Source organism: Camelus dromedarius, chromosome 16 (assembly GCF_036321535.1).
Source record: "Camelus dromedarius isolate mCamDro1 chromosome 16, mCamDro1.pat, whole genome shotgun sequence".
NCBI classification, from domain to species: Eukaryota; Metazoa; Chordata; class Mammalia; order Artiodactyla; family Camelidae; genus Camelus; species Camelus dromedarius.
Genome location: NC_087451.1, coordinates 53,094,843 through 53,223,480, shown reverse-complemented (window position 1 = coordinate 53,223,480; position 128,638 = coordinate 53,094,843). Strand labels below are relative to the sequence as shown.

General features: G+C 43.9%; 1 protein-coding gene, 1 long non-coding RNA gene and 1 pseudogene across 9 annotated transcripts; 1 reads left to right on the top strand and 2 right to left on the bottom strand.

The window, feature by feature from the left end:
• Window positions 1-28,624: 28,624 nt before the first annotated feature.
• On the bottom strand, window positions 28,625-85,806 carry ZNF652 (zinc finger protein 652). Of its 3 annotated transcripts, XR_010384651.1 has the most exons (8): window positions 85,383-85,806; window positions 66,013-66,095; window positions 48,500-49,658; window positions 45,992-46,139; window positions 45,505-45,620; window positions 44,897-45,041; window positions 36,957-37,775; window positions 28,625-35,567 (listed from the first exon to the last, which is right to left on the bottom strand). XR_010384651.1 is itself a non-coding variant. In XM_031469657.2 (7 exons), exons 3-7 carry the CDS (start codon window positions 49,337-49,339, stop codon window positions 37,264-37,266), a joined length of 1,761 nt encoding a protein of 586 aa, XP_031325517.1. In that variant the 5' UTR covers window positions 49,340-49,658; window positions 66,013-66,095; window positions 85,383-85,806; the 3' UTR covers window positions 28,625-37,263. The 3 variants fall into 3 exon arrangements, 2 of the variants coding, with proteins under 2 accessions (XP_031325517.1, XP_031325516.1); XM_031469657.2 differs by having other exon boundaries at window positions 28,625-37,775; XM_031469656.2 differs by lacking the exon at window positions 66,013-66,095 and having other exon boundaries at window positions 28,625-37,775.
• On the top strand, window positions 84,522-95,224 carry LOC135323264 (uncharacterized). Of its 6 annotated transcripts, none has more exons than XR_010384652.1 (4): window positions 85,826-85,996; window positions 87,797-89,827; window positions 91,785-92,007; window positions 93,071-95,224. It is a non-coding gene; the product is annotated as an uncharacterized LOC135323264 (long non-coding RNA). The 6 variants fall into 6 exon arrangements; XR_010384654.1 differs by having other exon boundaries at window positions 85,852-85,996; window positions 87,797-88,254; XR_010384657.1 differs by lacking the exons at window positions 85,826-85,996; window positions 87,797-89,827 and adding an exon at window positions 84,522-84,711.
• Window positions 95,225-115,436: 20,212 nt separating this feature from the next.
• On the bottom strand, window positions 115,437-125,964 carry LOC105106488 (prohibitin 1-like; annotated as a pseudogene).
• Between the last annotated feature and the right edge of the window lie 2,674 nt (window positions 125,965-128,638).

Here is a 128,638-nt window from a genome sequence, read left to right as displayed (position 1 = left end):
CTAGGAAGTGGCAAAAGTAGGACTTGAACCTAGGCAGTCAGCTACGGAGCTCCATTCTTTTTTTTTTTTTTTTTTTTTTTTTTTTTGGCAAGGGAGGTAATTAGTTTTATTTATTTAATTGTTTTTTAAATGGAGGTACTGGGGATTGAACCCAGAACCTGGAGCAGGCTAAGCTTACACTCTACCACTTGAGCTATACCCTCCCCACTAGAGCTCCATTCTTAACCAGAACATCACATGACCTGTCTTAAAAGTTTCTGAAGTTTGGCGGGAGGAGGGTACAGCTCAGTGGTAGAACACATGTTTAGCAGGTGTGAGGTCCTGAGTTGAATCCCCTGTACCGCCATTAAAATAAATAAATACATTAAATGATTACTCCCCAAAAAATAAAACAAATTTTTTTTTAATTTAAAAAGTTTCTGCATTTTGAGTTGCCCTTTGATCCGAAGAGGCTGCAAATAGGCTGCCCTACCCACAAACCCCGGTCCTGAGAAGAATTCTGGCAGTAATGTAGATCAAGGCTCAGATCTTCAGAGCTGGGTCCCATCCATCCATAGCTATGGACGGTCTCTGCTCTCCAGATCATTACTACAATTCAGTATTCATGGGTCTGTGCTTTCATTCATTCAACAAATACTAACTGCATTAGACAGTGGGATATATGACATTGAACAAGATGTAGACCCTACCCTCAAGGAGTTATAATTTAGAAAGAAACCCCAGACAAGGAAACAGGTCTTCCCAAAAGGATGTCAGAGAACAACCAGATGTACTCTACCTGTGACTGCCAGGGCCATCCCGTCCCGTCCTTCAGCAGGTAAGGCAGCTGGGACCAGAGGTGCCTCCAGGAAAGAGAAGAGACTCAGAATCCAGGGGTGGCCCCAGAGATGCCCTGTCCTGGCCACTCTCCTTCCCTGACCCTACTCCTGGTCTTGGCTGCTGCTGGCTTTCCCCCTCTCTTTCCCCCCTTCCCTGAGCAGCCCAGACACCCCAAAACACCCTCCTCACCCTTGCCGCTTTCTGTAAGCAAATAGGTAGACGGTCCCTGAAGAAAGAGAACCAGGCATGGCTTTCTCATCATTTTTGGCCTAAGCCATTTTGGGATCTAAGCCTGGCCACAAGGCTTGCCCTTGAACAGTTTTTAGTAATGAATGATTTTAAGGGCAGGAACAAAGGAAAAGCAGTCAAGAAACAATTGTTCAGCAGTGAAACAGAACTAGCTCTTCCTCAAGGGAAGTACCTAACAATCTGATACAAATCTTTGAGTTCTTCTGCAGGAACTAAGGCCCCCACCCAGGTGGAGGATGGAAGCTACACGCTGAGACCTCAGACTGGTGGAACCTGAGGGATGATGATGTTGAAAACCTTTTCTGAACCTCCTGATTTCAGTCCACTAAAGCTTAGACTCTGTCAATCTTTGCTCCATTCTGTGCTGAATTCTCCTCTGCTCAGGCCCCTTCATGAATATGCATACACCTTTAGCTTAAGACTTCTCCAGTTTTGCTGGTCAGAGAGACACTGCTTTGGGGGAAATCCCTGGTGTTCTTACTTGCTGCAAATAATAAATTCTTCCTTCTCCTGCTCTTTGGCTTGGTTTTGTCTTTTAGCTCGACACCCACCAAGAGGAGAACCCTGGTTTTTGGGTAACATTTCCCTCCCTGCCTTCCCCTGTCCCAGCCCCATCTTCATGTAACAGACTCACCCTGACTGAGCTGTCCATTTAGCAGCAAGAATGGGGAGTAATGTGACAGAGGGAACAGGATAGGGAAGTGAATGAGCAAACACCACTTCTGCCACCTGGCCGACACCTACAACACGGGAAGTAGAGAAAGTCATCCCCCAGGGTTCCCTCTGGGCCAGCACGGCCTTGCTGTCTGACTCACATCTCACTTGCTGGGGTATTTCCTCTCATTCGGCTTCTAAGGCACCCTCCTTCTGTGAAACAGCTTTCAGAGTCTTGAAATCTGCCACTCCAGTCCCTTCAAGTCTTTGCCAATGTCACATGAAAGAGAACAGGGCAGTTTAGTCTCTGCCTGCCTCGTGTCCATGGTTACTTCTTGCGTACCTCCCCCCTCACACATGTGCTCAAACCACACTGGCTTTATTTCAGACTTTCCAATGTGCCACCACAGGCCCTTTGCACTTGCTGTAGCTTCTTCCCAACTCATCCAGGGCCTGTCTCTGAGTTCAGGGCTCAGCTCTTATCTAAAAGGAGTTCAGGGCTCAGCTCATATGTCACTTCTGAAAGGAAATTTTTTATACCCACAACACCCCCTCCCACCCTGACATCGAGACCTCCCATTACACATCTCTGGAGCACCCTGTCCTTCTCGCAGATGATTGATGAATATCTTCTTCCCATCAGACTGTCAGCTCCAAGAGAATAAGGACCAGAGTAGGCTTGCTCCCCTGGTATCCCCAGCACCTAGCACAGGCCTGGATCTGAAGAAGTTTCTCAATAAATATTTGTTGCTGGAATGACTTCAGGAGTCTCATCTAATCTACTGGTGTAGGGTGTGCCCTTAGGCCTGGAATGAGACCAAAGCAAGCTGTCCCAGCCTCAACTGTGTTGCAACCCGGCCATCTGGCCATCTGATTTGTGGATATGCTAACAGAGGACAGAGCTGGAAGCTCAGCATGTTTTTACACCTTCCTCTGAGCAAACTGCCCCACCCAGGAATCTCCCCATTCCCAAGGCAGGTCTATGCTGATGGGAGCTGGAGGCCTTGCGGGCAGGTTGGTAGAAACATATTTTTTTCCCCTTGGGTTCCTTTTGCCTAAATCTAGATGTACCCACCAGAATAAGAGTCCAACTACAAATAAGAATTCCTTGTGTTGTTAGTAGGCTGTGGAGCATACAAAACACCCTCTGTAATTCACATTATTTTCCTGATGTGGAAAATGAAGCTGAGAGAGGTTAGGTGACAAGTCCAAGGTCACACAGTAAGGATAAGGCAGGTCTTCTACAGCCAGCCAGTCTTCCTGAGACAATTACGCCAGGGGAGACAATGTGCTGCTAACCAGCAAAAAATGCCAAGATTCTGGCCTTTTTCACAGTTGAGTTTTTTGGTTATTTTTTTTAATTCATTCACATATTCATTCCTTTGCTCAGGAGACACAAGGTCATCTTGCTTTCAGGAAGACTACATCCAGTACTAGAATTCTGAATCTGTGGTCCATCGGTGAATGGCTTGAGTTTACTTTATATATATATATATATATATATATATATATATATATATATATATATATATATATTTGTGTTTAGGTACAAATGTTTATTTTTTGTGTAAACTTTCAAACAGTTTCTTGACCCACTTGCCCTCCTCTTCCCTCCCTGAGAAAATATTTAGAACCACTGGTGTAACACATGCTACTCAGTGTAAATGGACAGCAGCCCACGTGTTCATCTGTCGGTCCTGCTTGTTTGAGTGACTAAGGTCACAGCACATCTCTGGCCCAAGTGATAAATCTGGTATCTGGACCACATGACCCATCCCAGGCACTGAGACCCTGGACAGCTCCTCTCAGCCACTTCTCTTGGAGGAGTAAACATACAGAACCACACATACACACATGCCACACCCAGCTCTAAGACTGCTCCTGACTCCAGGGAGACACTTTCATTTTTCCTTCTGGTATTAGTAACACACAATCCTGCCCATGATGGCTACATTGACTGAGAGCTGTGTGAGACAAATACTGTGATGCGTGCGCCCTTATCTGTTTTAATACCCATGACAGGTCTGTGGGTTTAGGAGTTTGCCCGAGGTCACACGGCTGGGAAGAGGTGGAGTTGAATTATAAGAGGGCCTTGTAGGGACAGAGGAGGTTGAGGGAAGCTGAATGTGGTTCAGCTCTCTCAGGGATGGGGCAGTGGTCCTGAGACAGGAGAGAAGGGAGCAGGTCACAACCATTAAAAGAAAGACACAGCAAATGAAGATGGGATATAAACTGGGTAGAACCAACTTGGCCCAAGATGGCAGAAGATTTGGCTTCCAGTAGACCTTGAGCCTCATTATAGGCCCACTGTAATATGCAAGCATGCCAAATGACATACCCACAGGCTCCATGACAGTTCCCAGGCTGGCGTAAAAGGCCAAAAAGTGGACGGGACCCAATTCCAGGAAATCCCCGCCCCACCTCCAAAATAGTTGGGATAATCCTCCCTCTTGTTAGCATATGAAATTACTGAGCCCATAAGGACTACCCACCCCCCACCCCCCCCAGGCCTCTTGCCTTTTGAGATGGTCCACACTCTGTCTGCGGAGTGTGTATCTCCCCAAATAAAGCTACTTTCACTTTACTCTGGTTCACTCTTGAATGTTTTCCTGCTCTAAGCCAAGGACCCTCACTTGACAGGGCACATCCCAGGGACTCACCTGAGACCTGGAACACGACCATCCTCTCGCGCCCCATTTTCCTACAACGGTCAGGACTATTAATTCCCCACAAAAACTGATTTCTGTTGAAACCATTCCTACCTTCATTCTTTCATTCTACAACCATTTCTTGAGCATCTTCTCTGTGCCAGGTATATGTTGGAGATTGATAGCCAGCCTCCAAGATGGCCTCAGTGGTGCTTGCCTCTTGGTGGCCACGGCCAGGGTTGGCCTGAGTGACCAGTGGTCTTGGGCAGAAGCAAAGGGACATCTCTTCCATTGCAGGTTAAAAGACTGCAGCTTCCCTCCTGGGCACTCGCTGACTCTCCTGCTCTTCCTCTTTTTGAAACCCTTGCTCTGGAGGGCAGCAATTTGCCAGGTGATGGACAGGCCTACAGGGAGGCCCACAGGGCCAGGAACTGACGCCTCAGGCCAGCAGCCAGTGTAGACCTGAGGCCTGTCAGCAACCACAGGAGTCAGTTTGGACACAGACCCTCAGCGCCTGGTCAGGCTTTGAGATGACTGCAACTTTGTGAGGACTCCTGACTCACAGAAACTATGTGAGATAATAAATGCTAAGGGTTTTTTTTTAACACCTTTATTGTAATATGGTTCCTGTACAGTAAACCATGTATATTTCAAATGTATGATTTAATGAATTTTGATAGATGTATATATACACCAATGAAACCACTACCACAATCAAGTTAGCTAACATTTCCATCACTCACCAAGAGGTGCAATTTTTGAATTTCCTATTCATCTCTTCCCACCTTCTTTACCACCGGTAACCATAAGTTTGTTCTCTATGTCTGTGAGTCTGTTTCTGTTTTGTAGATAAGTTCATTTGTGTCCCTTTTTTTTTTTTTTTTTAGATTCCACATATAAGTGATATATGACATTTTTCTTTCTATTTCTGGATAAAAGCTAGTTTTAAGTTGCTAAAATGTTCAGGTCCTTTGTCACACAGCCATAGAGAACATAAATCAGAGCTACCTCGAGCACAAAACAGACAGGCGCTCTGGAAAATATTTAAGTGACATTTCATGAAGGATGAGAGAAATGATGGAGGAAATGCAATTTGGATGCAGAAAGACTCAAATTTCAGAGATCTCCCAATAATTTATGGGGATAACAGGTAGAATCATCGAACTCCAGCCTCATTGCTGTAGTTGTTGGTTACTCTTTGCACTATCTGTCCTTGGGGGAAGCAAAAAAACCAAACTGCCATTTGGCCTGCGTAGCCGTCTTGGCTCCTAGTAACAGAGTTGTTGCTTGGAAGTGGCCCATGGCCTGGGGACTCCCTCTTTCGGTGCCTTCCCTCCCTCAACCCAGGGATGCCTGCCTTGTCCCGCAGTGTGCATCCTCAGAGCCCCTTGGGGCTCCCCACCAGCAGGCCCACGGCCATAGCAACCATATTTTCCAGATCAAGATGGGCAGGCAGTGCAGCAAGCCTGAAATTTTACTTAGAGGACAAAGGGACAGAACACTGAAGTCGGAGCTTTCTGGAAAAATGAAGGGCCCAAAGTAGCAAATCTCCATGCCCACCCCGCAAGAGACCACTCATCCTGGAGGGGCAGAGGAGCCGTCTGTTTATTCATTCAAGTGTTCTTTCAACAAACTTTTCTTGAACACCTGCTGTGTGCCGGGACTGGGCTAGGTGCGAGGGAAATGATCCTGGCATGAGAGTTGCTGCCCTGGGAGCACATGCAGTCAGCAAGGGAGAGCGGCAGGCGCATAGGTAAGGGCCCGGTGCTTCAGGTGAATGCGGGAGGGACCCCACTCCAGTCCAAGGGGAGGACAAAGGAAATGTGTATGTGTGGTGATGTCATGGGAAGCCTCCATGAGAAGTGATTTCTAAGCCGAGACCTGCAGTATGGGTAGTTGTTAAATGAAGAGAACTGTATCCAGACAGAGGAAGAGCTTGTGCAAAGGTCCTGAGGTGAGAGAGGTGGTAGAAAGGGCAGGGGGTAAAGGGTCTTGTGAACCTCATCCCTAAGGGCCACGGGGAGCCACTGAAGATTTGGAGCTAGAGATTGACACCATCACATTTGCATTTTGGAAACATCACTTTTGTTGCTGCTGTTGACTGCCCTCCTCCCCGTCCCCCTTTTCATGGCCTTGTGGCTGAGCCTGCCAAGCTGAGGCAGGGAAGGGCCTTTGGGGAGACCACAGCCCAAGCCGACCCAGTCCCCAGGGCGTTGGGGGCATAATGACAGGCTCTCTTCTTTCCTGCACCCCACCCACCCCGGGTCAGGTTCTGAGGGCTGCTATATTGGTCTCTCGTGGGTCAGGGTTCCATCCCTCCTCTGCCCACACTGGGCCGGCTGCCCCCCAAGGATTGAGGGGTCATTTGTATCTCCAGGGTGGCAGGGCCTCCTCCCCAGAGCCACGGCGCCCAAGATAACAGGGCAGCCTGGGAGCTGTTTATGAAAAGGCAGCCTAGTGGGGGTGGGCAGGGCCGAGGGAACGGTGACTGCTGCTACAGATAGCAATTGGGGCGGGGAAGGCTGTCTAAATTACAGCTCCCAGAATAGAGGGACCCGGAGGGAACGGTGGGGCATCCTACCAAGGAAGCACTGGCAGTCTGCCAGGCACGTCCGGGCTCCGGGCCCTGCTGCAGGCAGAGGCGGGGTGACCACGGGGCCCTAGGCGAGGCCATTCATCCTTGGCCAAGGCAGCCTGGCAGCTGCGAGGTGGGGCCAGATGGAGGCAGGGAGGCTCCTGGGGGTTGGGAGAGAATCAACCCGGTGTGACCTTCTGGAAGGGAGGAGGGTGTGAGGGGAGGGAAAGTCAGGGGTGAAGGAGGGGGTGGTGCCATCTTGCTCGCCCCTGGAGGAGACTCTGCCACATGTCCCTGTGGCTATTTCACATAAGAAGTGTGAGACGCTGTAAAAATAACACGCATGGCAGGCATAATAATAGCAGCTCTGTGTCAGGCACTGCTCTCAGCGATAACCACGCATCAGTTCGGTTCACCCTCATGGCTCTGCGTGACGTAGGTATCATCACCCCCATTTTATAGATGAGGAAACTGAGGCCCATAGAGGTCAAGCATGTGCTAAGTGAAGCTAGTGGATGGTAAACCTTGTCCGATTCCAAAGCTTGGGCTCAGAGTTGGGAATCTGGTTGGAGCCTTTACTTTACCCATTGGGTTTTGGTTTTCTCTTCTATCGTATGGAACAGTCTCCTGATCCGCATCATCCTCCCAGAGGTGTTGCAGGAATCACAGGGGAACAGATTGCTGAGCTGGAAAGATCTTCAAGTCCCCAAACCTGGCTGAACAGCCATATATGCTCCAGACCTCTGTTTTCTCATCTGTAAAATGGGGGTGTCATAGGGTCCTCTGAGAATCTGAGAATATATACATCGAAAAGTATTCATGTCTTCAGAGGCAGATTATAAGTTGAAAGTGCCACATTTCAAATAATTTTTTTTGGTGGGGGAGGAGATAAAGTTTATTTATTTATTTATAATTTTTTTTAATGGAGGTACCGGGGATTGAACCCAGGACCTCGCACACGGTAAGCATGCGCTCTACCACTGAGCTATCCCCACCTGCCTTCAAATGATTCTTATGTGGAAGCTGAATATTCATAAAGGCAATGATTTCCACCTCACTTGGGGAGCTCACTTATGCACAACATCCCCAAGGAACATCCTTCTTGAAAATGAGGAATTGCCCCTTGGTTTATCTCCAGTAGAGATTCAGTTTTCCTGTAAGTGGTGGCTGAAAGCCAGGCACAGTCACATGCATTTTCTGTGAGGATTTGCTGCGTTAAAACTGTGTTTCTTTAGTTGTTTGTACCCAAGGTGCTGATTTTCAGCTGCGGCTGGGGACCCCTTCCCACCCCCAAGTTGCCAGCACCAGCGGTTTTTTGGGCTGGGGTCTTCATACAGAGACTCAGGCGTGGTCATGGATGATCCCTGTCCCCAAGCCCCTGCTGGCTTTCTGAGCCTCCCTCCCAGGTGTGTTATTTAATGTCATGCAAGATCCTCCAGTCCGCCCAGAGGAAGTGCGGCAACAAACCACAGGGGCTGGAACTTGCTGATTCATCTGGGCAGCCGAGGGCAGGTTAAGGGCACTGAGTCCGGGGACAGAAGGGGACACCTGGCTAGCAGTCTCAGGACACTCCCATCACACATGACTGCCTCCTCTCTCTCCGTCCCCCGCTCAGTGTCTGAGGTGACCAAGCACCGGGAGGGAACAGGGAGGCACGCCCTCCCCCTGCTCCTCCCAAGCCCTGTGGCAGTCCCTTCCCAAGACCCGGTCTTCCTCCTCCCTCAGCGTCCTCATCATTCACCGTGAGGAGCTGCTGCAACTTGGCACCTGCACCTTCTAGTGAGATATGTGATTCACTGTTACAAAAACTGCTCGTGGCACCATCAAATTGCCCCAGGACAGAGCTGGTGCCTGCCGCTGCCCCTGAAATCACAGCTCCAGCCACCCTGAGCACCCCTCTCCATCCTAGGGAGGAGTTTATGGAGAATCCTTAAGGGGAAGTCACTCATGCACGCATTCATTCAGCAAATGCTTACTGCCCACCTACTATGCGTCTGGTGCTGTTCTGGGTACGGGTGGGGGGAGGGGGCACAGACCATTGTTGCCCTCATGGAGCTCACATCGAATACAGAGGCAACAAATAAGTAAATATAAAGAATGCCAGACATCGAAACATGCTAGATATATGCTCTGGAGAATAAAGCAGGGAGGCGTATTGAGAGTGCGGAAGGGGTGGTGTTTAATCCAGGGCAGTTGGAGAAAGCCCGGCTGATAAGATGCGGGGCGCAGGGAGGGATCCAGCTGTGCTGATGTTTGGGGAAGAGCCTTCCAGCACAGGGGACGAGGAGCAGGAGGCCAGTGTGTGTGAGGGAATGGAGTGGCAGTAGAGGGTGGGGGGACTGGAAGGATAGAGTTGTTATTTACGGAGAAGCAGATTTGAAGCATCCTTTGCTGTGAAAACCTAAACTCTAACCCATGTCCCTCAAGTCAGTTAGCTTAATTCAGCTCAAGTTAAGGGTTCGGGTCCTGATATGCTGCTTCTTCGACCCTGCCTGCCCTGCCTGCTGGTGTCGGGAGGGATAGCCGGCCAGCTTCCCTGCTGTCCTTCCTGCCTCTCCATCCCAGGCCCCTCTCCCTCCCCCGAATCCAGAGACAACGTACCTGCCGGCTCACCTGCCTTTACTCCTCACCCAGCACACACCTGCCTGATGTCATCACTTCTATTTATGTCTCCTCTCTCCGGCTATATTGAAAGTAATGAGAGGGCAGGGACTAGTTTTAAACTGCTTGGAGGTTATTGCGCTGGGCACATCGGACGTCTCCATAAATATGCTTGAATTGATCAGGATGTCAATGCTCAAAGGAAGCCACCTCTCTTCTTGGGGACGTGGGTGCTCCAAGCAGCCTTCTCCATACAACTGCCCTTCCTGGGCTTGAGGGATGCCCAGTAGAGTTCATCAGGTACAAGGTATATCCAGGGTTCACATAGAGAGAGCTGAGCTGGAACATCTGCTTCCCTTCTCCCACCTTGGATTTAACCATCCAAATACAGAGTTCCTGTCACCTCTTGGATGTCACCTAAAATGAGATTGTAGTCTTTCAACCCCTGGGTCCCAAGGAGGTGCTGCCGGGGCTGTTGGAAGGCAGAGGAGGCTCTCGGAGTCCCGCCTCTCCCCACACACTGTAACAGGAGGAGAGGCTCTGCTTTTCTTTATTGTACATACCTTTTTCCAGGTACCTTTTCCTTTTGCAAAAGGATTTGCTACTAATCACACATACACACATACACACACACGCACGCACACACGCACGAGTCTGTAAAACAATGGTGTAGCTGAAGGTGTTGGAAACGTTGGTTCTAGATCTGGCATGAAATTGACCAGGTTTGGCCACAATCTCCTCATCTAGACATGGGAAGATATGGAAATATCTTTGCAGCCACAGGATGAGGAGCTGTCAAATTCTTCAAAGCAATTCTAACGATTGCAAGGTGGGGAGCAGACACTCTGGTGATTCTGACTCCCGTGATCTGTAGAGCATTTTCTTGACAAACATGGCTTTTAAAATACTCCTAAAAAGAGAATATTTGATTTCTGGAAGGATATAAGAAAATAACAAGAGTGGTTACTCTGGGGAGGAGAACTCAAGGCTTGGGGGCAGGGGAGGGAGGAAGACTTACCTTTTACTATATTCTCTTTTGTACCTTTTGAATTGTGTACCACATGCCTGTGTATCTGAACAATATACATGCATGAATAAACGTAAATTTATTTGAAAAATGAATTGAAAACATTTAGAGCATTATTCAAATACAAGGTAAAAAAAAAAAACCAAACACCCCAAATATGACCACTTGCTGTGTTCCCACTGCAGGCTGAAGCCAGCAAACTTGTTCCTGAGGTCTTTGGGAAAAGTCACACAAAGTGACCAAGATATCCCAAGAGAAGGGGCCCAGGGAGTCACCCACTTGACTTCTCCCTTAGGTGTGGCACTCAAGCTGGGTGAAGGGTGGCAGGTTCTGAACTGTGCACGTTTCCCTTAAAGGAGTTGCTAATGATGGCAGAAATGTTAAAACAAAATAGAACAAACAAACTCAATACACCAATACACCAGGAGGGGGGCGCTGCCCCAGTAGGGCTGTATACTTCATGAAAGCCATCTTAAGGTGTGTTTATCTGGGTACTTGGCTGTCTTCTACCTCCAGGGTCAATTCTTCTAAGGCAAAGATTGTGTCTGTTCATCCTCTGTGTCCAGTGCCTATACCCAGTCCTGTTTAGGGACCAGATGCAAATGTCTAAGGAAAGAAAGCTTCTCACAGCCTCACACCAGACACCAGTGTTACTGCTACCACCACAGGGTCCAATGTCTGGCCATTTAAGGCCTGCAAACAGCCTTCCCTTCTATTCCAGCTGAGCTTCCTACAATCCTGTAAAACAGGCATGGTTATGACCTTCTTTGAACAAATGAGGGAATGATCTTGTGACTGCCATCTGGTATTTTGTAGTATGCTCTTGGACCAAGTCACTTCACTTCTTTGGTTTTGCCACCTGTAAAATGGGAGCCAGTGTTTCTGATATAGTCAAAGGTCAGAGAACTCCTAAGATTCCAAGGGTACAAAGAGGGTATGTACCAGAGGCAGCAAGGGAGGGGCAGAGATCAAATTCAAACCCAGCTTCTGAAATGAAAATATTTCTGCTGCCCTACCAGCCTCAGGAGGTGGCTGTCAGTGCTTTATCATGCAAGGTGATGCAGAGATATTTTGAAAGATTTGATAAACCCACATAATTTTCCTTTGGTCATTATTAGGAATTTGTTAGGAGAGAGGGGACAGGCAAAAGTATACTTTTATACTTATTTAATAACCTTTTATTGAGTGATAATATGTGCACAGGTGCTGGCGAGGTAAGTATAATTATGATACAGAGAAAAAGAAGGAAAGTTAACTCCTTACATCAGGCTGTTGCCTGCAGAGAAAGTATCTGAGTTAGAATCCTGAAATAGTAGTGCTGGAAGGCTTCTTAGGGGTTAATACAGTTCTTTTTAAATCGGTGGGAAAACGGAGGCTCATAATGGGGCAGGGGCTCACCAAAGTTCCACAAGTTAGAACACTCAAGTGGTCTTTTACCAGATTTATTGATGAGAAAACAGAAGTGGTCCTTCGCCTCTGACCCTAAAGGAGTGAAGCAGGGAAAGGCTGAGGTGGAGTCATCCTGCAAAAGGAAGCCAGGGAGCCCAGAACAGGGTCCAGGACCTAGATCCTCCTTCCCTTCTGGCTTAGAGATCCTTGAAGCCTGCCATTCCCTCACCAGGGATACAGGCCGAGAAGTAGGGAGACTGGCCTGTCCAATTCTAAGCCCTGCAATGAAGGGTTTTTCCAGAGCTTCCCTCCTGGAACTGACAACGGAGGTGTTGCCAGAAGATCAGCCCCTGGCCATGATGAGCTGAACTGAAACTCAGAGACAAGGTCTTAGAACATAGAAGAAAAGAACATAGAAGAAAAGAGACAGCTTTATTACTTTGCCAGGCAAAGGGGACTCACAGCAGGCTAGCCCTTCAAAACTGTGAGCCCATCTTAGAGTTGGGGTCTTGAGGTTTTACAGAAAAACTGAGTGGAACAGAAAAGGTGATAAAATCAGGGCGTTTTACAGGATGCTACATTCCTCTTAAACTCAATGAATTTTCAGGAGGAACTTCAGGAAGGTCTGTCCATTCTTCTGAGATTATCAGCCTGTTATCTCCTTCCTGGAGCACAGCCTCTGGATTAAAGTTTTTTCAGTAAAGAATGAATCAGCAAACAGTTTCTCATCAGGGAAGTCAGTTTCCTTGTTTGTTTTATACTCCTTCAGAGGGATAGGAAGTCTCTCCTTTTTGTTAGTTGTGCCCATCCCACAATGGGCTTTTGGCCAAGTGGCTTTGCCCCCTCAGCTTTGCCATCTGCAAAATGGGGTCATTGTCCCCTCCAAGTTCCAGGCCCTGATGGCATAAGACGAACAAAAGAGAGGAGAGCAGAGGCAAGGTTATTGGTGCCTGGCTTTTCCTGAAAACAGATTTCCCCCACCTCCCCCAGGACCTGTCCCAAAGAGGCGTCTGGAAATTCAACAGAGCCAGCCAGTCTGGAAGTTAAACAATCAGCAGCCGAGGTGGGGATCCGCGGAGACAGAACAGCTATTCAGACCACAGGGGCGGCCAGCGGGGGCCCGCGCAGCGCCACGTGGAGAGAGCGGCGTCGCACACGCGTCCCCTCGCGGCCCCCGCCCGTTGCCATGGCCGCCCCTCCGCCCCGCGCCCGCCGGGCGTCCCCCATGCTTCCTGGTTCTCGGGAGCGCCGAGCGTGTCACGTCCAGGAAGGACGAGTTGGTCCGCGGCTGGGCCGGCGTCGGGCGGGCAGCAGCCCCAGCCACCGACCCCGGCCACGCCTCCGGCGGCGCCACGTTCCGGGACGGGTGCGGCCGCCGGGAGCGCCTCCTCTCCAGCCTCCGGGGAGCCGGCGCCCTTCCCGCCACACGCGGCGCGCCGGAGGCGCAGGGCAGCAGCTCCCGGTTGCAGGGCGCAGGGACCCTTAGTGGCCCGCCTTGGTCAGCCCCGGACACGTGCTCAACTTGATACTTGGGAACTTGGGGGCTGAAGGGCGAAGGGGCGCGAACAACCTCCGCTGCGCTCCCCCTACCCTCTACCCCCCACCCACCACGCCTCCGCAGCCTGGGGTCTGGCCGAGAGGGAGAGCGCTTCCTCCGCGCTGGGGTAACACTCCCCCTGCTCGGACGAGCCAATCGTAGGCTGACATCCTGTGGTGGAGCGGGCTGTAGAGAACCCAAGGTCAGCCCTGAGCATTTTGCTGCTGGGGAAACCGAGGCCCAGAGACGGGGCTGATTTATTCAAGGTCAAGGTCCCATTGTAAGTTACCGCACAGCCGGGACTGGCGCCTACGTTTTTAACGCCCAGCCCAGCGCCTTTCTGCAACACTGCCTTACCTACCTCAAATTAAATCAAATCCACCCCGGGGCTAAGGACAGTCAGACATTTTGCCAAGAGTGGTTTGGCTAAATCAGTGAAATGCCAGAAAAATGGAAGGTTTCTAATAAAAGCTGTCTCCCCGGGCCCAGGGTGTTCCCCACTGGCTCCACAAACCACCTGCACAACCTTGCTGTAAGTTTGCAGCCAGGCAGCAGCAGGCCTTCCAGCACCCTCTCCCTCCCCCTTCTCCCCATTCTCCCACAATAGCATTTTCTTCTCTGGCACCTGGAAGGGGCGGAAATGCCCAGAGACCTGATTTGACCTCTTACTGCCTGTTTTTTCTCTACCTTTAAAAAATGCCCAGAGCTGGGAAAGCGGAGGTGGGGGAGGATTTGATTTTTCTATTATTTTGTACCTCGAAGGAGTTCTTCCATTCTACTCAGAGGCAGTTCTCAAACTGTGTCCCAGAGCTATATTTAGATATCCCCGTCTTTATGGAGAACTAGTTTAGCTTTTATCCAAAGACACCATGGCAGTGTTTCAAACCACATCAAGGAAGACCCTCTGAGTAAAAGTCCCACATAAAAAGTAGTTCTTCCTAGATCCCTGCCCTGCCCCAAACAATTCAGAGAGAAAGTGGCCACCTATGCTTGTTACGGTAGATTGCAAACCTTAGCAGGATCAAGACTTTCTTTGGTCAGGAACACACAGAGCCGGAGCTGAGAATACCAGCGGAGAATCCGGAACTGAGAATACCAGCGGAGAATCCGGATCACCCCCAACATGTGTGTGACTGAGCAAGTCGCTCAGCCCTTCTGGATGTCTCTCCTTCCATCCCCATTCCCTTGGAGAATCACTCCATCTTCTCACCTATGAGAGAAACACCATCTCATCTCACGTTGTGAAGACAGACCTCAAAAATGCGTTCAGAGGACTGATCTATGCCCATAGAAAGAGCAGAGACACGTATAACCTCCAAATTGGTGTCATACCTGTGCACATGACGTATACGCGTGATTTCTCACAGACCAACTAGGTTGGAACACTTGGATCAAGCCCGCTGGGTCTGAGGGTTTAGGAATCCTGGGTCTTTCACCTCTCTGTGCCTCTCAGGCATTAGGGCCCAACCCTGGAAGTGAGATTGGGGTCGTCACAGACTTAAATCAGGAAGCCACCTTCAAGATCACCCAGCCCAACCCTCTCATTTCGGAGCATTTCTGTAATGATTTATTTGTAGATTGAGTACTTGCCGTGTGCTATAGCTAGAAGGATGAGATGATCAAACAGTTCTTTTCACTCAGGAGCTCACAGTAGGACCAGGAGACAGTCTGCTATGAATTATAAACAATGTGATGAGAATCAAATACATAGAGGAAGTGGTGCTTGAGATGGGTTTTAAAGGATGAACAAGTGGCCCAGAAATATGGGTTGTGATAGAGGCAGCACTTAGGACTAGATTCCTGTTTTCTAGGCTGATGCTCTGTCCATACATGGTCACCATTTATATCATCTTGAGATGATTTGCTGGGAAAGCTGGAGAACTGAATTCCCAGCTGCCTGAAATGGGGCACCAATGCGTCAGTCTGGGAAAGGCCATTGACCCGGCATCCATCAGCAAGATCAGACCTGCTTGGGCAATTAAGGGAGGAAATGAAAGATAACCTCTCAAGCAGACAGGCCGTGCTGGGCAGCAGCAGTGGAGATTCGAGTCCTTCAAAATCTTGGCATAGCCTGGAGGGAAACCAGGATCTGGTTGTTCCATTTGTCCCAGGCAAGGAAAGGGAAGGTAGTTTCCATTTCTCTCTCCACTTGTAGGCACCACAAATATAGCCTGGTGAATCTGAGCATTTGATTCTTGATTATTTGAGTGTGGTTTATTGACTAGTGAGGAAACTGTTTCCCAGACTTCCTGGTCCCTGCCGTCCGGCATAGGGGGCTCAGAGGATGTGGCCTTGGCACAAGTCAAACCTAACTCAGGATGGCAACTTGCTGCATTAAACACACGACCGTAGAATGAATAGCCAATAAAAATGAAGTTGGAACCTGTTGCTGTTTTTGGATTAGTCTCTATATTGCTTCCCTTCCTTTAAATATGCATGAATTATAATTTCTATATTATTTTGATTTTGTTTTTGTATTTTTGGGGGGGAGGAGGTAATTAGGTTTGTTTGTCTATTTATTTATTTAATGGAGGTACAGGGAATCGAACCCATGACGGTGTGCATGCTGAGTATGCACACTACCACTGAGCTCTACCGTCCCCAAACATTGCCCTAAGGAGAATTTCTATATTATTTTGAAAGATTGAAAGAAAAGAAATACCAATGTGTAAGCGGAAGGATGAGAAAGGAGTGCTGCAGGGAGGTCCTGGGACTGACTTCCTGAGGGATGTAGCCTCAGCTTGGCCATGAGCTTGCAGTGTGGCCTTGTATGGTCTCTTCTCTCCAGAAGTCAGTTTCCTCCCCTGTAAAATGAGGGTGGAGACTCCAAGGACTGTGGAACATGGAGTTTAGACCTAGAGATCTCGGACTCTCGAACCTGAAGCTCACCTGCCTGACTATCCCCCATCACAGTGTCTCCTGGTCTTGCACATCCGTCTAGAATGTGACAGCTGGGATGGAGGAGGAGAGCCTGCACCCAGCGCCCAGGCCTGTGTGAGCACGTGGAGGGTGAGCTCAGGGACAGGCAGAGGGGCCATATGGCAGTGAGAGGGCTGGTCTGGAGGAAGGTAGAGGAGGCACAGGGCCTGTAGACAGTTCTGCCAGTTGCTGGTCAGGCAGCCTTGACCGTGATGGAGCCTGCTCTCCTGTCATTCCCACAACCTGTGATTCAACTGATAGAGCTGCTCTGGGGATTCATTAGAGGGGGTCCCCAAGTACAGTGGAGGTTTCAGATCGTGGAGTTCTGCTGAGCCGAAGTCCCCAGCTCTTTCCTTGACCCTTCCATGGGGTCTGGTAACTTGGACCACAAAGAAATGGAAAAAACCAAATCCTTTGCAAAGGGCCCTGTCCTTTCACTGAAGACAGCAGCTGTGGGTCTTAATCGACCCAGCCCAAACATGTCACAGCATCCCCAAAGACACAATTCTATTCATTCTCCTCGTGGAGCCGACATGGGACAGACCTGGGCAGAAAGATGTGGCTCCCTGAAGGCGAGGAAGGTAAATAAAAGTCTAACTTGGTAACTAGCTAATGTTTGAAGTTCTAATTTTGTAGCTTTCCAGGGTGAGCACTATTTTGTGGTCGAAGATCGTCTGGGATATTATTTGCTAACCCAAGCCACCAGCATTACCTCGTCCATCCTGCCTACATTCCTGTTCTTTAAAAGTTCTGCGGCTCCAGGCCTGCACTGGGCTGGCATTTCCCCAGTGAGTTCCCTGATTTTAATCCACCTCTGGGCTGGCCTACAGTAATGAGTATCCTCTCTTCTGGGCCCAGCACGAGATGAAGACAAACCCAGCTGTGAAATCAGTGCATGAGTCAAGGCCGTTCAGCAGCTTCCTAAACTGATTTTCACAAAGTCACAACCAGGAAGCAAGAAAAGTAAATCTCACACGCTGAATACCAACTGTTCCCATTTCTCAGTTCAATGTTCCTGACTCCAGGGGAGTGTCCTCAGTACTCTGACTGGTCAACCTCTCATTCCTCTGCTGCTGATCCCTTTCAGGGCCTGACCTGTCACTTCACACATGAGGGACTGCAGGGGGCTGGGCTGCCTTCATCCTGCAGGGACCCCTGACCCCACCCCAACATCAGCACCTGCCCATTGACTCAAGAAGGAGACTTTCCAGCAAAAGTCTTCTTTGGCTTAATCTGTACCCACTCATGTGGGTGGGCCACACCCTGCGGTGACCATTCCTATCATCCACTGACAACATTACAAAGTGCGACTGGCCGCCACCTGTGGTTATTAGCCCAGAGAGTTGTGTCCCGAATAGTTTTCTTCTTCCCTGGTCTTGTCTTTAACATCAAGTCGATAAGGATGGAACCACACAACAGGTGCTTGGGACAGGTTGGCTGTGACCATAAATTGGGTTCCCTGGAAACTGGTGATTTGGGAGCAGAAGGCTTACTGCCCACTCCCATGCCTCTGTTTTTTTGGGTTTTGTTTTTCAATAAGCCCTCAGATAGTGATGCTGGCACAAGCCTTGTATCAGTCAGGCTCTACCAGAGACACTGAACCAGTATGAGATATATCTGTATTTATCTGTATCTACATCTATAAAGACTTATTAAAAGGAACTGGTTTATGACCTACTGTATAGCAAAGGGAGTTATATTCAATTTCTTGCAATAACATATAATGGGAAAGCATCTGAAAAGAAAAAAATATATATATATAAGTAGGTATATGTCTAACTGAATTACTTTGCTGTACACCTGAAACTAACATTGTAAATCAAGTACACGTCAATAAAAAATTTAAAAGACAAAAAAGATTAACTAAAAAAAAAAAAAAAGAACTGGCTTATACAATTGTGGGGACTAGCTAGAAATGCCCAAAGTTCATCAGGCAGGCCAGCAGGCTGGACCTCTCTTCCAGGAGCTGATGCTGCAGTCTACAGTAGAAACTCTTCCTCAGGGAAATCTCAGGGTTGATCTTAAGGCCTTTCAACTGATTAGATGAGGCCCACCTTAATTACTGAGGCTGACCTCCTTTACTTAAAGTCAACTGACTATAGGGGGAGGGTATAGCTCAGTGGCAGAGTTAGTGTTTAGCATGCATGAGGTCCTGTGTTCAATTCCCAGTACCTCCATTAAAAAAAAAAGTCATCTGACTATAGATGTTAAATATCATCACAGCAAAACCTAGGTTGAATTGGTGTTTGTTTGAATAAGGGTGCTGTAACCTAGCCAGGCTGACTCAGAGAACTAACCATCCCAGTCCTTATGGCAGGAAAGGCAAACCCCAACCCAGCATATGTGTTGATTCCATTCAAGAATAATTGTTGCTTTATCCAGAGTGGAAGGGATCCAATGTGATCAACTAGTCAAGTGGCTAGCTGATTTCTTTGAGGAATGGTGGTGCATATCAGGGCCATGGCATTGGTCTCTAAGTGGCAGGTTGATTGGCTGTGGCTAGATGAATCTTGGTGAGTGAGAGTCCGTGCTATTTGAACCAGCAATAACTGTCATTCCCTATGCCCATGGATCTCCATCACGCACCCACTGAGTGAGCACTGGGTTAACCAATGACAGACTGGCTAACATCAACCGGCTCAGTTACTCGATCTGCTTGGTTGTATGCATCTTCCATGGTGGATGTCTCAGATGGGCCTTAACGTGTAATGCCAAGATCTTTATGCTTCCCATAAGTCCACCCACATGTTTCTTTACCAGGTCTCCTTGCCCCTGATCTTCCAAACTTTATTTCTTAAGCCCCTGGACAGCTAGTCAAACCATTTGCCACTGTGTTTGTCTCTGGTATGTTCTTACCCCAGGCTATTTCTCTTTCCACGTGTAGTGGATGTCCGGGTGCACTTCCAAAGTTCTGCCCACGGGAGGATTTTCCTTCGCTGCTGTTTGTCAGGACTGCCCAGAGAGTGTAGTGCCGCGCTAGTCTATTCCCAGCTTGCGTCCAGCATGCCAACCCATCTGTGAACCAAGTTCTCCTTTCTTTCCCTCTTCCTTCACATGATCATAAAGGAACCCCCCCAAACCCACTCCCATGTATCCATCATACGTGGATAACTAAAGGAGGGGTACCAGTGTCGTGGTGGTGGAAGACATGGGGTCTGGGGCACGTGCTTGTGTAGCTCACCAGTACGTCTCACTTACGTCCTCTAGCTTTGCTCAAATTCAATTCTGGGTATATTCCTTACATCTTAGAGCACTGCTAGGCCCCTCCGACCTTACAAGTTGGTTAGTCTGACAGAATGGAGCTCCTGATGGGAAGTTCTGGCTGCATGAAAATTGGTGGCCGTGGTCAGGTGTTCTGTTTATACCAGGGTTCAGAGGCATTCCAGAAGCTGTTTTGCACAAAGTTTATGATGATCTTATGCAAATGGCGTAGACCTGCTCCGGATCCCATGTGTCTACATAATTCTCCTGTTGGGGCTTGCCATAAACTACACGTCATTCCTTCACAGATGCCTCTAAGGCCACAGTGGTATGGCCCTTATCTGCCATGTGGCAGGCCTGCCTACACCATAACTTGGACCTGCTGAAGAACCCCTTTCAACTCTGGACCCCACTCAAAGCTGGCATCCCTTCGTACCATCATTTATAGGAGCTGAAGCAGCCTTACCAAGTATAGAAAGATGTCTCCAGAACCCACAGAGGCCCACAGGGCATTGTACTTCTCTCTTCGGGTTGGGAGGTGCAGGGTGAAATAGTTTGTCCTTTATTATGGACTCACTAGATCACTAGACCTCTAAACATTTCACTGATGTGGCCAATCCTCCAATCTTCTTCAGGCTTATTTTCCGCTCTCTAGGGTACACGTGTCTTAGCAAAGCCTCCAAAATATTCACCACTTCTTACCCATCCAGTCTGATTAACATAATGTCATCCATGTAGTGGATCAATGTGATGCTCTTCAGAATGTCCAGAGAGGCAGGTCCCTTTGGACTATATCATATGAGAGGACAGGCGAGAGAACACAGGTGGAGGGCAGGGGGAAGAAGACAATAATGTACACTTTTATCCATCTAAAGTGAATGTAAACTTTTTCTGATTCTCCTTGACAGGGATGGAAAAGAAAATATTCACTAGGTCAATGGCCAAAAACCATGTACTTGAAACCACGTTAATTAGCTTTAGCAAAGGAACCACATCTGGCCATTTCAGTGGTGCTACCGTTTGTTGAGTTTGCATTGGTCCATCTCAGTCCCCTAGGCCCTGTCTGTTTTTTGCTAAGACCAGACTGGTGAAGTTAGTGACAATATAATGGAGGCTACCACTCCTGTCATGTTCTATTAATCACCTCTGCAGCCCTCTGCAGGTCAGCTACCCTGCCCCACCAAAACCTGACATGGCCACTCATTATAATTGAAACCATCTTGCTTCTGATGTGTAAGTACTACCATCTGCCTCTATTCTGTAAGGATGCTCTCATCCCCATTGCTAGTTCTGTAACATCAGCTTTGGTCCACAGAGGACATGGAGCTTCTCAGTGATGATGGTGTCCCTCTCAGCAGAGATTTCTAATCTCATTGATAAAAGGGGTGTTCTCCAGGCCCTCCTGTGGAATATAGTTAGCTGTTCAATTTTCTAGTTCTTCATAGTATATCCACTCTAGCATGCCGTCTTCTCTAGGCTTTTAATTGTCTTCCATAGCAAATTTAGCTTTTCTTTTCTTTCCTTTTTTTGGGGGGGAGAGTGTAATTAGGTTTGTTCGTTTATTGAGGAGGTACTGGGGGTTGTACCCAACACCTTGCGCATGCTAAGCATGTGCTCTGCCGCTTGAGCCATATCCTCCCCCTGCAAACTTAAGTTTTCTAGTTCTCTTAGTGCAGGCCATTTTTTTCTCCCAACTTCCAATGGCTATCCTAGCAGCCTATTTGCACCACCTCCTGGGATCTTTGCTAGGGTCCATTATCAGAATGCTCTTATATCAATCAACTATCACCTATCCAACCTGACACTACCCTGTACCCCTTGATCTAGTCCCATAATACTGTCCTGGCTTCTGTCAGTACACACTGGCAAGGTCCTGTAACTTCAGCATATGAGCTTGCATCAGTCAGAGTCCAGTCAGGAGACAGAGACCAGATCGTAATTTGCATGGGAAAAATTCAATATGTAGAATAAAGGAGTATCATAGGGAATTGGAGTAATAAAAGATTGGCTAATAAAAAACAAAGAGAACTCAAAAGAGTACAGGAGTAGCAGGATATAAGAAAGAGCCGCTACCCCCAATACGCTGAGACAAAGCACCCAAGGAAGAGGCCACCCAGGGCTGAGATCCAGATCTGGTTGAGAGGACACAGTCATGACTCACAGGATGGCAGAAATGTCACTGTGGTGTGGAGCAGGTGGGACTTGCTGGAAATTTGCCCAGCAAAACTTATCAAAATCTGCCCTCCAGGATTCTTGGGAAGCCATGCAGAAGGTGTGTCATTGGAGGCAGTCCACTCTGAAACTGACCAAAGGGAATGCTGGGAAAGGCTCCTGGTCCCCAGGTGCTACCGACTGTCAGTCACCAGAACTGGTCAGTGGGGAAGCTGCCCATGCTGCAGAAGCCAGGACCTGGAGAAGCTGCAGGAGCCTGCCGAGAAGGACACACTAGAACTAGGAAGGAAAAAACCTCTTTCTCCTGCAGTTTCTCCAAGGCCCTCTTGTGACAAAGCTTAGCATTGTGCCAATGGGCCAAGGAGAGATATTTAAAGGGCTCAGATCCATTCTTACAGAGCAGGCAATGAAGGGTATATTTGGAGCTAAGAGGCAAAAATTAACAACTGGCACAGTCCTTTTCTTCCTTTGGCAAGGCCTGCATTCCCCGGCTATGTTATGTTGTGACTTGACCCTGGTTATTGGTCTGGTGACCAGGAGAAGAGATGGGGTAGACCCAGAGAGGCGTACATTATTGCAAGGCAAAGGTCTCTGCTTCCTCATTAAGCAAGAGGGGGACAGCAGTCTCTTACAGGGAGGAGTGAACCACTTCTGCAGTAGTAGAGGGTTCAGGGAGACCTGGGACTCCTTGGACCCAGATGTCCCCATTACAAATCTCAGGGTCCCATTCCTTCCCAACCAGGCCCCTGAACTTGTCATCGTAGACTTCATAGACTTGCAGTGAATGAGAATCAACTTTATCTGGAGCTGCTACCCTTATCTTTAAGTCCTGGGCCTGAGCCCCAGCTTTTCTGCTTTCTGGCTGCAGGAGATGAGAGTTTCTCCTTAAATGCTGCCAAGGCAGTTCATTTTCAATTGCTGCATAACAAATTACCACAAACCACTGCTTAGAATAACATCCATTTATTATGCAATTCTGTAGGTTAGGCGTCTGGGCAGGCTGGACTGGGCTCTGGTCAGAGCATCGGGTCAATTGTGCCATAGAACATAATCACGGGAGTAGAATCTCATTGTATTAACATCTTTCAGGGATCAGGACATAGAATCTTCGGGGGGCCACTTTTAGAATTCTGCCTTCTGCAGTCTGCTCCCCAAAATTCATATCCTTCCTAAATGCAAAATACATTTGTCCCCTTCCAAGTTTCCCAAGGGTCTCATCCTATTATAGCCTCAGTTCAAAGTCCAAAATTTCATCTAAGTATCATCAGCTCAAAAGTCCAGTTTCATCACCTAAAACAAGGGCAGATGAATTACCGAAGTTTAACCCATTAAGTACAGCTCCTGGGCACAGTTCCTCTCCACTGTTGACCTGTGAAACTAAAGACATAAGTTATATGCCCCCAATATTCCCCCAGAATACAATGATGGGACAGGCTTAGGACAACAGTATATTCTGGTTCCAAAAGTGGGAAATGTCATCAGTCCAAAGCAGTTTTGAAATCTAGTTAAGCAAATCCTGGGAATAAGCCTTCATGGCTCTTGACTCTGTTCTCTGGGCTCTTGGACCCACCCTCTTTGTTCTTCATGAAAGATTTGCATATGTTTACAGCTGAGAAGTTTTATCAGCCTGCTTCCTACCAGTGAAGTTTGGGGGACCCAAAAGCCTTCTTTCATTTTCTAATCTGTCTCTTTCTTTTCCTGTGGGTGAAAACTTCTCAGGAACCTTGTGGGCTTTGCACGAGTTGCACAGGGATTCACCCCATTAGACAAAAGTCTCTCCCACACATCTTTATGTGATAATTGCTTGTCTCTATTTGGCTTCTACTGAGAAGGTTAAGGGGCAATAACCCCTAAGCTTCCTACGGGACTCCTGGTTTGACTGAGCTCTGTAAAGAATACCCTTGATGTAGATTGAACTGTGTCCTCCCCAAATTCACACATTGAAACCCTAACACCCAGCATGTCAGAATGTGATCCTTTTTGGAAATAGGGTTGTTGAAGAGATAATTAGTTAAGATGAGGGCAACCTGGAATATAGTGGTCCCTTAATCCAATGTGACTGGTGTCCTTATAAAAAGGGGAAACACACATGCACACACACGCACACACACACAGAGAACACCATGAGAAGATGGAGGCAGAGATGGGGGTGATGCTTCTCCAAGCCAAGGGATGCCAGAGATGCCAGCAATCCCCCGGAAGCTAGGAGAGAGGTATGGTCAGTCTTCAGAAGGAACCAACCCTACTGACATCTTGATCTTGGTTTTGTAGCCTCAGGAACAGTGAGACAATGCATTTTGTTGTTTAAGCCACCAAGTTCATGGCACTTCACTGCGGCAGCCCTAGCAAACTAGTACAGCTCCCATCTTTTGTGGCTGGCTTTTGGATCTTTCCGCTTCCTACAGCATGTTCCTCACTTCCTTCTGAGCCCTCACCGCCAGTGTCTGCACATTAATGTACCTGTTAGTGGTCTGTTCGTGGAGATTGAGGCTTTCTCTAAGGCAATTTAGGACCTCTAAAATCTCCTCAGTCTTCTACCTGCAGCATCTCTAATGTACATATTTCTAGTACAATTTGATTCAAGGCAATCTAGGCTTTTTCTATCATGCGCCTCAAAATTCTTCCGGCCTCTCCCCACTGCCCAGTTCCAAAGCCATTCCCATATTTTTAGGTATTTGTTCGGGCATCCGCTTCCAGCTACCACATGTGTTTTAGTTTTCTATTGATGCATAACTAATATCACAAATGAAGGGGGATTTTAAAGAACACAAGACCCTCTGGCTTTCACATTTGCCTTCAATTGGTAATTAAACACCCTCAGCCATTCATTATCTTTCCCTAATGCATCAGTGGCGCTCACCGATAGCCTTTAGAGTCCACTGTCTTTAGAATTAGTACTTCTCCCACCTCTCAAAAGCCTGTGATATTGTACCCTGCCCCACCCCTCAAGTGCATTCCCTTCTGTGGGTTCACCACTAGTGACAGTTTGAACAATTGTCCCACCTATCACTAGTGATGGGCCTTCATCACTAGCTGCCCAACAAAGGTCCAAAACTCCCATTTGAGAGTCCGCTTCCCCGAGCCAATCCTGGCACCAACTGTGTTAGGTCAGGTTTCCTAAAATCAAACCTTGGAAAGTTTTCAAGGAAGTAGGCCTGGACAGAGATCAAGCTGAGCAAAGTTGAACTGTGATGTAGTCACAACAAGGGCCTCGGCTGGTCTCAAGGAAGCTCAGAAGAGGGCAGCTCTTCAAAACCGTCCCACCTTGAGGCAACAGATCCAGGTCATTATACTGCTGCCCCAAGCAGTCATTGGATGCGGGCTGCCTCTGGGGCGGGAAGGAGGTGTGACTTTGGGAGAGGTGGCTGTCTTCAGCTGAGAGCCATTCCTGGAGAGGGACTCAGCTGAGAGCTGTTGGCACAAACACTCCAGAGCAGCTGGGGAAATGAGGGCCTTGACCCTGAAGGGGGAGATTCTGGGAAGCACACCACAGCATCCACTGCAATCATTGTTTTCTGTGTCTGCTAATAGGTACAATTTTACTTGGAATTAATTGCCTATTGCTGCATAAATTAACCCCAAACCTAGTAACTTAAAACATTCATTATTCCATAGTTTGTTGGTCATGAATCTGGGTTCACTTAGACAAAGGTCTCTGGTTTAGTCTCTCGTGAGATCGTCACCAAGCTACTGACTTGGGCTACAGTCACCTCAAGACTCTACTGTGATTACATATATATATGGCTGGATCACTTTGCTGTACAACTGAAACTAACACAACATCGTTAATCAACTGTACTTCAATTTTTAAAAAAGCTGGAGAGCCCAGTTCCAGGCTCACTCATGTGGCTGTTGACAAGTCTCAGATGATCCACTTCCAAGGTCACTCACGTGGTTGCTGGCAGGCTTCTGTTCCCGGTCCAGTTCCTCCACAGGCTGCCTTCAGTGTCTGCGGGACATGGCAGCTGGTGATTGGAGAGGGAGAGACCATGCCCAACAGTCATTTTTGTAACTAATCTTGGAAGTGACACTGCATCACTTCTGTCATATTCTATTCCTTAGAAACAAGTCGCTGAATCCAGCCCAACTAAAGGGGAGAGGACTGTACAGGGTGTGAATACCAGGAGTGGGGGCTCACTGAGGCTACCTTAGAGCTGCCTGTCACAAACGCTGCCCGGCAAACACTGAGCTGTGCATTTTACCTGCATTGCTTTATTTAATCCTCACAGTGACCTTAAGGGAGTTGCTATTAATATCCTCTTCTGCAGATGTGGAAACAGGCGGAGAGTGGTTAGATAACTTGCTCACAGCCACACAAATGACTGTGGGGACAGGACTGAGCCCAGGTTTGTCTGTGAACAAGCCTGTATGTCTCTAACTCTTTCACTGTACTGTCTCCCTCAGCAACATCTTGGGAAGGTCAAAGTTGTTGCAAAGACTGAAGCTGAATAGGGGCTACTAATGCTTTAGGTGCAGCGATTGGGGGTGAGATGTACCAGTCTCGGGGCGCTAAACCCAGGCACTTCCTAACTCAGGAAGTTCAGGAACAACGCTGGGCACACATTCTGAAATGGTTGTGTTGTTGATGAAATTGGCAGTGGACATGAGAAAACCCTCCTTCCTTTCCAAGTTCATAGTTGTTGAGTATGGATTGGAAATAAGAGGTAGCAGGGACCTAGAAACGAGCTGAAATTGTTACTCAGTTATGGCCAAAAAAGTTAAGCTTCTTGCATAAGGAACTGTGCAAAATTATAAGCTCTTAGTAACTGTTAGACCTAAATCTGAGGGCTTTTCCAAGTTATCTTATTGCTATGTAACAAACCAGCCCATATCTTAGTAGTTTATAACAATAATAACTTACTTCTTCTAGTGATACTTTGGGCTGCTGGGCAGTTATTCACCTGGCCTTACCTGGATTCTTAAGCATGCATTTAGTTCCCGGGAGTTTCAGCTGAGCTGAAGGGTCTCACCCATGTGTCTGCAACCTTGACAGGGACAGCTGGGACCTCTCTCTCCGCGTCCCCTCTCACCACCACTCAGTGGTCCAGCCTGAGCTTCCTCACTTGGCAGTCATGTTCCAAGAAAATAAAGGCCGAAGACGCAGGACATCTTGAGGCAGAATCTCCAGAACTTGCAACATCATTTCCCTACCTTCATAAGACCAGCCCCCAGATTCAAGGGAGTTGAGAACGGCCACACCTCTTACGGGGAGATTATTGGAAGGAGGGGCAAGGACACTTTACAAACGGGCTTGGACACACGGAGGTATGACTCACCGAGGATCATTATTGTTACCATTTACCATGGTGTCCTTGAAATTGCAATAAAGTAGTTCTAGTTACGCTGGTACTGACAGTGGTTTAGTCCCCAAGAGATATCCCCATGAGATAGGACTGCAGTGTGCCTGAGATTTGACCTGTCTCCATTGCTGGGCACTGGAGTGAGCAATAGCTTATCTGTGCAGGAAGCTTCAGAGTTTGTACCCAGGCAGAAACAGAAACAAGACTTATAGATGTGGGGAGATTCGGTTAAAACAATCTGATTCTATATGAAATTATGAATTCAGGCTGTTGTTGGAATAAAATAATATACATATACACTGCTTTAGAAGAGGATTCTTCAAACTGCAGGTAGGACTCATTGGGACTTAAAATTAATTTAGTAGTTCATGATCAGCATTTAAAAAATAACACAGAAAGTATCAAAGTGCAGCACAAAGGTATTTTTCTTGGATTTTTAATTCGCTTATAGAAATAAGCTCATAGATATGTATATTGAGTAGCCAAGTAATGGGAAAATACATTTCTTACTATGGGTCACGGCCAAACTCTGAAAGCCACTGATTTAGTATATACTGGGATGGGGGAAGTATCTACTTTATAACCATGAAAAAATGTGTTAACGTTAGTATCTAGTCAGAGTTACAAGATGATAAAGAATAAGAATGGTAATTCTATGATTTGGGCAGTTTTGTTCCATTCTAAGAGGTTTTAAACAAAGGGAACCTTGAACAAGATTTCCTTTCCCTCTTAACTCCCTCACTGGAATCCTTAGATGGAACAAAACAGGGTGGATCCTGAGCTGGAAAGGCTTGTTGTACCAGAGAGTAGTTATCTTCCAGTTGGCTGCAGTGACAGCTCTGAGGGCAAACCTCACACGGGATTGCACCGCCTGACATTATATTAGAGAGTTATTTACTCGTTTGTTGTTGGGTTTCCTCCAGTGGAACGCAGGCTCTGTGACAGCAGGGACTCTATCTTGTCCACTGCTGAATCCTGTGGCTAGCTCAGTGCCCAACACATCTTACACACTCAGTGAACATTTGTGGAGTAAGCACATGAGTGAATTAATGAGTGGGAACAGGGGTAAGAAAAGGAGCCTCATCCAAGTGCCGTATTTCATAATCACTGCTTTTCACTGAATGTACTTTGTAAGCAGTTTCCATCAGGCTGATTTTTCTTCAGACTGATTCAGAACCCAGTCATGATCTTTTTTCAAATACTGTTTTCTAGGATATGTTCAGATTATTGCTCAGCTATATAGAGTAGTGGTACTGAAATCAATCAGCACGGAGCCAGGGAGCGCTGAAAAAAGACAACTGATCACCCTAACTGTGGCCAGCAGCCTCGAAAATGCGTTGTCCTTCATAAAGAGGTCAGCAGGGTTTGTGGGCTGGGCAGCCTACTACAGGGACTGGAGACAACTGATAACAGTGGTCAGAACTGTTCATTTTACAGAAAAAAGACAATTCATTGAGCAAAGAAACCTCAAAATGTTGCCACCTGAAGATAAGGAAGAAATGAAGTGAAGAAAGACACACAAATGGATATGGCTACTTTTTTTTCCTTTTTTTACTGTGAACATTAGCATTAAGTTGGTTACCGTACACATCCAAAGGCCCAGCGTCTCAGAAATACCATGAAGTGGCACACCTTGTACCAGAGTCTCGTAAGGATAAAACAGACAATGCTACATCAAGTGGTTAAAAAATACACAAAAAAGTAGTTTTAACAGTCTATAAATTTTATATACTTAAAATCATGATTGAGTTGAAATAAAAAAGTGCATTTCAATTGCTAAAAAATTAATATTGGTATGGTTTAACACAAGAGGGAAAATCAGTACGCTGAGGGATCTGACAGGATGCTGGAGTAACGATGACTCAGGGAAGCTAGGCGAGTTTGGAGATTCAGCGGGGAAGCTCGGTTCCACCTCACTCCCATTCCCCGGGGCCAAGCAGCTCTCCCCTCCCCAGTATCTTTCCCATCTTAAGAGACCCTGTCCTATTACCTGTCCCCTCCCCAAATGAAAGACTCCTCTAAACTTCTTTGCAGCACGAGAGATACCTGCCCTACATGAGTCCAACTTGACCTTCAATAACGCCCTCACAGAGGTAGAGAGGGACACTGCCCTCTTCTGGACTTGACACAAGTACCCCAGCCACGTGGCCTTAATCCTTATGACCTGGCAGGCAGAACAGGGCCCAAGCAGCTTCTGTTTAGTCAAACTCCTTTGGACAAATGTTCAACATTCAACAACAAGCTTTGTAAACCTAACGCTGAACAATTCCTGGCAAGCGAACTGGATTTTTTTTTCTTTAAGAAATGAGGAAAAGTGCAAGTGAGTTCAGTACTGTTGGGGAAAACAAAAATAACGACAAACAAGTTAAACCTGGCCCCCTGCTACCTAAAGCGATCACAGCTTCAGCTTCGTTTTTCTGTCAAGCGTTGGGAGTTACAAGTGGACACCTCTATCTACTGGTATTGCTCAGGGCCAGACTTGGCTGGAGAAGAGGAGCCAGGCAGATATCCATTCAGAAGGCCATTCCAGGTGCAGAAGCCTCCCAGCTCTACAGGCTAAGTAGCCAGGGTCTGGCGTTTCTTCTTAGTTGATGACTGACCTGCTTCTTGTGAAGAAGATGCTGCTGAGCACAAACCTGTGGTCAGAGAGCTGATGAGGGTTAGGAGCCCTCAGACAAGTAACTGACAATAGAGGGAACCAAACTGAGTTCCAACCTAGAGGACTGGCTGCTGAAGGGGCCCTCCCACAGGTCAGGATATGCGGCTGACCCTGAGGACGCACTCCCTGCTGTAACAGACATCTATCTGGAGCAGAGAGGCTGAGAAGCATTTCCTCACTCACACTCCAGAGTTACCCCTGCCATTCTCGTCCTTCTCAGAGACGTGATGGTTCTGCGCTGGTGGTGGGATTTGGAAGAAAGAAAGAGGGTCGCCTTCCTGCTCTGCATTTAGCACACAAGGAATCCCCCATAGGAAGGTCCTGGCTGCTTTCAATCTTGGGCACCATTATGTAGAAAGATTAATTAAGATGCCTACCCCGACAAGGACCTCTGACCCACACATCAATCTTTGTTTGCATATGAAGGCTGAGCACTTAGTAATAAGGGAAAGTGTCTTAAAAATCAAGATCTATAAAGAAGTCTTGAGCCAAGAGAAAATATTCTATAAGGGACTTAACAGCGGGCTCTTTCTTCAGAAAGTGAGAATAAAGAAGCTAAAGTATTTTGTTGCTCCCTTGTGGACAAAGCCAGTACTGCTGATGGAACAGAATCCTAAAAGCCCATGTCAAGCACAGACTACAATGCACATGCAAACTGAAAGAAGACTGAGAACTCATCCGATTTTCAGAGGCTGCATATATACCACTGGGGATACAACTTAGCAGTAAACACCAAAATTATGTCACACAGTTGCTTCCTTTTTTACTTTTGATAAAACCTAATAATGAGTTGAATAATCAAACATAGAAAAGATATTTCTAGGACAGGTTAGAGATTCTAAAAGAATAAAATATTTCCCACCGACTTTCGATTACAACTAAACACAGCCTCAAGTCCTATGCAGAATGTGGGCTGGTGTCTCTTTCCTTGTGATCACACAGTCTCTTTCCATCTGTAAAAGACAGGTAAGGAGGAAGCTGTGTTTGTTCAGAGGAGCTGGATATTTAGAAACAACTTGATTCTTTGGCACATCCACTACAGACACAGGCCCTTTAGTTGATCAAAACCAACAATGCAAGTATCAGATCTAAGCAAAACTTATTAGCTCCTACCCCTTTTCTGACCCCATCCCCAAAATCGCTTTCAAGTAATCTGTTACCAGCCCTGATCTCACCAGGGAAGCTCAAAGAGTGTGAAACTAGAACGTGGCGGGGATTCTTCTCGGGGCAAGGGCACCTTTGCCACTGGTGCGAAACGTCTCCATTGTACAAAGACATGAAACAAGCCAACAGTCTGTCTCAGGGATGTGGCTTCCCAGGTGTGAGCCCACCACCGCTCTCCACTGCTGTACCACCTGAGATTCTGAAGAGAAAAGCCACAGATTTCAAAGTGGTTATTTAAAGTAGCCAGCTACTACCGAAAAGAGGCAAAATTCTACATCAATAATGGGGACTATCAAGGCAAATTAAAGCGTAAACTATTTAAAACAACAAGAAACTCTTGTCACTTCTTTCTGTAGAAATTTATCTTTTGCATTTTGTAAACTAGTCCATTCCAAATAGCCAATGAAGTCTTCAAATGTCTTGAATTTATTCATTATCAAACATAAGCATTCTCACAATTTTGCACTGTCCCACCAAAAATATACTGTCGCCAGACAGAAAGGATTAAGAATTTATTAACAGCTGCCTTCTTAGACTCCCACTTTTTGTGGTTATTAGTTAGTCCTGAAAACCTGAGTACTAGTATTATTAACTTTGAGGAAAGAGGCATGGCATTTTTAATCAGAAAGGAAAGATTTTGACTAAGGCCAAAACACTCAGCTCTATAGCTTTCATTCACTTTTTAAAAAAGCAATCTAATTTCCTCACTTTAAAGAGTTCTATTTGTTTTCGGTTTTGGAGAAGAACTGAAAGGGAGCAAGAGACCTGTACAAAGCACAAACTTCAGTTTTGACTGTGAAAAATGAGCCAACTGCTAAAATGTTTTATCAGTAAGGTGCCACATGGAGAACATACTGCAAGCCCCTTTTTATTACATCCTTCATATATTACGTGTCAACCGTATTTTTAAAAAAATTAGATAAAGAACAAGTAGAAAAAAAGTAACTGGAAATTTTTGAGGGACAGGAGAGAGGCAGATCAAAAAATCAATAAAGGGCTTTTGATAAACCCAGAGAGCAATTTTAAATTAATTTGACTAAAATTAAATTATGGGTACAACTTTGCAAAATGTTTCTGGAAGAGAGAGGGCGTACAGGAATATGGCATAGCAACAGCAGCATTCAGGATCCTTTAATCAAAAAGAGGAGGCATTCAGGAAGACTAAGATGAGAAAAAGATGCTCAAAAGATACTCAATGACCTTTAGTTTTAAAGGGACATCTACTTTCTAGTGAAAGAAAAGAAAATGAGGAGTAAGATAAGGATAAAATCTTTCATCATTAGAGATGCAGTATGTGAAGAAATAAGATATAGATAAAAGTTTAAAATGTAGGGGGAACAAAACAGAAATACATAAAAAATTCGCACCCAAGGTTTTAGCTAGTTTGTAGAGGCAACTCAGTTGAACTAAGGGTGAACTCCAGTACTCATGGAGAATGAAATCATCAGAGGTAGGATTTAGATTGGGGAAAGAATGTTCCAGGATGCTGGCTTTCTGAAGGCACTCAAGAACAGAGTGAGAGAGACTGAAGCTGCAGTGAGGGAACAGAGGATTAGAGAGAGATGCACACTCACTGACCTGTCACAGGGAAATAAAAACAACTCCAGGAACATTGTGACAATACATATATTACCAAGTTATATGCAGAGTCTAACAAGGTAGAAATCCACTTTGAAAGTAGTTTCTTACAACAACATAGCGTCTACTTAGGGAATAAGAAAGAGAAGTGTTTTCTGGTTATATAACTCTGCAAAATAGCTTTGACTTAAATGAAGAATTTGATAAATGGTACATTATCTAGTTCTTTAAATAAATTTACTGAAGCTAAAGCTTCAAAGTTAGGACAGCCAAGGAGTTTGAGTTTCCTTTGAATCTTGCAAAACCTATCCTCTAAGACAAAAAGCTCTGCTCATAAAGTCTATAAAAAGTCTAGAGAGTATAAAAGTACAGAACTATGAAAGTAGATATATTGATGGCAACTTTTATGGCTTCCATAGAAAGCGGAGAGAGGATCTCTGGTTTGCTTTATCGAGGTAGTGTCCGGGGTTGGAAGGTCATTGTTATTTGTTATAAACGCTACAGATGACAGAAGCGTGATAGCTAGGGTGTTGCCAGTACATAATGACGCCACCATCTCTAATGGCTAAAGACCTTTCATTCCTGGAAAAACGATCTTTTGGGAAATTTCCTATCTTGTTTACTCAAAGGAAAATTAAAACCCAACATTTACTTGCTCAATTTTATGGTCTGAAGAATTCCAAGTGAGGTGACTTTTGTAATGGGAGAAGCTGATAAAACTCTTAAATGTAACTCGCTCCCTTTCTCATTAAATACTTCCCATACATACAGTGTAGAACAGCATGGAAATGGTCACCATGTGGATCAGCAACATAATGAGAGCTGTCTCTTCTTTACAGTAGCTCAAACAGAAGAGTTCTCTAACTTCCGTTTTCTTTTCTTTTCTTTTCTTTCTAACCCCACCTACCATTCTGTTTCACTAACTGAAATCTGCAAGATGGAGTAAATATATATACATCTGTAATGGATTTCTATTTCTGCTTGATCTTCTTAAAATTCAAAACTTCCAGTGAAATAAAAATTAAGCTGAACATACATATCTATTCAACAAGCATGAGAACTGAAAAAATATTTTAAGCAGCAGAAAATTAAAAGTTTACAAGCATCTCTTCAGGGTATTTTGCCTTCAGTTAGTATATGAGGGACAATCCAATTATAGGGAGCATTCTAACCACAATGAAAAGGTATTTCCAACAAATGTAGTTTTAAAAAAGATGGTACAACTATGATAATGTCCAATCATTAATTTAGAATGCTTAATGTAAATGGTAAGCTGTAAAAGTATACGTAACTGATCTGCAAAGGTTACATTGAACTACCGTAAAGTTTTATATGGAGACTTCCCTGCTTGCTAAAAATAAGAATCAAATCACAGTTATATGTGGAAATGAAGCCACATGCCTTTAAACTGTTCATCTCATTTTTTTCATTCAAATGTAAAAATCTAACTCCTATGAGCTTTCTTGACTCAGTTTGAGAAAGCAACAAGCAGCCTTCCATTAAGGCTAAGGAAGAGTTTATATCTGATTGATAAAGCTATGAGAAGAATAGAAAAATGAAAAAAAAAACAAAAACAAACAAACAAACAAAAAAAAACAGAACAACAACAAAAATCCCCCACAATATCAACTCAAGAAAGTCCTTGGGAATTTTCCTCAAGTCTTAACCCTAGCAATGATACAAGCCTTTGAAGACAGTAAAACTAAGTCATGAGAATCAGTCTCAATTTAACATCTATATAATGCTGAAATGTGGCCTTTGTTGTCTTTAAAATTTAAACACAGATAAGGGCTGAGAACTCAAACTCCTCCATCGTTCTTTTTTTTCATAAAAAGATAACAAGTGGGTAATAAGTTTTGAAGAAGTCACGGGGTGCCAGGCTATATATGTGGGAGGGAACACACCACATAATGCACCTTTTATCTTAGTAAAGGACCCCAATCAAATTTTCAACCCTGAGTTTGAGTCTTATGCATGTTAAACCTGATGCACATACATGTTTAAGGCTTAATCCTGCAGTTCTTATATTCAGAAGTATTAATGCTATGGATATTCTCAATGTACTTTACTAGGCATGTGTAATATGCCACTGATGAGGAGTCACTATGTTCTGAGCAGTCTTCCTGACAACCACAAACCCCAAGTCAGGGAAGGTATTCTTATCTAGGGGAAAAAAACAATGGAAGTTTCCAGATTGTTTCACAATACATTTCACTAAGAATTGTATTGTGTGACAATGCTGGTTTTTTAAAAAAGATAATCATTTTTTTGCTTCTGTTAAGGGTGGTGGTGATTATTTGCTTAATACTGGTTTTCCTATGTAGCAGGTATTTTCTTATGGCTATATTCACTCGAATGAAAAACCGAACATGACTACCTGAATTTTCCAGTGTATAATTATAGTACACCTCATAAAATGGTTGACTTGATGGTCTCAAGTCTAGAATTCAGAATTGCTGCCCAAGACTGTGAATTTAGTTAGAAAAAAATAAGATGTAACCGGTTAACAAAGCTGAAATTTACATCTTAAAAAAATCATTTTAACTTACAAGCTTGGATGTGGAATAATGGTATGTCCACACAAAGGTGGAGATCCACAGACTTGTCATGGAATGCAAAGGAGATTTGGGGAGATAGGGGAGGCAGCCACTAAAGATATAACAGTCATAAATAAGGAATTCACTTTCCTTATTGGTTTGGGTACTTGGGTGTTCCAAGAATGTATACAAATATTTAAAACAACATTCCTTAGCAGTAATATCCAAAAACAAGAAGAAAAGTATGTCTTGAGATACTTTTCTACCTTATTCCCAAGTTTTCCTATGCTCATTATAGAAGACAAAGGCAATAATCAGAAGGAAAAAAAACCAAAACTTGGAAATATTAAACCAAAGAGCTAATAGAGAATGTGATATTTTTAAAATAGGGACTTAACCTCAATTGAAAACGTTCCATTTTTTTCCTATCACAGAGCTAATCAGCCAGAAAAGTGCTTGAAGTATATCTACACATATAATATTAAAAACAAAAAATAAATAAAAGCCAGGGTCCTGATTCAGGCCAAGACTGAAGAATCTGAGGAAAGAAAAGGGAAGAAAGTTCATAGTTAAAAAACTGAAAGAGGGAAGAGAGAGAAAGTAGACCTAGCTTTGTAACTCAGTTCACTGAGATGAAAAAATATAAAATTTTTAGCTATACTGAGTCTGGATAAATGTGATCAGCTAAACATAACCAATACGTTAGCCCTTCTGTTCAGCCTTTCCTATAATAAGCTCCTGATTAACCGTGCTCTTTCGAAGTTCCCCAAACTTGAAAAAGTCACCTGCCCCAAATTAGAGATGTGGCTGTCACCAAGAAGGCTGCTATCACATAATTACCTGCAGAGAACACAGCAGCAAAACGTCGTCTTCTCTCCCGCACTACAATTTAAACTATGTCACAACAGCTCAAAGTTGTGGATATACCCATTGACAGAAGAGATGTTTTGAAAGTCATTACCAATTGTGTTCTCATCCAACTTTCTCAGCCACTATCAGCAGCATGATGTCTGCGATTTTAGTGCACTATTTCATCTTTACATAACAATGCTAGAAAAATAAAGCAACCTCAAAACAAGCAGTGTATTATGAGACTTCAAACTCTCATCCCATCAAGGCTGACCGTGAGCACAGTTCTGAGGGAACTAGAGGTGACTGAGATGAAGCAACCTCCCCTACTTCCTCCTCTTGATGGTGGACAGCTTTACGCAGATTTTCAGAACAGGTAAGCTTGAGATGACTTTCCCAGAAAAGGCTCAACCCTCCGCAAATCATTCCATTTAACACACTACTGAACCAAATGAAACTCAGAGGGAACAGCATGTCCACAAGCCCAACAGACCCTTGAGTGTTAAGCAGAGATTTAAAAACTACCAAGTACTTATGCCAAATTCTGAAAGCAAAACCTCATTTTTGCAGTAACTCGGTCTGGAGACCCTCTCATATACATCTGGTCTCTGAAGCACCTTTGAGTTGTACGGATGTAAGAATCACTTTGAACTACAGAAGTTATATGCATCTTTAAGAATCACATTTTGGTGATTATAAAAATTTTTTCTATTTTACAACATAGGTCCAGCTACACTGAAAAAATTACACCGCTTATTGAAATACATTTCATTTTAGAAACAGACTACTAAAGAAGTCTATACAAAAACTCTAAAATAATTTCTGTAGTAAAATAAAGAGTGCGTTAGGAGAGCTACACAAAGGAGAAAATTTCTGTCTTTCTCTATAATGCTTGATATACTGTGAAACATGGCTAGCTCAACTCTGAAGCCAGCACCAAAAGCTGAAAAGAATTTGTTACGATACACAGTGATACAATTAATGCTCTGGATTAATCTCACAGCCTTCCCGATTAGTACAAAGGAACCAGGCCTGTCCCCTCTTTGAGGAGAAGTCCAGGATATAAAAGCAAGCATACCTCATCAGCTGATATGAAATTATAAAATTCCACAAGTCTGAGTATCTCAAATTTATAAAAGTCACCAGAAAATGCAAGCAAATTGGGCTTTCGTTTGGTGGTTCCCTGGTTTAGATGACAGTTCCCTCCGTGAGCTCAAGGTCTTCTTGTTCACTCTCTCCGATGTGCTGATTCACCAGGACAATGACAAAGCTCTTGATGGAGGCTGAGGAGAGTATGACAGCTACAGAAATGCTCACCAACTCCCTCTCTGCAAACTCATACAGGGGCACAGAACTCGTGGAGAACACACGTAAGGAGATGGATGTCAATGATGCTGTGCTGAACTGTTCTTCTCTGCCAGGTGCCGCAGAAAGGTGTCCTCCCCCTGGCCTCTGTTATTTAAAGGCTCGCTCTTAAAGAGAGCTGGAGGTGGGGGGAGGTGAGGGACCGGAGGGATAGGAAGGTGGTGTGGGTGGTGAGGGTGTGGATGGATGTGAAGGTGTGAGAAGGGGTGCGGGATGGGCCGCGGGGGCAGAGTGCTTACAGGGTTCATACTGATTGGAGGGGCTGGGGTTGTGGGCGTGTTCACCACAGAAGGAACTGGGGTGGCTGGGGAGGTGGTGAGTGGGATCTGGACAGCAGGCGGCACATTCACGGGGCTGGTCACCCGAAAGCACTTCTCCTTGTGGGCCTTCAGCATGTTGGAGAAGCGGAACCGCTGGCCGCACACGTCACAGGGGTAGGGCTTCTCGCCTGTGTGAGTTCTGCGGTGCCTCTTCATGTTGGGGCGGCTGGTGAAGCTTTTGCCACAGATTTCACAGATAAAGGGTTTCTCTCCTGAGATGAACACAGACACACACACAAAAAATGATTAACAGCGTAGTCGGTAATTATGTGCTCATGCTAGTCCTCATATTAAAAAGGAAGTTACCTCTCACTCCTCTCCCCACAGCATATCCTATTCTAATAGTCATAAAAGAGTCCCGCAAAGTTGGGACCTAGCAAAAAAGAGCAGATACAAGTAAAACTTACACACAACCTACTATCTGGGCTTGGTTTAAAAAAAAAGAAAAGGAAAGGAAAAAAGAAGGCATCTACAGTAGGGATCCCTCACATCCTACATGAAGAACTGTTGAGGTGGCTTCCTGTGCTCAAGAGAACTAAGACCACAGATGAATCTCTGCCTCTAAACACAGGCAAGTAATCTGTCAGCGATTTCTGACATTCCAACCCCAGGTAGGACTTTGCTCAAAATGTCCTGTGGAACAGATAAGTCTCTTCATGTCTACTTGTACGTAACCTGTAGCATGTGCTTACTTTTTGGGGCTGGACTGGGGAGACAGTGGATTGACTCACCCTACCACCGGAATTTCACACTGCAGTGTTTCTCTGCAGGCAGTCCTCCGGAACGTGGGACTATCTGCCTATCTGAAGAGCACTTAGTGGTCCTGGAGCCAGATTACTAAATGTCCCCAAGAAATTCTGACAATCAAGAATGTCCCCACACGATTTCCAAATGCCCACGGGTGTGGGGAGTGTTGAGAAGCAGGCTACTGTTCCTGGCTGAGAATTACTGGGCCACTGAGCCAAACAGGAAACAAACTCACAGTTCTAAGGGCATCTAGGGAGGAAATTAGGTTTGGATTCTAAGTGCTTAATTTTTAAGATTCTCTTTCCTTTGGACTTAGTGTTTAGCTTCATGCTATACCTCCCTGCCTCTCTCCCCGGGCTATAGGGGAGAAACAGTGATTTTGAACATATGTGTCCATAATCACTTCACATGGAATGCCGTGGTGAGGTGCAGTACCCATGAACACATGCTTCAGTGACCATATGCTTGTATTTATCAATTCCTTCATCAATTCTCAATGCATGCAGCTCGTATCTTTACTGGAACTCTGGCTACAAGAGTTTGTTCTCACTTTAATTACTGCTCCCTTTCTTTTAACAGGTGCCCTTGTTATAGTCTGTATAAATAAGAGTTACCGTGTACTGAATCGTACTGAGTGCTTGCCACTGTTCTAATCACTTCATACCTTATTAACCTTTGGTGGCCCTCACAGCCCTTTGAAGTAGGTATGTTATTATCCCTATTTTACTGATAAGGAAACTAAGAAACTTGCTTAAGGTTCTACAGCTAGTGGAGAGCCAGGATTTAAAACTGCCACCAGCTCCAGACAGTAAACCAGAGTCCTTTACACCTCAATGCTGTGTGCATTCCTGCACACACAAAGAAATGTTAGTTTCTTACTGTTTTCCTCCACTTTGGGACCCCTTCTAATACTAGGAGCAAGCATCTTGTAGTCCTTATTTCTTATCTCTGCCTTTGAAAACTGACATTTCCTGCTGCCCTCCTACCACAGAAACCAGAACTTCCCTCACTTTCCTAAGAGACTGAATTGAACAGTCAGGAAGGATCAGTTTTCTCTGCAATCACCAGTATTATCTGCTAGCATATTTCTTTTATCTTCCTCCTTTTCATTCATTATTCAATCACTGCTACTGTTAGGCTCTTCCCTGGGATTCACAGTCATCTTTCTAGGTAAATTCTGACCCCTCTTGTTTTCCTTCTCTTTAAATGCATTTCTTCCAATTACCTTAAAAAATTCAAATTCTATGGCAAATGGAATTGATTAAATTTGGTATACTCATCTAATGGAGAGTGTTGTTAAAAACAGTATTATAAAAGTATAGAAATGTAATTATTAACATGAAAATCTGTAAACTATTAACTAGAAAAGTCTAAACTATAGTCTATTAAGTAAAACAAGCAAGATATGAAAAATGTATGCATAGTATTATCCATTTTCAATGAAAAATATGTACAGGAAAACGTGAAACAAAATCAGTCGACAGTGATCGTCTCTAGACAAGGGGATGATGAGTGTTTTACTTTACTTTTTATGCTCATATGTACGTCTTGTTTTCTAAAATAAACATGATTTATTTGTACAATAAAATATTTCAAAAGTATCACCTATTTGATACCAGTCAACCCCCTGGACTCCCCTTCCTTGACTCTGCAGAGTTACAATTCTTCACTCCTAAGTCATACAGAACCAGAGCCAAGGACCTAATCTTTGAATTACTAGTCTAATACAAGCAAACACGCTCCACTTGATTCAGAATCACCTCTCAGATTCACTAGATACTTTATTTGCGAACAGCATGTTTTCATTGAAAGTTTACTGAATGTATGGACGTGTAACTTTGTCATGTGCTCAAACCTGGATCCAACCCTGGACCTCTCTAATCGCCTCTCATTCATAGTCTTCAAGGCTGTAATGACTTGTCACAGAAAGATCAAACACTTAGAACTGGCCTACCACAAATCCATGTATTCAAATTTAAATGGGTCCCATTAACTGCTTAATAATCTTTTATTCATTTCCTGATGTCCTACCAAATTGTCCACATTTGTTGTTCCAGACACAAACCCACAATTCCACCCAACTCTAGCTCTGATATTCATTAGGCCCATCTTCTAATTGTGCTAAAGTCTGATGGTAAGGTTTCCCTAAAACCTCAAGGTAAAATTACAATGAGGCTGAAACAAGGAAAAATCAAAATGTAACATTTGAAATCACCCATGTGTACAATGTCCCACTTTAAGGAAGCACTAGTAAACCGGTGGCTGGGGGATGTACTGACAGCTAAGTCCATAAAGGTTGAACTAGAAAGCACATATACCAATACATGTTATGATATGACCTATCTGTTACATATAGATAAAGCTAACCTAATTGAACAAATAGTACTGTATTGAGCATAAAGAATGCACATTATAAATGAAGATAGAGTCTGCAGGGAAGATAGAAAAGAGCAAGAATTTGGCTAGTTAGCTGTCTTTTGCACTGCTCAAGGAAAAAGTGATCTGGCCAGTACACACAAGCATTTCAATCTGCTTATGAATATCCTTGAGCAGCATCAGAAATCTGTGCATCTATGTAGCTAGCCTACTATGACATCACAGTCATTCACCAGGATTACGGTGATATCCACCTGACTGGTTTCACCATCTCTATTCTTGCTCCCCACCCTCCAATCCCTCCACACTAGAGCCAGAGCTTTCAGATAGTTGTGTCAAACTCTGCTTAAAACCGTGTAAGAACTTCCCACTGTCCTTAGAATAAAGCTCAAGCTTTTCTACATGACGTACGGTTTTTTTCTGTGATCCGGTACCTGCTTACTGCTCTCCATATCATGTCTTATCATACTCCTTGCCTCTCCTCACCCCACAATCCATCGAACTCTAGCCAGTTTCATTTGGTCCCATGTACTGACTATGCGCTCATCGTCAAACTATCATTATGCCTTGCCTATCACCCCAATCTGACTATAAGCACTGTGAACCTAGGGACAGTTTTGATCTTTTTCACTACAGTAGCCCCACTAAGTAAATTTTTAATTGATATTTATAAATAAATATTAGTTGATTCTAAGACTTGCCCTTCTCCCCATATACTAACATCTGTGAAACTGACATATACCATAACAATCGATGGCATGTCATTGTTTAATCTGCAGCATTTTCTTAGCGATATATAAATCAGATTTGTCTTACAACTGATGGCTTATTGGATTCAATGAAGGATGATATCATTATTAAGATCATTTGATTACCTTCCTTTGCTGTAATTTCCTGCCCCTGACAATCTTGTGATTATAATCTAGCTTCTAATATAAATTTTTTCTAGGCAAAGGATATTCTGACCAAAGAACCTAAGAGTTCTGAACCACTTGTCACTCAGCCTTTTCACTGTAAATTAGCAATTTTATTTACATATCATTAAGACTACTTAGCACAGATCAATCCCTCTGATCCTGATCTGCCTGAGTACACTGACAAATTCTGGAAGCTGAGAACCAGACTGTGGGATGGTGTTTTTTGCCCTCATGATGTTCTGTGTATCCCTCCATTTTATTACTTGCTACATTAAATTTATATCTGAATAACTAAGTATGTATTTCTGGCATCAGACTGCCTTGGAAAAGTTATTTACTCTCTGAGCCTCACCTGAAAAATGAAGATTATAATAATAGGTTACTGTGATAAGTTAAAATTTTGAGGAAAGTGCTTAGAACAGTATCTGGTACATAAACAGGTCTTAATTCATCCTGTGTCCCTAGGCACTTAGCACTGTGTCCGGTACAAGGAGAATCAGCAGTTATTCTACACTGAACTCCCTCCATGAGCACACCATGCTAGGAAACCCTGCCTGAGGGCAGGTCAGCTTCCCTAGATAAGCTCTGCCTCCCTTCTCTTTAACTGCAAAGAGACAGTCCAGTCAGTATCAGTTCCTACAGTGGCCTTAATCCCCACCAAAAGATACTCTAAGCGTGATCTTACCTAGCCTTAAAAGAGCTAGCTCTTTTCTTCTTTAAAGCTAATCCTCCTCCTTAGACCTTCTCAGGTACTACTGTCATCCTTATTTAATACCAAGGAGCCAGAGACCTACAGAGATCGCATAAGGGCACACTGCTGGTGAGTGGCAGAGCCAGGTTTGTCCAACTCCACCATCCAGCTGTTTTCCCAGCTTGAGTATTACAAACAATATTAAAAGGCAGATGACAAACCAGGGGAAAATATTTTAATATTAGTGTTAAACGTGGTCTAGTATATATAAAATATACAAAGAGCTATTATATAAAGAACTATCATAAACAATAAGAAAAAGTCAAACACTGCAATGGAAAGAATAATACAGAAAAAGCACAAGCAATTCAAAAAATATACTGATAACCAATGAGCCTATGAAAAAAATTCAGTCTTAGCAATTAAGTGCAAATTAATACAATAAGAAACCATTTTCCACCTATGAAATCAACAATGATTTTATTTAGCATTGGAAAGGGTTGGAAAAATGGGTATTTTCATGCACAGCTGGTAAGAGTGTATGTAGATAGCTATTTTGCAATACACACCACCAAGTCTGGATGTGTTAGCCATGAAGTTGTTTATTATAGTATTATTTATAATAGTAGAACAATTGGAAGTAGAAATAACCTAAATGTCTAATCGGGAACTGGCTAAATAAAATGGAGATTACATCCTTTACTTTAGAGGATTACTGGAAGGTTATATTGATTAAATGAGATAATGTAAAGACCTGGCATATATGTGCATAATAAATGATGGCTACTACTATAGCAAATTTATAAGAAGGAATATTACACAACCATTAAAATGATACTGCTGTTAATGACACAATACAGTAAAATAAAAAGGTTATAATAGAGTGTAAAGATCCAGTTTTTGTTTTATTACTATATATCTGAGCACAAATACTTATGCATGTTATTTATCTATATGTGTATTAAGAAACAAAGGTATTTTTAAATGCATGTCTAAATGTTAACAGTAGTGATCTCTCAGTGATAAGATTATAGATCATTTCAATTTTCATATTTTCTAATACACTTTAATAAGTCTGTCTACTCTTTTAATGAAAAGAATAAAAATTTAAGTGAATTTAGATGGCTGTATTCCTTTAGAAGAAATGGGAAATGTTTAGCTTACCTATCTGGTCAAAGAAGAATACTCAACATAAAATTTTATTCAACGAATACGTTAATCATGGAATACACACTTTGGTTTCCTATTATGGACATTTAAGGGTCTGAAGAAACAAAGGACAAAGGGGAAGGAAGAAAGAGAAAGAAATGCAGGAGAAGGAGAGAGGGAGGATGGGAGAGAAAGAGGCACAGGGAGACATGCAGAGAAGAGGAGGTGAGAGCAGAGACAGAGGCTTCAGTGGCTGGAGGTTCCTTCCAATCCTGTGACAAACATTTACTGGGTATCTACTATGTGCCAAGCACTGTGTGTAAATGTGACATAACTCCTGTCTTCAAAAAAACTTATTTTCTGCCTAGTTCCATAGGTTCCTGCTGAATTAACAAAAAACTGCAATCTTAGAAGTGACTCAGAACTCAGAGCCTATCCAAGAGCCACCAGATTATAAGAGGAGAACTTGTTAAACACTCTGATATATCCTGCTATTCATTTAGGCTTCAAAGTTATTATTACCTCCTGAGATGTAATTTATTTGAACTCCTCTCATGACTCTTCCTTGATCTTAACCCTTAAAATCTAAGGTGCTCTTTTCTGCCATCAGGCAGGCATTTTCCTTTGGATTTCAATAGAGAAATGGGAATTGCAGAGCTCCAGCCATGGCAGAATGTCTCACCACTAGCTAAGCAGGCCAAACAAGATAACTGCTTGCGGCACTTTCTAGCTCTGCTGCTCTGCAGACTAATAGTACCTGGAATCCTGTGACTAGATTTTATTTAGAAACTTTTAAAATGTTTCATACTGTTCAATTTGTGCAAAGACAGCTAATTCCAGAGCATCAAGTTGGATTGAGATACGATGCTCCAGTGTTCACAGGGGCTGTTACTCTAACCAGCTTCTTGGAGGCTGGCTGATTGAATGCTTCCAAGACTCAAATCTGTGCTATGAAACATATATGCCTGAAAACACAAAGCAGTTAAAATATTATTTAACCTCTTTTAATGGATGTGTTTGTGAAAAGTAGTGACTTTTGATAAATCTAACCCAATCAAATTTTAAGAATACTGAGAGAGTACTCTATTAAAAGCAGTCAATATCCTCCATTTTTTTTTAAAGGTCCAGAAAGAACCCTTTCCTTAGAAAACTAACATATGCACACACACAAAACAAGTTTCATACAATCTCAGGAGATCCTGTGCCCCAAATAAAGAGTCCATTGCTTTGAACTAACCCACAGTTAAAAGGCACTAACAATTCTTTTTCAAATAGTTATGAAAGCCTAATATTTCAGTACTATAAATCCATATTTTTATATACTAGGTTTATTTAAAGTGGAATTTGCACTTAGAATGCAGATTTGTGGTTTAGATTTTTAAATAAACAGACTCACAGGTGATCATCAACAAGTACTTGAGACATATTCGTACCTTTCCCAAGAAATTCTTACCAGTGTGTGTTTTCATGTGCTCGTCGAAGTACTGCTTCATGTTGAAATCCTTGCCACACCACTGGCACATGAACTGTTTGTGCCCAATGTGGATGCTCATGTGGGAGCGCAGCTGGTACTTGTACTGAAACCTCTCGTCACAATTCTGCATTGGACACAGTGGAGACTTTTGAATGCCAAGCACAGCAGCTTCACTTGCGCCCACCCTACACAGTCTGAGATTAGGTTTACTTTTCACACTCAAAACAGAACTTGCTTGTGTCACTATTTGGTTCTGGTATATTTCTGCAGCTGAGTTATTAGTAAAAGGGAAAATTTCTCAAATAATTTTCACTGAAGTATATCCAACTTCTCTGAATTACTGAGAAAAGTAAAATAACTCACCATGTGTTAGTCCCAAGTTTAACCTAACCCAAGAGAGTTAACACTGTGTTAAAAATGACCACTCTCTACCTGGCAGTGAGATGACACACAGTGCTCAGAGCACGTATCTGACGGCCTGTGGAAACACAGCCTTGTGCCTTGCACTAGCACACCTCCCTCACTGCTCACCACAAATACGCATGCCAGCCCCCACGCCTGGGCCTAGCAGGCGGCGCACACCTTACCTCGCATCTGAAGGGCTTCTCTCCGGAATGCTGCAAGGAGTGCACCTTGAGTGACATACTGCGTTTGAATGACTTTCCACAGGTTTCACATGTAAATGGCATGTCTTTCGTGTGTGCTGCAACACAGAATGCACTTACGCTCAAAATCAGTCCACCAAAAGGCTCAAACTGGAAGAGAGATACATCCTACTGTAAAAGTGGTCAGGCCATCTTAATTTACTACGCTCTAACACTCTAACGTGTGAGGCTTTAATAGCAACGTTCTGAAGGAAAAAATAAATAACAATGTTAAAAAGAAACCTAGGTGTGGAAGACTCCACCATCCAATCTGGTGATGCTTACTGAAGACATGTTGTATTTAGTTTCAACAAGTCAAAACCAATTAAAGTAAGGCAGTTCCTCATATCCTGCCCAATACAAAGCATAAAACGCACCAGAAAACAAGGGAAAATTATAGGTGTGAGAGAAAAGCAACAGAAAAACTTACCAACCATGTGTTTCCGCACATGAGCCATGGTATAGAATTTCTTCTCACAAATTTCACAGGAAAATTTCTTTTCTGCATATCCATGGACAATCTTGATATGTTCATGAAGGGACCAGAGTTTCTTGAATGATTTATTACAGGAAACACACTGAGCAGGATAAATAAAAATAATCTTTATTTACGGGGCCTGCCAGTATAAAATGGGTGTGCTTTAGATTAGTGGCACAGGCCAGAATCCAGACTAATAATTATTCCGCCATGAAGTCCAGATTACAACACCAACATCCTTATGTTCTATTTTCCAAGACAAATTTTTTAGAGACACTTTGGGAGCATGGAAACACACAAATAGTAAGACAAAAAGGAAAGTTCCACTAATATCAAAGAACTGACTCCTTCTTATGAAATTAATATTGTATCTTTGAAAAGAACTTTCAAGTTTTTAATATATGATTACCAAGAGCAGCTGTTTCCTACACATGGGTCACTACGCAGTTAACAGGTGTTTACCAGAAAGTACAAACTAATTTTAAATTAGCGTAAATAAAAACATGATAAAACAAAACATACGTTAATGGTTATAGATCTATAGAAGTAAAACAATGCTTTTGTACCTTAAAGAATGCATTTGGAGCCTTCGTTAATATAAATTATTAAGATTTTATTATATTCCCTCCAATCTAATTTTCTCTATTAAACATTTCCCTCTGGCAGAATTTAATACAACCCCTCAATGCTGGTATCCCCCTCCCTTTTCCCTGAGAGCCCAGCTCCAGGTGCCTTGTACGTGCATCTGCAGCAGACACGGGCAGACCCGCCTAGCTCCACGGATCATGACTAGCCCAGAGTGTTGTAACATGTATCAAAGTAAAATACTTCTGGTTAAAAACACCACCAGGAAGTTCTAGGTAACCATCAGACTCTAGGATAGTTAAGGGAACTTGTTTTCATTGTAAATAAAGACCTCTGAAAACCTTTATTTGTCACTTTAGGAAATAAGGACTCTGAGAAGAGTCTCAAAGATAAGCCTCTGGTTGGATATTGCTTGAGAAAAGGACAGACAATCCTATAAGCCATTTTGCAGGGTCCAGTTTTAATTTTTACTTGTTACTAGGTCATGAGGATTAGGAATACAGAGAGTTAAAACAAAACCTAAATACAAGTTTAAATGTATTATTGTGAGGAATAGTGAAGAAAGTCACAGAAAAAGGATTTATTAAATGTTTTCTTTCTTGTACTTAATAATGCAAGTTTAAGTTTTAAAAACTATAAACGTCAAGATCAGTATACACCTTTTCAGCAATGAATGTTACAGAACCAAGTTTGGGCCCTAGGGTGCAGCACAGCACCACCTCCCCTTGGCCTGACTCCTAACCAAGCCGCGGCGCCGGCAGCACTGGAGGGTAGAGGCCAGGATTCAATCTTCTTTTATTTACCAAGCATGTCAGAGATCAAGTCACAACTGACAATCAAACAGCAGTGAATTCTTAGCAAATGTAATTTATATTTTTAAAAAATCTCTAAAGTAAAGCAATGATCTCAGGTGTTGATTAAAAGCAAGAAGGAAAAGTGAAAAATAAGGAGCACTCTAACTTAGGAGTACTGCAAGAAACACATCAAAACAAAACAACTTCATCTTTTGAAGGAAGTTTACATTAAATATGGTACAGAATATTTATATTTTATGTATCTTTTGGAGACATTAACAGACTTACCTTTTATGAATATTAATATGCATTCATATGTGTAAATCAATATAGCTCAACATAATACAATTCACTCAACATAATATCATTAGCAAACCTCTTAACCTATCACAGCATGGCATAGTCGTTTCAAGGCACCAGCCTTGTTTGGAGACCAGGTTTTGTGACCTTAACAATATTGCACCGTAGCATTACAGAACCCTACTGCCAGGTGGGCCACATTTTCCACCAGCTTAGCCTCTGGTTAAAGTTTGCATATTCCCATGGGCTCAGCCTCTTGACAAATTTATGGTGTCATCTCTCCACTGGTAAAAGCAAACTCCCTCCTGGAGATCTTCCATTTCCACCAGTCTGAGTCATTAAAGTTTTTGTCCCCATCAACTGCACTAGACTCTGGCATCCTTTTAAACCTTAGAAAAGGACCTCTCTCTACAACTGACTTCACTTGGTATCTCCCACCTTGACAAAGAAGATGCCAGAATGAATTATTTTACAGTTCTTACAAGAGTAAATATCAGTGCAAAGTCGGTGTTGACTTTACCTCCTGGTCAATCACCTACAACAGATCCCCCTTCCAATATACCTGGGTCCCACTAGTCCAGCGTCAGTTAAATTCAGTGCTTTTGAAAGAAATGTTAAGCCTGGGTTTTGAAAAGACCAAAGTAGGGGCTTTTAAAAAGATAAATTGGTGAAAACTGTCCCTTCAGCCTCTATTGTATTTATTCTCTTGGGCAGATACCAGGTGAGTCTGAAAGGCCAGGTTCTATCCTGGAAAGTGTGCCCTCTTGGTGATGAAACCTACCTGAATATTTTTTTCACAGTCTGTTTGCTGGTGAAGGGACAGCTCACTTTCCAGGACAAACTTCTTGCCACACTTATCACAAATCTGCATGCGCCTATGAGTAACGTTCATGTGCTTCTCCAGGTACCAGCGAGTATTAAACACCCTGGGGCACTTCTCACAGGTCAGAGTCTCTTTCTCTTCACACTTAGCTTTCTGGACTGGTGCTCTGGGCTCCTTTGTGGCCCGCTTCTTACGCTTAGGTGGCTCTACACTCTTCCTACGACCTCTCGTAGTTCTGGGAGTGGGGGAGGTGGCAGCTGCGGCAACAGAGGCAGCTCTCCTGGTTCTCCTTTGTGTAACGCTGACCTTCTCCACTATCTTCTCCTTTTTCTTCTGCCTTTCGTTCTCGCCATAGTCATTGCTGTCATCAGTGGCCTCTTCCTCACTCTCTTCCTCTTCCTCCTCACTGCTTGTCTTAAGAACAGGAGTCTCTTTGGACTGAGAAGAGACACCCTTTTCCCCTTTAGATACATTTAATGTTTGATTATTAAGGTTTACCTCCACTATGATCTGCTCCCTTTTGTAAGAGACTTCCTCTTCCTCCTCCTCCTCTGTGTCATCAGAATTCTCCCGGTCTTCTTTAACAGCATGCACGTCAGACACTGCTCTTGTCTCCCTGAAAAATGGCTGTTCCTCTGTTTCGTGGAGATGCGGTTTGCTCATCTTGGTGTCCACTAACACAGAATAAGGACTTCCTGATTCCCTTTTGTACACTTTGGTGGACAGGTCGAGTTCTTGGTTGGCACCATGATAAAAGGTAGATGGCACTTGACCACGACGGCTGTCTTCTTGTGCCATCCCTGCTACATGCACAGCACAGTTTTCAACCAGCTCCTGACAAGAACTGGCTGTGTGGCTTATGGGTAAGTGGCCCAATTTATTAAGCAGTTCAGACTACAGAGAAATAGCTTTAAAACAGGGTAATTATTAAGACTCAAATCTTTTCCCATCCACAAAGAATCACTCAAATGAAAAAAAGGTATTCCTGGAACCTGTGTGCAATTCTTCCAGTGTTGCAGCACCAAAGCATAAGTCAAAAGGTTTGGTATTGTGGCAAGAGCAGAGCACTAGTGATTTTTCTTTTGAAGAGAGCTGCAAGTGACTTGTAGCATCTTATCTGCAAAGAAAAAGCAAAGAGAAAAAAGATCAGATACCACTTATTTCCTTCTTACAGCATGCATTTACATCACACAACAAATATATCTTAAAGTGATTAAACTCTTCATATACACAATTCTTTATTCTGCTTACATGGTTCAGTGTGGGCCATCATTTTACTGAGTTACATGAACTCAACAAACATTTTGTTAGAATGTAAATTTTAAGAAATCAGGAGTCATTATCTATCCAGTTCACCAAGATATCCACAGAGTTTAGCACAGTGACTACTGGCACTTAGGTGTTCAGTATGTATTTGATGACTAAGTGAATATCTGCTACTGTGTAGCATTCATTATCCCAGATGTACTGATATGGCAGAATATACGGTCTGTGTCCACAAGGAGTTTACAGTCTAGTTACACAATATGTGCCGTCCATGAAACACACAAGAACATCATGGTGGCTGGCTTTCTTTTCAACATCAGTCACCACCATCCGCCACAGTGAGAGCTCACAGAATAAAGCTGGTAGTGGGCTAGGCACTGTGGACCAGGAAAATAAAGCAGCTAACTGACATAACAATAGAAGAGAGAGAAATGTCCCTGGCCTTAAATGATTTATAATCTAGGCATAGATATTATTGTTTTTAGGTTTACTAGAGCAATTCCAAAGTTGCTAAGTATTTTAAAATTCATTCCACGCACAGCTCTATAGATCAACTCAATAACCAGATGATTTTTCATGTGTCAGTTGCACAGAAATCTAAATTCTAAGAAACAGTAACCATAGGGTTGATATGGTTCCAAGAAAAATAAAACCATTCATTAAAAAAAAGATTAGAAGGGTACATAATTTGCTTTGTGACATACCTCACATTGCTGCTTAGCCAACCACCTAACCTCTGAGTCATATGCATATTACTGCAAGCGCATACCCTGCCTAATTGACAAAAGGAAGGAAACCAGTATTTACTGGATACCTGCTATGTGCATAGGCACTGTTAACATGCTTATTATTTATTATTTCTATCTTAACACCCACCACAAAACCTAGGGGTTGATTTTTAAACTTATTTTTAATTTTTTTTATCAAAGTAATCACTTAAAAAAAAGCACATATAGTTTTACAGATCAAATATACTGCAAGCTTTATAACCAAACAGCCATTTTCTGCCTGCTCCATTCATCTGAGTCCCATACCTGAGACCAGTGTTCATTTCAGCTGCTCCACCTCCCTTTCCCCTTGTATTTACGTCCATATTTCTAAACAAGGTGATTCTATTTCTATTTCTTGACTTTTTTTTTCAATTTTAGACATTACCACTTGTCTCCCACTATAGTTTTCTTACCTTACTGCTCCCAACTCTCCTTTCATCCTTCCAATATAGTTGTTTCACAACTTTTTTGGTAAAATCAGTATTTATTGCTTACACTATCATGATTATAATAAATATGTAATTCACAACTATTTATATCATTCCTTTTATTATCTCTCATCCATTTTCTCTCCTTATGGATTTTATCTTAAAAAAATTATTTTAGGAGGACGGTACAGTTCAGTGGTAGAGTGCATACCTAGCATGCAACCCCCACAACCTCCATTAAATAAATAAATAAACAAATAAATAAATAAACCTAATTACAGCCCCCCCAAATTTTAAAAATAAAAATTAAAAAATTATTTTACTTTCATTTTAGAATTTCAGAAAGGAGTAGTGATAAATGCTACCATGTTTTACTTGACATCTGAATAGATCTATTTATACTTTTTGTATTTACAAAAGAGGAAATTATGCCTCTGAGAGGTTAAATAATTTGTCTAAGATCACATATCTAAGATTAAATGACAGAAGCAAGGTTTGACCTCAGACCTGCCTGACTCGAAAGCCGAAAGTCTATTTTACTATGACAAATGACATTCTAAGATAATTTAAACTCAATTATTCCTGTAACCACATACCTTTTTGCATCAGTTTCATACCTTGTATTTTAAGTAGGAAAATCATAGTGGCTTTATTTTGTATTGCCCAAACATATGGCCCATGGAAATAAATAACGTAAACTACAAGTACTGTAAATAAACTTACCCACATTAATTATCTCAAATTAAGCAAGGGAGGAAGGACAGTAAAATTCAGTTAACCAGCAAAAACTAGGAGTAAAACAAAAATCACGAAGACGAAGGAAAATAAATGAAGGGAAATCCTCTGTGGTAGTCATTAATGCATTCTTCCCAAATGCCCCTGGCCCTCTGCCTTCTGGGCATGTGACAGGACTGCACTTTCTGACCCTGTCCCCTCCCCTGTAGTTGGGTGGGGCTGTGTAACTACTTCCAGCCCCTACAGCAGAAGTAGAAGTGACACATGGAAAAGCAGTATGAGACCCTCCAGCCCTCTTTTCCTTCCGTGACAGGGACCAGCAATCCTCGGGGTGATGACTGCTCCCACTGCTATCAACCTGGGTGCCTGAGCAACAAAATGACCTATAGGACATGCATAGAGTGTGGATTTTTTTTTCAATTTTGTTTTTTTATGTAATCTGACGCAGAATGTGTTTTTAAAGCCACTGAGATCTTGCATTGTTTACTACTGCAGCATAACCTGGTCTATGCCAGCTGATACAGGTGGAATCCAGAAGTGTGGTGCTGCCTCTTCAAAAAACCTAACGTATATGGCAAAGGCTCAGGAGCTGGGTGGAAGGAGGCAAGGAAAAAGTTACTGGAGGCTAAAAGGATAGCAACTCATACTGTGCAGTGGTGAAACTACCACCTAATTATCTCAGAAGACAGCTAATATGCCACAAGAACTTACAGCTCTGGTGGGGAAACGGATTATTAAGAGAGTGTGTTGGTTACCGTTGGCTGTATTTGACAAATTATTACACGAGAAGGATGAAATCAGAAAAGAATCGATCAGTTTACAATCCGGAATAAAAGGAGTCCAGAAAGTCAGTGATCCGTAGAGTTAGAAAAAGCAAGCGTTTAACACAAAAAAGAAGATCTCTGAGCTACAAATGCTGATTAGAATTCAGTCTTGAGGCAAGATCAAGTCAAAGATTTGGTCTTCACAATCACTGATAAAACCTCCGAATTGATTAGAGAGGTGCTGAATAAAACAGCTTTTCTAAAAAGAGACTAAAGAGAGGTTCTCTCACCAAAGTAGTCTCTTTGTCTATTTTGCTACAAAGCATATTTCTCTGACGTCAAATAGTTCAAATATGATTAGTACACATGAAAATGATGTCAGCGTAACACAGAAGTCATGTTGGTTTGTACACCATCTCCCTGTTTGATGTGATCAGGAGAAAGCATCCCCACAGTTAAAGAGAAAGCCTGAGCAATCTATGAGGACATTAACAAAGCTAACCATCCCACTTCTGCACCCTCCTTTAACACAAGCTGTGGCTGGTCCAGCAACTTCTTGAACCACTGTGCTTTCTACTTTAGATCCAGTGAAGCTGAGGGTATGTTTCTCCTCCTGTGTTTCAAAAAGAAAAAAAGTTTTTGATTGCTGAAGCCTACACCATAGCACAGATCAAATTTTTTATTGTAATGAGACTAGTCTCTATTGTAAGTAAATGTCTTCAAGACCCCAAAACCTCAGAGGAGGAAACAACCAAGACACTGAGTCCGTAAAGCTTCAACTGATTGACACTGAGTGCATATGCCAGTAGACATGTAATACGCTACTGTTTTATTTTAATTAATTTTGTTCTTATTAGTGCACTGGTTACAGTGTTCCAGTTTTTGAGTGGTCTGCCCAATCCTATTTTTCCCTTAAGTCCTGTTTATTTTGGGGTACAACTCTGTAGAATTCAGGAAAGCATATATGGCATTATAGCAGAAATATCAGTACTCAAAATCAGGTCAAGGAAGAAGTAGGGGACCACTAAGGCAGGGACACGCAGCAAATCTATGAAGCATGGTTAGAAGAGAACTGTGAATGTAGCTAGGGCACACAGAACTGACTAGAAACAAAGAAATAAAAAGCCAACCAAGTTTTTGAGAGTTATACAGCCAAAAGAACCACCAGCCTGGGCTTAAGACTTATTAAAATGATCTTTGGGTTCTCAAGCATCTATGGCAGGAAGTGGGCTAAGAAAGCTGTTCATCCTCCTGAAAGGGAATCGTCCTACGGTGCATTTGGAACATAATAGGAAATAATAGGGAAAAAAAGAAAGAAGGAGGAGGTCCAAGAGGATTAGCTACAGAGCAAAAGAAAACAAAAACAAAAACAAAAACAAAAACAAAAACAAAAACAAAAACAAAAACAAAAACAAAAACAGACAAGTGAACTACCGCTAAAGAGCTAAGGACTCAAGTCGGGGTTTCTTCCACATCATTCCCCACCCCTGGAAAGACCATCTCAGTGACTGCTCAGAGGGACTGCAGAATTTGCTGCCGTCCACTAAATGCTCCTGTTCTTCCCCCTTTCAAAGGGGAGTATTTATTTTTTATCATTCTGTTGCTAGTCACCATTGTACATTGTATGTGAGCTCAACAAACTATCTGTCAATTTCCTTCATAGTTCTATGATCGAAAAGGGCATCATCTCCTTATGAACAGACCACTAGTCATCACGCCCTCACTCAGAGAACCTGGACTTCAAGCTTGATGCCATGACTGGTGAGGACCTTGGGGTTCCCTACTGTGGGGAGGAAGTGAGTGTATTTTGCCTGTGAGAGAGAGTAGACTGAGTATCTGATGATCAAAAGGATGGTGCTGTTTATCAATATTTTCAGTGGCCTCCCTGGCACACAGGCAGTGCTGTGTTTCCTTACCCTGCATAGCTACGTGGGACTAAAGGACTAGTTCTGGCCATCATGTTGTGAAATAAGCAATATGAGTCATTTCAGAGCTATTGTATTTAACTGCTAATGAGAGGCCCTCCGGACTTCTTTTCTCTCTGAGCCTGGTGACCAGTAGTGAACAAGAAGTGGCTTTTCCATCAGCCTGGATCACTGAGTGACATGAGTAAGGCTCCCCTGCAGATCTACCATGGCCACATAAGGAGAAAAAAATCTTTCACTGTTTCAAGCCACCTGGATTGGCTGCAGCATAACCCAACTAATGTACTTTTTATGAATATGCACGTGTATACATATTACACACACACACTGTCTCAGTTTTAAGCTAGACAGCGGCAGAGACAGTAGAATTACTAGGCAGAAAGTTAAGAAATCAGAAAGACAAAGGGCTCAATTCACAGGGGAATTCTCTACTTAATAAGTTAGAAAACAAGACTATTATTTCTTTAAAAATTAGAATTAAAGTGCTTTATTCTATTTTAAATGATGTGCACATATATGGATTCCAATATAAACTCACCACTATTAAAATCAGGAAAGCTCACCAAAACATCAATAAATCACACTGTCACAATAGGAGATGCAGTTTAATTGTTCACTTTGAAACACACATGGGCTTCCTGCCTACATTCTACTTTCTTCATTTAATTTTGGCACCTTTTCCCTTGTCTGAGTTTTCATGATAATCTTCCTTGAGTCTCTTTCCAGAAAACAAAATATCTCCTAAGGGTACAATAGAGTAACCTTTACAAAACCAAAACCACGTCAGGGAAATGAGCACCTTCCATGTTCCATTATCCAAGTCTTAATGTGTTTCCTTAGTTCTAATTTACTCATTACAGACCATCTTAACTTAGCTTTTCAGAAGACTCTCTAAGTGAATATACTGAGCTCTGAGAATGTGAAGGTAGACAGAAGCAGCAAATAAAAAATAACCCTCACCAGTCCCAAGGGAACAACCACAAAAAAGAAATAACCCTCACTGATATTTAAAGCTGCTTAAATTCATCTCTTTATGGTATTAAAATAACACAAGTTTCTACAACTCAATAAAAAAAGTTATAAAAAAAAACACAAGTTGATCTGTTCCTAAAGATCACTTCATAAAGTGGGTCATTCCTTAGTGTCTTGCTATAATTAATGTAAACTAAACTTGAGAAAAAATGTGGTGTGTATGTTAGGAAGCATACAAATTGAGAAGCAATCAGTCCTGGTAAGCTAAAAGCTTGACCAGCTACTGGGAACAAAGTACAATTTTAAGGAAAAGTTAGAAAATATGACAGCATATATACAGATAGTAAGGTACAGGTTCCAGAATGTGTTTTTTTTCAATGTGGACTACAAAATAAGTGCACACAGTCTTCAAGAGTGTTTATTTAGTTTTAAAAGGAAAACAATTACTTTTGTTCCCTGAAAAGTTTTAACACTCAATTTTGATAAATTCAACAGATTTTTTCCTATTAAAACATGTACCTATGCATCCTTCTTGTATGTTAAAAAGATTCTATTTGGCACCAATCTTTCCAAGTTGAAAGGGCAACCTTATAAGGCGTATCAATCTACTACCTCTGCTTACTCCACCTCCCTCAGGAACACAGCCCCCAACCTGTTTCCAAAGCTCAAACTACCCAAGCACTGCCAGACACTGGTTCTGCTGAATGGAGAAGTTTCCAAAGGGTACAACTACCTATGGGTATCAGGCCAAAACTAAAACCACCCAGAAATGGAAAGAAACAAGGAGGGAAAGATAAATGCCTATCAGCAAAGTTCTTCCCCCAAAAAGTGATCCACTAGGATGAATGGACAGGATGACACTTGGGTCTGTGATATCAAGAATCTGATACTTTGTATTCAAAGTACATGGCAGAAAGCTAAGTACTTCCTTCTCATTAGGAAAGTGTGTTAGTGACACATCTGCCAAATAATAACTAATCTATTTAATCAGTCTTTGGATGGCCAAGTAATTATTTAACAACTACTATATGCTTAATATGAGTGGGGGGGGGGGAGTAGAAATCTGAAAGTTTGAAAGAGAAACTGCATCCAGGTTGGGAAATCAGGAAAAGTTTTGTGAAGGATAATACATTTCCGGAAAACTTAAGGCAGGTTTTAGATTGGCAGAAATGAAGGCAGAAAGTCATTTCTAGTAAAGGAAAATTAGAATGGCATAATAGGGAGGTGTATTCCTGAATAAGAAACAATGTAAGTCGTTTAGTTTTGCTAGAATATAGGGCTATATATAGAATATAGAATATAGAATATAGACTATAGGGAGAGATGGCAAAAGAGGTGAATTACTGCTATATTGTGGCCAACCTCGAAGCCGGGGCTGAAAAGCCTGTAGTTAATATGGGTGACAAGATAAGAGCGTCAAAGGTTTTTAAAGAAGGAACTGATATGATTAGAGTTGTGTTGTAGGGGTCAAATTGTGTGCCAGAAAACAACTGTAGACTTATATTTAATCATATCTTTGAAACATAAATATAACATACATATATAAATTTACAATTAAGCAAGATAGAATAAGTTTAAAATAAGCAACACAGTTGAAGTAGAAAAAAGTAGTAGGAAAATAAGATAACATCAGGATAGGATAAAAACAAAATGAAAGGACAAACTATTTTATACTAAATCCTGTAGTTCTGACTACAATAACATTTTAAATATCCAAGTTATAATTCAAAAACCTTTTTTTAAATAAGAGTGTGTTCCTCGGGGTAGGGGACACAGCTCAGTGGTAAAGCGCATGCTTGGCGTGCGCATAAGATCCTGGGTTCAATTGCCAGTGCCTCTCTTAAGGGAAAAAAAAATGTGTTCTTTAATAATAACTTAATTTCCCTACCTAGTAATTAAAGTGAATTTAAGACTCATGTCCACACTAAAAGCTTTATTTTTTTCTTAATATAGTAGGTTCTACTTGCCTGAAATAAATGAAATCTCATAATGTCCTTTCTTTTCCTTAAAAATAATCTGTAAGAGTAGTCACTATGGGAAACAGTATGGAGATTCTCCAAAAAATTAAAAATAGAATTACATTTGATCTAGCAGTTCCACTCCTGGGTATTTATCCAAAGAAAATGGAAACACTAATTCAAAAAGATATATGTGCTTCTATGTTCATTGTAGCAGTATTTACCATAGCCAAGATATGGAAGCAACCTAAGGGCCTATCAATAGATGAATGGGTAAAGAAGATCCAGTGTGTACACACACACAGACACAGACACACACACACACACACAGGAATATTACTCCGCCATGAAAAAGAAAGAGATCTTGCCATTTGCGGGACAACGTGGATTCACCAAGGATATTATATATGCTAAATGAAATAAGTCAGATACAGAAAGACAGATACTGTATGATTTCACTTATACATGGAATCTAAAACACAAAACAAATGAACAAACAAAAAACAGAAACAGAGTCATAGTTACAGAGAACAAATAGGTGGTTGCCAGAGTGGAGGAGAATGAAGGGGAGGAAATAGGTTAAGGGAGATTAAGAGGTACAAACTACCAGTTACAAAATAGAGTCACGGGCATGAAATGTACAGTGTGGGGAATACAGTCAATAACTATGTCATATCTTTGTATGGTGACATATCATAACTAGATTTATCATGGTGATCATTTTGAAATGTATAGAAATATCGAATCACTATGCTGTGTACCAGGAACTAACATAGTGTTGCAGGTCTATTATACTCAAAAGCAAACGAACTCATAGAAAAAGAGCTCAGATTTGTGGTTACTAGAGGTGGGGAGTGGAGGGAGGAGGAATTAGATTAAATGTGGTCAAAAGGTAAAAACTTCTGGTTATAAGATAAATAAGTACTAGGGATGTAATGTACAACATGATTAATATAATTAACACTTTTGTATGTTTATGTTACATATAAAAGTTAAGAGTAAATCCTATGAGTTCTCATCACTATTTCTTTAATTTTGTAACTATGTAAGATGACAGTTGTTCACTAAACTTACTGTAATCATTTCATGATATATGTAAGTCATATCATTATTCTGTACACCTTAAACTTCCACAGCTCTGTATGTTAATCATATCTCAAAGAGTAAAAAACCTTTTAGTATTCAGTTGCCCCTCCCTATCCACTAGTTTTGCATCTGCAGATTCAACCAACTTCAGTTCAAAACTCTATTTTTTTCATTCCAGAAAGTTCCAAAAAGCAAAACTTGAATTTGCTGCACTCAGGCAACTATTTACATAGCATTTACCTTGTATATACCTAATACAAGTAATATAATGATTTTAAAGTATACATATGGGAGGATGTGCATAGGTTATATGCAAATACTATATCATTTTATATAAGGGAGAATCCTCGGATTTTGGTATCATGGGGGTCCCAGAATCAATCCCCATGGATACTACAAGATGAGTTTATGCTGTGGTGTATACTAGAGGTCCAAACTGCTATATTAAATTACGATTTTAATAAGTATAGTAAGAATCATTTAGACCCTCCAATCTTGCTCTTTTATATAAAATAAGCCATTATTATTATGGTAAAGAACGTGTGACTAAACAGGCTTAATGATGGGACTGATAAATAGGGTTCATTTTTAACCTAAATTTTGGTACTGTCAACCCTTAAATTTTACCAATCTATGCCTCAGTCTGCCAATCAGAAAAGTGGGAGCCAAGAAAACAAACTGCAAAACTGAAAAGCTTGATAAATTCTATTCTCCAATCTATAAAACACATATGGTAGTGATAATAATATGCATTTATATGATGCTTTATAGATTATATAAAGCAAATTTATTATACATTTGTTAAACATGAATCAAGTGCCTACTGTGTGTTAGACATTGTAGAAGCCACAGTTATCAATGTGTTCACAGGATCAGCAACATAAAGATGTCCTTCATTTCCAAAGGTGCTCACAAAATCGACCTCGGATGCACTAGAAAAGCTACCAACACCAACAAGTATAATAAGTCAACTTTGCAACAAAGAAAACTTTAAATGACATACCTCACTGGGCCATGTTTTAGGTAAACATCATAAAGTCTTCTCAGATGCCTCTATTTTATATAGTTGAAAAATATAACTAACTTTAATACAATTTCATCTAACAAAATTTACTATGTCAAGTAATTATTTTTAAGCAGTCCATTTAATCCATTATATGTAAGAAATAAAACTAAGAAATGCCCGTCACCTCCAATTTTCGACAAAGCTTTTGTAAAAATAAAATTTCATTGTAGCTTTTTACACATGCATTTAAATAAGCTGCCATTGTGTTTCCTCAATAATATGCAAGAGAAGCTAGTAGAAGAGGACAAAGGGAAGGTACTCCTCCTAGGTACTACCTAATTACCTTCAAGCAGCAACAGTTTCCACATTTCCATATAAGACAATAAAAACTAATGTGCGTTACTCATCACACAGTCAGCTTAAGCAAACTGAACTTTCACCAATAACCCCCTAAGGCCAAAGAAGAAATCAAACACTAAGTAGGCTATGCTGCAGGACCTGGGTGATCGCACTGTATTTTCAAGACATCTTTCCATTATTCAATTCAATTCACAAAGATCACCTACAGACAGGAAAATATATAATTTAAACAAAGGAGTCATTTTAAAAAGAAGTATAAGAGTCTTGTATTACTGTTATCTTTTCCATTAAACTCCGACAAAGTCCTGGATATATGAACACTTAAATAAAACTCAGTGCCCTTAACATTTGACTGTCCTTTATGATTGGATTACTGCATCCTCTTGATTCTTATTTTGTAGTTGGCTTTATTCCTTTGGTAACTATGTAAGTTTATAAAGCTAAAGCTCTAAAAAAAAAAAAGCTAAAGCTTTAAACTGTTCTTGGAAACAATGAACAGTACATATATGTAAATTTTAAAAATATGTGCAGTATATTGTGTATATGTATTTACATGCAATAAATTGTATATATGCAGTCAAATTGTAAAAATTCTACCTAATAAAATGGAAAAATGAAAAAAATGAGGTACAACTGTTTGCATTAACTATAAAAAGATATTTAAATATATTACTAAATAATATATACTATGTTATACATTATTAAACCCAAATATAAATTAAATAAAAGGTACAGGACAGTATAAAAAAATTCAGTGCCCTTAAAAACAATCAGAAGAGCATATGGACAAGATGATCTCAGAAAGCCTTGTCCAGCTTTGACCAAAGGTTGTTTTATGGTATGCAATTATCTAAGGCACTAGTCCATTTTCAAAATGGCTGTCAATGTGAGTACCTTGATCATTATTAAGTGATATCCTGCCTATTAGCTTTACTAAGAAAAATTAGAGACTTAAAAGGCCTTGTGAATCTTTCTTTTCTTAAACTCCTAAAGGTAACACCTTAAATTAGAACTGAGATATACTTAGCAGGTACAGATGTTCACATCGTGACTACCTATAATGTTAGCCGTTATTAGAGGCCTATATACATGTCAATTTGACTAGATCATTGTGAATCTGAATTAAAAACTCATTTAGAAAATGAAAGTAACTGAGAAACGCCCTCATTATATTCCTATATTTTACAAAAATAAAAATTCCAAGTATTTTAGCTGTGTGAACATCAGGAAATGTTGGAATTTAATTTATATATTTGACTTACCAAGAGACAAAGGACTGTTACTCTTTTCTCACTAAAAAATTCTGACGCTTCAAAACTTAACACTTAGAGAAAAAGTTTAACTGAACTGGTCTTAAACCAAGTATAAACAAATAATCTAAAACAAAAATATTTGAAACCAGATGGGAAGGTTTACCCAAACCATGACATACCCAAACATGTCCAATGGAAAAAGACAAACTGCTAACATACAACCTGTCTTTTCGTTCCCCTAAGTCTATATGTTCCTCTCCTTAGCAGTAACTGTAACTCTTAAATTTTAAAGAATCTTTGGAAAACTACAAATCCTCTCTCCCCCAAAAATGAACACACAAAATTTTACATGCAATTTCAAGGAGTTTGCCCATTTCTGGAAACCCATCCATGCATCCCACAGGGACCCCAAAGCCCCAGTCTAAGAACTCCTGCCATATAGCAGATTTTACTTTTCTGTATTCGTAATATACACTTAGGTTAGGATTGTAAATTAAAATTTTTTCTACCTCCTTTGCTCTTCTTCCTACCCCTTTTCCTCCCAATCCCTCTAACATATCTATGGTCATGAATGAATTCACAGTTGAATGAAAAAACAGTGTTGAGTAACATCATTAAATGTAGAATAAAAGATCCAAGTGGGAACCCCAATATGCTACTTAACCAGATGTATGACCTCGGACAAGTCAATTAATCTCATTTGATCCCAATGTGTTTCCCTGTAAAACCAGAATAACAGTACCCTCGGCTATTTAATCTGATAACAGAGGCAAAGTTCCCAGCACACAGGGGGCTTTCAGTGCTGGCTCCTTTCTTCTTCCTATTTGAGAGGAAGAATCCCTAAAGAATTTACAGATTACGGATAGCAGAGCAGAGATTTATGTAATTTTAGAGTTTGTTGCATGTATTTTTTCTAGTGAATATGATGTAGTGAAGATGAAACAAAGGAAAAGATGGGGAAGGGAAAGTTTTTTGTTTTTTTTTTTTGATTACCAAAATAAAATCCACTTTATTCCTTCCCTCAAAAATAAGTTCTTCAAAAGATTACACATTGCACTTGAGGTGCTTATACTTAGACTGATAGAGCCATTTTGGTGACTACATCCTTCTCATAAGCTGTGCTAATATCAGGGTTTCAGCAATGGTGACCATGGACCTAGATGGACAATATTATGTGTTACTAGTTGCTGTATCACCATGGGGAAAGTTTAAAAAATGAAACAGGCTACAAGCTACTAAAGTAAGAATATAAATTGAACTTTATCAAAATAAAAAACTTTTGTGTGTCAAAGGACACTATCTGGAAAGTAAAGAGATAACCCACAGAATGGGGAAAAAATATTTGCAAATCATAGATCCAATAAAGGTCTAGTATTCAGAATATATAAAGAACTCTTACAACTCAACAATAAAAAGATAACCTAATTTTTAAATGGGCAAAGCACTTGAATAAACATTTCTCCAAAGAAGATACACAAATGGCCAATATGTACAGAAAAATATGCTCGATATCTTTAGCCATTTGAAAAAAGCAAATCAAAACCACAGTATGATACCACTTCACATCTACTAGGATGGTTATAATAAAAACTGGAAAGAAGCAAATGTTTGCCAGGATGTGGAGACATTGGAAGCTTCATACATTACGATGGGAATATAAACTGCTATTTTTTAAAATACTTTGGCAGTTCCTCAAAATGTCAAACATAGAGTTACCATATGACCCAGCATTCCACTCCTAGGTATGTACTCAAGAGAACTGAAAATATATGGTCATACAAAAACCTGTACATAAATGTTCACAGCAGCATTGTTCAGAACAGCCAAAAAGGGGAAGCAATCCAAATATACATCAACTGGTAATGAATGTATACATAAAATGTATATCCACACAACAGAACACTATCGGGTCATAAAAAAGAATGAAGTACTGATGCATTGTACAATACGGATGAATCCTGAAAACATTCTGCTAAGTGAAAGACGCCAGACTCAAAAGTCTATACACTGTATGATTCCTTTTATATGAAAAGGTCAGAATAAGCAAATCCCTGGAGACAAAATAAATTAGTGGTTGAGAGGATCTAGGATTAGGGAAGAGCAGGGAGTGACTGCTAACAGGTTCCATGGTTTTTTTTGGGCTGCTGAAAATGTTTTGGAAACAGATACTGGTGACGGTTGCACAACCTTCTGAACATACTAAAAAACATGGAACTGTACACTTTAAAATGGTGAATTGTATGGTAGATGACCAGTATAAATAAATAAATATGTAAATAAATTAAATGAGATAGGCTATCTGGACACTAGTAGTCCAAAGACAATATGAAATAAAAGATTATCTGAAAATCAGGTACTTTATATTAAAATGACATTACTGATTTACTGGTTAGGTCACAAGTGATGAACTGGGCTCTAACAGCAGTGATGGAGTGAGACTGACTGGAAATTTTACAACCATCCACAGTGCTGAGAGTCAGTGGATCTAGGCCGGCTCTATCTGGGGCTCTTCCATACTGCTTAGCAAGTTATTTTACCTTTTAAACTCCCAGTTTTCTTTACTGTACAATTAGGGGATTCCCTTCCACCACGGACATTTACTGTTTGTGCTGATTATTTATTTTCATTCTCTTGCCTAGTTCATCTGGTTACCTCCTGTCACACAGTATTCCCAGCCTTTTCAACATTAAGGGCTATTGTACACTCCCCTCTCCCCACGCCCCTGCCATGTTCCCATGGAGCACTGTTTTTAAAAGTTGTGTCTAAGAATTTGCATTTAGATCATTTTTTTTTATTTTTTACTAGCCAAATACAAAAAAGTGGCCTATCATAACTTTTTGGTTAGAATGTCTAGCTTTTACCAGAATTCCTATTTGACTTTCTGAACACTAAAATGAGCTTGTTAATCTCAGGTCGGGGACACCTGGGTTAAGGGAATGTATTACCTACAATCTCCAAATGAGTATGGACACTAAATGGGACTGAGCCCATAGCCTAAACTCTAGTATCAGTAACTTTTTCCAAAAACAACACTGGGTCCACAAGACTTTCTCAGAGAGACATGACCACACTTAACACGATTCCTTGGATGATTCTACTCATTCCTCTGCCTCAGTCATAAGGCACTTAATAAGCCAAACTGGATGTAGAAGAAATCTATGAAGCCTCAGATACCTGTCATATCCACTATTATCTCCCTTTTTTTTTTTAATGGTCCTTTAAAAAAAATAAGTTGTAGGTTCAGTGAAACAAAACCAGGCAGCAATGCCACAACTGTGTCAAAATTAAAGGCAAAAGTGCCCAACTACTCTGTAGGTGGTGGAGAGAACACTACCCCACAGGGGCGTTCTATGCTGGATGTTGGCAAACTGAGCCAATGGCTCCTCCCTCTCTCGGGATGTACAGCTGAACATAAAGAAGAGGTTGATACCAGGGTCCGGGTTGTAACCCTAACCACACTGAGTTAAGGCTAGGTTATCTATCACAGTCTTGGAAGTGATGAGACTCTGTTTACTAAAACTGCTGCTACTCAAACATGCGGTTTATTTATGAATGTCCAGGTCTTTCTTCTCCAAAGAGAGAAACAGCTTTTGTTTTTTCCTGATTATAAAGGCGAAGCTCATAGATCAAAAAAGCTTACACACTAAGTGTTTTCTGTCCGATTCCTACACTCTACTCTTCATTAACAAGCTTTGACACTAACATAAGGAGAAGATATTTATTTATTTATTCCCTCAAATAATGATTGTATTGGCCCCAATCTTCACAAGCTTCAAATCTGTTTGGGGAGCAAGAATTATACACAAAAAATAAGCTACCATTTGCAAATGAAACAAATGTTATTTTTTAAAGGTGCCATGTAATTATTTAAAAGAGCAAGAAAGATGTAGAAGGGACAGGCTATGGAAGGCCCTGTGAAGAGCATGAGAGCTGAGCCAGGTCCTGAAGGATGGAGGGGTCTGAAAAAGCAGAGAGGAACTGAGGAGACAGGCTGAGGAGAGGGCTTTGTGAGTAGGGCTGTCATTGTGAATAAGCAGAGCATACTAAGAGGTAAAGACACGGGTGCAGCCAGAGGGATCTTCCCAGGGGGTTAGTCGGTGGTAAGGTTATAAATGGAGAGTAGGGACAGAAAATGGAGGGGTTTGATTGGAGAGCTGAGAGAGATGGGCATCACTAACAGTGGCAGACAGAGCCAAAAAGTGAAATCAACAGATTTTCCTCTTTACATGTGAAGGATAAAGAAAAAGAAAGTATCAAAGATGATTCAGACAATCTGAATTTCATTCCTATATCTAACAGGAAAACACACGTGGAAAAGCACATATTTTTATTACTGTTAACACAATCAGATTCAGAGACCTTATCTAGTTCTATCTTTTGCACAGTGAATAGGTAAGGTTTTTTTTTTTTTTGCTAAATATTCCTAAAATTCCTTTACAACGACAAGCACTGCCAAAAAATTAAGTCCAAACCTCCTTCAAGATTAGACCCCTCACTTTACCTTTCTAACCTCATTTTCCTCCACATCCTTCCACAAACCCTATTAGGGTCTGTCTACTCAGTGTCCCCTGAGCAAGCCATGTAACTCTCATGCCAGTCACTTGTGTATCCTGCCTCGTCAGCCGAGAATGCTTTCATCTCTCTCCCTATCAACTGAATCTCACGAATCTCTCAATATTCAGTTCAAACACCACTTACACTTCCTGAAATTCCCCAGCTCCATCACTTTTCCTGTGTGTATTTCCACTATACTTCTCCTGGTTTTATTATGTTTATTTCATCCTATACTGTATAAAAATTATTTATATGTCCACATATCCATTGCAAGTGATTGGTTTAGAGGTGGGCCCATGATTAAGTTTTGGACAGTTGAGACTTAAGTGGAAGTCAGCTGGAAGGCTTCTGGGAAGGATTCCAAAACTCTTAAAAAGCATAAGAAAGCACTAACCACCACCTTCTGCTGGATGTTGTCTTGTCTGGATATGATGCTTGGAACCGTGGTACCCATCTTGCATCCATGATGAGAGTTGGCTAAAGGACAAAAGCAGACACATCCAAGTGGCAGAGCAGAAAGGTGGAAAAAATGTGGGTATTTGATGATGTCACTAAACAACAGATTTAAACCAATCCTAGACTGAGACATCTTGTTACTTGTTATGATAAATTTTCCTTATTTTCAAATTATTTTGAATTGGATTTTCTATCATTTGAAGCCTAAGACATCCTAATTTCTACAGTCATGCTTGAGATACATATTAGACATCTAAGCAGAGATGTCAAGTAGTCAACTGGACAGAAGAGTGTGACGATCAGGGAGAAGTCAGGACTGGAGCTATATATTTGGGAGACAGCAGCACACGGAAAGAATTCAAATTTGAGGGCTAGGAAGACAGTACAGAGAAAAGAAAGCTTTAGGGCACCCTAAGGGCAGAAGAAAAAAGGCCAACAAAGAAGAGAGAAGAAATTAACACTGATATAAGACAAAAACACTCACCTGCAATGCACAGAAGCCAAGAGATTTAAAAAAATATTTTTTTCAAGAAAGAAGAACTGGTCAACTATATCAAATGCTACTATAACACTAAGTAAGACACAGAAGAGTGACTACTAAATTTAGTGGCCAAATAATTCCTTAACATGAAGGCCCTCTTGTCCTTCCACAGCCTCCTTCTCCCTGGAAAATCAGCCGTCCTGAGTTAATGAGTATAATGGTTAAGGGCTCAGACTTGGGCCGACTTCCAGAGCTACAACTCATTAGCTGTGGAGTCTACTCAACCCACTGGCCTCTCCTGTGAGAGGAAGCTGGGATGGGACTCCAAATGGAGAACAGGTCTGAGTTCAGTTTTTAAAGACGGGACAGACCTGAGTGTGTTTAAATGCTGGTGGGAAGGAACACCTTTTACCACACACACACACACACACAACAAACTCCATTACAAGAAAACAGTTTGGAATTCATTATAGTAGAAGGTCAGTCCACTAAGCTTTAAAAAATTACATATAGAAGAAAAAGTATGATAAATACACAATCTTAAGCTCTACCTCATTGCAGAACATATCAACCAAAAGAAAAAAATATATATATTACAATAAGTAGTCATTGTAAAAAGCCAATGAAAAGTGCCTAATTTTCTCTTGGTTACACTATGAAGATGATTCCAATACTAAAACACAAAGTACTAAACCAAAAACTTTCAGTTTTTTTAAAAGCTAAGGAAATCTATAACATAGCTATCTAAAATCATTTGGAATACCCTCTTAAAACACTTTCAGTCTTTAATATAGTCTCAAGTGTTTAGTATATTCTGAAGTATTTTTCCCCTTTGGTTTTGCTGAACAAATATGCTATCTGGACATAAGCTTTCTATAGACTTGTGTACAACAACCACATAAGAACATACTAACACATTTTAATGTTCACTTCAGGAAATTCTAAAATTTAAAACCACTCCAAATTAAAATATGACCACTTCAAAGAAAAGGGGATAATTTCAAAGTTAAGACCAAAACAGCTTTTGATACAAACCACTGCATGTTGCAGAAACAGTAACCTAGTTTCATTTTGAGTATAGTGTTTGTTGCCCTCAAGGGATCTGCAACTTTCGAGCAAGATTTTTTCATTAAATGCCAGATAACAGGTAAAACAGAGGAGAAAAAAAAAAATCAATACATCTCAACTCTTCAGTTTAAGGGCGGAAAAGCATGGTCCTTAAGAACACATGCAAACACGTATCCATGTACGATATTGACAAGCTTCTGTTAGTTATTGGTGAGATAACACTACAATTTTAACTCAAGGCTCAACTGCAGTACCTGTGGCAATTTAACAATCTGCTTGTGAGGAGCAAAAATCCCTCAGCATCAAGCAAAATTATTCTTGGCTATCTGCTCTGTGGCCCAATAATTGGTCAGTAACAACCTGAGCAGAGAAAGCTGAATTCTTAATTACCAGTTCCCAAAATGTGGTTCTCTATATTGAACTGTGAATGACTGTGCATATTTCAAAGAGACAAAAATCCCAAACATCCACATTTCTGAGTGGACAACCTGTTTGTTCCAAGACACTCTCTCCCCATAAGCCCAAGAGAAGTTACTTTAAGGGTATAAAATAAATTAATTAGTAACAATACACACTTTAGACATTTATATTTTAACTGCCCTGGAATGTCTAAAAAAATGAGTCTATGAGCAGCAGAGGCACCGAGTCCAAGAGGAAGTGAACAGACTCCTGGCTTGCAGACAAATGAGTGAGTAGGTGGAGGAAACATTTATGTGGGGAGGATGATTTTTATACGATGCTTTCCTTAATCTAAAGAAAACCACAGCTCTTCACAATATATGCTATAAATAGATGTAATCGGTCAAAAACTTGAATAAATATTTGCCTGCCTGCTTGTTTTGTTTTTAAATAACTTTTGTCATAAACCAAATCCAGTGAGTGAGCAAGATAATCAAGACAACATGACCAAGCAGGTTGCCCAGTCAAAGGCCTGGGGACATATGACGAAGACTAATTCCCCTTCATCTGTTTATACTGAAGAAAAGATTTTAATTAGCAATGTGGGGTTTTACTATAATAGCTTTAAATATACTTCCCTTACCAAAATCACAGTTTTCACACTGGCTCACATCAATGCAAAATTTCTATCACCTACTTTTGGCAATATCCTTAAGAAATGTGACTAGAGCAACCAAAGATAGTTTTGATCACAGAAACATTGTTCAAGTAATTGCTCCCTCCTTCCCAGCTTCTCCCCACTAAAACCCCACATTTACCTAAGAGTTACAAAGTTCCTGTCAAATAAGTGTTAATCTCTTTTATAAGAAGAGGAAACTAAGGCCTGCTAGCTAAAAGGACAATGAGAGGGGATTCCGAGGGAGGAAGAACTAGTTGAGTATATAACTGCTATACTCTTTTAACCCTTCAAATAAAATCTAGCCAGAAGATAAAAGACTTCTCTTTGGGACTGAAGATGAGGATTGCTGGTAAAGAGGTAATTCTAGAGCTTCTAGTATTTTTACAACAAAAATGTACTATCTCTGTAATAAACAAAGAAACTAATCCTGAACTTAAAAACTAAATGAATTCATCAAATCTATTCAGATTCAATACGTAAGATCTTCTAGATGCAAGTGTTGCTGAAAGACAGTTGGAAAAAAGTGCAAACATAATTTAACCAAGCATAAAAAACACTTAAATCTACACCAAGCCTCGAAATATCAGCAGATTTTTAGTAACATTCAACAAATTGAGCACCTACCATGGGTGAGGTGCCACAGACATAACTATGAGCATGACAGATACGCTCCCTGGTCTCAGAAAACTCACAATATTGCCAAATAAATAGGGTGACTGTATATCCTACTTTGCTGGGCAAGGTCCTGGTTTATACCTATTTCTCCCAGAGTAATTATTAATAATGCCCCTCTCACATATCTCCCATCCTGGACAATAAATCATATGGTTACCCATTTATGCAAAACCAAACATACTACTGTACGTACATGCCAATAGGTTTGTAAACTATGTATCACTTCCAGGTTTTATCTTTTTTAAATTCATTTTATTCATTTTTATTATACATTATATTTTCTCAAATTATAAAAAGTAACTTATTTTGAGGGGGAGGCTATAGCTCAAGTGGTAGAGCGCATGCTTAGCATGCACGAGGCCCTGGATTCAATCCCCAGTACCTCCTCTAAAAATAAAGAAATAAATAAACCTAATTACCTCCCTCTCCCCCCAAGAAAAAAACTAAAAACAAACAAACAAAAACCTTATTTTAGAACTTCATCTCATTCTGATATATACCTGTCATACAATAAAACCAAAGATCTGCTTTAATCAAATAAGGGAAAATCAAAACCTGATTTTATCATATCAAAATGTATACAAAGTAAATAAATCAAATGAATAAAAAATAAAAACTTTAAAGACTATAAGCCCCCTGAGAACAGGTAGTTCTTTCTAAAATACTACTTCAACATTCCAGCCTGTGTCTAGCTCAGTACTGAGAACATATTATGGTCCAGATATTTCCCACTAAAAGGAAACAGGACAGGAAACACGTAAGTCTGGAACATTTTATCATAATGGAAAGCAAGAAAGCTCTCAAAGACCACCAAGGTTGTGTCAAAAAGACTCAGAAGCCAGGCTGATAAGCTCCTAACAGATAAAAACAGGACAACTGAGTATTAACAAGGATTAATAACAGTAGTGGGTTGAAACACACCAAATAAGCTTAAATACAATGGTCACCTTTAGCGGCTACTAAGAGAACCAACTCATTCTTTTAAAACTGCTAAGTGAAGGGCAAGAATCAAGCATTTAGTCTGCCATTCCTATCAGATATGTACCTTAAGGAAAATAAAACTGTTCTTTCCATCAGTGATCCATAACAGTACCAAAAAAGAAACAACCAGTGCTATATGTCTCCTGGTAGAATTATAGACCACCACCAATTAGTCTGGCCCCACATCTATGTATGAGAAAAACTGAATCTTAATCGGATCAAGCCTGCAAATCTAAAAGCCAATTTACAGGAAATAAAAGAGACTGAGGAACATGTTAAATGATACCACGTGCATACAATCAGCACAATCCTGACTACTGAAAACTATACAACCAATGATATGGGTTCTTCAACAAAAACCACAAGGAAAAAGAAAGACAGGAATCGGGCAGGGGCGGGGGGAGGAGAGAGAGAAAAAAAAAAAAGGAAGGAAGGAGGATCTATAGATTTAGAGACTTAACAGACATATTTACCAATCACGTTTCTTTGGACCTTAATTCAACATTCCAGCCTGTGTCTAAATGTTGGAAAAACAAACTGAAAAACAATTATGAGTCAACTGGGAAGTATAAACACTGACTGAATACTTAATGATGTTCAGAAGTTTTTTAGTGTAAAAATGGTATTTAGTTGTCATTTTTGAAAAAGAATTCCCATAAATAATATGATATGATGTCTAGCATTGCTTCAAAGTAACTGAAGGGAGAGGGGTATAGTGAGGGCAGATACAAGATTAGCCGTGTGTTAATAATTGTTAAAGCTGGGAGATGGGCATATTAGGTTCATTATACTATTTTTCTTTTTTATATTTGAGAATCCTATAATATCAAAGATTGTTTCCAAAAGCTGTATTACTTCCTTTGAAAGACTAAAAATAATAACATAATTTAGAAACATATAGGTCACTATAACTTGCCAACAATGAAGAAAAAAATATTTTCTATTAACTATAATTGATTCTACATTAACCTTTTGATATGACTAGGAATTACAAAAGAAGTAAAATACAGTTTGAAAATCCATCCATATGTATTATGACTACATTTAAAGCATGCGTTCTGGGCTTGTATTGTTCATTTTATGAGGGGGAGGTAATCAGGTTTCTTCATGGATTTCTGCTTGGAGGAGGTACTGGGGATCGAACCTCTGACCTGCTGGGTGCTGAGCATGCGCTTACCACTTGAGACATACCCTTCCCCTATGACTACATTTAATTTTCTCTTTTCACAACTTAAATTTCATACCTCTAAAAACTATAATGTAAGCAATATGATATATTTCTGGTTTAATAAAACTTTAATCCCAAAATATGCCAACATACAATGATCAAAAGTATAAAAGAAAAGTTAAACTTGTTAGCAGTAAAACAACTTGCCTGGTGAGATCATCAGTCAAGATAAGAATCCAGCCTTCTAGATAGTATCCACTACTGTATCCCAGATACTCATTTAGCTTCTAATTTTTCAATGACAGGACAATAAAACTGAACCAAAAACTTTTGTCTTCATGTGGAACTTACCATGTAGATCGGGTAGGGTTTTAGATCTGATTGCTCTTAAGTACGCAGCCATTGTTTTAGTAAGAACTGGAATTAAGGCTGCTTTATATGTGTTCTCCAGCTGACTCACTACACAGTATTCTCTGCTACCTTCATATATACAGGTCCAACCAAGAAACCATTATCCAAACAAAGTACATGCATGTTTACAGGAGAGAGGCTTAAGGGTGAGCAGAAGACCATTTCAGATGGTTTTCTAAGCTGGCTGTACTATGAGGTAACCAGGATTCTCTTCTTACTCTGTCAGTGCTGTGGCGCTGTGTTACCTTAAGCACAATGGGCTGAAGCATTTCGTTGTATCAAAATCAGATGTAAGCACAGACCACGGCAATGGTTCTTACCATTAAAAGAAAAACTACCTTCTTCTTCCCTGGTTTGCTCCCTCCATCCTAAGTCAGCAAATATCATGTATTCTTAGTTCTAAACTGCACATTTCATTGTTTCTAAATCAAGAATGCTACATACTTTTCCTCAGTTCTAGGATGCTACTGATTTAAGTTCTTATTTTATGGTCAAGTTTATGGAAGATCCAAATGAAGCAGCTATAGTCTCTGACCTCACGTTTCCAACTACATGTTCATTTTTGGCTGTTCCCTCTGCCTTACCCCAATATCTAATGAACCAACAAGTCCTATTTTTAAAAACTGTCCTTCCTGCTCTAACTGCTTACATAACCTCCCAGTTTAGGCCCTAATCACCTCATACACAGATTACAGCAGTCATTCTGCCTCCATCTTTCAAATCACTTTACACAGAGATCATCTAAAATACATTTTTTCTAAAGAATTTGGATCATGTAACTCCCTAGCTACAAAACCTTTATTGGTTTCTTGAGCCCTGGAATAAAGTTTAACTTCTTAGCAAAGTATTCAAAAACCCTCCACCATCTGAACCCAACTGACTTTTTCAGTCTTGGCTCCCAAAGTCCTCCTCTCCCACCTAACATCCTCATGCTATTTCTCAAATGCATCTTGATTTTTTCCACCTTTAAACATTTGATTATGTCATTCTTTCCTTTTACCTACTCACTGTCCCCTCTACCACCCACCCCAATATGACTATAAGATCCTAGCCATATTTCAAGACCTAGCTTAAGTACCTTCTTCATGAAGCTTTTCTTGACCACCATTTTTGTTTCCTAGAATGCTTAGGAGGATTTTTTTGTTCTTTTAAAAAAAAGTGTAAGCTAATGGGGGGAATACTCAGAAGTTCCATTTAAGCTGGGAGGAAAGTGATTTTAAAAGTCCGTATCTATATGATGTTGCAAATTTCTTCCTTCTCTTCCATAAACTAAACTATTTCAAGAAATGATTCAAATTAATATAGTGAGTTTGGATGCCATGGGTTGCCTCGGGAGGGATTCTTTGTATTAGTAAGTGCAGAGTGAAAGATATCCAAGTACTACCCTATATATAATAGAACTCTGCCTTAAGATCAGCAGCTTTGTCTCCTACAAGAACTGCCTAATACTAATATTCTCTCAGAACCAGACACTGTAGACAGTGAAACCACTTGGCAGAAGTTAATTTCCCAGTAAACAAAAGGCAGCTATTTCCCATGTGCTCCTGGAGATAGGGACTGGTAACTACTGAGAAGGGTACCACTGTGCAAGAGCTACACTCATGATGTTATAAATCATGTTTCTGCATGGACACAAGGGGGTGGGGGAAAAGATCTTCAACCCTACCCTAAAAGGGACTTGGCTGAATGTCTGTGAACATCAAGAGATAACTTCTGAAGACAATAACGTCAAAGACAAATCTGTCTAAACAAATATAAAGATCCAGATACATTATATATAGTACATACATATGTACAATGTATGACTAAAATTAATCTATGAAAAGATACTCAAGCTTAAGAATAGAGTTTAAAAGCCTGAGTTAGGATATTTTCAAATAGTAAAAGAATGTCAGTTGAAAAACTAGTGAAATTTGAATTAAATCCGGTGTTAAGCTGACAGTAATGTACCAGTGCTGATTTCTCAGTTTCTGTAAGACTTTATTTAACAATAAGGGAACTGGATGAGGTGGTATCTATGTGGGTACTCTCTCTGCAACTTTTCTGTAAATCTAAAATTATTCCAAAATTTTAAATGTCTTAATTTTAAAAAAGAGCACTTACAAGATAACATAAATTGAGCTGTAATCAACATTAATAGATTTCTTTGAATCAAAAATGTGAGTTGCTTCATTAGTTTTCCTCAAAAGTGAATTTTTTTTAATTGACTTTTTAAAACTTTGATGTTTTTAAACACTCTCAAGTTTACTTAGTAAAGACTATCAATTAGCAAATGGGCTGGGTCTTTTCAGCAGGACCCATGTACAAACATGTTTAGATATGTTTTATGGCTTCAATCTTAAGCTGGCAAATGCCAAGGTAACCTGACTGACTTCTGACATCAACTGGCATGGCTGACTACAGCTCAGAATGCTGTGTCAATATGGAGTAACCTTCCTTAGAGCCGTTTAGCGCTATTTTCCTAAGTGTGAAGTATGTGTATTTTGGGACCCAGCCTTCAGGAATTTCCCATTAGTTGTTAATGACACAGGTATAAAAAGATGTGTATACAAGGGCATTCATAACAGCACTGTTTAATATAGCAAAAACCTGAAACAAATAATGGTACACACAGACACCGGCATACCACATAGCCATCTGAATTATGACATAGATTTATATTAACTGACACAGAAGTATGTCCACATTAAAAAAAAAAAAAAAGACTAAAGAACATTGTGGGAATGGAAGCATGCAATCTCATTATGTATAACTAGGTACATACAATTATGCATATATAAGCTCCTATTGAGAGACATCTCAGGAGAGGGTTAAGGGTTGGGGAGGAGATCTTTTATTTTTCCTTTATATTTTTCTGTAATCCTTAAATAATTTTGGATAAGCATGTATAATTTTTTAGAAAAATAATGAAGCTATTAAAATAATAATGTTATATAGAAGCAATTTATTTCACACTCAAGTCAGATATTAAGGACAAGCACCCAAATACGTAACCTTAAAAAGTGATCCCCAATCACGACTGAAAATGATGAAGTATCTGTTATTAAACTTACTGTAGACTATAACCCTAGAAAACTAAGAAACAGTTACAAAAATATCAGATATTATCCAAAAGACTCTAGGTTGTCAATGCTAACCGTAACATTAGGTGTATAATTTTAGCTTATAGATGGACACATGTTACAGTATTATTATGCTTAGCTAGAGCTAAACTATAGTTATAAATATCAAGTTATTTCATATGAATTCTATTTATAAATACGTATATTGCTTATACTGTTTGTAGTTTAGATGAGATCAGTCAATAGATTTTTGGGGGGCACAACCAAGACAAATCTGTCCTCTTGCCAAGGATTTCTCTCCATACCAACAAATTGAGGAGCTGCAAGAGAACTTACGACACATTCAATATTTTCTATTATATAAGAGATGAAGTAAGAAAGAAGCTCAAAAAAGTTACAAGGTTCCTGTAAAATCAACAGCTAGTTGATGGCAGAGCTGGGCCTACCACCTAGATTTTAGTCATAAGACTCAAAATGAATTAGTACTACATAGCTATTAGGATGGCCAAAATAAAAAATATTAACAATATCAAGTGTTAGCAAAAAAGCAGAACAAATGGGACTTGCAATGTTACTGGTGAGATGCAAAAGAGCACACAGAGCACAGTCTGGCAGGTTCCTTTAAAGTTAAACATACACACCATATGACCAAGCAATCCCATACCTAGGTGTTTACTCTGGAGAAGAGTAAACTTAGACTCACCTAAAACTGTAAACAATCCAAATGTCCTTCAACTGGTGAATGAATAAGCAATCTGTGGTACATTCACAAAGTGGAACATTACTTGGCAATAAAAAGGAACAAACTGATACACACGAAAACTTGGCTGAATCTCAAAGGCATTATGTTGAGTGAAAGAAGCCAGTCTCAAAAGGTTACATACCGAATGATCCCATTTATATAGCATACACCAAAAGATAAAACTACAGAGACAACAGATCAACAGTCACCAGAGTGCAGGGTGGGGAACAGTGTGAATGCAAAGGGATTGCAGGAGGGAGTTTTTGGGTGATGAAATTATTCTGTATCCTGATTGTGGCAGTGGTTACATGAATCTATACAGGTACTGATACTCAAAGAGCTGTATACATGCCAAAATGTCCATTTTACTGTACATCAATTTAAAAATTAAAACAAATTACTTACTCAGTCTCTGGTTTCTAAAAGCCAGAAATACTTATGAATTTTTAAATTCAATTTTAAAATTAATTTTTCAATTAGCAAAATAGAATGATTTGATGGGTCTTTTCTTACAAAAATCTCAATGCCAAGAAAAGAATACATTCAACTTGGCAAGTTACATAACCTCAATTTGTCTTAATTTCCCTGTTGGTAAAATGGGGATAATACCTACTTCAAAGGATTCTATGAGGATTAAATGATAGACAAATAAAATATAGACATACACATAGTATACATAACTTTGGGTATAGAAATGGAAGACAACTCCAACCAGGGAACTTTTAAGTTTTGCCTTTTTGGAGAACTAGGTTCTGACAACTGCTTTTCTGAGAGCCATCTCTGAAATACAGTCCAAGCCCAGAGTCTGATTTTCACACAGAAGTAAAAAATTCACTACTGAGTCCTTGATGTATTTTTATTCTGTACCACTCTACACAAGTACATTGTTGTTTAAACCAGGCTCTGTGTTAAAGGTTATGCTATAGAGTTTATTAAAAATCTCTTTGTATATATTCGTTAGTCCCCTCAATTCTATCTAACTTAATGAATAAACAGGTAGACAGTGCTTACGTGTGTGTGTGTGTGTGTGTGTGTGTGTGTGTGTGTGTGTGTGTGTGTATTTAGCAATAGTAAGTGTACAATTCCTTAGAAGAACATAGCTCAAATGCTAAGCAAAATGAGGATCCAAACTTAACCCTTCCGGAGTTTCAGGTCTTTAAGAATTACTGCTCTAAATGGAATAAGTAAGGTTATAAATACGATGATTTTCTTCATGCCACATTTCTTAGCTTTCTATTTTAAACTCATACCTCTAAGCACAGCATTTATCATTCCTCCTACCCCCATTTAATCCAGTAAACATTTGCTTAGCATCTACCTCAAGAAAATCAGTTTTGTTAAGCTCAACTTAGGGCAGTGATTTTCAAACTGCCTGGCCCAATTCAATTTTTTTTCCCAAATGAAATAGAATAAAATAACAGACTGTGTCACAGATAGTAAGGGTAAGTACTGTTTCATGACGTTCCTGTTTCAGTTATGGGTGCGGGTGTGTATGTGAGTGAACACATGTGGGCATGCACACACTGCTTCTTACTGTGGATCATGGTCCAAAAGTTTGAAAAATGGTGCTATAGGGAATTAAATAAACAACAGTTCTAGATTTAGAACAGTCCAACCCTGCAGCAGTTGGCTTCTGTGGACATGTCTTTTAGTACTCACTGTATCACCTGACCTTAGAGACATAAGTCAACTTTAAAGAAAAAAAATCTCACTTTCCATCTGAGGTGATGAAAAGGTTGAAGAGACTGAAAGGCAGAACAAACTATCTTTTGGGTATTGTCATAATTCCTGACAAGTTAAAATGGATGCAGAAGTGTATACCTTCTTTACTACAACCTGACAGGAGGAAACTAGCCATTTGAAAATAGATGATTTTTCTACCATACATGTATTTTCCATATTCAATTTAACCATTTTCTCACTTAGAAATATTAAGGTTTTTTTTAACTTACCATATTATACAAGATTTAAATATACCTTATGTCAAACAACCAAATGTCTTCTTTTATTAGAGCAGAGCAAGACACACATTAGTATCATAAAAGTAAAAATGTATCTGCTTTTGAAAAAATTATACTCCTAAAAGTTTTTCTTGTACTTTATATATATATGGGGGGGGGGGGAGGAGAGAGAGAGAGGGAGAGGGACTTTTACTCTTTGTGAATAACTTTTTTATATAAAAGCTGTATTCCAAAATAATTTGGCTTTACCCACTAGGAGACTATAAACAGCCAATTAAAAAACCTTATACTAAAACTAGTATTCATATTTAAAATCCTATTACTATTTAGAAAATTACCTAGCTCATTTCTTCTCTAGACTAGATAAACTACTGAGTTTCACATGCCAAATCTAACAAAGCCAATGCTAAAATTGCTACCTGTACTAGGTAGCATCAGTTTAGTGAAGCTGCTTTCCAAAAGGATTTCTCAGAATCAGCACAGCTGACATTTTTGACCCAATAATTCTTGGTTGTGGGGGGCTGTACCGTGCATTGCAGGATGTTTCGCGGCATCCTTGGCCTCTACCCACTAGGTGCCAGTAGCACACCCTGAGCACCACTGGTGACAAAGATGTCTCCAGACATTGCCAAATGACTTCTGAAGGCAAAAATCGCCCTTGGTTGAGAACCACTACTTTACAGGTTTATATGTTAATCATTATTTCCATATTTGGGCAAAAAGAGGGGGAAATGGCATTACTGTAATTAAAGCAAAAAATCTGATCAAATGCAGTTTTTAATAGAAACAATGATACCTCAGCAGTTACTACAGTGCATGGGTACACAGAATCACATTTCACCAGCCAACTGGTTGGCAGCTCTACCAAATTTCAAAATATTCAAGACAAAGTTAATTATATTTAAGTTTAAGTATAAGTAAGTTTTTCAAGTCGCTAACTTGTTTAAAAACTTGGGTTTCCAAAACATTCAAATATATGGCAGTTATAAAACCTGTATTAAGTAAAAAATTTTAATAACTAGCAAAATAAGAATTTCAATATTATGAAATGAGGCAGTAAAAAGAAATATTTAGCAGTTACAAAAACAAATATTTCAAGAGTTGCAATTATTTTAGCGACATTTTCCATCATATTTAACCCCCTTTCAAGGATAAAAGAATATGGGGTTTGCTCTTAGGTTGACTTGAGAACTCTCTAAATATCATGAAAATCCAAGCTAGATCTTTGAGAATGTACTAAAAAAAAAAAAAAAGGTTTAAAATTGCTTTGCCATACTGAATATTTCAATATTTAATTTGAAATAGGTCATTATAATTCTCCTATGGATCAGCTGGGGGATACTTTTTAAATTAAAAAAAAATCCTTAGTAGATATATGCTTGAAGGATCAAAAATTTTATGTACAGAAGAGAATATAGTGACTAGAGGAGCATTATTCTAATAGCTACACCAGAAACAATTCAAATGTCCATAAATGGTAGAATGGAGAAATAAACTACATATATGCATACAATGGAGTATTATATGAGATAAACTAATTCCTGTTATACACAATGATACGGATGAATCTTATAAGCCAAACACAAATGAGTACATACTGTATTACACTTAAATATAGCTTAGAGATTTTCCACAGCCGTATATAGTTGCTTCACTCTTTTTCGTAGCTATACAAAATACATTCTATTGCATGAATATATCCTAACTTATTTATTCAATTCTATACTGATAAACATTTAGGTTTTTCCCAAATTTTTGCTGAGTTAATTTAAATGGCTTTATATGCTTGGTGTGCTAGAAATAAGATTCCCTACAAGGAGGATCTTTCAGGCAAGGGAACTGCAAACCCTAGCTTCTAGGATATTAACACGGGAAAAGCCCCTGGGCATCTGGGTCACAGGAACTGGGATAAAACACAGGTTAATCCACAAAATTGAGAATATAAACACTCTCCTTGCCACCCTCTCAAAAAACAAAACAAAACAACACTTTGCCATGTATTTCAACATAGACAGGCTGCTGATACTGCTCTAGATATGTTAAGGCGATATATTCAAAAGGGTGAAAACAATTCATAAGGGCCTAGTTATGAATCTAATTTTATAGGTTACATAACGTAATTAAGAAGTCATTTTCCATTGAATTCCCCAAACTGAATCAAAATTCCAAAGCTGAAAAGTATAAATGTGTTAAAGACTATATTCTTCAGCAGCATTAAAGACTAAAGGAATCACCTGACACTATATACCTTTGTGAAATCCAGCTAGTTATAACCCTCTGCATAGTAAGACCAAGAAATCCGGCTAAGGAGCCATTCTTTGCATCATTTTCATTTCTGTTCTCTTCCAACAATCCCTTCTCACCACACATTGACTGGTCTACCAAGAAACGAAAGAAGCAACTAGCTATCTGCTAAACCATTTGACTCTAGTAAACTGGAAAAAATAATTTTAAAAAACAGCACCCCCTCCCAAGAAAAAGTTTACTTACCAAAATGTATTATAGTTGAGGAAAAAAAATATGTAACTCAATCACCTAAATTGTGTTTGTTAGTCAGTCTGGGCACACACAGCATTAGTGCTGTTGCTATTATACATGCTGGCAAGGTTGTTTTTTCAAGTGTTCTGCAAAATCTAAGGCAAGTCTAAGACCATTATTTGCCAGTCCCTCTTTATCAGCAATCCAATACTGATTCCACTGACAGGAAGCCCTTAGGTGGCTCAATAATAAAAGAAAAGAAGGCTTAGCAGATTCCCTTGAGGTAAATGCTAATAATGCAATACTGATGTGTCTACATTACCTGAAAAGTCTCTAGCTAACTATTGTGGGTTCATGGACTTATCACTGCAAAATGATATTTTGCAAAAATGACAAGAGTAATTTAATTCTATAGAGCCCAAGAAATCCTATTTTAAAAGCTCTATGTACTGAATAAACCTATATACATGTCCTTGAATCTACTTTTCAAAGTAACCACTCTATTGAAATATGTTTAAAAAGGGAAAAAAAATGTCATATTTCACCATAAAACTGCCTTTTTGAGTAAAAACAAGGCTAGGAACTATACACACAATCTAAAGGTATAGGCCCAAAGTGGAGAGCTGACAAAATCTGACAGGTAAAGGGAACTTGCTTTTCTTCCCTTCACCCACCAAAGCAAAAATGCCTAACGCACTCAAACTTATAGCCCTAATAACAGTTTATGATCAGAAGGGAAATGGGAATCCTTTAAGAAAACAATGTTCATAAGTGTTTTCAAAAATCAAAGATAACTGTTGTATAAACAAACAGATTAACTAGAAGAAGCATCTGATGTCTTCACTGATTCTACCAAGCACTTCATGGCTTGCATTAACCATGAAAATTTACACAAGGCTTTGCACGTGATTCAACCCTGGACACAGAACTCATTGAGCTACGTTAATGTCCTAAAATACCCCTTTCACCGCATAAGCTCTGAATAGGCTTAAAACAAGCACAGCCTGTGGGTAACACTGTAGAATTTGGAGCTAAGTTTTATTGTCTCCACCAAGTTCAGCCAGCCACAGAGCAACAAATCAAAGTTCCAATAAGCACACTGCACCTGCAAGACTTAGGTGTGCTCCAAGTCAAATATTTGCAATTTTTTCGTCCCAAATCTGCACAAATGAGAGTATGCAGCTCGCAGCACCAGACCTCTAAATCCTGTAAGCCAAAATGATCTGTAGTTTCACTCCCACGTCACTCACACGCTACCTTTTACTGAGTCCTTAACATGTATATGTGACAGGAATTGTTTCAGCAGTTTGCATATACTATCTTTAATCCTCAAAGCAAATCCCACTCTGCTGATCAGGAAACTGAGGCTAGAGAGGTCAAGGTGACTTGTCCAATGCCAGAAAGCCAATGGAGCTTTAGTCAAACCTGGCTCTGCCTGGCTCCAGGGAGACGGGTTGTCTCCCAGATCCCCATTCAGCTACCATCACTAACTGCAACACCGGCTCACCTTCATCAAAGTAAATCCAAGTGCTAACAGTCTGAAATGATGACAGGAGATGAGAAAAAAATCATACCTTAAACCGTAGCACAAGACCCAGGAGTTCCTAGCAAGGAAATGCAGTCACCTTCTTTAGCATAACTAATTCCAAAGGCTATGGTTCAAAATAGAACAGAATCCACAGTTGGGTTTTTTTGTTGTTGGCTGTCTCTCAACTGACTTTTTAGAACAAGGGAAATGAAACTCAAAAGTATATTCACACTTCTGGCGAAATTTTCTAAAGCTCTTGAGAAAAGAGTGATTTTTAAAAACAGTTCACCTTTACAGTTTACTTCGATGGGCTCCAGACATTCAAAAACAAAATCACATCAGCAGCATTACTAATCAAGTTTCTTCTACGGACTTGAAAAGTATTTTCTTACCACACTACAAGATTACTTCCCATACTGAGAGCAGAAATGGAAACAGCTCTGGGTGTCACAAATCAGATCTTGAGGCCACAGTTGCAGAAAGTCAGTGCTGCTTCCCTTGAGTAGGAGCTGCTGATCTGAAACCTCCTAAGGGAAGGGTGTCTGAAGAAGAGCGCTGAAAAAAACTAAAAACTAAAGCAAGCTGTTTGTACTAATGAGAGCGAGCTGCTGGCACCACTACTCCTTAAGTGTTTCACTGCTATGCAATTGTTTTCCAGCTTCCAAGCTCTGAATCTGGCAGAGAGAATGCTGTTCTCACAGTCATAGGAGTTATATGATCAGCTGCTCTGTGGTGTGTGGGTGTTTAACTAGGTAAGTGACTGGTTACAGGAGGTTCTGCAATACTAAATCAAGGAAGTATGCTGTCCCCTGAGATTTTAACAATCTATCACTATACTATGCTGACAAAGAAAAGTAACATTTTTGCAACTTTGAAACAGTTTGGGTTTAGGATACGCAAATAATTTCTGACAGTAAAACCTGAGGCACTACACGAACAAAAAAAAATAACCTATAATATAAGCCACTTCAGTCATGTTTATTAGATAATAAAAAATGCAATATTTGCCATCTCAGCGTGCTTTCAAACTTCATAGGTACACTGCATAATTATTAGAATAAATGCTATTCTTCAGGTGTATAAAACACGTTCTATGCAAGATTCCAAAGCTCCCTTGCCTTTCAAAAAGCTGTTAATGCCGTAAATTCCTTGGTCTCTCAGAAGCCTCAAAATATGAAAAAAAAAAAATGAAGTCACCAAAGGATTCTTTAAGTGAAAAATATCATCAGAACTATAAGCTCCTGGAGAGCTGGGGCCTGTGCTTCTTTTATATCACTGTCCATCACAACACTATCACACACTGGAAGAAATGTCTCTTGATTTAAATACAATCAAAAGGCAAAGGCTGGATGCAGAGGGATTTAACGAATAGCTGATATTTATCCCCTGCTTAATGATAGAATGGTGCAACATTCATGCCTACTTCCAGATTTCAAACATGGAGACTGAATTCCCTAATTATAATTAAAATTCTTCCATTAAAAGAAAAATTTTAAATGGGTGATTCTGATGGTAATATCACCCTGAATAAAGACATGAAATCATATTTAATAAAGCTGAAAAATCTTCATGGAGCAGGTACTCTACTACAGGAATGATAAAGCCTTAAGAGATCAGATCAACCTCAAACAACACAGAACGATTCCAGATAGGCACCATAAAACAGACCATGGACACCCCTGCTGAAATCTGCTACATTTAGAATATAGTGCAAGGAACATACATTATCAATTGGTCAGACTTAGACAAGTTATTTTGACTCCAGTTTTAACTTTTTCTGAAACTTTCACATACATCTTTCTACTGGAAGATAGGAAAATGGTGCCTTACAAATATCTAACTGTAATCAAAGAACAAAACACAAGGATACACAGTTAATCTACTTTGCTGCTTACTGCTCAGGACCAAAGTTATGCCAATCCTTAACAGAAAAACAAAACAAAGCAAAACACAAAATTCAAAGTCCTTTCACTTTTGCATAATACAGATCTTAAGCTGAGGTCCCAGGACCAGGTTCAAGATGACTGTAATCGCACACAAAATTATGTGTGTCTGTTTTATTGAGAAGAGGGCCCTAAAGGTTTCCATGACCCCAAAGGAAGGTTAAGAACCACTGAACTAGGTATTTCCAGGATCCCTAAAACTCAGCAGTGAACACTTTAAACAAAATTACACTAAAGGTAGTATCTACCCGAATACATGTGCACAGGTCCTGATACAAACAGCCAAGATACCTGCCAGCCCTATCACAGTACACCACTCTCAAATCAGCCCCATATGGGAATGTCACCTGCATTCAGGGCATACACTCACACATGCCAGCCACAGCAGCTCTTCATTCCCTAAGCATACACATGTTGTCAAGAAAGCATGTGCTAGTTGCCATTCCCAGAACAATACGGACCTAGCCATTGCTGGAAAAAAATATACAGACATTCTTCCCAAAATACTACCCTATGTATTTACTATGGCTTGACCATAGATGTTAAACATTACAACAAAATAAGTGAAATTCCCACACAGCATATGTATGTAATTAACTGGGAAAAAAGCATCACTCAGGTATTACTGAGGGTCCACAAGAGATGCATATAAGGGAAACAACTGTAATAATGATGCTTGAACACGGGGACAATCTGCGGACAATCAAAGACAGACTCACACAGCAACGTCCTGATAACATGGTTGTGGAAAGCACCCTTCTCCAAAGGCAAAAACACATTCCTTTGACTGGCACAGGCCATTCCTGACAATGGATCCGCGATGACAGAGACTGTTCGGCAATCAGGAAGGGGGGGGGGGGGGGTTGGGGGGGGAGAGAGAGAGAGAGAGAGAGAGAGAGTGTGTGTGTGTGTGTGTGTGTGTGTGTGTGTGTGTGTGTGTGTGTGTGTGTGTGTGTGTGTGTGTGTGTTGGGGGAGAGATTGCTAGATGTGATCAAAGACTGGCCCTCTTCAAGAAGAGCATATGGGATCTTAAATCGTGAAGACGGTCTTCGAGGGTGAGGTAGGAGCATTTATCATTTCTACAGGAGACATCCCTCGACAACGGACATGTTCTGTACAGATGTAACTGGGGTGTCACTACCTTTAGTGGCTCCCATCTAAGAATCTTAAGTAGAGCCTGATTGGAGGGGAAGAGCAGGCGGGGGTGGAGAAAGGTCTGCATTACCCTCTGGGTGAGTGTTGGGCGGGTGTACACTAGATGCATTTTATCTCGGGCGGCACAATACTCCCAGGGGTTGGAGGTTTGGGCGCAACCGCAGGGCAGGGGAGGCAGTGGGTGCAAGCCACTAGCTGCAGGGCAGGAGAATGCTCGCAGGACAACCGGTGCAAACCTCCCCTGGGCCCGCTAACCCGTGCAACCCCGGCCTCCCCCTGGGCCTCGGGGCGAGCGGACTCTGCAAAACTGGAGCCTAGCTCGAGTCCGGGAAGGAGGGGACGAAGGGGCAGAAGCGGGCGCCCCCGGCCCAGGCTCGGGACCAGAAGAGCGCAGCGCCCGGGGCCTCCCCGCCGAATGGGGGCTGCTTCGGCCTAGCGCACGCAGCTGCCTCGGCGAAGGGTTAACCCGGCTCCCAGAGCCCCGGTCGGCTCGGCGGGTGGCGGAGAGGAAGGGCTGCTGCCAGGGGCGCAGCAGCGACTGTGGCGTGTGCGTGGGGGGCAGGGGCCCCTACTCACCCGGGCCGGCCGCCTCCGCCTCCGCCGCCCCGACCGCCGCCTCGGCGGTCCATCCCTGCGGCGGGGGGCCTGTAGCCGCGGCGCTCGAGTAACAACCGCCGGCCGGGCCGGCCCCTCCCCCCCGCCCAACGTCTGTCCCGAGGGCCGCTCCGCAGACCCGGCCTCGGCCGCCGCCGCCGCCGCCGCCGCCGCCGCAGCGCTACGTGGCCGCCGCTCCGACGTCTCGCGACTGCCTTCCGAGCGCGCGAGGGCGAGCGGGGCCGGCGGGGCGGGCGGCGCGCGGGGAGGGAGGCAGGGGAGGGGGTGTGCGTGTGTGGTTCTGTGTGCGGAGAGGGGGGCAGGGAGGGAGGACGAGAGGCGGCGAGAGCGCGCGCGCGCCCGCGGCCCCTTCCCTCGCCGGCCCCCCCGCCCAACAGGGAGCCCGACACCTCCCTCCGCCCGCCCCCCTGGCATCTCGGCCGCTGGGCGCGGCGGCGCGCATGCGCAGCTCTCGGGGCTGGCCCCGGCGCACCTTTTCTCCCTCCTGCCACTTCGTGAGAGCTCCGCCGCCCTTGTAACCGCTGACTCCCGCTCCACCCACGCCGCCCCTACTCCGCCCACTCCCGAGCGCCCAGGTAAAGGCATGGAGTGCGCGTGCGCACCGCTCTCCTGGGGTCTGGGGGCGTGGTTGCTGAAAGGAAGCCAAACCGTAGAGTGGGAGGGAGCTTTGGGCTGGCTGAGGGGTGGGATTCCACAAAGTAGGGGGCAGTTTAGGATTCGGGAAAGGTGAGGTGAAGAACGGGGGCCAAAGTAGAAAAGTAGGCCCAAGTGAGATTTAGAAAGTAAAAGAGACTTTGGTTTATGAAATACGTTAAAAAAAAAATCTTGACTCTGCTCTCGTTACTGGAAGGCAGTGTGAGTGACAGGACAGAAATAAAAGGCAAAATATAAGCAGTGTGGTCATTCGCCAGATGAATGGGACAGCTAATAAAAACTGGAGAAATTTAGAGATTGCTGAAGTGGTCAGAAAAATAAATTTAGAGCCGCACTTGTTCTGTGTCCAAGAATAGGGAAGGGGGGGTGGTGCTTGCGCGTGCGCTTGAGACAGAGCTGCTGAAAGAAAGGAAGCCTCCATTGAAGTATTACAGCATTATGACTAATTAGCTATTAATCATTAATATAATTAATGGTATTATTAGCTAACAAGGTAGCATTTATCCAAGTTCAGAGCCAAGAGAGGGTGTCCATAATTGAAAGGGCTTGGAGTACCGAGAGGGGAAATGAACAAGGCAAGGTGAAGGCCTAGGGTGGAGTAGAACCAACGCACGACCTTTCCCATCATAAACCAAATTTCCCTGATGTTTTCCAAATCTTACCGTAATTGGAACTCCTTATTCTCCCTCCGTTATTTAAAGCACACTTAGCAAGTGTTCCTGCACTGAGGCTGACCTCTCTAAACATTTTCTATTCAGATGCAGCTACTTCTCCCCAAAATAGCACCCCCCAAAAGAAATTCCTGTGGGAAGTAAAATAACCTGAGTCTGGGAAAAGGTTAGGGAGGAGACTGAAACTTTATAAAGGGATTCAAGGACTGACTCTATCCTTGGCTCCTTCCAAAAACTGTTGCTTGGATTTAATTACACTTGGACTCCAGACCCCAGGAATTGCAATTTAGCAACTGTGGGTCATGTTCTTCAATAGTGAGTGTCTTCCATGGATAAACACTAAAAATGATACCATATTTCAGCAGGTAGAGAGAAAATCTTCAGGCAGAAGAGGAGGAAATAAGCATAAAGTAGTACAAGGAAAAATTTAGATTCAATGTGAAAAAGAACTTGGCATCTATGGGGGCCAGTGAGCCCAGAACATCTGAGATGTCTAGCTTTGCCTTCTCGGACATTTGATCCATTCCCCACCCTCTGATTGTGAGGGCCATCCTGCTTGGAAGGAAGGTATGCAGAGTGATGACTAAGGAAACAAGGTGATCTTCCAAATCTCTGGGACTCTTCACCCACAGGCCAACCCTCTGAATGGCTCCTAGTAATTAGAATAGTAGTATGGTTACCTGCCCTTTGAGGAGTGCTTTATGGCTTTTGCAGAGAGGTTCTGTCCATTATCTCATCAGATCATCCAACACCCCCACAAAGCAGGCAGGACAGGTGGTATTCCCAATGAAGGAAGTTCAGGCCAAGGTAGGTGTATGGGCTCAGCCCAAGTCCCCCAGTCCAGTCAACTGTGGAGGCAGAACAGGACCCGGTCTTCCAACTCCCAGGGTGCTGTCCTCTTGGAGGGTTTGAAAGGCTCCGGAAAATGACTGCATATTCCTGTGGAGTGAAAACAAGTGGTCTTGGCATGTGAGGGAGAATAATTCGAATATTCAGTTCTAAGACTGCATCTCCTTTATTTCATGTTTTTCCCCCCTCCTTTCTCTCCAGGACCCTGGGACTTGCCCGATGTATCTGAAGCCTTGGTGACTGGTTCTCTGGAAGGCCTTGGGCCTGGCAAGGCAATCCCAGTTCCTCTGCTCCCCCTTAACTCTTACCCTTCAGGAACCTACCAAGAGAAGGGCGTCATCCCTTGACATGTCACAAGAAGAGGGCGTTGGCTCTCAGTCAGCCTGCCTTCTTCAGCTGCGGGCACTACAGCTTAGCAGTCATGGCAGGCAGGGCTTAGCACCCACACTGGCCTTGTTGAAAGACAAGGCTTCTGTCATCCTGGTTTCCCGGCCCCGGATAGTTCCTCACTAACTTTTTCAATACGTGTGGGCAGAAATCAACAGGACCCATTTTTTTTTAATTTAAAAGCTTTAGTAAAAAGTTCTGTATACTTTGACAGTTCTGAAAACTTCACAGATTTAACTGAAACAGCAGCAGAGCTATCTGGTTTCTATAAGGTGAGCTTGATGGCCTGGTACAAGCTCCCTATTCACTGCATTTCTTTGCCTCCCAAGTTTCCAGGGGTGTACCCCTAGTCAATAATAGTTCTTAACACACGTACTTATGGAGGGGCAGTGGCCGTGGCTCCCTTCCAACTCATTAACTAATATAACCCCGTCCTGCTGCACCAGACTTGGGGCCAGAGCTTGGTCATGACCTTCTGGGTCCTCATTCTTGTAGTGTTGTGACCTTTGTTCAATCACTTCATCTTTGAGGCTTTGTGCAAAGAGGGGATTATATGACTCTTATAACCTTCCAGATCTGATACCTAGGATTCTACTCTAGAAAGCTGACTGTGTTTGTTAATACCTTGTAATTTCATTCTTTTCCTAAGAGTTACTATCCAATTTTCATCTCTAAGCCCTTCCTATAGGAAACTGCCCCTTCTACAGAGTGGATAAAGCTGTCCTGGTCTCTCCTTTTGTATTCACTTTTCCCCCCTCATATCTCTAAGTAATAGTGTTTAGAGACAGCCCAGAGAGCTGGACTCTTGGCTTGTCTGCCACAGGGCTTGTCTGTAGACGCACACATGCGCTCATGTGTATATGTGTATTTCCAGTCTTAAAGGAATGTGGTCCTTGGGCACTTTCATTCTGTGCCCCCTCAGCTCCCACCACCCCCACTTAAATTCCAGTGAAAAGTTAAAATGAATGCCAAGGTGCTCTAGAAGAAAAAAAGAGGATTCACTAAAAGACCAGATCTGTGAGTAGAGCTGTTTTGCTTTGGGGATAGAGATGAGGGAGGCTACTGAGACAGCCAGTGTCACTTCCGTCTCAAGCTTGGTTTTGGCTGTAACCTGGACCCAACACTTGGTTCACAGCTCCCTACAGCTGTGGTCTCTGTACATCACCTCTTCATTTGAAACATCTCAGAGTTTGGAGTATGATCACTCTGGTGTCCTTGTCATCAAAATGCATTTTATAATTTTTTCAAAACAACAGGTCTGTGACCATTTGTACGAGTCTTTCTTCTCCAGTAGTTCATTTACTCCTTCCCTCAACCCTGGGAGGTAGGAAGGGCAGGAAATGTTCTTCCTGCTATTTTTTAACAGCGAATTAAAACCAAGGTCCAGATTTTAAGGGTAACATGGCCAGAAGTAAAATCTGGGTCCCCAGGGTCCAAGTCCAGCACTTCTCTGTGACACGATACTGCAGCCCTTTGCTGGACACCATACAAAGCAAATTGAACAGATGTGGTCTCTGCTCTCTGGAAGTTTGGACTCAAATGGACAGCCATGATTCTGGCAAACATAAAGGGACAAAAGTGATTCAATCAACTCACCTATGCCAATAAATAAATGGGTTAAATAGATAAGGAAAGTCATGTTTACCTGGCCTACTAATTTTTTTTTAATTCCAATTGAGTAGAAAGGACAGTGTTAGTGAGGCTAAGGTTTTAGTCCAGTCCCATCTGCCTACTTGCTTTGCAAATGGAAAACTATTTGTAGCTGCGCTGCATGCCTCTTCCCCTCCTTGTCTTCAATGTTCTATCAACGTTCCTGAAGCTTCTACCAAGTGTCTGTCGAGCAAGGTGGGAATCAAAGACCATTAAGAAATCCTTTCTGGAGGGCGGGGTGGGTCCTGGGGGCAAGTTGGTGGCCTCAAGACGAGGGAGAGCTTCCTCCATGCTGCATCCCTGGGTCCCTCGGTCTGCCGAAGATGCAGGCCTCCGAAGGATGGGTTTTGCTCCTTTAAACCCCCTCCCACTACCCCCACCTTTTCCAAGAGTCCTGAGTGGTAATTCCACTTCTAAGTGGGACGAGTGTCCATTAGCAGATGTAAGGAATTGATAAAACTTCCTCCAATAGAGCATGCTGGCTCCCTCACGCCCTCCTGCTCAGCCCCGAGCCTTGAGGGGGTGGCTGCCTGTCTTCCACCCACCCAGGGTGGGCAGGAAAATGCAACCCCCTCACCGTAAGCTCATAGACTCATTTTAGCATAAGCAAATATGAAGTGTTCAGAGATCAGGAAGGTTGCTAGTGGTTGTTTAACTACCCCCTCAAAAAGAAAAACATTTTCTTTGAAAAAAATACAAAAAGAAATCATCTCTGCCCTCAAGCAACATCTTTAACCATTTTCCCAATTCAAACCACTGTGAAAGCTTTCGCTAACCCTACGTCAACCATCTCTATGGATGGAAGGACAGATCAACTCAGTCCCTGTCCTGTTGTTAGAGGTCCTGCAATTCATCTTTATCGATGCAAGATGGTCAGTTAGGACAGTGGAGAGGTGGGCTTTGGAATTTGAGGGATGTCGGTCCTACCCCAGAGAAACCAGGGCACCACACCACCTGCAATAGCTTAGCTTCCTGAATATCTAAGCAAAGGCCAAAAGGAACCCTGGGGTTAGGGAGCGTGGGCGCTGAGGGAGGCACCCACAACAGGAGAGCATCTCCCATCTCTTAAGTGGACTGTTGCCACCCAGTTCCTACCCTGGGGGTGCTGCCTCAGGGTCTGTCTACAGCAGAGTGATCTAAGGCAGTTAGGCCCGAATTGTGTTTGAGTCTTTAAAGGGGCTCAGAGATTCTTTTAGGCAGCACGATTAGTTGTTGTCTTTAATTGATGTGACATATGCCCCAGAGGCATGCACTGAGGTCCAATTGAAGAGATGGTTTTTTAAAAATTGGAATTAATTAATTAAAGAAGGCAGCTGCACGGGACTGTGAGCTAGTGCCAAACTCCGTAACCCTAAACCAGCCAACCCACCCAACCGGCCTCGCCACCTGAAGAACAGGCCCAAAGTTCTCACGGAGGTGGGATCGGAGACCTGGGGTGCAGTGCAAGACATGGGGGCTGCAAGGGGAAAGGACGAGGCTCAGGGAACCCTCTCTTAGCTTTCATGACCCCGCAGAAGGCTCGGCCGTGGAGAACTATTTGGGCCAAAAAATGTGTTGGGGGGCTGGGAAATGGCAGAAAAGGGAAGGTACGGGGAGGGGCGGCAAGGGGGAGGGGGAAGATATCTGGAGCAAGGGGGCTGGAATGGGAGCTGGCGTTGCTAGCAGGATTGAAGAACGATGGAGCCACTCCAGGGAGGGAGTGGGAAGATCTGGTGGTGGAGAAGACCCTGTGAGCGGAGCTCAGAGGAGGTGGAGCCTGCACGTGGGGGCATGAATGTGGTGCCTGGGGCCTCTGGCATTCAGAAGAGGTATTAATTAAACCCCTGACCTGAGGTCAACAAAGCTGTGGCAGCTTTTCACAGGAGCTGGGCTAAGAACAACAATAACAATAATAATAACAACAATTAACCATAATGAGACCTTATCTGCAGCAGGTTGTTCCTGGAGATTTGTTAGGCATTAAGTCATTAATTCTCCTGGCCCCTCAGGGCCACATTTTTCTAGAAGTAACAGAGGTGAAAGAGGACACAGTTCATCCTTGTGCAGTTCAGACTCTTGCCCTTGGCTGGCAGGTTAGTTCACACACAAGAGGGGTAAAATCCAGGGCTCCTTTACATTTTCATAAACGGCATCATCTTTTGCCTTTATTTAGAGTCTCTGAAATAATGCTTCAAAGGGGCGCATACAGAAATGTAGGAGTCCACCAGATGGCTAACTAGATGGCTAAACCACTTCGATGGGAGATCTCAAGTCCCGCCTGACAGCACCAGATTGCACAGTATGCTGCATGGAGAGTGGCCTGGAGATGACCAGGAAGTGACCATCTGCTGGAAGCCCTAACTGGTGGCAGGGCTGAGCCTCAACCAGCAGACAAGGTAAGTTGGAGGACTTCAGGTGTTTACCCCCCACAGAACAAGGAGGGAAGTTTGGAGTGAGGGCTGGAGGTGAGTAAGAAGAGGAGGGTCATTCTAGATTGGAGCGGTCACATGGGATGGTGCCTGGGAGCCAAACCTCGAGCAAACCTTAGTACCAACAGTGACTAGCCTGGCAGATTTCAACCATTCTTTCCTGTGTGTGTTTCATGTAACAGTGACTGCAAATTATACACACCCAATCCGAAGGCAGACTTTCCTTCATATCCCATAGATGGTAAGAGTCAGCATCGTTATCCTAGTCAAGATCAAAGAGATCTCAATATAGTTAAATAGAACAGGTATGCTGGTCACCATTAGGTTGTGGAGTAGCAGGGATTATGTGCCCCATTCATGAAGAGGAGCTGAATGTCTTTGAATCTCAGAGGTGGGCAGGAGAAGAAATTGTCACAGCTGAAGTGCCATCACCATTCACGTGAAGGAAATAAGAGGGACGCGTCCTCACTATTCTGACCCTTGCCGTCCCTCGAGAACCATAGCCTTCCCTCCCTTCCCTGTGTTACTACGAAGAAAGTCACCTGTAAGAAGGTCCTGGAACTTTCGGGGCTTGAATACCAATTGACCTTGTTAATTGCCTGAAAGAACATACATAGTGTTACATGGTGAATTTAGGGAATGGGATGTTCTGGTTAGTCAAATAATCTGGTTTTGAAAGTAGTACTAAACATATAGTAACATTTGAGACATACTGAAATTATTCATCACTTATCTGAAATTCAAATTTAACTGAGTGTCCTGTATTTTATCTACTTGCTGGTAAATCTGAAAGAGATCCATAGCCACTTTTTTTGGAGTTCCTAAGAGAAAAAAGCAGCAGGAAGGAGGGAGATACTTTGATAGCTTGGATTTATTGGAACTAGGAAGCAGAGACAGAGAGGATAGGGAAGCAAGAAACCCCAGACCAGGCGCCTGTCGACTCTGAGAAGCACACTTACCATCACACTAGATGTGGCGGAGTCTTTGGCCCCACGTCAAACTAAACAGTTTTTTGTTTTTTTTTTTACAGAGATCTCAGGAAAGAAAGCCTAAGACAGAACATCACCTACTCTCTAATATTATCCAACACTCAGATGGACCCCCAGCTGAGACTGGGAACAGACAGGGGCAACTTCCGTCCCTCGTTTCATTTTGCCAGCAGAGAGGAAGAGGTGAGCGCTCCATTGAGAAACATGGTGCCGTTCAGAGGGGCTGCGTGTTCCTCCTGTGCCAGAGAATCCCCTGGTGCCTGGGGACCTCCTTCCCTATCGTGTTGGGTGTTGATGGTCCTGTGGAAATGGACCCCCTATGAAGCTAGGTTTTGCTCTGTGTGGCATTGACCATGAATGTCTTTTTCCTGACTAGGCTGTGTTCTCAGCACGTACTGGGCACCAAGATGTTCCCAATTTATTGAGTACTTTCCACTGTCCTGTTTCACCTCTTATCCCACACAGTCCTTCCAACTGCTCTTTGAGTAGGTATCTCCATTTCACAGATGAGGAAACCGAGACAGAGAGAAATGAAATAGGAAACGATGTAAGGTCACATTAAGTCTCACGTGACAGGCTCAGGATTGAACCCAGGTAGTCAGACTCCTAAGCCTGCTCTTTTTTTTTTTTTAACATTTTTTATTGATTTATAATCATTTTACAATGTTGTGTCAAATTCCAGTGTTCAGCACAATTTTTCAGTTATTCATGGACATATACACACTCATTGTCACATTTTTTTCTCTGTGAGTTATCATAATATTTTGTGTATATTTCCCTGTGCTATACAGTGTAGTCTATTCTACAATTTTGAAATCCCAGTCTATCCCTTCCCACCCTCCACCCCCCTGGTAACCACAAGTCTGTATTCTCTGTCTGTGAGTCTATTTCTGTCCTTTATTTATGCTTTGTTTTTGTTTGTTTGTTTGTTTTTGTTTTTGTTTTTTAGATTCCACATATGAGCGATCTCATATGGTATTTTTCTTTCTCTTTCTCTAAGCCTGCTCTTTTAACCATAATGCTATACTGCCCAGAACTCCAATTCCGTCACCCCACTCTCCTGCTCAGAATTCTTGAGGTGGGGATGGTATAGCTCAGTGGTAGTGTGCATGCCATGCACGAGGTCCTGGGTTCAATCCCCAGTACCTCCATTAAAAAAAATAGAATTCTTGAGTGGCTTATCCTGTGATAAATAGGATAATGGAGCCCTAAAGATGTCCACATCCTAAACCCTGGAACCTGTGAATGTGTTACCTTACCTTGATGAAAGGGACTTTGCAGATGGGATTAAGTTAAGGATCTTGAAATTCGGACCCTAGCCTGGATTATCCGATGGGTCCAATCTAACCACAAAGGTCCTTCAAAGAGAGGCAGGAGCATTAGAGTCCAAGAAGGAGATGTGACCATGGAAACAGAGGGCAGAATGGTGTGGCTGCTGGCTTTGAAGATGGGAGAAGGACATGAGCTAAGAAATGTGGGCAGTTTCTAGAAACTGAAGCGGGCAAAGAACTGACTCTCCGCAAGAGCCTCCAGGAGGAACACATCCTACTGATGCCCTGATGTTGGCCCAGTGCAACTTCTGACCCCAGAACTGTCAGTAAACCTGTGTTGTCTGAAGCCACTAGGTTTGTGGTTATTTGTTACAGCAGCAGCCAGAAACTAATACAGCTCCCCTTGCTTAAAGGGAAATCTGAACTGCTTTGCAAGGCAATCAAGGGCCCCGTGTTCTCTTCCCCTTGGCTGACTGCCTAGCTGTTAGCTCATGGCCACCCCACTCCCACCCCCACCACGCTCTACACACTGAACTTCGTCAGGATCCTCAGCAGGCCATGTCCTTTCTTACGTCAATGCCTTTGCTTGTGCTGTCTCTTCCACCTGGAACACCCTCTTCTCACTTGTTTGCCTGGCAAACTCCTCATCCTTTATGTCTCAGCTAAAACAATACCTCCTCTGTGAAGCTTTTCCTCCTTCCCCCAAAGGAACGTAGGGCTCCTTTCCTGCATTTCATGCCTCTGCCTCATTTCATGTGCACTCCCATCAAAGCCGTATTTTAAGGACCCATCTGTTCCCTTCCTGAATTATAAGCTGTTTGAGGGCACAGGACCTCTCTTTCCACCTTTATCCTCCCTTAGCACCTAGCAGGGTCCCCAGCACCTAGCAAGGTGCCCTGCACATCAAATAAAGTTCTCCAGAGACTAGAGCTCCTTTCGTGACCTGTGCCCTGGACCAGTGATGCAGCTTCCCCAGCCCCATTTCTCCATCGATAACAAGCACTGGGGGCATCATCCCTTCCCTTCTCTACTGAGAGATGAAGACAAAGGAAAGCAGACATGGAAGTGTTTCAAATTCAAAAAGAAAAGGCGCTAATCAAAGTTTTGTAATATTCCATTTGTACCCGCGGTGTACAATGCTTCCTCTCCAAGTCTCAATTTCTTCAGCTGGGAAATGGGTCTAGAGGCAAGCTGCACCAAAGACGGGAACTGTGGCCGCTTCCCCTCCCTACTGTATCCCCATCTACACTGCTCTTTACTCTCGGGTGAATTCTCTGATGTTGGTTGGTGAAGACCCTGAGGGAAGTTCTTCCACATTCTTTGGATTCATGGTTCTCTCTAATGTACACGCTGATATTGGGTATCGTCTTGAGCAGAGGGTTCCCCACAGTCACCTTCTCTGTATCTGAGCTCTGTGACACTGAGTCACATGTGCCTTCCAAGCCTCCAGACTCACCTGAGGGTTCTCCCGCGGACGACAGATACAGGTTTCCCTCCGGCAGGAATTCTCTGACGTTGTGTATGGTGGTTGCATAAAGATGGTGTATAAAGGAAGGCTTATTCACATTTATTACACTTACGAATGTTTTTTCCTGTTTGAATTCTCTGATGTGTAATGAGAAGTAAAAGGCTAATGGAGGTCTCAGTAAAGTCCTATTACGTCTCTAGCCCTGGGCTGAGGGGCTCCAAGATATAAAGAATGGCCTCTGCCCTTTAGACACTCGCCAACTGACTTGGGGGACAAGATTCACGTACATGAAACAGCTGGGGAACACAAGACATTGTGTAGTCGTGCCAAGCTGTAGAATTTAACAGAATTCAATGGGAATTCAGAGAAAGAAGCAGACAACTGGAGACTGACCAGATGGGAAACATGCATGGAAGAGGTGAGCCTGTAGCTCGACCTGAAAGGATGGTAGAAATGGTAGAATTGATATGTCAGAAATTGACACATTGTAACTGACTATACTTCAATTAAAAAAAAAAAGAAATGGTAGAATTGAGGCTGGAAGAGAGAAGAGGAAGGTGTTCCCATTGAAAGGGGGAGGGAGGAAGAGGGAAGAAGGAAGGAAGGAGGGAGGGAGGAAGAAGGAAGGGAAAGAAACTCAAATGTAGGAATCTGCCCCTTGATTTAGGAAACTACCACAAATTTAAGGCAACAGCCTTTGAAAACTGTGTTTCTCTAATGCTTTTCTTGTTTTAGAGCTCAAGCCACTTTCATTTCTACCAGGCACACCTAAAAAGGAAAGCTCCATCACTGCATTTTATACGCCCGCTCCGCCCCCGCCGCTGCCCCCCCAGCATTCTTGGGGCCCATTCCACTTACACAACCAGGAGTGTCACCCCCAGGGTGACAGAGGCACCAAAGCGGGGAGAGAACCCCACCTAGGAGAGGGTTCCAGGAAAGCACCCCAGAGGCTTATATTCGAGCAGGTGGGAGCTCTCTGTCCTCCACCCCACCCCCGCACCCCCACCATCACTTCCTCTAAAAAAATTTCCATATGGGATACTGACACTTAGAATGAGGGCCATCAGATCCAAAGGCCTTTCACGTGATCATGTCAGTTTTATAGAAGTTTTGTGAAAACACTCGGCGTTTTCTTGTTTTCCCCATTCCACAGAGGGCGGCAGATGAGCCAGAGGGTGGAACTTGCAGTGTCTCGTCTTGGTTAGACAGTTGGAGGACTTTTATGCCAATTACAGTGCTTAAACACTGACTCAACATCCAACAACTGCGTGAGGGGTTAGAGCCTTCATTCATGGACAAGTTTCAAAATGAAACACAGGGGCACCACTTCTCACGGGCAATGTAGTCAGAGAACAGAGCAGAGTGTGGATTTTATCCTCAACAAGGTGGCTGCTTTCTGGAGAGGTGGCAGAATCTGGTACTTCCCAGCACAGTGAAATTGGGAAATGCCTTTTGCAGCCCTTCTCAGTTTCATTGCCCAAATGATTTGTTTGTACATGGAGTTTTAGGCTCTTAATTCCGTCCCTGCTTCCTGTGTCCACTTCCTTAAGAGACTGAATTCAAGAAGGGTGGGACCTCGCTCCCCTGCCCCCATCTCGGGGGAGAACAGATCAGGAGCTGGTGCCTTGTGGGTCTTACCATGTGGACATCCTGTTGGAACAGTCTCCTCTCCTCCCCAGCACAGCACGCTCTGCAAAGAATCCAGGCAGGAAGTAAAAGAGATATTTGAGGATACAGTGAAAATGCCCAGACTCCCAGGGACCCTAGGTGGTTGTCCAGTCAGACCACATGCCCCATTTTCATCATTAGTGTCTGTCCTGCCTGTTGGTTCATGGGCTCCCCCAGGACAGGAGGCCTGTCTGCCGTTGTCACCATCAGAGCCATCTCAGTCCCTGTCACAGCACCTGATACACAGCAGCTGGTAGTAAATATTTGTTGAATAAACCAACTATAAATGTGGAAGTGATTCCCTTAAAGAGCTCTCTGCTCTGGTCCAGATGTAGAGTTACACTATTAGATGGGGGCACAGGAAGGGACACTGATAGGTAATAAAAAGAGCTAGAAATGCCTAGGAGGGCTCTGGAAAATAGCCCCCAAATTCCAGGTGTGTCTGCCAAGCAACAGGGGACACTGAGGTTCTTCAGCTCACGAACAGGAGGAGGAGGCAGGCGGGGGTATTGCAGGGTGTATTTGGTCTGGAATAGGGTAGGGTCCCTGGAAAAAGTGCATCTTGGAGCAGCCTAATCCCAGTGGCAAGCTCAAAAAATGACTTAGGTGGCTGAAGGGTGAATGTTTCAGCCAGGTGAGTGTCAAGAAAGGGGTAAGAAAGGATCTGCTGTATAGCACAGGGAACCATATTCAATTTCTTGTAATAAAATATAATGAAAAAGAATCTGAAAAGAAAAATTATATATGTATGTATATGTATAACTGAATCACTTTGCTGTACACCTGAAACTAACATTGTAAATTAATTACACTTCAATTAAAAAAGATATTTTTTTAAAGCAGCAAGAATTCCAGGAGCGTTGCTCCTGTGTGAACTCAGAGCTGGCGGTTGAAACAGAAACGAGGGCCTGAGCTCACGGCCACAAATGGCCAGGGAGGAAGAAGATGCCTCGGGACTCAGCCCAGGATGCTGGCGTTGCCCTGTGTAAAGTGGGGCCGAAACCAAACAGGAAAATGTGTCTTTCTCCAGAGAGCGCCTCCTGAGGGCAGCGCCATGTCTGAGGCATCTCCACCCAAGGCTCCAAGCACAGCACCTTGAGCAGAGTAGCTACTTATTAAATTCTTGATAAATTGAGAGCTTGGCTGGTTGGCCGGCTCTGGGAGGCACTGAGGAGGTGAGAACTTCTGGAGGTCCCGAAGCCCTGTTGACTGACTTCTCTCCTCCAACGTCCTCAGCCTCTCTTCCATGTTGTCCCACCTTGGCTCGAAGCCAGAAGATGCAGTCAAAGATCGCTACTCTCTAGATGGACAGCGCAAATGGGGAACGTGAGTCTAGCACCTACCAGCTGGGTCTCAGCCTCAGCTGGTGGGGCCACTCCCTCCCTTCTCCTTGGGTTCCCCACTGCCGGCAGGCATCTACTCAGTGGCCCCCCCTGCCCTACCCCAGCCCCAGTCGTCACGTTGTCATTCACATCTCCTCCTAGTCAGTCTTTCTCTCTTTGATCTCATCTGGGCAGGCAGGGACATGTCAGCAACGAAAGCCTGGCGTTAGCAAATGTACACACACACACACACACACAAACCCTTTTCCCTGTCTCTGAGCCATCATCTGGCCCTCTGCCTCTGGCCTGGCTCATCCTCCCTGGGGTGCTGAGTGCAGCCTCTGCCTCTGATGGGAGAGAGCTGGGCATTTTGCCCAGCTGCGTCTGTGGCACTGGCCTCCCTCAGGGGCTTGGGGAAGCTCCACCCATAAGGAAGGACCATCCAGAGAGATGCGAAACCAGCAGCCTGACCTCACGATGCCCGAAGCACCTGGCAAGAAGGGTACCAGTTCTGTCGTCTTGGACCCAACCCAGTTCTCTCTTCTATGATCCATACCTTCCCTGGCTCTCTTCCAGGCTGACAAGATCTGCCCCAATTGGGGAAGGAAAAACATGATCTAGTCAGTAGGGGTTGGCAGGAGACAGAGGTCCCCCAGGACCTCGGTCAAGTCATGCCCTGGCTCTGTGCCTCAGTTTCCCCCTTGAGAAATTCTGCCCACTCTTCCAGGGTTAGGAAAGTCCCTGAGCTGACTGGGGAAGAAACCTGCCATCATGTGTGTTCCCTTGCAGCCAGGAGCCGCCCGCCCTGCCCCACCCCACCCCAGGCCTTGCTAGCTGGTGACGCCCAGCCAGCAAGGCAGGGTCCTGGAAGATGAAAGCTCAGAGAAGCCAGAGCAGGAATAATAATGATAATCATCAGCTGTGGCGTCTCAACCATCCAGGAATGCGGGGCCCCACGCCCTGCGTGCCCCACACCCCAGGACACTCCGAGGGCTCCTCTCCCGTCGTTTTATTGAAGCGATCCCACACTCAGCCATTCCCAGCCCAACCCATCTGGGTTCCCAAGGACTGCAGTCCAGCCACCGGCTCATCCATCACCCAGGCTCCATGGGAAGATTGAGCTTGACAAGACCCAAGCCAGCAGCAGGGGAGGACACCTGGCTCCTTGGAACTTGGGCTCCAGGTTTCCCAGAGAAACCTGCCTGCCCCTGGCCTGAAGCGCTTTCCCACAGACCCATCTGTCTGGTCAGTGTGACGTCCAGGTGCTCTGCCTGTGTCAATATCAATCTGAATTCAAGTCCTGGCTGGGCCACAAATTAACTCACCATAGGACTCTGGGCAAGTTTTGTTTGGTTTTTAACTTCTTTGAGTTCCCTGCCTCACCTGCCCCTAAAGTTTCCAAGGTTCCCCCTTGCTCACTGAAGAGAAACCCTGAATCTCGTGGTCCAGCATGTGGCTGTTGAAAGTCTGGTTCAAATGCATTTTTCCGACCCCACTCTTCTTTACCCTCTAGGTGCCAGGCGAACGTGACTACTCGTTGGTCATACGTACCCCAGGCTTTTCCATCCTGGGGCTTCCATCCTCCTTTGGGAGTGTCATTTCCTCCGTTTCTATCTGGCCAGGCCTTCCTAGCCTTTGAGATCCAGGCCAGAGGTCATTGCCTCCAGGACTGTGCCTCTCTTCCCACCATGGAACGCTAGCTCCTCTCTGTCTGAACCTCTCAAGCCCCCTGGGTCCACCCTGTACTGTGGTTATGTGCACCTTAATTGTCCACGGGATTAGCAGCGTGCTGAGGTCCCCACCTTTGTGTCCGCCTAGTACAGCTCCCTGCATCCATGACACATACTCCATAAAAACATTTTGGGCATAAATGGTGGCAAATAATCATCTCCACCATTCCCACACAAATCTGCTTTGAAAAAAATAAAAGTAATTTTTGTTATGCAGTAGAGTAGCTTTACAATGTTGTGTTAATTTCTGGTGTACAGCATAGTGATTCATTTACATGTATGTATATATATATATATATATTTCTTTTCATATTTTTTTATTATAGGCCATTACAAGGTATTGAATATAGTTCCCTGTGCTATACAGTAGGACCTTGTTGTTTATCTATTTTATATAGAGTAGTTTGTATCTGCAAATCTCGAACTCCCAATTTATCCCTCTCCACCCTGTTCCCACCTGGTAACTATAGGTTTGTTTTCTATGTCTGTGAGTCTGTCTCTGTTTTGTAAATAAGTTCACTTGTGACTTTTTTTTTAGATTCCACATATAAGTGATATCATATGGTATTTTTCTTTCTTTTTCTGGCTTACTTCACTTAGTATGAGGATCTCCAGGTCCATCCATGTTGCTGCAGATGGCATTATTTTATTCTTTCTTATGGCTGAGTAGTATTCCATTGTACATATATACCACAACTCGTTTATTCAATCATCTGTCGATGGACATTTATGTTGTTCCCATGTCTGTCTTGGCTATTGTCAGTAGTGCTGCTATGAACATTGGGGTGCATGTATCTTTTCAAATTAGAATTTCCTCTGGATATATGCCCAGGAGTGGGATAGCTGGATCACAGGGTAAGTCTATTTTCAATTTTTTAAGGAATTGCCAAACTGCTTCCATAACGGCTGCAAAAATAATTAATGTAAAATTTTATGCACGTGTGTTCTCTCCAGCTTCCTGGGTAGTGGGATGCAGGTACCCAAGTGTCCAGTGAAGGCATTAGCTCCCTGGCGTTGGCTCCTAGGCCAACATGCAGGAGGCTTTCCTCAACCAGTAGCCAGGTCCAGTCTGATCTTGGACTCTGCCTCGCAGGAGGTGAGCTCCTCCTTCCTCAGAGAATGGCGATCCCATCCCTTGGGGGCTTCAGTGTTTCTAAGCCCCAGCAGCCTCCATGCCCCATGGGACTCATACACCAGAAGGACCCCTGGATTCATGTGGTGTTAAGAGATGAGTGGTTGGATGTGTTTAGAAACCTCTCACCTGGATCCTTATGGGAACACTTTGGAACAGCGTTCACTGCTGCTGCCTATTAGAGTTGTCAATAATAGTAACAGTAACTTCAGCAGCACCTTGTATTTACTTAATGCTTTTCTCCAGGGAGCTCAGCTAATCTTTCCCTCATCTCCAGAGGAAAGAGAAGGGCTGAGGCGATGAAAGAAAAGTGAGCCATTGCAGCCACACTTTGAATACAAGCATCCTTTGTTCTAAGAGGCAAATGTAATACACAGTGTTTCAGATGTGTGGAACTGATAAAGTAGGAAACCAGTTGGTGCCCTGGGACCCGAAACCTATGACTTAAGAATTTTCCCCCAAATCCAATCCTGTGTGACATGACAACTCCCATACTGAGAAGTTACATCCCATCAGTAATAACTTTTGAGCATGTGCCTCTATATATGTTCAATTATTTACAAATTGTCTACACATCTCAAGACACAATACATACTTGGGCGAGGTTTGTTTATAACAATGGTGGGAAGCGTAACTCACATTTCAAATAGTCACCTTCATAATTACAAATTACACGCACGTACAAAAAAGTTTTGTGGCCGTCATCATGTTAGACCTATCAGATTGTCCCTGTTTTAACTGATGATGGGGCTGACAAAGAACTCGTGTGAGAAGTGCCAGCTTTGCTCTTTTCTAGTGGGCTGGTGCTTGCTGAATTAGGGTGATTTTTTTTTAATAATTCTTATTTTTTATTGAAGTGTACTTGATTCACAATGTTAGTTTCAGGTGTACAGCAAAGCAATTCAGTTATACATATACATACATATTTATGTATTTTCAGATTCTTTTCCATTACAGCTTATTACCAGAAATTGAATATAGTTCCCTGTGTTATACAGCAGGTCCTTGTTTTTATCTGTTTTATATATAGTAAATGTGTATCTGTTAATCCAAAACTCCTAATCTATCCCTCCCCCCACTTTTCCCCCCGGTAACCACAGTTTTGTTTTCTATGTCTGTGACTGTTTCTGGTTTGTAAATTAAATTTGTATTTTTTTTGAAGATTCCACATGTAAGTGACATCATATGATATTTGTTTTTCTCTGTCTTATTTACTTCACTTAATATGATAATCTCTAGGTCCAACCATGTTGCTCCAAGTGGCATTATTTCATTCTTTTTTTATGGCTGAGTAGTATTCCATTGTACATATGTACCACAACTTCTTTATCCAGTCATCTGCTGATGGACGTTTAGCTTGTTTCCATGTCTTGGCTATTGTGAATAGCACTGTTGTAAACATCGGGCTGTGTGTGTCTTTTCCAATTATAGTTTTCTCCAGATATATGCCCAGGAGTGTGGTAGCTGGATCATAAGGTAAGTCTATTTTTAGTTTTTTAAGGAAACCTCCACACTGTCCTCCATAGTGGCTGCACCAATTTACATTCCCATGAATTAGGGTGATCTTTAACCTGCAATTTCTTTACAGGAATCTTTTTAACCCCCTTGTCCATTTTGTGAAGGTTAATTCAGTTCAAGTTAGATACTGTAATCCACAATGTCATTTAACCAGGCATTGTAAAAACTGTGACCCTTTGCAATTTTCTAGCCATGAAATGGGGAGTGAGGGAGGCCTGTCAGCCCCTGTGTTTCCCCCAGCAGACCCCATATGTCACCCCTGGCCCATGGCTCAGCCTCCACGCTTCCTTGATTCAGTCTGAAGGGAGTCTTCTGCGACCCCACCTCATTTCCATCACTACTATTTCCTCCTTCCAACACCTTCTGGCTATCTCAGCCACCTCAAGCTCACCCTTTCTAAAGGCTTCTTTGTCAAGCCCACTTTGATCCCCTGATTCCCTGTCTCTAATAAGGACACCACTAAATGCTCAGTTGCCCAGACTGGAAACCATACAGTCAGCGCCCCCCCCCCACCGCCATCCTTCCAAATGAGCCCACTTTCTAAGGCCCCTCCCCGTGGTGTCTCTGGCCCTGACCATTCCTGGGCCACTTAACCCACTGGCCTCCCTGCAACTGTTCTCTCCCCTCTCATGTCTCCTCCATGTTTCTGCCAGAGAATTCTTTCAAATACACAAGTCTGGTTTGGTCTTCCCGCTCCCTTGTCTTGCCATTTGCCTCATGGATAAAGTTCAAACTCTTGGCAGAGGATCCAAATCCTTCCAAATTGTTCTCTCCCAAGCCCCTTCCCCGCTCCCAATCCCCAGTCAACCACCTGGGGGCCGCCACCTGGAACACCATCCTCCCCCTTCTCGGCCTGCTGACCTGTGTTACTTAACCTTCAAAGTCCAGCGGCACCTTCCAAACACTGAAGGCAGAGGAAGTTACTCCTTCTCCCTGCAGGCTAGCACTTGGTACAAAATTCTCTTGTGTTGTGCTCAAGTGTGACTGATTAGCTGTTTGTATCCTCCTGAAGATGTTGGTTCCTGAACACTTATCTTATTTCTATCCCCTCCCGTCCTCCGCTCCCTCCTAGCCTGGTGTGGGGCAGCTCCCTGGGAAGGGCTGTTCCATTGACATGAGGCGCTAGGAGCTTCTTCCCACCCATCTCCTTCACTGCCCACTACTCCACCTCCGATGGTGAACCCTTAAAAAGCAATTCTAGGTACCAGGTCCTGTTCTAGAAGCCTTGGGTATTGTAACTCACGTAACCCGTATTACAACACCATGAGGTCGCCACTCCTGGCATCTCCATCTTACGGATGAGGAAACTGAAGCACAGAGAAGCTTCGTGTCAGTCCAGGGTCATGGAGCTCAGCATCCCGGATCCAGAGCTCTGATCGGTGCCATGCCACCTCAGCAGCCTTCTCTCTGCTCTCTTTCCTCCGTGAGAGTGCCTGCTGATTCCAAGGCCAGCTGAACACCCTCCCACCCTGCCCAGCGGTGGGGCCGAGTGGCTTTCTCCACTAAGAGAGAATGACAGACACGACAGTCTCCCTCTGGTCACCCAAGCCCCACTCTCCTTAGGAGAGGCCCGCTGCCTGGCCACTCCGTTCCCGGGCCAAGACTCTTTGCAGGGATCTGAATCCTAGGCTCGGTGGGTCCAGATCACTTCTCTGGGAGGGTCTGCCTGAGCCATGCCGGGGGTCCCACCCCCAGCCCACCAGCCCCTCAGGCACCTGGAGGGCGTTCCCCACCTGTTCTACCTGATCAACTTCCGGCCATTAATAACGTCTCATCCTCCTTCTCTGGGGCTTTCTGTCTATTCTGCCTTGCTTCCCCACACTTCCTTCCTGTTCTTCTTTCTCTTTGCAACAAGCCTGGGTATTTTTAACCCGAAGTTTCCACTCACCTCTTACTGTCCGGTGGGGACTAGGCAGGGCTGCTGGCGGTGGTTTGCCAGCCTTGGAGGCTGGAGTTTGCAGCCTCACTGCTGGGCACAGCCTTTGCCCTCACCCTTTGCTATCTCTGTTCAACTCTCCCTTCTCTGCTTCTGGAGTAAATACCCTAAACTGGCCATTGCTTGAAGCTTTGGAAACTGTATGGGGCACGGAGGGAGCTGACCCTGCCGTGATGCTGAGAGACTGTATATGGAGCCAGGTGAGAATCAAGGAGCGCATGAGCGCTCATCAGGGCACCAGGGTCACCTCTCAGTCCACCTGTGTGACCACATGATGAGGCATCAGGGGAGCTGCTGGGCCATGGTCTGCTCCGTCTCTGCAAATTTGGAGACCCAGCTCCAGGAGGAGCTCCTACCCCCTCCCCACCCTCCTGTGACAGCAGTTGTAGGTCTCCGCAGCCAGGCAGCCCTTCCTGCTTCGAGTTCCACCTTGGCCCCAGCCTGACCCCCCATCACTCCGTCCTCACCGGTCTCCAACCCCGCAGCGTGCAGGCTCCTCGGCCCCGCAGGTGCTTAACAGAGGAACTTTTGTTTGAAGCCGAGACCGACTGCTGAGGGAAGATAACTGGGCTTTTAGGGTTTCCTGGTTATTGTTGTTTGTTTTTAAGTTTGGTTTCTGCGCTCAGCTTTCTTTGAAAAGAGAACAGTGGCAACTAAGTGAGTTGATAGCTGAGATTTTTTTTTAAGCAACTCACAGTGACTCACTGCAGGCGGCTGGGCCCGCGGCTAATGTTCTCAAGGTAATTGATAGTCCTAATGACTGCCCCAGGCACCGCCGTATCCTACTGCACCCTCTGAGTCACCGCAGCGAGGATTAAATATATTCAGCATTGTTTTTGTGTTGGCTGTGTGTTTTTAAAATTCTAATTCCTTTTAAAAAAGGGGGGGGGGCACCCCCTGACTAAGGCATATAGTAACTAACTGATTACTGATTGAAAACCAGGAAACTGATTTTCCCTGTGGTCTAGTGGGCCTTCAGGACTTGTGGACTAGACAGAATATCTACAGTTCTCATCTCTGGCCTCCACCCTAGCCACACTTCGGCTTCAGTCTCTCCTAACTGTCCCCACCACTCCCCACTGTTCAGCTGCCCCAGGGTCCGGGTCAATCAGGAGCAGTGATGCCTTCTGTCCCCACCATGAGCCAGGACTGCAACCCTGTCCTGTCTCCCTTCTTCTCTAGCAACCATTTTGGAATCGGTCAGTCATTCAGTCTACAAACATTTACTGGGCATCCCCCATGAACAGAGTGCCGTGCTGGTGGGTACTGGAAACAGGCAGAAGAAAACGTGGGTGCTGCCTTCGGGGAGAAAACATTCTCCCACCACAAACACCCAGAGAGCTGCTTACAAGTTCGAAAGAACTCCATCTCAGAACCAAAGGGGTAAGGGGGATCCAGACAGGGTAGGCTTTATTAGAAAAGGCTTCCTGAAAGGGAGAGATTGGAGCCTCACTCTGATTCTCAGTAAGGCTGTCCCAGCTGTGTGCCAAATAGGTGCACAGAGCCGGGGAGCCCTTCCTGGCCATGGGGCCCAGAACTCCCCCACCACCTCTGCCAGGAAGCTGCCTTGTGAACCCTGGGCTGCCCCTTCCCCTCTGGGCCAAGGGGGCGATAAGGACGGGGGACCAGCCCCAGCAAGGAGGAAGTGGCCTGGCTTCCTGTTTGTTTGTGAATCTCAGAGCAGCCACGAACACCAGCTAAGCAGAGCAGCCCCAGCCTGAGCCAAGAGCCCCAGGGAGTCCACCAACCAACCCAGCAAGCCCTCAACCAACCGGCTGGGACTCCAGACTGAGGACCCATCCCGGGGCAGCCACGCTTGGATGGCTAGCCTGGTAGCAGCCATGCCAGCTTGGCAGGAACAGGGGGTGGAGTAACGACTTCCCCAAAGGAGTCAGAGTCACACGTTCATAATACGAAGCATCTGGGCAGCTCTAGGGGCTCAAGCAGTGCTATCCCCTCACCCCAAAGATGATTTCCTAGGACCCTGGGCGCAGCCCTTTTGCCCTGTGGGGAAATCTTGTGCAGAGATCCTTGGACCCTTTGAAAAATCAAGCAGCAAGCATTGTGGTTTTGTCTGCAACAGCAAAATACATGAAAACCACCACCAAATCCTCCAAAAGCCGATTGGTGACAACAAAACATCATAGATCCGCACCGGGGGTAACACTGTAGCCATTAAAAAGAATGCGGCGGGCTTGTTTGCGCCACGGTGGTGAGATGTCCAAGGTATTTCAGTAAATGAAAATAGCAAGATACAGGACAGTGGGGTCCCTTTTCTGTAAACAACCAGGACAGCAGAGGACAGGTTCATGTGGGCTTGGAGAAGTGTGTGCTCCTGAATGCATGGCTTTTTTTTCTGAAAGGCAATTAACAAACAAAAAATAAATAACAGTGGTTATTTTGGGAAGAGGAACTGTGGGAGAAAAGTGGTGGGAAGACACTCACTGTTCATTATGTATCTTCCTGTACTATTTGCATTTTTAAGTGATGTGTATATGATACTGATATATATATTTAAATATCACCTGTGGGCAATGGGTTATGGTCCATTCTGTTTTATCCTTTATACTTCTCTGTATCATTTAAAAGAAAAAGTATCAAACCAATAAGTATTCTTTTTTAAGCCAATTTAAAGAACCAGGCAGTGTGCGTTTGCAAGAGGAAACTGGAGAGCTAGGATCGCAAATACTCCAGGAAAGTCGATGGGAGAAGATGGGGAAAGTGCTTTGCTCTAAGGTCTGTCCACATCAGTCACAGTGGGGCCCATTTGACCTCCGCTTTGTGGATTCCTCGTGGCAAACATTTGCATGGTCTCTGGCTTCCTTTCTACCACGCCCTTTCCCTGTTTCTTCCCCCATTTCATGGCCTCATCATTTAACTTTTGACCTGAACCAAACAATAAGAAACAGAAATCTGAAGGGAGAAGACACACAATATGACTTCAATAGACACGACCTGATCACCTGCCATTTGGACTGAGTCGTATTCGCCTCTTTATAAAGGGCCTGTGTCTGATTCATCTTCCAATCCCCTGAAGCTTCTAGTCCACGACTGCACACAGTAGGTACTCAATAATCATTGTTAGATGAACGAATGGACCAACCCAACTTGTGTACGTGACACTTGCCCTTTTCAGATGTGCTCACTCATAGAGCATCTACAAGGTGAAAGGTCAAACCACCCCCAAGTCCAGCAGATTTGATATTGCTCCTCCTCATGGGTGTTTGGGAAAGTGGAAGGAAACTCCTGGGGCCTCCAAAGGAGAATCTGATGTCCCCCCCGTGTCTCCTGAATTCATCAACAACTGGGTGGGCTCCCCAAACTGACCTCAGGCTGCCAAAGCCTGAGTACTCAGCACCCTGAGAGCCTCCCTGGTTTCAGAAAGAGTTAAAGCTGCGCTAGTGGCCATCTCCCACCCGGCAGAGAGAGGGGTAGCACCAGTTTGGCTGGTGGTTGGGGCAGGACACTTGGTATATTTACAGGCACAGGTGCCCGGGAGGTTCTGTATCAGGAAGTCGTCTGCAGAGGGTCACACCTCGATCTATTTACTTAGCCTCAGAGCTGGTGCTAACGTCCTCCTAGTCCCTTCCCTGGGATCTTTTTCTGAACATCCGCACCCTGGCACCCACAGCAGCAGGCAGGCTGCTGCCATCTGGTGGAGAAGAGAGGCTACAGCCTCGCCGGGCTGGGCCTGAAACAGCCTTGCGAGATGAAAGGAACCTTTGAGAATAGCTTCCAGGTCAGGGGATTTCACACTTCCGTAGCTGTGGAGCCCTTTCTTTGAATGACAGCAGTGACTGAGGCCTTCCTGTAAGACTGCTAAACTCAACACTGCTCTGGCTGTAGCAGGGGAATGAGCCCCGCTGGACCTGCTCGACATTCCTCCGAGCTACGTTGGCAAACCACTGGGAGGTTTACCCCTCGTTGTAAGGATGGGGAACCAGAGATATGGAACTATGAAGGGATTTGCACAAATTCTTTGTACAGAACGCACTTTGAAATTTGCCCAGCCAGTCTGTACCCCCACCCTCAAAAGAGGCCGGAACACAGCTTCCTGAATGCTAGATCAAGTCATCTGTCCCAAGACATCTGGGCTCCTGGGAGGAGGAGCCCAGGACTCAACTCCTCCTACAACTTCTTGTTTGAATCAACCATGGTCAGACCTACGATGGTCCCTAGCTCCCTTCTCAATAGCTGGCATGGAATCAGGGGCATAAAGATGCCCGCTGCTATCTCAGGATTCCAAAGAAGTTTCCCGAACTCTGACGTTTAGGGAGAGGCAGGCAGCCCCTTAGAACACAAACAGGGACAGGCACAGAGTATTTTGAGCACCTACTGTGTGCTGAGCCCTGCCAAACGCCTTCACATCTCTCATCTCCACAACTCCTTAACACTGCAAGGTGGATATCCATGTCCTTGGTTTTGATAAGAAAAAAGGGACGCTAGAAGTTAAGTGATTTACCCAAGGTCTCCCAAGCTAGTAAGTGGCAGCATCAGAATCCAAACACAAACGTTCTAATTCTAGAACCCATGCTCTTTCTACAAACTTAGTTGCCTTCTGGAGGGAGAAGTCTGGGAAGTCCAGGCCAGCTCGGAGTTTCAGAGTCAGCAAAGATTGCTGCAGTTCCCTGGCGTGAAGGGCCTTACGGAGCAGACATTGTCTCTGACTCCCATCTGCCATGGTCTAGCTGGGGATGGACGTGTGCTCATGAGAGGAATGAAGACCCCACATGCACTCACCCACCTCTGAGTGCAAAGGATTTCCAGGGCAAGGAGCCCTCCGGAAGCTGAGAGACGGGGTGGAAACAGCACTAGACAGTGGGGACACCTGGATTCCACCCTTGGTCTTGCCGCCTGCACCCTTTGGGACGTTGGACAAGTCTCCTCCCCTTCCTCCTCCAAATGAAGGGGTGGTTCCCGAGGATCTGAAAGCCTCCTGCTCAGTCCTGTGCTGCTGAGAGTCCAGTGCGGGTGGAGTTAGACAGGAAAGGAGGAAGTGAGTGCAGCAGGGGGGTTATGGACATGGGAGGGGGAGATGGCATTTCATCATAGGGGGCTGGCGGAGGCAAGCAAGGGAAAGGAGCGGTCACTCGTCAGACGGCCGGGCGCACCTGCTGCTGAGCACCTGGAGCAGATTAGGTTTGGCACAATCCACAAGGAGGAGCATCTGTGCGTTCCCTCGGGGTCTCTGGTTGTTTGGGACAGACATGCTCTTAACCAAGAGACTCCTCTACCCAGAGGCTTAAGGTCCCAGAGGCTCCTGTTTCTCGGAGTCATTGCTGCACTGGGCTCCCTTCCTTGGCAGCGGCCTCCCCTGGCTTGGGAAGGACCGTCCAGCAGCAAACCCTTCCTGGAGGACAGTGGGGTGGAAAAGAAGAGGTTTTACCCCAGACCTGGAGATCCTCAGCCCTCTAGGGGGCCACTGAGTCCTTCCTTCCTGATTCCCACCCGTCTGCTATCACCATTCCCACCTTCTGCCTGGTTCAGAACCACGTGCAGCCACAGAGAACAGACGGTGTCGGCCGCAGGGTGATTTTGTCAGTTCACTACAGCCTCAGACACAGATACACCCAAGGACTCGGGTGACAATTACACTGTATCTGACTTAAAGCCCTCAGCCCTCCTTGGTGCTGGAGACTTCCAAATCCCAGGGTTCTTCCTTTCTCCGAGGCTACCTAATCCCCTTAAGTCAGAGATCAGCAGACGTTTCCTAAAAAGGGACAGAGAGCAAATACTCCAGGGTTTGCAGGCCATGTGATCTTGGTTGCAGCTGTTCACCTCTGCTGGTGTAACGCAAATGCACACAGCTCTGGTCCAGCAAAACTCGACTCACGGACACTGAAGGTTGACTTCCGTATGGTTTTCATGTGTCACAAAATAGTATTCTTTTGATTTTTTCCCAGCCATTTAAAAGTGTGAAAAGCACCGTTGGCTGGTGAGCTGTACAAAATCCAGCAGCGAGCTGCACGTGGTCCGAAGCCACAGTTTGCAACCCAAGTGCTTGCAGCTCGTTCAGCCAAACTTAGAGCATTGATGAAAGGCTTTTCTGGCTAATCCAGGTGGTCTGTCCTATCTTCCCAGGATGACAACAGCTTTAAGCTCCTCCAAAGTAGCCTTGCCCTTTCAGCCTCATTTTCTCTTCTGAAGTAGCTTGAGTGGAGGTTGCTGGAAAGATACCCTCCTCCCTCTCCACCCAGCATCCTGGGCAAAGGCATTCTCTTTCAACTATAAACTGGTTTCCCCAGGCCAGAACATTTCCATTCATTCTCTTTTCCAGCCATGTGCAACTGGCCTTGCCAAAGCATCCCAGCCTCTACCAGCTGGGGCAGGCCTCTTCACTCCCTTTTTTGTTCAGTTCTCAACCCCTGTGTTGCCAGAGTTCCAGAGCTAACGCCTTTTTAATAAAAGGAGACCTTATGTGCCAGGGAAGTTGGGAAGGGGTCGGCCACAGGCAAATTCCTGGAGACAAGGGATTTTAAGCTGGGCTTGAGACAGAGCGGGACAGGGATTGAGGGAGGGAGGAGAGGTGTTCCAGACGGAGGAGGAGAGGGTGAGCTGTGGGCAGGCAGCAGCGAGGGGAGAGTCTGCACGTGGCAGCCACAGGAAGCGGGAGGGTAATGAGACTGGGGAGTGGCTCAGGGTGGGACATTAGCCGATGGGTTGGGCTGGACCCTGATTCACAATAGCTTGAGGCAACTTAACATAATGGCGTGGGAGAACTCAATGGCCTGGACTTCCAGCCCTCACATCTAACCTCAGTCCTTTGTCTCTATTCCTTCATCTGCTCACCCGACAGACATTCAGTAACTCCCACTGAGAGCCAGGCAGGTTTGACTTGGGGAAAAGCTTAGGGGGTGGTTGGGGAAGGAAGAAGGGAGAACATTGAATCACATCAAGATCCTGCCCTCCATACGTGTAGGGTAGGAGGGAGAACACACACACACACACTGCAACCCTAAGAGAGCGCTAAGTGCCTCTTGGGAACATGGATCAGGAGTTCAGGCAAGGGAGAGGTAATGGATGGGGGAGGCGGGCATCAGCGGAAGTTTCGTGTTAGACAAAGAGTCTCGGCTAGCACTCAAAGCATGGGGGCATCAGGACCTGGGAAATGTGGGGGAAGGGCTGTCTGGGATGAAGTGCGCACAGGGGCTGATGTGAAAGTATGGGGGACATGCAGACAAGAGCGAGGAACTCGGTTTGGAGCGTACTTCCAAAGGGCGGATGTTACTGGCGTTACTTTGGGGGCAGTTTGTTGTAGAGTCTGTCTCACACAAGTAGGTCTCATAGCATCCCTGCCACCTCCCCTCCCCAGCACCGAATGCCAGGAGCTGCTGCCCCTTTCCACCTGCATTTTCAAACACTCCCCACCCCACAGGAGCCACTAGGTAGGCTGGTGAAGGCAAAATAGAGTTGGATGGACTAGAAAGGTAGCAGGCGGAAGGCTTTGAATGCCGGGACGAGACATTTCCCCTTCTTTAAGCCAGGGAGGAGTGGCCTCTGAAGGTTTTTCAACAGGAAGAGGATGAGATCTGCTTTAGAAAAATGAAGTTTGGAGCGGTGTTCAGGATGAGCAGGAGGCCTAGGAAAGACAGGAAAATCAGTTGCAGCCTCCTGCGACCTTCTCACCCAGGTTACTTTCGGTCAGGGTGCGCTACTTTGCCCACAAGATTGGCGGATGGCAGAGACTGAGGGGAGGTCCTAACCGCACGTCCCCCTGCTGAGGCTGGACCAGCAATTAGAACAGCATTTGCTAAGCCAGGTATGAAGTTACCATTGTCTCTCGCTGTCCTTCAAATCGACCCGCCCGGGGATGACAGCACAGCTCCTCCCCCATCGGTCCACAGTGGCGGAACTTGTGTAAAACTAGCAGCAGTTTAAGGAAAATAGCAACCCTTCGAGGGTTTTTCCCTCCTCCTCCCCATCCAGGGCCCACTGCCTTCCTAGTCCGTGACCCTCGGAGCCTGAACAAGGGAGCTATTCAGCCTGACCAAAGGACAGAAGGACGAAGATACTTCCCGCTCAGCCCCCTCCCTGGCCAGGACAGGCCAGGGCTTTTGATCGGGGCCCAGAGAATCCCGAGCTGATAAAGGCCCATTGTGGCAGCTTCTGGAGGAACCCGGAGGCCATCAGGGGACTCGGGCTCGTTAGCCAGTTAACAGCCCTTGAACATTTGTGAAGAGAATTACTTGGGGGAAGTCAAGGCAGAAGGAGGCCCCCGGGCTGCCCCTGGCACCGTCAGTGGCAGGGAGGCTACAGGCGAAACCAGCAGGAACCTGCCTGCCTGTGCTGAAGGGCTGATCCGAAGGCAGAGGGAACCCAGAAGCTGGGGAGAGACACCTGGGTAGGAAACCCAATCTCCTGCGAAAGGCATAAAACACAACTGCGATTTTATAAAGGGCCTGGGGAAGAGAGGAGCCTCCTGCTCCCGCCCCCAAGGGTGTCCAAAGCAGTAAACAGCAGGGAAGGAGGGAGGCCAAGGGGAAGCTGGTCTGGAAGCTGTTTAGGAATCAGGCTCTTTCTGCTGCAGCCGTCACACGCTCTGTGAGTCCAGGCACCGCACCATTCCCAGGCCTCACTACTCTTACAGCAAAAAGCCCAAGTGGGAGGAGATACCTTGGGATGACCGACGCCAGGGAGGCGGCGGGGAGGGGGGCTAGCTGGGAGGCCTGCCAAGCACCACAGAGAATGAGGTTTCGGTGGGAGGTCCAGCCGAGGGTCAGGAGCCCATTACACCCTGGTCTGAGTGCTCACCAGGGTGGGAAGGGACTAGATCCCTGCAGAGAGGCACTGGGAGGACAGCAGGGCGCAGCACCAGGAGAACTCAGCCCCCAGCCCACCCCAAATGTGCGCACGCGTCCCCACCTTTCCCAGCTGACAGCTGGCCCGAACACTCTGAGGAAGGAAATGCAGAATCCAGGTCAGAGACCAGCCCGCGGAGTTCTCTTGAGACCGCTCTCCTCGGCCAGGTGGTGAGCCAGGGATTCACCTGAGAGCAGAGGTTAGAGCAGTCAACGTTGAGTGCTCACCGCACATTCTGTTTCGTTCCTAAAAGGATTTGGGGTGGGTGATTTGCATGGATCATTGCTCAATTGTAGGTCCCCCCACCATTCAAAATGCATAAAGCTGGCCTCCCTTCAAATGCCAGGTCATTTCCTCATCAAAGCAAAGCAGAATAAGCAATTTAAGCCTACAACAGGAAGGGCACCCGAAGCCGTCTAACGATGTGGACGTCTAACCAGAGCGCGCAGAGGGCTCCGGCACACGTGTATTTGGTATCGACTGCTCACTCCGGTCTGCTTGGTGGGCGGGCCCACAACTCCCAGTGAGCAGTGGCACCAAAAGCCGCAAGGGGGAAGCTGACGAACCCCCACCCACCTTCACCTCCTAAGACGTGCCATGTCATGACAAACCTCACCTGACACCACTGAGATTCATTTCAGGCTGGGGACGGGGCTAGAACACGGCACAGTGTTTTCTGAAACCAAAGCATTTTCTGCCTTGCTGGAGATTCTGTCTTAGCTGGTGATACAAACACGTGCACACATAAAGTGCCAGGCTGCTCTGGTCTAATCCCATGACTCCCACAAAACAAACCCGTAAGACTGAGCTGGAAGGTCTGGGTGTCATTTATTGACAGCGGTTTACACATTACTGTTTTCTTGTGGTCATTTCCTTCAAGGCACAGGCAGAGCCCTCTAGGAGGGCAGTCTCTGAACGAGGGGGCCAGGAACGCAGGATGCGCACGTCCTTGGCAGGCATGTGCAGCCCCAGCAGGATGCAATCCTTCAAGTTGGAATTCCACCGGGTATTTGAGACACGAAGGTGGGAGGCAGAGAGGAAGTCTACAGGACTCGCATCTTGGTCCAGGCCTGCTCTCTCACTAGCCAGGTCCATTCCAGTCTTAGGACCCCGGGGGGGCAGCAAATCAGGCCCACCCACCTTCACAGGGCAGATTCTTCAATCCTCGCTGTCTGTACACACCTGCTTCCGCTGGCCCCACAGTTAGACAATCAGCCTGATGGCAAGAGACAGATCGCTTCCTCTCTGCGCCTCCCCACACCTGCCTTCAGCTCGGTCTGTGCAGGAACCACTGGAAAAAACTCAGGCCTGTGTTCACAGTTCTGCTGTGTGTGTGCCATCTTCCTCCAACTGTGAATAAACCACAGGTTGGAGGCTACACGGCTGCCTGCTCTGCTCCCAGCTTGTCACACACACAGCATTGCCTTCCTTCTGCCAACTGCTAGCACCTAGGCTGGGCGCCAGCAGGCCGAAGACGGGAGCCAGGCTGGTCTGTGGAGGCACCTGGCAATTTTTGGTAGGCAGATAAAAAAGGGGATGGAAATAAGAATGAAAGAGCTTCAGTTTAGATAGAGTAATTACAGATCTGAGGTGATCTAACTTTTATTTCCTTCACTTGAAGCCAATCATGAAGTCTCACAGTGATTTCCGGGGCGGGGGCGGAAGGAAGGTGGTGTAGAGGATCATCGGGCAGTGGTCCAGCTGCCCCAGGAGGAGCAGGCGGGCGGGCCTCACTGGGGCAGCTGGAGGAGCACCGACTGCCCGGCGGGCAGGTAGGTGATGTTCCGAGAGCGGGACAGCTGGTATGCGATGTCCTCTGCGGCCTCCAGCTTGCGCAGCTCGATCAGGCCATCGCCTGCGGTGGCGAGCGAGTTGGCGATCAGCTCCGCGGCCTTGGAGTCACCCTCCGCAGAGATGATGGCTGCCTTCTTCTGCTGCTCAGCCTAAGGAGTGGAGGCAGAGAGGGACCAAGATCACACCTCGGGGCGCTGGACAGTGGGCTACAGCTTCCAGAGGACCAGGTAAGGCAGCCTCACTGGGTCGTGAAGGACCTCTGGGCATTTACCTCCCCCTCCAGATGGGTTTAGCAATCCTCCTCTCTCATGTAATGTCCACTGCTCACCACTGTAGAGGCACGTTTCTGTTGGCTGTATGAATAGCTGTCTTATTTCAAACTCTTCAATAATATTAACAGCAACCCGGCCCAGCCACCTTACTCTGAGCCAGGAGGATCCCAGGCCAAGGAAAGCAGGAGAGAAAGGAAGGGAGAATCAGTCCTCAGGCTCATCCTTCTCTCCAGTCCCAAGTCAAAATGATGCATCGAAGTCAGCACAGCTGAGGAGGAGCAGCAGGCACGTGACGCTCCCTCAGGTTGCTTGTGAGCTAAACTGGTTCCTGACCAGGAACTCAGGCATCCAGAACAAGCTCCCCCGGGCTTCCCCTTCCCTCGTCAGTAGGAGGGTATCTATCTGCGATGCGCGACCTTCACAAGCGCAGGAGGAGAGGAGCAAGCCTCTCTGAAATGAACACAGAGCTGTTCAATGAGGCTCTGGGACGGCTCACTCAACAAATGTTTACTGAGCACCTAGTACCGATCTCCAGGCGCAGTTCTGGACGTGTTCGAGGTGCTGGAGACAAGCAGAAAAAGGAGGAAAAAAAAGTCTCCATTCACACTGAGTTTATAGTCTCTAAAGTTAAATGCCCACCCATATATTTCCTTTTCCTGATTCTAAGAACTAAAGTGCCTTGGATTAGGAATACAACTCCAAGAGAATTAGTGCTGGGGAGAGGGGGTTACAAGAAATAAATGCACCTTTGCAAAGACCCGAAGGCCAGGCTCTATGCAGATACACGGTGTCCCAGCACACCCCGACACATCTGGATGGGTTTAGTGCTTGAAAAAACCCCAGTGACGATAGCGCATCTGGCACAGCGTTTGATCCTTTTTGCTGTCAGCTTTCACTGTGTCATCGCAGTTAAAAATGACTTCCCCAGTGAAGCTGAAAATATTCCAGAAGAAACATTTTTATTTGTGGGCGAGTGTTTTTGATCTTAGGGAACTGGGGGAAAAAAATCACCCTTCAGTGATTTAGGAACATAACTTCACATATCCCCGACTAGGCCCCAAAGACTCTGAAACCAATTGCAGGAGTGTAGTCCCTTCAGTCCCCTTCCAATGATCCCGGAAGTGGAGATGACAGATGATGAATTTCCAGGCCACCCAGCAGACGCGGAGGCCGAGCACAGGAGAAAGTGAGGGGGCTCCTGCCATCTGGTCGCGCGTTCACCTTCTCCACCATGAATCTGGCCCTCTCCGCTTCCTGCTGAGCCACCTGCTTGGCTTCTACCGCTTCTGTGAACTCCTTCCCGAAGGTCAGATGCGTCTAAGGGGAGAGAGTGAGCACGAGATAAGGCGGTGTGATTGCTAGACAGCACTGCCGTGAGGTCCCACAGCTGCCGGAGGGGGTGGCCAGCTATGGCTCCAGCAGCTGGAGGCATCGTGAGGCCAGACCACCCTTCCACCTCCACGTCTGCGTCCAAACTGGGTCCACAGCCCGGAATCCTTGGCCGCCCCACAGGCTCCTGTACGTCTTTCTGTCCCTCTCAGGTAGGAAACAGCCCATGGGCACCAGAAGGTATCTACTCCAACTGACCACCTCCCTAGGGAGGAGACCTGTGGGTGCCAGGACCCCACCACTGACTAGCGCTCTTCCAAGGTCCTGTGATGGCCTGTCTGAAGCCCCCAGAGAGGTCAGATGGAAAACTGAGCCTGAGAGTGAGGGGTGCAGCTGGTTCTCAGGGATTCAAGAGCGTGATGCTCTCTGCTTATGGATTAACCAGTCCACTTCTTTCTCACAGCACCTCCGCGACAAAACAGGAAGAGGACGAGAGAGATTTCCAAACCATGATCTTGCAAATCATGCTATTCCCTATGTGTGAGTGCTTCTGGTAAAGAGTTTAAAAGAAAGGGAAGGCAGGTAAAGCTATTGCTTAGGATGAAGTTTTAAAATTCTGTTACGCATACACCTTCCCTAATAAAGTGAGCGACGGAGACTTCACCGAAGTGACCATCTATAGTGACAACGCAAACAATGAGAGCAGATCTCAGCACCCCAATGCCTGTCTAGGGTAATTTATTCATCTAGCTTTTTATTAAGAAGGAAGAAAGAAAGGAGTGAACAGCATTGGTTTTGCTATCAAATTCTACTTGTTTCATTTCTTCCCCCATCCTCCCAATCTCCCAATATGCTTTTTTAAAACATATGAGGAGCCCAAACTTCTCCCAGATTAAGTCCCAGTCCACTGTCTCCCAGAATTTGTAACACTCCTAACTCTTAGACTGCAGCTTTCCTTCTCTGCCTGCTCCCTTTCTGGACCCTTGTTCAAATTTTGGGGAAGAAAATACAATCCTGAGAAATGAGAATGAAATGTGTAATTAAGGAATAAAATTTCTTTCTAAAAGGGCCAGCTGAGGGCAGCAAATTCCCCACAAAAATCTAACTTTCTTCTCACACCTCTCAGATACGGTTTCTTGTGGTCAGCCCGCATTTCTCCAGAATGGAGCATGTGGTTAAAGTCAAGCAAAATGCCAAGCTTCTCCTTAGGTTTTACTTAGCCTCTTCTCACAGCCGAGGAGTTCAGGTGAACACTAAGCAGGAGAGCCTGAGGAACGGCTCTGGTCAGAGAAGCCAAACAGCTGCAGCCTGGCGTCTCGCCAGTAGAGGGAGTCCACGAGCCCTTCTCTGAGGGCAGGCAGTTGCTGCAAGGGTGGAGCAGGACCCCGGGTTAGAGCTGGGTGCCGGGGACTGTGTAAACAGCTGCACAGATGTGGAGCGGGAAACAGTGCCTTTCCCGGGCGATGCACAGAAATGAACAGGAAACACCTTCCTCACCACCCGAACAAATCACTCCAAATGACTTTTCCCAGAGAATCAGAAACACGACCCCTTCCCTTCACCTTCCTCACTCTGAAGCGCTACCCTGCCTGCACCGCTTGCTGCCTGCATCATGGCATCGGGTGTCGCACACACACACACAGACCAGTCTCGAGAGGATAGCTTATGCCTCAGAGACGTCCCTGCCCTCCCTCTGCACCAGACTTCGGGGAACAGAACCATTCACTCGCACTCTGTCACCCTTCCTGGGGAGCTCCCAGAGCTCGCTTCACTGAGCTTCAGACCCCAGGTGTCAGGAGATTCCCAGGGCTCAGGCTGGGAGGTCTGTGCGAGGAAGAAAGACTACCCACGCTGTGCTCTAGTCTCTACCAGGCAGTGTCTGCCTGCGTCCAACGGGGTTAACAAGACATCACTTCCCAGGGAGCTCGGGGAAACAGTTTGGGAAGGTGAAAAACCTATTGGTTACGAACCACCTGGGTAGGGCCAAAAAAATCAGAAGAAAACTGTCTGTGGCACAGGGGAGGTAAAAACCCCCGTCTGAAAACAAACCCAAAGAGACTGTTTCATACTGTCAAGAAGGTTTGATGTTTACAAGCCTCACATCTAGGAATGGATGTGTCTGCCCGGAAGTGGAGCCAGGCACCTACACAGCTGCTGCCCCTCCCCACAGGCTCCCCGTGGCTCTTACCAGGGATACGTCATCCAGGATGAGCCCAAAGGTTGCTGCTCGCTCTGTGAGGTCATCGCTCACCTGTCTGGAGACCAGCTCTCTCTGGGTGATCAGTTCTCCAGCATCAAAGCGAGCCTAATTCCAGAGGAGGGCAGAGGAGCCAGTCAGGATAACAAGGATGCGGAATCCCAGCCCTCTCCCAACCACCCACCGCCGAGCTCTTCCTGCCACCCAGAGGTCTCCTGGAGGCTGAGGCCCTGTTCACTCACCACCATGGACTTGAGGATCTCTGTCGTGATGGACAGCAGCACGTGCTCGTCATAGTCCTCTCTGATGCCGGTGAAGATGCAGGGAAGCTGGCTGGCAACCGGCCGGAAGAGGATGTGCAGAGTGATGCTGACATTCTGTAAATCTTAGGGGACAAATGCTGGAGTTAAAAATAAAAACCACAGTAGCCTTCTATGACTTCTCCTAGCCCCAATTTGCTGATTATCCCATCATAGAGGGTGCCGAGCACATGCGCGTGGTTTCCTTGGTAGAGAATCCAGTGGCGCACCAGAGGTAAAAACTTCTCCAAGGTTTCTAGTGACGACAGCTACTCAGTGTGTCCTGAACGCCCTCTGATACAAGCAAATTCAGGTTATATATCTAATAGGTGCTGTGGAATGTCTGGAACACTGAATATTTTAAGAAAACAGGCCAACGCCAAGAACTCTAGGGTAAGGCCTTTCCGAGGCCTGGTCAATGTGGCCCAAGGCAGGAATGTGCCCCCGAGAGGTTATCGTGGGCCCAGTGGAAACAGTCCACTCGGGACTACATGAGCAGTGCAGTCCCAGGCCTGGTTGCTGTCCTAACTCTGCTGTGGACTAATTACGTGGCCTCACTAAGCCTTAGTCCATCTCAGTTCATTTCCTCCTCTGTGAGAATGGGGATGATTGCATCTGCCTTCCAGGCACGCCGGGACAAACTGGAGGAGGAAACAGATATATAAGCACTCTGTCAAATGTACAACAGATGTGAGGGGTTATCAGCTCATCTACAGGCTGCTTCTCATTACGTGGCCCAAAGGACCCAGGGAGGGAGGAACAACTTCCCCTGACAATTCACAGCTAACGCACCACACAGCTTGCTTGCGGCCATCAACAGCGTGGACCAAGCGCCCATGAGATGAGTTCTGAACCAGGCACTGAAGTGGGAAATGTTTACACACCAGTCCCTGGTCTCTCCAAGTTCCTACAGGGGTGGGGGTGTGGGCAGGGGGGGCAATTACGTTTATTTATTATTTTAATGGAGGTGCTGAGGATTGAACTCAGGACCTCATGCATGCTAGGCATGCATTCTACCACTGAGCTATACCCTCCACCTGCTTCTATCAAGTTTTGCAGACAGGTGCATCATGCATCCTTAGAACAACTGCAAAGTAGTAGAGAGAGAAATCCCAAAGCGGCGGGAAGTTTAGGACTAGGCTTTTAAGTTAAAATATGAATGTTCTCCACTATCCTCACCCCACTGTTGATTTCCTCTGATGCAGTAGGCAAGCCAGAGCCTTCACAGGAGGCTCCTTCCTGTTCCTGGCCAAGAGCGACAGGACAGACCAGGCAATGCCAACGGACCCTTCCCCTCCTCGGCCCAAAGCACTTCTCACTCTCAAGTGCCACACGTTCCTCTGCTCCCCTACACGCCATACGACCCTGGCTCCTGTCCTCACCCCACTCCCCACTAACTGCCTGTTCACACATCTATCTCCCTATCTAGACAGAGCCCCTAGAGGCCCCCAATTTAGCCATCTTTGACCTACCCGACCCCCTGACCCTGCACAAAGCCTGGCACCATCACAGAAAGCAAACATCTTCTGAGAAGCAGCAACATCCACGCACCCCTCCTCTTGCTGCAGACACAGCGCCACGGAGCCAGCACCTGCCGTTCCATTCACTGCCTGTGCACCCTCTGCGCAGGGTGGGGGAGAACAGTGATTCATGTGAGGCTCTAACTGGGCATCCAGTGATGCATGAGACACAAGACTGCCCTCAAGGATGTGGGCCTCGGCCTGGGAGATAATAGTATGAGGGCAGCACGGCTGGAAACAGAGGCCTTGGGAAGAAGGCAAAGGATAAGTCAGCCGTGAAGGCAAACAGGACGGCTGCAGATCGGCTTCCAGTCACCCTGGGGACCAAGAACCACTGGGAAGGGTCCACCGGGGGAGCAGAAGCACATTGAGATTTATTTAAAAATGGATCACTACATAACTCTGGAAAGACAGCTTTGTGCCTTTCTCCAAATTTGTACAGCTCTGTGTGTGTCTTAAGAACACAGGCATACCTTGTATTGAGCTTCACAGACTCTGCATTTTTACAAACCGAAGGCTTGTGGCAACCCTGCATCAAGCAAATTTATTGGTGCCATTTTCCCAACAGCATTTGCTCATTTCATGTCTCTGTGTCACATTTTGGTAATTCTTGCTCTATTTCAAACTTTTCTATTATTATACTTGTTACAGTGATCTGTGACCAGCGATCTATGATGTTACTACTACAATTCACTGAAGGCTCAGGGGATGGTTAGCATATTTAGCCATAAAGTATTTTTTAAAAATTGAAGTATAGTTGATTTACACTGCTGCTGGTTTCCGGTGTATAGCAAAGTGATTCAGTTACACATATGCACATTCCTTTTCAGGTTCTTTTCAATTATAGGTTATTAAAAATTACTGAATATAGTTTCCTGTGCTGTACAGTATGTTCTTGTTGTTTATCTGTTTTATATATAATAGTGTATATCTGTTAATCCCAGACTCCTAATTTATCCCTCCTCCTCTCCCCTTTGGTGACCATAAGTTCATTTTCTATGTCAGTGAGTCTGCTTCTGTTTCATAAAGTTCATTTATATCATTTTTAAAGATTCCACATACAAGTAATATCATATGATATTTGTCTTTCCCTGACTTACTGCACTTAGTATGATAATCTCCAGGTCCTCCCATGTTGCTGCAAATGGCATTATTTCATTCTTTGCCATAAAATTTTTTTGATTAAGGTATGTACATTGTTTCTTTAGAAATAATACTACTACAGACTTAATAGGCTATAGTATAGGGTCAACAGAACCTCTGTGTGCGCTGGGAACCAAAAAATTCACGTGAGTCGCCTCATCACAGTATCTGTTTTTCCGCGGTGGTCTGGAACTGAACCCGCAGTACCCCTGAGGCATGCCTGAATATTTCTTTCTCTGAAGCCACGTAAAACTCTTCAGGGAAAATATACCAGGAATTATTACTACCTGAAGTTCAACTCCTTCTGGATCCCACAGCACCTCTTCCACCCTCTCTACTTGACCTGGCCCACAGGCAAGCCTTACCTTTGCTACCAGTGATTACCGGCACGTTATGTGGTCGAGAGCGGCAGTCAAAGATAATTGGTTTCTGTACCCAAGGGATGAGGAAGTGAGTCCCTTCCCCTACGACAATGTCCTGCACTCCACTAGGTCAGAGATGACAGCTCTGTGTCCAGCATCCACTAGGAACAAAGGATAATGATGGGTCAGAAAAATCCCCTCACTCTTTAACCAAAATGACCATGTCTTTAAAAGATTCCTGATGCTTTCCGTTTACTTATTAAGTCTCCCCTCTCCTGCTGTCTTCCCACACTTCTGGTCTCTAGAGGCTTCTAAACAGGTACAGAACTAAGCCACCACTTCCCGTCCCATGTGTCTTCCCAAGGACTCTGGTCACAGGATCTTCAGCATCTTTTTCCTTGAAGCAATTGGCTGCTAGTTTTCTGATTAACCATCCCATCCCCAAACTCCTACCAACACATTTCCAGGAATCACCTCCTCAAACTTCTTTCCAAACCCACCAAGGTCTTCACTCTTACCACATCCCTTCCCAGTTCCAGTTTAACCCAGTGTTCCCAGAAGCAGCACCCTCACAATGGCAATCCTAAAATTTGGAAGGCCCCACTCTTTCTTTCCAATAGCCTGGTTTCTCTAAGGTTTTAAGGGGTTATGGAGCTGTCTTGTTGATCCAGAGAGGAATTAGTGATGGTGATTACTGTCCAGCTATGCAAGGGTGGCAAAAAAGATCAGAGTATAAACCTGTGCCACAGGAGCCAAGCAGGCTTTTCTGACCAACTGCTTTCTTTCTCTGCCCTTTTGGACTTTATAGTTGGTCCAAATTATCTTCCCACTGAAAGTAATCCTCCTCTTGTCAGAGTCACACTCGAGGTGGGTCAATCTACTGCTGCTTTCCAACAGTGAAGGTCAGAGACCATCAAAGTTAGAGGGGGTCTCAGACAAAAAACAAGTGCAACCCCATTGCCTGACCAATGAGAAAGCTGAGGCCTAGGGAGGGGGAAGCAACTTGCCTGAGGTCACACGCGAAAGTGGAAGAAAAGCCGGCCTGAACCGCTGCCACGCTGGTAAAAGCTGGGCAGTGCATCTCAAAGATATTTGCTCTGGAACAACCCAACCATAGCAGAACCAAAGCGCCTGCTCAGGACAAAGTCACCAAAGGTCTAAAGCCCCTGCTGCTCCAAACACAGGCAGAAGAGAACAAACGAGATCTCCATTTCAGCTGGCCAGCCAAATTCTGGCTCGCTCCTGCAGCATTTGGGGGGTGCAGCATGACTTTAAATTAACAAGAGCAGCTGGAAACATTCAAGTAGGCTGGGAGGCTCTTTGTGAATAAAGGCTCTGAGTGAACCTATGGCTACAAGGACAGAGGCTCTGATGACCAGGCAACCACATGGCGCAGGAGGGCAGTAGGTGAGCCCTCTTGGTCACAAACACATTCACAAACAGCGGCTGCCAACAGGAGTGTCACATGGGCTCTGCAGACCAATAGAAATCGCCTGGCAAAGGGCAGTGATCTTACCATTATACAAGGCAGAGTTCACCACGCCTCCTGCAATGGCTAAGGCCAGGCCGAACTTGCCAATGGACTCAAACACTTTGGCAGCCATGTCTCCTGCTGGACCCACTCACACCTAAGGGGGGAAAAGCAAACGAAACAACTTGATCCCCAAATCCTCAGAGAAAGCCCTCTCTCTCTGCTGGCTATTTCTTCCCCCATTCTTGAGGGCTCTGAATCATCCACTGAAGGACATTTCATAAATAACACTCTGCGGCCTGTAAACGTGTATTATCAATTCCTCTGCTTTCTTCTTTTTCTACCATTTAAGAAAAGGGGTCTGGGGCACTTAGTTCAAAAGGGGAAGGAGGCATGGACTTGATACCCAGAGAGACCTTAGCACCAAACCAAACCACCTTCCCACCTCCTGGACAGGTAGGCCCTGGGAGAAGCTGTGTAGTTAGTTCTGGGTGATTTTGGTTCAGAAAACAATGTGACTCCAACAGCAAAATAGCTAACTTTTATATCAGGCAGTCTTCCAACAGCAATTTGTGTGTTTAATCCTCACACCAACCCTTATGAAGATCACTGCAGGTGAGGAAACTGAGGCACACACAGTGGTAACCTGAGGAACATAAGATCACACAGCTGAGTGAGCAACCAGGATTAGAACGGGGGTCAAATTCTGGAAGGCACAGCTCAACTCCTCACCACACTGCTTCTCACATCAGGTGTAAGAATGACCTATTATCATGGAAGCAGGAGCTGGATGATATTCTGGGGCTATCATACCAAGAATGAATCGGGCAACTCACAGACATGGAAAACAAACTTATGGTTACCAGGAAAGGGGGGCGGGGTGCGTGTAGGGGGATAAATTGGGAGTTCAGGATTTGCAGATACACACAAATATAAAATATAAAATAAATAAACAACAAAGTCCTACTGTATAGCACAGGGAGCTAATGAAAAAATAATAAAAGGAATATATATATATGTATAACTGAAACATGCCGTACACCAGAAACTAACACAATCTTGTAAACCGACTACACTTCAATTAAGAAGAAAAATTTTAAAAGGTAAAGTTTACACATTTAACCATTAAAAAAAAAAAAAAAAAAAAGAACAAATGGGCGAGAAGGTTCTCAATAGCTGCACCGCGAGGGAGAGCCCTGGAGCGGGGGTGGGCGGGCGGGAGCACCGCTGACCTCGCTAGAATCCACCCCTGCACTTAACTTTGTCTTGCCCCGCCCCGTCGTCTGCGTCCACTTCAGTCTCCCCGCCCCTCCTCCCCAGACCGCAACTTCTCAGGCTACCTTGATCTCTCCACGTGCACTTAAATATTTCTTTCCAGAGACCAGAACACCGAGTCCCCATCAGCCTTTCCTTTTTTTACACAGCTTCTGGATTATTCCTCACCCTGTCCCCATATACACCTACCTTACTCTACGCAACCCCTGGCTCCTCCTGGGCTCACTCCCTACCCCTCCGGCCCGAGGTGGACCCACGCATGCACCCCGCCCGCCCAAACTCCATGCGAATGGGAGTGCAGACCGGGTCTGCAAGAGACGCCGGGACGCGGGCCACAAGCGCCCCGCTCCATTCTCACCTGCTTCCACTCTGACCTCCACCTGAATTCCCCAGCCACACATACTGCGCGTGCGCCGGGCAGCTCCTCCTCTTCCCCGCCCTCCTTCCAAGATCCGCACTACGGATTGGTGGAGGTGAGCGCTGTGCATTCTGGGAAGGGTGGCTTGTCCCCTTAGCCTAGTTCCCCGACTCTTCACAGATGAACTACAATTCCCAAAAAGCCATGCAGCAGCAGGCCCGCGCTGAAAAGCCTTTTCTCTGTGGTGGTACTAAATGCCCAGAAATTGTCGCAAAGCCTTTTGGGGGTTGGAGTTTCTTGGGGGATTAATGCACATGCCTGTCCTGAATCCTTGCTACAGCCTGCCAGAAGATGAGCCCTAAGGCGCTCAGAAAGAGGGCCTGGGCCTGCGGGTTGGTGGCAGGGTTGGGCAGGGGCAAGTTTATGGCCGATGAAAGAGGACGGGTGAGCACCCTGGAGAAAGTAGTGCTGAAGTAACTTGTGGGCTAAGAGACGGAGGGGCTGTCTTCTTTCCAAAAGCCCTGTCCAGAAGCGACCTGGGTTGTGGGTCATTGATTGCTAGAGCCAGAAAGAACCTTAGAAACCATCTGGACTAGGAAATGAGACCCAGAGAGAGGAAGGGATTCATTCAGGGTCATGCACTAATTTAGCAAAGGGGCTGGTCTTAGAGTGTGGGTCCCGTGGGAAAAAAGAGTTTTTTAAAGACTTATTTGGAGAAGTTGCAAGAATAGCACACACACAAAAAAAAAAAAAAACAGTGTAATCTTAGTCAAATTCATCTGTTGCTAACAATTTGTTCCATTTGCTTTGTTGATCTAAAACAATAAAACAGCCAGTTATCTGACCAGCAAATTGGGTTCATTTGAGAACAGCAAAGAATTCAGACTCTGGACATGCAAACTATGGCAACCCAGAGACAAGTTTGCAAACAAAGGAGAGGACCTTTCCTTTATAGTGGAGAAGGGGGATTTGGGAGGAGCTGTTATAAACAAAGACTAGGAGGAAACTGGGAGTTTGAAGTGTAGTGGCTCTTCATTGGCTGAGTTGTGACAGCCTCTTACTGGCTGGGTGGTTGCTGGGCAAGGAGAAATTCAGGCAAGGAGAAATTTTTTCTCCCTCCTGCTGGATAGTAACCTAGTAACCTTCCTTTGGAGATGCCAAGGTATCTCTTCCTGTTGGATCTCTACTTGTTGGTAGGGTGTGAAAACTTCGCCCTGCTGGCCTCCCAACTCAATTTTAAATGAGGTTTCTGTTTATGAATTTTTGCAGCTTATCAATTGCTCCTTCCTTCTCTCCCTCCCTCTTTCCCTTCTCTCTCTTTGTATTTTCTAAGAATAAGGACATCCTGTTATACAGTCTGTATAAATTTAATCTACCTTCTGCACTCCATTTTTTCCCTTGACCTAATAATGAACTTTATAGCAATCTCCCTCTGCCAAATACAGGATGCAGTCTAGAATTAGGTACCATTTTAATTTTTCATATCTCTTTAGTCTTCTTTAATTTGACCTCAACCTTCTTTGTCTTTTATCACATTAAAACAGGAGGGGAAAAAAAAGAATGTTTCTCATTTGGGATCCATCTGATGTTTCCTCATGATTAAATTCAGATTTTGCATTCTTAGCTGAGATACTACCTAACTGGTGTATGGACACTTAATTTTAGTGAAACCAAGGCCATTTCTGGATTTTAGTATGATTGGATTCTTTCAACTTCTTTTTCTTGCATTCCTCTCCTCCCTGTCTGCTTTCTTTGTCCCCACTTGGCACGATCAAATGACCAGAGACGTGCATGGCAGCACTATGCAGGTGGTATAAGAGTTTGCCCTAACCGCCCACAGTCTTTTCCTCTGCCTACCAGAATGCAAGCCCTGTGAGAGCTGAATGTTTAGTCTGTTGTCTTCATTGTTCTATTCCCAGAACATACAACAGTGCTTGGCACACGGTGGACACTCAACAAGTATTTGCTGAATGAATGAATAATGAAGGGCGTTGAAGTGGCTGGTTAGGAAGGCTGTGGCCAGGAAACACAAGGCAGGATGCTCTGGAATGCATCAAGAATAGCCTTAGTATGTCTGCTTCTATTCCAACCTCACTAGCAGGAATGTTGAAAATATGAAAAGAAACCAGTTTTATATGTTTTATAATTTTCAAGTCTGTGTGTCTACAGCATCCCACTTGAGCATCATTACAACCTATTATCCCGCTACAGATAAGGAAGTTGAGGTTCAGAGGTTAAGTGGCTTGCTCGTGGTCACTCATGTCATCAGAGCCAGACTGGATGGGAACACACGTCTTCTAGGTCTAAGACCTTATGTTCTTTCCACTTGCCCATGTTGTGTCCTGGGAAGCAAAAGCAGCAGGAAAGCTCACGTGACATGAGGGCATCCTGTGGACCTGGGCTCGTTGTGGTCGGAGAGATGGTGAGGATGAAGGATGAGGATATTGAAGAGGGTATCTAGGAAGAAGTTAATTGTGCTGAGGCAAAGATGAGGGGCAGAGCAGCACTGGTGCACCAGCTTCAGGAGGGGACCCAATCTGTTGCTACACAGAGCATTTTCCCCTCCAGCCAGGTGTGCAGATTGGAGATGAGAACAAATACATCTTGAACACCGACTGTGGACCAGTTGTTTCATAAATGCATAATCTTATTTAATCCTATTTTCATATTACCATTTTTGAAATGAAGAAATGGAAATTCAGAGAAGTCAAGTAACTTGCTCACAGTCACACAGCTGATAAATGG

Bases quoted from the DNA above. Each gene is read 5' to 3' on its own strand.
- ZNF652 (XM_031469657.2), bottom strand. From the start codon at position 49,339: ATGGCACAAGAAGACAGCCGTCGTGGTCAAGTGCCATCTACCTTTTAT. The intron at 45,621-45,991 runs GTAAGTTTTTCT...TCTGTGTTGCAG, and splicing joins TGTGCGGAAACACATGGTTG to CACACACGAAAGACATGCCA. The intron at 45,042-45,504 runs GTAAGGTGTGCG...TGTCCAATGCAG, and splicing joins AGAAGCCCTTCAGATGCGAG to AATTGTGACGAGAGGTTTCA.